Genomic DNA, 144,179 nt, shown 5'->3' with positions numbered 1-144,179 from the left:
CCCCTTCCCCTGAAACCCATCTCAACAGAAAAACCTTTTCAACAATGGGGTCTTGACTTCATTGGAGAAATCCATCCCTCTTCCTCAGGCCACCATAAATGGATCCTAACAGCCACCGAATATTTCTCTAAGTGTGTTCAATCCATTCGCTGTAGACAAGCCAATGACACTATTATTATCCAATTCCTTGAGTGCAATATCCTTTCTAGATTTGGCTGCCCTGAGAAAATCATCATTGACAATGCCGCTGCCTTTAAGTCCAAAAAGATGATCAATTTCTGCCACAGATTTCATATTACCTTGGGCCACTCTACAGCCTATTACCCTCACGGTAATGGGTTGGCCGAATCATATGACAAAAGCCTCATCAACATCATAAAGAATGTGCTAGAAGAAAACAAGAAGAACTGGCACAAAAAACTGATAAATGCCCTATGGGCAGACAGACTTTCAAGCAAAATATCAATTGGGATGAGCCCTTATGCGCTGGTATATGGCATGGAGGCTAGATTTCGTTCATCCCGGGGCTTTCCTACTATCAAGCTGTTACAAGAGATTCAGGCTGAACCAAATGACATTCAAAGAAGAATCAATCAGACAATTCATCTTCAGCAAACCAGAGAACAAGTTTATGACAGAGCTCAAATTCTGCAAGAGAAGCTCAAAAAGATGTTTGATAAGAGAGCCAAGGCTGAGGATTTCAATATTGGTGACAAAGTTCTAAGGTGGGACTCAAGAAGAGAAGACAAAGGCAAACATGCCAAGTTTGATTTTTTATGGAAAGGGCCATTTGTTGTTTTTGCTGTTCAGGGAAATAACACTTACTTTCTCAGATCTACAGATGGCGGCACTGCTGAAGAAGGCCCTGTCAATGGCCATATGCTGAAACATTACCATGACCCCTTTTAAGGGACACAATGCAGTTTTGTATATATCTTTGTATAGTCTTATTTGTATATATCAGCACTCTGTTTTTATTTTGTATAAGTAGGCCGATTGCTTAAGGAAGTAGTAGTAAAGTTTATGAAGACATGCCCAATGCAAATATTCCAGTTCCCAGAGCTCTGTCTCTGCAGTAAATTCAGCAAAACAGTAAAGAAGAGAATTGTCACATTACAAGCAATTCATGGTAGAAAAGAACTGTTTGCAGTCAAAACCATCAAAACAGAGCAGTATTTTCAGTTCATATCAGCATACCTGCTCAAAGCAAAAATAAGGCAAACACATCAGTCTTGATCCATGTTTTGAAAATATTTCAAAGGCAATGCTCAGGCAACATTTTATATGATATCAAGAACGCAGAAGAAAGCAGGCGATGCTATGCAGTTCAAAGCAATTCAGTTGAGAGAGAATGGTTCAGATTCCAAAGTTTCACATTTTAGGCAGCCAGAACAAAGAAGTGTTTCCAGTGTACAGCAACAAATAGAAAAATCAAGGTAGTCTGACTTGCTGTTCTTGGCTTTTCACAAGGAAAATCCATCCCCAAGTGGAGCCACTGTTAGCCTCCTGTTGCAACAGGGTTTCATTTTTCATGATTGACATTTTTACATGCCAAATATGTCATACTTTGTAGGCTACAGTGTTCCATATTTCCACAAGATGCCATGAAGTGTGCTTAGTCCAAATGCACTACTGCATTCCAATTTTGGTGAGTTGTTTCATTTTTGAAGAGTTTTTAAAGGGAGGTCCAAACAGTCTAATCTTGGTCTCCCCAGATTTCAATTTCCTTTTTAGAATATAGAGAATGTATCTGTCTAAATAGTTTAATCTTGGAAGATTTGTAGATAGGTAGAGAATTAAAGGGACCCAACTGCTTAATCTGGGCCGTTGGCAAAAATAAGTGTAGACTTAGATAGGAGAACAAAAAAAACAAAAATTGTAAAGCCGGGTCTGCAAGTCTAAGTGCACCCAAACCAAAAAGAAGAAAAAATGTTAGGAAAGTAGGCTGGGTAGGTAGCTTTTTGAGGTGGCAGAATGATTCATGATCAATTTTTGTGTTTCTAACTGTATATCTTTCCAGATCACAGTTATCAGGCAATTTTTCATCTGGAGGAGCTCAAGCTGGACATCACTAACTCCCCCTTCCTCTCATTTCCCAAGTCACTTACTAACTTCCCCAAAGAGGTCAAGATCTGCTTGATTCCTTTTAGTATCATCATTCTCCATATCATTTGTCTTGGTGAAGATCTGCTTCACTCAAGCATTCTTTATTTCTCATTTACAAGTTCTTTTCCCCAAAATTAGCCTAAGGTCCCTTACCTTAGTGCCTTCTTATCATCTACATATTAACTACTAACTCTAGTACATAATTCCTTATCAGTTTTCCCCTTCCCCTACTAAAACTATGTATATAAAACTCCCCTATGTAAATATCCCATCCCTGGCAATATAGCCATATTTCTTCTAAGTCAAGGAAAAAGCAGTTTATCTGGGGCTGCTTTTAGCCCATCTGCGTCTTACCAGGAGTTAGATGACACCTGGTCATGCTAACAACCTCTCCCTTAGCCCTAAAACCCCCAAAAAACCCACTTTTATGCCCTTATTCTAAAAAAACACGCTCATAAAACATTAACCCGCGCTCATTTTAACCCCAAAAAACCCACATAAACCATTGTTTCTAACCCCCACCGCACCACATTAAAATGGGAATATTCCCTGGGTCCTCGCCCTTATACTGCCACTGCTTCACATTCGCCGCCAACTGTGTGATCCCACGCCCCACAGATCAACGGTGGGCGGGTCCTTCCCATCTCCGAGCCGCCCGAAAGTTAGCGTCCAGGAGATGGGCGGTATTCCCGCCGTACTCCCGCCACACGTCACCTTGTGGGTTCTGGTGGAGCCCCCTCTGACAAAACCACCCATGCCTAAAGGCGGTGCGCCCGAAACCATTTACCGCCCCCCCTGTGACGTAAGCCCGACGTCACCCGCCGCGTCATCCGCCTGCATGGCCTCCTGCCACTGTACCGCCGAGTCACCCTGCCACGTGTCTTGCCACTGTGTCCTGTGCCATACTGCAACGTCACCTCCGTACGTGATGACGTCATCCCACCACGTCATCTGTCGTATAAGGTCCCGTCATGCTGACGTCATCAGCAATTTTTGGCGCCAAGGGTGAAAATCGCACTCTAGAGCCCCAGAATCAATTTCTGAGGCAGTTTTCAATGCGCCATTTGCGTTAGGCACAAATCGCGCATCGCTAGATAAAATAGGCCAAAGTGGGGAATATTTTCATCGCGCAGCCCCCAGCAAGCCCGAAAGGCACCGAGTGACTCGTTTTTCTTTTTGAAGCACTCAGAAAGGAGCAAAAAGCAGTTTTGAAGGAAACCAAGGACTAAACGATGGCCATTAAATGTTGATTTAATGCACAACACATCAGAGCAGCAGCCCAATTTATTGTCAAAGAGTATTAGAGGAAGAAGAAGAGCCAAAGAGTACCAGTCAAGATTTTTAGGGGCTCAAAGCAGCTAAACATTGATGAGCCCCCCAGCAAAGTCAAACCAATAAGTGTAAGCCCATCCCTACCTTCAAATCACAGCTAAAACATTTAAGGCGGTCGAACAGAAAAGAACAGAAACCCATGCACAATTATTGCAAAGGCAACTGCAGCAAGCCACTGAGGACAAGCACATTCACTTCATTTTGATACGGCAGCCCTCAACGCAGCCACAAATATTTTCATGCATTTATTTCAGATAGGATTAGGTCAAATTAATTATTCTTTGGGACCTGTTTAGGTCAAGTTGTAATAAAAGCAGTTATAGAGAGTTTTTCCCTATATATACCACTCTCAGCATTGTTTCAAGGGTTGGACAATTGAGAATTTTCACTGGAGACTCACAATGTATACCTAAATTTGTTTCCGTAATCAAAGATTGCCGAAATTTCTGAGAAGAGACTGTTTGATGTGTTGTTAATGTTTTTTTGGAGACTGAAGATGGAATTCTTGTGCTGCAACCTGATTCAATAAGTGCTTCTTACCTCTGTTTACTGTTTATCATTATCTAAATAGCAGAAAGAAAGATTAGCTTTAGAATTTGTTTAAATACACTCTATGCTCAATTTCTGTTGTTTCTTTATGTTTTCCTCTGAATGAATTGGTAATGAATATGAATTCCTTCTGCCTCATATTTACTCCGATTCACCTGTGTGTGCCAATTATCTAGGGATTCTTTACTGCCCCTAGGTAGAGCTCTGTTATCTTCCCCTGTTAAGCTAATTGAGGGATTCTTAACTACCCCTCATTACATAGCATTCATCCCATCCTTTAAACCTGGAAACATTGTGTCATTTGCAGCTACCTTGCTCCATTTTCTCTCTTGTGACCTAGAAAACACACCAGCAGTCCTCCTTTTCGACTCCATGCCCAATGGTTTGAAACTTCAGACTATGATCTGCCTCTTTACCCTAAAACATCAATTCTCCCACCAAAATCAAAACAAACCCCTTTAACTCAATAACTAGCCTAAGATCCTTTTCAACAAAGCTAACTCTGAAAGAGAGAGCCCTCTCTGACTGCAGGTGGGCTAGAACCTGCAGCCCAAAGTTGGTATGTGGTTACCTCGGTCGTATCCTTTTCCGGAGCTTAAGGACAACCTGAGTGATAACACATACAATCAACACATAGACATACATATGTTTATTATTTATTGATCTGCACACATGTTTACACTATTCATACTCTATTACATTTTTATTATGCATTTGCTTCCTCACATTATGAGAGCCTTGAAGCTTTTGATTAGCACACTGTGTGATCCTGAATTCTTTTAGCCAAGGGATTATAGTCAAATGCAGGGGATAGAGAATTCCTTGGTGGTAGTCTTTTAAGAAGGCTTGAACATTTCTCAATAAGACTCATGAGACATGCGACATATTAAGGGTTACCTCCAATTCAGCAATGACCCCTTCTTTGGAATCAATGACAAACCTCTCAAAACTCCACACATTCAAGTGTCTCCTTGAATATCATAATATAAAGCCTCCTTTTCTCCCTTGTGTCATGCATAGAAGAGTGCTCCTGATCTTCAACTTCAATCAAGTTTGCTAGACACTATCAGACAAGCTCCTCCAACCTCGTAGTAGGGCCCTCCCTCCCCAAGCAACAACCTCCTTTTTCTAGTTCCTTGCCTATCTCTTATTGTGTTTTTGTGCTTTACTGTCCTTCCATGAATCACTTACTCCCCCTTGGATCTTAGGGACAACCTAAGTTTTCTCCCAAGACTCTCCTTTTCTCTTTCCTCATTGATGTTCTCCTTCATCCCTTCCCTCCCTACTACTTTTTTTTCCTTTCTACCCTCCTCCTCTTTAGCCTCCCCCCTTGTTACCATTTATGGTGCTTTGCTCACCTTTTTTTTCCCCCTTCTTTGACTTGTCAAACATCCCTTTTTAGACACTCGTAGAGGGTTGGGGCCTCATAGCAATGATCATCTAAATGTCCCCAAGAGAGGGGGAAAATCCTTTTTGTCAATCGAACATAAATATGTAAATTTTGAAATTTTCTCCATAATATATATATATATATATATATATATATATATATATATATATATATATATATATATATATATATATATATATATATATAGATAGATAGATATATATATATATCATTTTGCATTTTAGAACTTCAATCATTTAATCTCTTTCAAAATAAAAATCTTATCCTTGAATTGCAAGTCCTTAGCCAACCCTATAAAAAACTTAGCTATAAAAAGATTAATCAAGTTCACTACCGTAATATTGTCATTATACAAGAATCAATGGCAGAGGGGGAAAAGGGGATCCAATTACAATAAAATTCTCTCCCTCATTGGGAAATTTTGAAACTCTTCACATGGTTTAATTTGGATTGCACAGTGATTTAGTGATTTGTGAAAATTTGACCAAGTTCATAAATTTGGAGGCAATAATTCAAATTGCTAAATTTGGAGGAAAGAATTTAGAATCATTATACTCTCTATTTCTCATAATTAGATTTTATTTTTCTTTTACTCAAATTGTGGAGATATTGTGGTCACACAAGGAAGGTGCAAGAGAATGTAAAACTTTAAAATCCGAATTTTGGAAAAATTATGTGTATTTTTTATTTATTTTTTGATGTTTTTGACTATTAAAGAGTGCTTTATTTTTTATGTATTTATTTTCAAGCTCATTGTAATTTAAGCAAGGATATTTTTTTAGGAAGGATAAAAAGGAAATGGGTTTGAAAGGTTGTACTGTTATAAAAAGACAGTTATAAAAGCCCAACCCATTATTCGTTACCTCACCTAATTTTACATCTAATTATTTTAAACTATAATCTCGAAGGATTACAATGTCTAACATTATCCCCTTTAATTTGGAGTTTTTTTTAGCCCAAGAATCATTTTGAACTTTTCAAATTTTTCTCTTCCTAGAGCTTTGGTGAAGATGTCTACAATTTTCTTAGTTATAGAACAATGTATTGGATGAATAGTCTTGGCCTCTACATGATATCGAACGAAATGATATTTCATATTGATGTGCTTCGTTCGATCAAAATATTGGGTTCTTGGCCATCTTGATTGCAAAAGTACTATATAAACGTAAATGAGTTGACTTCACTTGTTTCTCTTGCAAGCCTTCAATTATTTTCCTGAGCCACGCAATTTCCTTTGTCGCTTTTGCGAATGCCACATATTTTGCTTTTGTTGTTGAATCTATCAAAACTGATTGTTTGTGTGACCTTTAGGAGACCACGAGGGCTTCATTTTAGGAGAAATACCGTACCAGGTTCATTCATGATAGGGTTATATAATGTTATTTATAGAGGTGTTTTTCAATATGTAATCAAATTAGGGGTATCATTTAGTATCCCACGAACGCATGTGATATGTGAGAGGTTCATTGAGTGAAGCCCCGTGTAGGAGACCATTGTTGATCCATGACTCATGAGATATCTTGAATTTGATACTATGTTTTCCTTGTCCCTATTGAGGTATGAATTAGAATGTGCAATAAGACAGAAGTCATCCACCTTGGTGTACTTAAGTACATAATCTTGAGTCCCCTTTAAGTATATCATGACTCTTTTTGCAGCATACCAATGTCCCTCACATGGTCTATGCATAAATATGAAAAGTATGCTCACAAATTTCTATATGACCCATATGAGATACTAAGTGATTCAGGTACATTTGAAGCCTCTAAGTCATGTGATCAACCATGATGAGTAATGCCCCACTGCCTTCACAAGGTTGGATCAAATACCCACTAGATAATATTTCACCATACATAGCTTTGAGACTGTGACACCATATGCATATAAATACATATAAATCCATTTGTCTCCTCAATAAGCCCTCCAAAATTTCATGAGGTTTTGATGGTGGGATCTTGAGATATCGCAAGCCATAGCTCAAAGACCAATTCTTTCCCTTGGTTTCCCTTAGACTAGAAACATCATTGGTATACTTCCATTGTATTTCATTGAAAGTTCATTCATTGATCCCTTTCCCCTCTCTAATTAGGTCAAGCATATCATTGGTTTCTAAATCCTATCCCCTTGACTGAACCTCATGTCTACTTGGTCCTATGTAGTCCCATGCACTATCAAGGTTAATTATTTAAATATCACATGGAACCCAACTATTGACAAGAATTATAGGGCTTAGGGATATCGTTTATAAGGCACACACTTAAAACCTAACCCTATAAATTTTCCCCAAGCCCTTCACAAAAAGCCTTACATCTTGTCTTCCAAGAGAAGCAAGCCACATATTTGAGCCTATCTTGTGAATAGGTTTCTAGGATCACCCCTCACCCTATCATTGGTCCATCCATTTCATGATCCTTATCATAATGGGTCTCCTCCCATCAGTGAAAATTTGTAAATAGAAGGGGGCCTTAGCCAAGGTGATAATGGGCTATTATTCCATTGTTGCCCTTAGGATAGTAGTAACCCTTCAAAGAACCCCTTTGAGGACCCCCCTAGTTTGAGTGGTAACAGGTCACATTACTCTCAAGGGAGATTTAAATTTCTCTTTTGGGAGTTTTTAAGTTTGGGATCCATATGGTGAGGAAGACCCTCTCTCGAAGTTATTAATAGACCTTTTTGAGGACATTGGCCTTTGTGATATCCTCCCTACAAAGCCCATGCCAACTTGCCTAATGATATACAAAGAAATGCTCATATTACAAAGCAACTAGATCATTTTATTTTATTTGAAGGCCTCTTGGACACAAATCTCAAAACTTTTCAATTCATGTAGAATTCAATATCTCTAAAAATGTTCAACAAAAAATGGTAGAACTCGTATATGGCCCCTTTGATTTGAAGACTAAATTCCAATGACTAAAAATACTTCTCAACATATTAACAACTCAATATTCCTTTCTTTGCATTACTCTTTTAGATTTCTTGCTTTCAACCAATCTATTTAGAGCTTAGGGAGGCTCAAGTAGCACCAACTTCCTCTCCTCCATTGGACTGAACAAAATGAACTCTCTTTGAAATCCATAATATCTCATTCATGTTGTTTCTTGTTTTTCCCATAAGATTTTGGCATGTAATCCATGATCATGTTTGTGTCACTCTTATTAACACACTCCTTCGAGGGTCTCATAGAATATTTTATTGCGGCTAAACATGGACACCTCTCCTTTCATGATCTTCGATTATTCATTCAATCCTACCACCCATTAGTTGTTGTTTTTCATTTTTTCTTATAATCATTTTGTTGTTGGGAAGGTGTTTTTCGAGTATATTCTCTTTGCACATAGATACACATAGTATCATTATTGTAATCAAATATATGGGTTGTTAAAATCATGAATATTTAATTAAATATGCATTGCTATACCATTGCTCAAGTCTACTTCAATGCAAATTTTAGCACATGTGTGTGTAACCTTCTTTCATTGGTTTGTATCTTGTTATACATCACCAATATATTTATGTTGGCTTTTGAAAGATTGTCTCATCCCAAAATAAGTATGGGGATATTCAAATTAAAATCTAGTGTGGGGTTGAAGAGACAAACATTGAAGATGGATTCAATTTTAGAAACTATCCCTTAAAACGAGGCGAGCTTTTCTCTAAAATGATAGTCGCTCCTCCAAGACCTTGCCACAACTTCCATAATTGTCAAATTTTACAATAATAGAACCTCTAAAGTACAAGCTTACTATATACTTAGAAGTTAGGTTGGAATTTATTTAGTTCTTGAACTCTTTAGATGATGACCAGAGATCATTAAATATATAGATTGAAGCACTTGATTGTAGTTATTGATCAACTTGTTAACCATCCATAAAGGAATACTTCCCTCTAACATGTACTTGAGTTTGTCCACAATGAAAGAATCCTACTATGTTTTTGGTATATTCGATAAGGCTGCATCTTTAAAGTAATGAAGATTCAATTCTTAATGTTTAGCAATCCTCTAAGAGGTAGAGATAATCAAAGTCACATAGGAGGAGGTATTCCCTTTGTTTAGCAAACCTCCATGGAGATAAAACAATAAATGCAATATTAAACTCTTGTTTATGTGATAATTAGGGAATGTATACCCAATCTCTCAAAGATTTGTCATAGATTAGTCATAGATAATGGGGAAGAATCTTCTATTTATTCTAGATAACCCTTAACTCTATTTATATATTGCTTTCTCACCATCAAAGTCACAATAGTCATTTTTTAAGGCAAAAAATACATCAAAACTTTTTGAACATGCAAATAGGTAACCTCCACATATAAAGGTAAAAAAAGCTCTTTGAATATGCAAGTAGGTAACCTCCACACATTAAGATGAAAGCATATTTTAAACATGTTTAAAGCGAAATAAAATATAATAACAGAAAAATCAACAAAAATATTGATACAATAATAATTCAAATAATTCTATTTAACAAAAATATATTAAAAAAATCACTATAAATTAACATTAATAAATAATTTATATAAAATCCAAATTTAATAATAAATAATTATTTAATTTATAAATTATTTATTTATAATATTAATTTATATCAATTTAATTTGAGTTAAAGAATTGGGATAAGCCATTATTACCCCACACACATTCATTCCTTTTCCCTCTTTCCATTTGCAAACCTGAGGACTCTCACACTACTTGCAAGAAAGAATTTGAAACATCAGCTAGATAGCCACAACAAGCGACATAGCAAAGTTATTTGTGTAAATACTTGTTCATACATTCTCTCACATTTGATTCATATCAAACAGTTCTACAGGGGGTGAAATGGGAGGAAACAGGAGACGCAGCAGAAGTGACATCCCCAGGAGGAGTCGAAGCCCTCCTCATAGAGGACGTTATGAGAATTGCAGGGAGAGTGATCAATACAAGGAGCAAGATAGATTTAGAGAGATTCGCTCCACTCTGTCCACTATCCTTCTGGTCCAAAATATTTCTCTAGATGTGAGGTTTGTATCTTCATGTTTTCTTCTTAGTTTGAGGTTTCATACCCAATATTTTTAATGAAGTTCTCTTAAGTCAGACATTCGTAGCTATACATTTTAGTCATCAAACAATGTATTGGGTCTTTAATCTTATTTCTTAATTAAAAATACTATTCAGGAATATACTGTGGTTTTCCATGTGTTTTTTTGGGGCTCTCATTAAAATCGTCAGGGTCTCATAAATTTAGGGTTTGGAGTTTTTTGGTTTATTTTAAGCTTTGACAATGACAATGTCATTCTGTATGCAACCCCATGATGAAGAATAAGTTTCCAAGTTGAGTAGATAGGGTCACTTAACTATCATTTTGTAGTGGTAGTTTAATTAGATTGAATAACTTGGCAACCCGCCCCAAACTTGGGGGTTTCAAGGGTAAATAATTTTCTTAAAGAACCTCGAGGAGCGAGTTCAAGGGTAATGAATTTCTTAAAGAACCTTGGGAGCTATTCTAAGAGAATAATAAAATTTGTGGGATTTAAGACGAAAATTACATAAAATCATGCAAAATGGAGGGTTTCTTATAGGAAACTTATCTCATTTTACTAATTTAAATGACATTATTTAAAATAATCCTAAAATTTCCTTCGAGTATAAAATGACCATAACTAGTGTTTGCGAATTTTTTATTAAGTTTTTATTTTCAGTTTTAGCACGGGTTTCTTCTGTTTCATTTCCAAAGTGGCTTAAGAGCATTGTCAAGACATGAATGGCTAGTAGGCTCAGGATGGTCCAAACTTTGAAGGGTTGCAAAAATTATAGTAGGTTTCAGCTTTTTGTTATCCAGAGGGCTATCAAAAATACATTATGTTTTACCTTCTGTTGCTAGTTATCTAGATGCATTTCTAAACAACTTTTTGTTTCTGAAGAGTTGTAAATGAATTTGAGTTTTTAATTGTGCTGTTAGTTATTTTGATACATTCTTGTACATTCATCACAAAGTTTATCATTATGAACATTAATGTAGTAAAGATGCACATTTGTGCAGAAAAAATAGATTCATAATTCAAAACTATAGAAATTTTATCACGTAAATTGAGAATGTTTATGTTTAGATTTAATAACAAGGTTCCAAGTCATTATGACAAAAAAATTTCCAATTATTCATGACAAACTGAATAAATTATCAACTTAATAATAAAAATAATTTCCACTTCTTTCCTTATTACTTTATAAAAGGGATATCATGTCCTTATTTAGTTTGTGGAAGGCAGGGAATATGATTCTCAATATGAATTAAATGAGTGTTTTTCTATACAATATGGTGCTGAATGAGTTAAATTCTTTGTGGATTTCCAATATTTTTGTTGCCAACTCCAAAATTCCTGCAAAGGTGGGTGCTAAAGCTTTTTCCAAGAGATTTTTCATCATCCAGAAAAGGTAAAGGGTCTGCTAGAACTCGGTGTATAAATCTTTTGTATCAGGGTCAGAGATGAGATCATGCCATTCATTTATCTCCAGTTCATTATCTGTTTCCTATTGCTTCAATTCATTGTCCCAACCTGAAACAATATAATGAGCTTGTGCGTGTGCATTAGTTTGATAAGGCCAAGTTGCTTCCAAGATTAAATCATTGTTATTTGTACGACCCTGATTTTGGGTGGTTTGAGCTTGAGCTTGAGTTCTTCCACAACCACAACCCTAGCCTTGGCTATGACCTTGACCACCCCTTCCATTTCTCCCTTGGGACGAAATAGTGAGGAGGAAGAACATTAGGGAAAATATTGGACTTGAGGGATGCACTTTGGAGGGAAAGTAAATATGATAGATGCACTAACAACCCAATAGACTATAGACTCAAAGAGTTAGAGACCAAACCAACCACAAGATACTAAATCACAATTCATTATATGGAAATATACCTAAATGTCTTTGCGTTAAGGGGAGAAAACTCATTGAGAATTAAACAAACTCTACTAGTAGTTATGCCCTGCCAAAGGCTATCAAAATAAAGCGCGGGAGTTTGTTGGCAAGGAAACCTAAAGAAAAGAGGTAAAGGGACTAGGATAGGAGGGACTTCAGCTTGCTTGGTTGTTATTGGTAAATATCCAAATATTTTTCCCCTTCATGATTTGATAATGCCATGCCCTTTAGTGCAAATCAACAGCAACAGAAAGAACATTCCCAAACACCTCCTAAGATTCCCATAGAATACATCGGGATGAACACTATATTCAATGACATCATCAATTTTCTTCAGTGCTTTCATTATGGAGTGAATGTGAAGAGATTATCATATGATCGAATGAAGGTTTGCGTAAAGCTAATTGAATGGCATTTGCAAACTCTCCTTGATTTGATGAATTTAGTGATGCGTCATGTAAGCCAACCTCAATTGAATACAACTACCCAACTTTTTGATCCTCTTCATTCATGCCCAACATAACAGTGTGAAAATATCGCAATCTAAAATTTTGTAAGTATGTATAGTCTACTATAAGGAGGGCTTCTAATGCCCCCACAAGTTTCTATGGCAGGGGCTCTTAATACCCCAAAACATTAGTACGACGAGGGCTCCCAATGTCCTCAAACATTGTTACAAGGTGGTTTTAGACCACCCTAATATAATAACTTGCTACAAGGGGTGTTGTAAGCCACCCTTGTAGGTTGCTACGAGGGAGGTTTTAAATTGCCCCCATAGGTAAATTTCCAAGGTGTTTCAAATCGCTCCCAAAAGTGAACTTTTGGAGGCCATTTACAACCAACCTTGAAAGATGACTTTTGAGGGCTATTTCAATCACCCCTAAAAGTCACTTTTTGGCGCTAGTTCATATCTCTTAAAAGACCATTTTGTTTTTCCTCACAACGCCCTTCGGCTAGCCCACCTGAATGACCCTCACACCTTATTGACCCAACTTTTGGGGTTTGACCCTAACGAAGCCAAGGAGAATTGAACCAACGCCTCATAACATAGGGCCAATAATTTTGCAGGGGGGCTTCAACCAACCATTTGGTCTAGCCATCAACGTTATCTCCTCAAAAACATTTCCTAAATGGCTTGACATTTATAGCTGATGCTTTGAAGCGGGGGGGGAGTCTAAAAAATTGCAACCAAAAGTCACTTTTCAAGTTTCGAACCCCCTTTGGAAAGTGACACATTTGGGGGCAATTCATCTCTCTTAAAAAACTTCCCTTAAAAGGCTTGGCTTTTAGAGGTGATGCTTTTAGGGGCCACGATGGGGGGGGGGGGCGTGAGTGAGGGTTTAAGAAACTTCAACTAATGCTAAAATCGCTTCTAATTCCCACTTTTGGAGGCATCGTACAACCGCCCAAAAAGTTTTTTTTGTAGTACTGTTACTTATCATTTCTATCTCCAGAAGTCATTATTTTTTAATGATTAACTAGGGTTTGCTTCTTTCTAGGATCTCCTCTCAACAATGTGTTTCAACTAATTCTCAAGTTCATTCTTCAAATTATTTTTTAATTATTTTTGAGATTTATACTTCTCTAATCTTGTGTAAGAACAGGACTTTCATTTTATGTTGGTAAGGTGATTACTTGTGTTGATTCAAGTTGTCATTGATGTCAATATGAAAATATTTTGGATAGTAAATAATGATGTGAAGCCAAGCAGAGCAGATTTGTGAAGCAACAGGAGCAGGAAGAGTTCATCAAAATCCCTCAAATAAGAGCTATCAGAAGAAGAGTTATCATAGCATGAAATAAATATTGTAAGAAGAGCTATCAAAGCAATGTATCAGATAAGAGTAAAGAGAAATCACAAGAGCAACGAGACAAGACAATGTAGATATATCTCATATTCCAAGAGTAAGATCCCTGTTGGAGAAAGTAATGAAACCCCGATTGCAATATAATGGAGTCAAGAAATGAACAACAAAGATCAAACCCAAGTTCTTGTGGAAGGTGAAACACAGAAATAGATCTGGATCGTCAAATCGATAGATTTGTTAGATCGATAGTGATTAGCAATTGCGGGGGTAGGAGAGTATTGATTTCCTTGATCGTGGTTGAAGTACCGCACTCAATCCTAGCCGCTGATCTCATATTCAACTCTTAGATCACAGTTAAGTGTAGGGGTTAAGGCCATTTTAATCCGTGTGCCAGTCAAAGTCCCAAAAACCATAGATTGTGATATGTGATGTGGACTCGCTAGTTCCATTATAATATGCCTTAATACAATATCACATCTTTCATATGAACTTTCATATCGCAAGTCATAAAGCTCATGGTAAAACCTCTGATTGCGATATAATATTGCAGACCCACTGCATCATTATAACATGACTTTATACAATATTGCACCCACAGTATCGCCAGTTTCTAAGGGATGTCAAATCGTCGATTTTGATAAGATTGTGGACCCGACAAATTTATTAACAACTGCTTAATATCATATCGCATCCACTCCATAGTCAGTAGGGGAATTGGCTATGCTATGTGCAAACCTCCAATTGTGATAGAGTTGTGGACCCAATGGATTCATTAAAAATAGTTCATTAAATATCGCATCCACTCCATCGAAAGATAGAGCATGTGCACACTTGTAAAACCTTCGATTTTATGAAGTTGTGATTGAAGGATTAAAGGAATGACTATGATTCTCATGAACTTGTGATTGTGTGATTAAAGGTGATGATGTGGCATGTGGGACCTCCATGTGGGTATAGCCTGGAATGAATATTAAAAAGGGGACACTCCAATAAAATCTTTTAATGTGCAAACTCATAAGTCGGCCTCTCCTCCCAATGAATGTGCCTTTTGGTTATTGGGAAGTCTCACATACATACAAGTTGAAACGCTTCACTTTAGGTAATCGATCTCGGGCATCTAATAGAGAGAAGAAGTAACAATTCAAAAGTCATGAACTTGAAGAGATAGAGGAAGTCGAAGATCAAGAAGTCGAAAGGTCAAGCAAGCGAAAAAGGAAGCCAAAATTCAGGCATATTAGACATTTGTTATAGAGAACAAGGAAAGTTCACAATGGGTGAACTAGAAGAAATAGAGGAAGTCGAAGGTCTGGCAGACACAGAAGGTGCAGCAAAAGCTGAAGGTCTGGAAAACGCAGAAGGTGTAGTAAAAGTCGAAGGCTGAGCGAAGAAGGAAGCTGAAGACAGAGCAAGAGGACAATCTTTTGACCTGATTCATCTTGAAAGATAGGGTCGAAGCCCTTGGGGTTGGTGCCTGAGAATTGGAAGGATTGTTGTCCTTAGATTTGGTGCTCCTAAATCCAAGTTTGGTGCCTTGGGAAGATATGGTAAACGCCCTATAGGACGGAGCCTCATCAAAACCTAGTTGGAGCTTGGAACACATTAATATTGTATTTATTATTTTACTCAATAAATTATACTTATACATTTCTCTATTTAAATTGTGAAGAATTAAACTGGTAATAATAACAATTGAAAGGAAACACTAATTCACCCACCCCTCTCTGTATTTCCAACAACCTGAGTTAGAGGAAAGGAATATCCTTCCCTCACTAGTAAATGGATTTCCCTGTAGAAAAGGGAAATGATTTGCTTTATTGAGAGAGCTACAAGATTTTCCTTATCAACGCCGATTGCATTACCATCATATGCATCGTCAACATAAATAACACATAAATGATCATAACTTGAAGAGTTTCTTTCAATTCAGTTACCTATTGTTTCTATGAAGAGGAACTATCAAGGCAAGTGAGGGAACCAAACCTTAAGTTCTCTTAAGAAACAATAATCCCCTAATTGACATGCCAATCTAGAAAGTATTCTTGCCCAAATAATGAAGGCGTCTTCTTTTCTTGATTAACCATGATGCCCGTTGATGTAGTGATGATATCAAGACATTGTGTCATTCCCTCCACTAAATGACTGAATGAGCTTTGTAGTGAGGCAAGGCCATCTATAAAATTCACATTAAGCAATTTCTCCCCATAAAGGAGGGGAATGCCTCAAAGCATTTGTTATAAATAAGAATCTTAAAGGAGAAATAATAACGCATCACTACAATACCAAATAAATATGGGGAAAATGGTTTGGATCGTTCATTACATTGCATGTGGGGTTTGGTCTAGGATTTGTACTTGTTTTGTATGCTAATTCAACCCCTTTTATGGTATATAGGCTGGAAGATCATTCGCAATGTCGACAAAATTTGAGTCCAAGAGTAAATGGGTAAAGGGGTTGAGCTTTTATATGAAAATGCCATGGATCATGTCGAGTCTTCACAGTGGGGTTATTTAGTTATGGCATTATCAGATGAGAACATTGATAGATTTGATGAGCATGATGTCGGTTACAAGAGTACATTTTCACAAGGCTCACGCGTGTTTGTGTCTATAGGTAAGCAAACTGGCTTGGATATTTATTGCATGTTTTGTGGTTCATGTGAACCTCTTTTTTTATGTATTTCAGATATTGAGAAGAACTTTGAAACTAATCACCAAGGTTCATTTTTCAGTAGTTACATCAATTGGATGATTGATATGGGTTTCAATGGATACATTTTTATATCCTGGAATGGTGGGTGTCCAACACCTTCGTGGCATGGAGAAGGTCTTAAACACATTGGTGTTGAGTGAGTCTCTCATGTATTTTGACAAAATTTTCATGGATCAACTAGGAGATTACCTCTACTTGCTATGTATTATAAAATGTCTCGAAATTACACACGTCTAGTGGCAAGTTTTGTAGTGGTGTCAATTGGGTCTAGCTTGGGTGGTTGGGAAGAAAATGTTATCCTTCCCTGTTTGTGAGTGAATTATTATTTGTAGCTCTTCTACATGAGCTATGGAATAGAGTCAATTGTTTTTTGGAGCTATGAGGAATATCTCAGTCTCACTATCGGATGGAGGGTGGGGTAAGAAATTACATGCAAGGAAAAAGGTCGCAAGGTAATCAAACTGGTATACCTAGTTTAAAACCTTCTGAATGGGTGGGGATTGGGCTAGATGACAAGTCCTTGGTGATTTTGGTAGGCCTAGAAATGCCTCTCATAGTGTAGCCACTTAGCCAAAGGAGAGGTGCAAGAAAAAATACCACCCTCTCCCATCCAAGGAACAAAGTTATTTTAGAATTGTTAGGCTTAGCGAAGCTTCCCAGCCATGTAGCTTCTTATGTAGACATTATGCACGTATATTTAGGACATCTAAAGAGTAGTGCCTTCAATTGTAAATGATATTAACTACAAGTTATCTGACATAATAGTCAAAAATACAGTTACGAAAAGTTTTTATAACTCCAATTTACTTGTTGATGTTACAGGGAATTTCCTTAAGATCAATATATGGAACTACAATATCCACCGATGCCTATATCCGGAGAGTTAAGTTCCATAATGAGTATCCTTAGATTGCCAGTGCTGATGAAGAGAAAACAATAACGATATGAAACTGGCAATCTTGAACTTGTATTTGACCTTCCTAGTGGCATTTTTTCCTCTAATCTTTGTTTCTTTTAATCCTAAGGAAGATTTGGTCACCCTTGGATCAGACTGATTGTGTATGGGATATTTGTGCTCTGACGAGGAAAACCATATGTTGGTGATATTAAGGTTAACACAAATCAACACAGATATTTTTGGAGAGGGTGATGCTATTGTCAAATATGTTTTGGAATGTCATAACCATGGAGTGAATTGGGCTACTGCTACTTTTCATCCTAGCTTGCCATTGATTGCGTCAGGAGAAAATGGTCACCAAGAAGATTGAATACATGCAGATTCAATTTCTTGATGAATTTATATCTATTTCATTATATATCTATATATATATATATATATATATATATATATATATATATATATATATATATATATATATATATAGATATATATATATATATATATATATATATATATAGATATATTGTTACTCCTCTTTCTTCAGTAGCATCTCAGTTTGCATCTAATTCATTTGCGAAAAGTTAGTTTGTTTTGTTCTCGGATACCAAGGCCTGGAAATTTGGATAATTTAAGAGGTCATGTGAAAGGTTTGTAGATTATTCATTTGTGAAAATTTAGTTTTGTTCTCAGATATCATGTTATGAAACCAACTCACAAAAATATAGAAAATATAGATGACTTCCTTAGAAATAAGCCTCTTCGAGGGGGCAACCTCCTTTACATTACATAAACGAACATTTCCTTGATGATACAAATGACTAAACCTCCCTTCCATATATAGGAGTCTAAGGGGTCTCAATATAATCAAGCCAACATAACAGTAATAACACAAGGGCACAAAAATAACAATATCGAGTTTCTTTGGGGCATACTAATAACACTATGGGGACAATAGGGGCACAATAATAGTAATAAGGGATACCATGACAACAGTAGTGGTGGAGTCACTAGTATTATAGGGGACTAACATGCCCCTCTCCTTCTGAAAAGAATTGTCCTCAATGCTTGAGTAGTTTTGGATGCTTTTGTATAAAAGTATGATCCTCCCATGAGGAATCTTCAACAGATAAGTTCTTCCACTTGATGAGATACTCCAAAATTGATCAATTTCGTAGTTGTCGAGTTCTTTTTTCTGTGACTGCTTCTAGTTCCAATATTATTTTTCCTTCCTCGTCAAGTTCTGGCAATATTGTTTGAAGTGGGATCTTGTCACTTATAACCTTCTTTAAACATGAAACATGAAAAAGTGGGTGCACTCGGGAAGCTGCAGGAAGCTCCAATTTGTATGCCATAGTACCAAACTTTTGCAACACCTTCTATGGACCGTAGCACTTTGGTGACAATTTATTGTCCTTCTTAGCTTACTTAAGGGACAATTGCTTATATGGTTGTAGCAGTAGCAATACCCAGTCACCTACATCAAAACTTCTTTTGCTGTGATGTTGATCTGCCTGTTGTTTCATTCTATTCTGCGCCAACGTGAGGTTATCCTTTAAGAGTTGGATAACTTGTTGTTGATGCTCGATGTGATGTTCCACTGCTTGAACCTTATAATTTTCTCTTGAATATGATGTGATAGATGGTGGATGATATCCATAAAGTGCCATAAATGGGGTCATTTTTTCTATAATATGGAAGGAAGTGTTATACCACCATTCAGCCAGAGGCAACCATTTGACCCATTGTGTCTGTTTATCAGATATAAAGCAACAAAGATATAGTTCCAAAAATTTGTTTACTATCTCAGTTTTCCCATCAGATTGAGGATGATAACATGAACTATGAGCTAGTTGAGTTTTGAGACAAGAAAATAATTCTGTCCAAAAATTTCCAATGAAAATGGGATCTTTGTCACTTACAATAATCTTTGGGTTTCCATGTAGATTTTGAATTGTTTCCATAAATGCAGTAGAAACTATAATGGCTTTAAATGATGTGATAATGCACAAAAGTTTGCATACTTGGTAAGTCTATCAACTACCACCATGATGACACCCTTTCCTTTGGACTTGGGTAAACCTGTGATAAAATCCATTGAAACCTCCTCCCAATGTTGGCTTGGAATGGATAAAGATTTTAATATACCTGGGGTCTTAATTGTTTCAACTTTATTTTGTTGGCAAACCAAACATTCTACCATAGACTTTTGAATATCCGATTTAAGGCCATCCCAAAAAAATTCCTTCTTAACCATGTGGTAAGTTTTTAAAATTCCTGAGTGCCCTCCTGAGGGAGAAGTGTGAAATTCCATAAGAATCTTTTTTTTTGGTTGGGAATTATTACATAGGTATAAGCAATCTTTGTACCCTAACGAATCATTTTCCTAGCTAAATCTATCAGATGTACTGGGATCTTGTTGTAACTTTCGAATGAGTGCCCACACTTCTTCTTCATTCTTCCATTCCTCCATTGCTTCATTTATCCAATCCGGTTGGATAATAGAAATGGCGCACAACAATGCTTCCACATCCTCATCCCTTATTGAGAGCACATCTACCACAACATTTTGCTTCCCCTTTTTGTAGATGATTCCAAAGTCATAACCCAACATCAATGTGACCCATTTTTGTTGCTCTTCAAAGGATAATCTTTGTTCTAAAAAGTATTTAAGACTATCATGATCTGTTTTTTCCTTGAAGTGTCTTCCCATTAGGTAGGATCGCCATTTATTAAGAGCATGTAGTATTGCTAACATTTCCTTCTCGTAAATACCTTTTTGTAAATACTTTCCTCTGATTGGATGACTTTCAAAAGCAATGGGTCTTTCATCTTGCATTAAAATAGCACCAATTCCATTTCCTGAAGCATCACATTCCACAATAAAGGTTTTTGTGAAGTCTAGTGTAGCTAAGACTCGTGCTTTGCACATTGCCTCTTTAAGATGTTTTCAGGCCTTTGTTGCTTCTGGAGTCCATGAAAATACATCTTTCTTCAATAATGTTGTTAGAGGTGCTGCTATTCTCCCATAATTCTTAACAAACTTGTGATAATACCCTGTCAACCCGAGAAATATTTGCAGATGCCTTATGGATCTGGGGATTTTCCATTCCTTATTGGCTTTAGTTTTTCTAGGGTCTACCTTAACACCGTCATGAGATACAATATGACCCAGATATTCCACCTATTGTAATCCAAAGAAACATTTGGAGATTTTTGCATATAATTATTTCTCGTCCAAAAGTTTGAGCACCATGTCAACATGTTCAACATGATCCTTCCAAGACTAGTTATAGATTAGTATATCATCAAAAAATACAAACAAAAATTTTCTAAGGAAGGGTTTGAAAATGGAACTCATCAAACCTTGAAATGTAGAAGGTGCATTAGTAAGGCCAAAAGGTAGGACCAAAAATTCATAATGACCCTCATGAGTTCTAATTTTTTTTTTTCAGAATATCTTCAGTCTTCATTCTGATTTGATGATATTTTGAACGAAGATCCAACTTGGTGAAGTAAATTGATCCATGTAATTCATCCAATAATTCATCAATGACAGGAACGGGAAATTTATCTTTAATAGTGAGCTTGTTGAGCTCCCTATAATCTGGACACACGTGCCATGATCTGTCCTTCTTATGCACCAATACTACTGGAGAAGAGAAAGAACTTTGACTAGGTTGAATTATACCAGCCTCTAGCATTTCTCCAACCATGCGTTCAATTTCACTCTTTTGGGCATAGGGATATCTGTATGGCCTGATGTTTGGAGGAACACTTCTTGGAATCAAATCAATAGCATGATCATAATCATGAATAGGTGGGAGATCTTTGGGAGTCTCAAATACCTTGGAATGATTTTCCAAGTCTTATTGGAGATCTGGAGAAGTATATGATTTTGATGTGGGAAACTCTAGTGAACATAATTGTGCAATTACACCTCAGTGTTCCTTCTTTAGATGATTTGTCATACCGTTAGAGCTGATTATATTTCTCGGTTTCCCTAAAATACCCCTTAATTCAACTTCCTTTCCTTCTGCACAAAATTTCATGAAAGGTTCTTAAAAATTAAAACCTATTGTACCCAAGGATTGCAGCCATTGGACTCCTAGTACAACATCAGCACCACCCATTGGAATGGAAAGCTTTGGGCTATTCAATACATATTCTCCCATGGATAGCTTGATATTACGGCACTTTGCAGAGCAATTTTATGGTTCCTCCACTTACAACCATCACTTGACACTCTGGTGTTGGATATAGGAAGAAATTCAATTCCTTTGCTATCTTACAATGAATAAAATTATGGGTACTTCCAGAATCGATCAACACTATTATCTTCTTATTCTCGATATGTCCTTCTATCTTGATAGTTTGAGGAGTCATAATTCCAACCAATGCATTACAAGATATGGTCAGATTCATTTCTTCTTTACCTAGGGTTTGTTCCTAGAGTATATCCTCTTCTTTTAACATTTCTTGTTCCTTTTCTTCCTCCTCTTCACAATATATGTAAAATAATTTCTTCTCAGCACACTTATGACCTTTAGTGTATTTGTTATCACAACTATAACAAAGCCCTTTTTCTCTTTTTTCTTCTAATTGTTGTGGTGTCAACCTTGTAGGTTGTGGAAGGCTAGGGGAAACAACACTTCCATCTTTATAGTTTTGAGTGGTAGGCTTCTTGGTTGTCGTAATTTTGCTTTCCATTTTTCTTGCTAACCTGAATGCCTTCTCCAATGGATCAGGTTCCCAAAGGTGAACCTCATGTTGGATATTATCCTTTAAAGTCCCTATGAACACATCAAACCTATGCTCCTCTGGAATATCTTTTACCCTTATTTTCAATTTTTAGAAGTCCTCAATGTGATCCATCATTGAACCCTTTTTTTTGAGATTTATCAATTGGCTAAAAAAGGTGTTTCTTTTTGTATTCTCATAATGTGCTATCATTTCTTCCGTAAAAATTGCCCAAGTGACAATTTTTTCATGAGAGTAAAGCCATCGACACCATACAAACTGATTTGGTTCCAAATATAAAGTTGCAATGCGTACCTTTTTTGTGTTTTTCATATTACGAAGATCGAAAAATTGCTCCATCTGTAGTATCCATGTTTCGTGATGCTTGCCATCAAACTTCCTCATATCAATTTTTGTAACATGGTGGGTCTTATGAGATCATGAAACCATTATTAACATTTCTTTTGTTCTAATCATGATTTTCCTTTACTACCCTTTCACCAGTAGTGACCATTTCTTATAGCAAATTATTCAAATTTATCTTCAATTCTTCCATCTTATTATCCATGCCATTCATCTTAGCATCCATGCCATTCATCTTAGCTTCCATGCCATCCATGTTAGCTTCCACGCTGTCCATCTTAGTTTCCATGCCATCCATCTTAGCTTTCATGTCATTCATCTTAGCTTTTAGGCCTTTCTTTAAACTCTCTATATTAGCCTCTACACATTTCTTTAAACCATCGATCTTAGCTTCTATGTCTTTCTTTAAACCATCCATATTATTTTTTGTTACTTTTTGTGCGATTGAATTTTTTGCACTTGGTCTCATAATTTTGATATATCATGTTGCATTTCTTCCTCTTCTTCACGATTCATGCTAGAGTTTTCAGGTTGCTTACTAGGTGTTTTTGTTTTCTTTCTTCGGGGAATCAATTATTGATAATAATGCTTCACTATGCCCTTTGAATTCCTTCAAACTAATTTTTTAAACCAAGCTTAGGCAAAAGTTTAAAAAAAACTACACATCTTTTTTCAGTTTGTAGGAGCTCGATATTGAATCTGATGTATCTCTATAATTTTGGATCTCCCAAGTCTGAAATTTCTTCCTTTGGTAACCCTCTAAGTAATATCTCTAACCCCATGCATCCGATCAAGATTGGATTCTCCAATGAAGGGTTATGCCAAATCTTCCATGATGACCTGAGTATAGACTAGTTCATTAGAGAAAACTTGTACGATGTACCCAGGTCACTGTTTCAGCCTTAAGTCCTGAAAATTATATCCAAAAAAATTACAGTTCATCCTATTTTTGTAACTTCTTATGCAAATTCAATCTGATGCTCAGAGCAAAATTTATGACGATTTTCCCAAGCTGACCTACTTGGAATGTAATTCGAGGGTCTGCAAGAACCCTAACTTCATTAGAATATATCTCCGACAATATAGTGAGACAGGATCTGAAATTTGGACCGGAGGTTCAATAAAATTTCTTCTCAAATGGGTCTTTTTTTTTAGTTTTTGAAATCTCGGAGAAATAAATTTAAACCAAAACTACCACGATGACCTGTTTGGAGAAGCAAAACCCTAGAATCCAAAGCTTCGATACCAAATGTTATGAAACTAGCTCACAAAAAGATAGAAAAGATATATGAACACCTTAGAAATAAGCCTCTTTGAGGGGGAAACCTCCCTTACATTACAAAAATGAACAATTCTTTGATGATACAAATGATTAAACCTCCCTTCTATATATAGGAGTCTAAGGGGTCACAATATAATCAAGCCGACATAACAGTAATAACATAAGGGCACAAAAATAACAATAGTGGGTTTCTTTGGGGCATACTAATAACACTATGGGGACAGTAAGGGCACAATAATAACAATAAGGGATACAATGAAAATAGTAATGGGGGAGTCACTAGTATTATAGGGGCCTGACACATCAAGGCCTGGGAAGTTGAATACTTTAGGAGGGCATGTGAAAAATTTGTAGATAATTCATTTGTGAAAAGTTAGTATGTTTTTTGTTCTTAGGTACCAAGCTTGGGAAGTTGGATATTTTAACTTTTAAGAGGGCATAGGTATTATATGTCTTGTGTGATGTTCCATCCATGCCACGACATTATTGTTAAAATTTAGAAGATAAAAGTATCTAAGTTTGAGATGTATCCAAGTACTGTACAAGTGTCCAAATATTTTGTAGCGACCGTGATTGCTTCTAGATCCTTGTAGCACATCTTGATATGAATCTTCTTGCTACTGGGCATGACCATGGGATGCTTGTTTTCAAGTTAGAAAGAGAAATATCTACCTATTTTGTTTATGAGGGCACCCTATACTGTAATAATGACCATTTTTTGTTTTCTCAACAATTTTAAACTCAAAAATACTCGTAAATTATATAGATAAGAAGGGTTGGGTCCATGAATTGGATCAAGGATGATGACCATTGTTGTTTATCCCCATGGAGAATGCTGTCCTAATACATTTGGATGTTGATGGTAAGTGATATGAACTAATTCTTGGGCCAGAGGATAGTGTTGGGACTTGGGAGAAGTGACACAATGTAGGAAGAAAAGACAGTGACTTGGAGGACCTGGTGCCTTTTTTTCTTGCAATCAATGGAAGTCACTAACGTGAGTCATAACCAAGTGATAAAGTTCATAGAAATAAGGTGATCAAGAAGTCTAGTTGTCCAGTAACTATGGATACAATTTTCTATGCATGAACATAAAACCTTTTTCTTGGGCCAGAAGATAGTGTTGGGACAGAAGAGTGCCACAATACATGAAGAAAAGATGGCAACCTTGGTTTGCAACAAAATATTTTACCTAGGGACCTCCATATTCCATTTGTTAAATACATTTAGTCAGGTGACATGGAAAACGTAGCCCTGCTGAGCAAGCATGCAATCATCATTGGAAGCAAGGAGCTTGTACATTGTTCTCTACATAAGATTATTTGTGTTAAAACTTAAGAGTGGTGGTTGGCGTGACAATTGTGCTTTGTTGTCTTCCAAATAGAAATGGTGGCCTTATTGGAACACTTGATGTTCAAGTATGTATAATGAAGATGTCTGGGAATTCTGTCAATTTGATGAATAAGTTGGAAATAATTGTGTCATACATATTGATGCATGAGTATATATTCAAGATGGTACTAATAGAAAGGAAGTATGACAATGTTATGAGCATTATTAGGAACTGATTTGTGGATAGGCCGTGATTGCTTAGTTGCATCTAAAGGGCTTCCCAGAAGTAGTTCGTCACTTTTTCAAGGCTGAGAAGGAAAGATTTAACTTAGCAGTGTAGGGTGAAACTATTCAAATTGATGTTACTTCTGCAAAAAAGAGAGATGCTAATGTCACTATTATACACTTCAAATTGAGTCCCTTTGGTAAGGAAATGCTACCATTGTTGAAAATGGTTACCAAAGATTAAAGAATTTTGAAAGGATTTCATTCTGTATCTTGTCATGGACAATATTGATAATTTTTTAAAGATGTTGGGGATTGCATAAATATAAAATGATGTTATGGGTTAGTTTCACAATGCCCATATGTGAGTGCAGCAGTTCAAGGGCTTACAAAGATTGCTGATATGCTTCTAATTAATAGTTAGGTGGCAATCTTCCCACTCTGCCATCTTTAAAGAAATTACCACTTATTCTGCCTCCTCCATAAATTTGTCACAATCATGAATGACTATTATTGAGGGTTATCGACAACTTTTTTCACGGTCGGTTGGATAATACAGGGGTTCTTGTCCATGAAGAAGAGGATGAAGGAGATGCAACCAATATGGGTTAAGACCTTGACACTTCTATTGGGTTGGATAATTTAGGGGATGCAGTCCATGAAGAAGAGGATGAAGGAGCTGCATCGAATAGGGGTTAAGACCTTGACACTTATGGAGTTGAAAAACAAAATGGTGAGGTTGTAGTGGTCGATGACAGAGAAGTGACAGGAGACAATGATGATGAGGTAGGATGGGATATAGAAGATTTGAAGCTCCCTACAGATATCTAAGTTGCAAATGTTGCAGGTACAACTCATAATGTCATTAGTTACGCCATCACCACGTATGCCAGTAATTTGAATATTGATACAGAAAATCTTTTCTTGCAGGGGAGAATGTAGCTGCTAGTAACATTAATACGGAGATGCAGATCTCAAGTCAACAACTTGGTATTAAGAATTTCACTCCATTAAAAGTTAAAACCTTTTCTTTTGGATCTTTACATGGGTAGACATACATACCTCCCTACATTTGTTTCTGCATTGTGGTCTTTCTAGCAATAGAGGGACGCTGGAGTGAGACTGTTAGCTCAAATGTTAGAGGTCCATGACCTTTGGTATTTAGGTTTTTTCTATTAGATGAGAAAATTAGACTAGCTTACACAATTCTAGTTATTGACGTAGATTCTATTTAGGAGGTTGAGAAGGTGAAGAAATTGATTTGAATTTCTAAAGAATGTGTCTTGGCTCTTAAAATGGGGGTCAAGAGGAAGTTAAGGATCATACTGTCGAAGAACAAGAGCTTGCAACGTATTTTACTCATTGCAGCATTCAAAAAGTCCATTTGAGGTTGGCTTTACCGAACACCATAGGTTTTTGCTAGGTAAATTCAGTACAACTGCTAACTTGGATTGATAACTACTGGAAAATGAGCTAGCTGCAAACCATGTAACATGTGCCCAACAAGTTCTGGAGGCATGTGGGAGGTAGTTGCATGATTCGAAAACCACTGAATTATGACTTCAGAAATCCTTTCGTTGTTTTTGGAGCAACTTTTACACCTCTATACCAGGGTCAGAAGTATGTGTCCTATCAACATTGTATGACACACTTTATTCCAATCATAAAGGGAAATCTATATGTTATATGTGAGATTGTAGTTGTGTTCTGGGTCTAGATGCCGTTCAAGAGAAAGGAAGTTAAGGATGATACTATTCAACAAAAAGAGCTTGCAATTTATTTTAGTCACAACAACCTTCAAAAATTCCATTTGAGGTTGGTTTTTCTGAATACCATCGGTATTTGTTATAACGGATGGAGCTTTAGTACAACAACTAACTTCGCTTTATGACTATTGGAAATTGAACCCCTGCAAACCATTCATCAAAGGTATAACAAGTTCTGCAGGCATGTGAAACGCAGCTGCAGGATGCCAAAAGATTGAATTATGATTTTGACTTTAGAAATCCTTTTGTTGGTGGTGCAACAACTTTTACACTTAAATACCATGGTCAATCAGAAGGATGTGTCTTGTCCATATTGTACAACATGCTTTGTTCTAGTCATACAAGGAAATATCTGCCCTATATGTGAGCTTTCCATTGTGGGTTATGATGCTTCTGGGTGCTGAATGTGCATCATTATTTAAAGAAATTTCATTACCCATATATATTTCCTTATCAACATTGTACTCTCTACCCTTGAGAGCCACGTTGAGAGATATGGCGGGAAAATCACTAACAAGTCTTCGATACACTTGAGGGTCTTGTTAAGAGACTAGAGGAGGCTATTTATTCATCACTGAAGTGATGGTAGAAGTAAAAATTTCCATGTCTTTTCATTGCTCACAATTTGAAATTTCAGTCTATGTTTTTTCTTCCCTTTCTCAGTCTCTGACAATGAAAAGTGCCAGTAATTTAGCTTTACGTCTGGAGAATTTTTAATAGACCCCCTGGGTGTTTACCCTATCATTATCATGCAAGTTTTCTAGTGGTTTGTCTGAGTAGAAATAGCCACTAGGGTCTTATTATTCAACATTAGATATCAATGCAATTGTTTGAATTCTTTTTCATATGTAGGTCCTCTCAAAATCAGAACTAGTCAAATCGCCCCATTGGACTGGGCATGGTATTGAACTAGCTTGGTGACTAGACTGGTATGTAACTAGTACAAACTGGCCCTAATTGGCTGGACAAGAGACTTAAATTTTTATGAAATTCTAAATGAATTTTCTTGTACGTGCACAAAAAAGTTGGTTTATTCTTTTGATGATGACTATAGATGTAAAGCAAACATTTGTGAATTTTTCTTAATGCCTATAAATCACAATCCTCTCTTAATTATGACTCAAAATTAATAACTCTGAAGTGGTTATGTGTTTGAATGAAAACCTATTTACAAAATGCTTAAAGAATTGATTTGCATTGACATAACAATATTCATGTCTAGCATACCTGTATATTGGCCATATGGCTTTAGATTTGGGTTTCTATCTTTTTTTACACAGGTATTCTAAGCTCAGAACATAACCATCACTTTTACACTAGAAAGTCTTCGAAATTCTATAGCCAGCTGTTTGTGCTAGGTGCAGTTGAAAAGGTGTCATTTATTTGCTAAAACCAAGGCATCTTTTAGTGCAATTGACTCACAACATGAAGGAAAGCTATGACAAAATTTCGATTCGTATTATTTGTATATTTACTTGTCTATATGCTGAAAATTTAGTAGTGGGGTATATTGTATTCATGTTGCCTAGGAAACTTACGCTATGTGGATTCATTCCTAATCTCAAACAAAACCTCGCAGTCAAATACTGCTTCATCTCAGGAATAAATTATAAGGCCTTTAGGGCTTCAACATCTAGGACTCTTTCGTCTTCTTTTTCTTTGGAGGCAAGGTCATTTGAAACTCAACGCATGTTATATTAGGATCCAAGGGACCAAACATGGCGTATAAAGAAAAATCACTACTTCCAACACATGTGTCAATTACCAAACTAGGTGCACCAAACATTTTTTAAATCTTGAACACTAGTAGTAAAATTGTAGCATTTCATAGTAAGCCGTCTTCTGTAGCTGATATCAGAGGAAGAGATTATTGCATAAACAAAAGGAGAGATTACCATGGGAAGCAAAGGGTTTCAAGAAACAAAGAACTGATAATGGAGTAGGTCATTTTTCCAGATTGAAAATGTATCACAAAAGGGTATTTGGGCCCTCAAGGAAAATAACGAGGTCAATTTTTTCCAGCATGCCAGACAATCGAAAATGTATCACAAAAGAGGTATTTGGGACCTCAAGGAAAAGAATGGGGAAATTTTCCCCAGTATGCCAAACAACTACAGGTGCCAAGATCTGATGAAAACCCTCCCAAATTCTATCCCGCAAAGGATGTGCTTGATTATACCCACTTCCTTTTCACACAGTAAATCAATGGTTTGTTAAGTACCCAAATACCAAAAACCTGAGATTGCTAAACCTATCAATGACAATTTTGAAAAAGAGTAATGAGAAATTGGAAATTCAAGGCTTATGATGAAAATAATCTTAACCTTATGCTTGGCGCCTCTATCAGAGCTTTAGAATAGTGAAGACAGAGGTAATCAATGGGGACAAGAGGAAGTTAGGTCTTTTAATGTTGTATAATTCTTACACATCCACGCTTTGTTAGGTAAAATTTGTAAACACGATAGAACTATAAACTCTGGAATGCATAAAAAAGGAGCTAGAAAATCCAAAAAAGAGGGGAACCTCATTGCATAGATGGCAGCTTCAACATTCCCATTGCTTCACTCAGTTAACTAGCACCCTATTCTTCGCACTGTCCACATTGCAGATACCAACCCTAATATTGAATCCTTTGGATAAGAGTTAGGTTACAATACATTTTTCGTTGTTTTCTATGGCACCTGGAACTAATACCCTATGCCCAGGGCAATAATTCAATGCTGAAGGTATGGTATGGCTGATCATAGACTGACTAGTGGGAAGGAGAAAGGTACTATTAAAATTGGCAACTAGGGCAAAACTACATGTGCATCTACTTATTCATGGCACCTAATATGTTTCCTATATTCCTCTTGTTGAGAGGTGTAGGATTGATCTCAAAATCATCCGATTCTAACATGTATTCATGGAGATATGAATTTAATTTTGTTATGTGAAAATTCATCAAGGTTAGTGAACAACCAAGCTACCCCATCTATCTTCAATGTTTTACTATAAGTAGAAGAGGTTTGCAAGTCATTTCAGACACACACTCACACCTCTTGTGATCTCTTACTCCCCACTTGTTTTGGTTTTAGTGGAAGGAAGAGTTCCCAAGAGAATACGCTTCCCTAAGAGAAGATGTCCTAGCTCCTAATGCTGGCATGGAGATGAAGGCCTAACACAGTTATGAAGATAGGTTTCTAACGCTACCCTAAAGTCCTGAGCCCTACACAATGATGTTAAGGAGGGCAGTGAAGTGTAAGCCTCATACAAGAGGATTACACTCAGCTGAAGGATAAGCCTAAATGCCCTAGCCACTGGTCATAATTTGATGTTACAAGAGACCCTCAAAACACTGTAAAATATAGCCTTAATTTGATGTCTGAACAACTCCTAATGTTTTTTGTCATAATGGAGACTTTATGCACAAAATTGAGATCTATAAGATGTCCAAATGATAGGAATACACAGTCACCCTAACATTGTCCTTGAGTTCCCTAAACACTGTGGCCGAAGTCAAGGAGGATGCATATAATTAGCCTTCTATATTCTACTCATACACTTCCCTAAGCCGCAGGAAGGAGGCCTAGAAGAGGCCCTAATCTGAGGCCTGGAGAAGACTTAATTCATGTCACAAATACAACTAATGTTGCAAATGAATCATACTAGAAACAATGTTAATTACAATTGTTCTAAGGCATAGGTAAGTTGGGGGCAACTGTGCCTATGCTAGAAGTCTGAGGGTATCACTACCATTTAAGAACTTGGTAGCTAGCTGCTTTCCTAGGTTGGTAGCCATAGCAAGCTGGTAAGGTTGTTCCATGATTGTATTGATGAAAGTGAAACATGACTGGTACAACATAGTGATGATGAAGTGCAGCATGATGGGTGTAGTGCAGTGATGATTGTATGCAGTATGATAAGTGTAACATAGTGTAATGAAGTGAAACACAATGATGTGTGCAACTCAGTGATGGGAGAAACACAGTGATGAGAACAACTCAGTGATGGGTGCAACATAGTGATGGGTGCAAGACTGTGATGGGTGCAACAAGGTGATGGAATCATGTTGGAGAATCAATTGAAGCAATATACCTTCAACTGAGTTCAAATTAGCTACCTCATGTGTTATCTTCTTAGTGAAGATCTCTTGTCTTATTTTGTCAAGTCAAAATGTTGACTTTTGATGTATATGTCCTATCTCTCTCTCTACTGAACTATTGAAGAACATAAGAAGAATGGATCAAGGGTTTCCCCACATTAGGGTTTGTCCCTGGCTGGTGCCACATCTTTTGTCCTCTTGTCTTGGCTTGTTTTCTACGATTTGTGTTTATGTTATATCTACATTTTAGTATCACGCTAAATTTGATTGCTAATCTAAAATTCATATTGAGCTAATATGAAAAATTGATGTAAATCTTCTCTTAGCATATAACATACCTAAAATTAATAGGTACAACTTGCCAGAGAGGAGTAAAAGGTTTCAAAATAGGGTGGAGGATGCCATAAAGAGTTGTAGAAACATGCAGGTAGGAGAAAACATGTTGAAAGAAATTAGAAAAAATGGAAAATTTCCATTGGTTAGAGGGACAAACACATGGGAATATTTTATTGGTTATAAGGGAAAAATTTAATCTTTCCCATTGGCCAGGGTTGAACAATGTTTTCCCACCCCAAGCCAACAAAGAGAACGCCTGTCAACGTATTTATGTAAGAACATATACAAAGTTATTTTCAAAATTACTAAATTTAGATGTAAATTAAAATGTATGGTTTTTATTTTTTGATGGCTCTAAGTTGGGTTCATGAGAAAGGTCTAGATGCACTCTTAGAGATCTTAAAGGATACAAATATTTGATGCCTTTTCGCTTGTATTTCCAATGCACAAATAATGTCATTAATTATGAGGCTTTGATACAATGCCTTAAAAAAGTGATAGATTTGGATGTTAAATAACTCCATATAATAAGGATTTACAAATAGCTATCAAACATTTAGGAAATTCAATTCATTGTATTTTAATCACCTTAAGGATTATAGAGATGACGCATGGTTTATTATTTCTAATTTTGAAACATTCAATATTAATTATGTACAGTGAAGTCAAAATGCAAACTCAAATTTACTTTCAAACACAACTCCTATATTTATACCATTGGGAAAATTTTATATTGACATGTTTTCTAATGAACAATTTTCCATACCTTTTATACGAAACAATATTACAAACTAGATATTTTTTTATGATGATGGCCCTATTTTAGAATTCCTCACATACGGACATACTTTTAGGGGATGAATCATAGATTAAAATTGACATTGTGATCAACAAATTAATACATTGCCTCTAGATACAAAACTAAAGAGTGAGAACTTATTTCTTAAATATGTGGTTCAAATCTCTATAACAAATAATACCCACAAAATATTAATCTAGGTATTGGATATGTGCCTATTGAGAAGGCTACCTTTTTTCATTTCCTTATGGAATTATAAAGACTTTTTTCTTGTAGAATTACACTGATTCAAAGGCCCACGACACTAAAATCATTGAGGATGTGATATCATTCAAGAAATATATAATCTCATTCAACAAACATTCTTAGATATGTATTTAACAATATAATAACAAATGAAAATGAATATAAGAGGAAAAATATTTTTTATCATTCATCATTCCCTATGGGTATCCAATATGGTCCCCGTTATAAATAAGAATGGAAAAATCAAGATTCCTATTGATTTCAAAAATATCAATAACGCATTAGATAAATATAACTACCTTGTTCCAACCGTGGAAGACATCCTGTAGTGTATTTTAGGTTATAAATTTTTTTCTATGTTGGATGATTTTTCTAACACCCGAACACCAACCCCCCGACTGTAAATAACATGTACATTCAAAGATTACGCTAGTTGGGGTATCATGCCCATGTGTATGTATGTGTATATGTTTTGTGACCAGAGTATTGATGTGCATATGCTTTTATATGTTTTGAGGCTAAAATTTCTGGTGTTACAAATATGATATTTCATGCACACTAATAAATGCATTAGCACTACAGACCAAATAAGATGAAAAGAGCATGGGGGGTATGACCCCATGTGCATACAAAGTGGGTTTCATATAACTTGATAATTATGATAAAAGTGCATTGGCTTGTCAAAACAGTCCATGAAATGACTTAAGGGGTGTTAGGTGTCAAAAAACAAACATGCAAATAAAAGTATGTGTGTGGGAGCTACTAAGGGTTAATGTTGTTATGTGCTTATTTGTGCTAAAGAAAATCTAACATTCATTATCTTTATTTCATCTTACAATGTTGTTATTAGCAATACACTTTTGTATGAAAGAATGAAATCTAGCATGTGTTAGCTTTCTTTTGCTTCATAATGTTGGTATTGGCAATAGGTTTGTGTTTTTGCTAAATGTAAATATAGAACATGTTAGATTTTTTTCACCTTACATTGTTTTTATGTGCTTGTGTTTGAGCTGTAAGGAAATTTAGCACGCATTAGATTTCTTTCACAATGAAATGTTGTGGTTGGAAATTTGGTTGCTTGTGCTAGAAGGAAATATGCTAGAATTCTTTAATCTTGCAATGTTGCTATTGGCATTTTTCATGTGGTTGTGTTAGAAGAAAATTTATCACGTGCTATATTTCTTTCATTACAATATTGTTAATGGCAATATGTTTCAGTTTGTGCTAGAAGTAAATTTAGTGCGTGTTATGTTTCTTTAACCCTACAATGTTCTTATGTTCTTGTGTTTGTGCTAGAAGGAAATCCAGCACCGGTGATATTTCTTTCATCCTGTAATGTGCTTGCATTTGTGTTAGAAAGAAATCTAGCATGCGCTCAGTTTCCTTGCCGTGTAGTGTTGTTGTTGTCAACATGGTTGTGTTTTTACATGGTTTGTGTTAGAAATAAATCTAGCATGCACTCAGTTTCCTTGCCGTGGGATGATGCCATTGGTATAAAAGGACCATTTAGGGAAGATGGTTGACTAGAAGCCATATTTGGACCAAGAAATGAAAGCTGGTCAATAGTGACAATTTTTCCTTCATGCGGGAAACAAATCACTCGAAAGAGTGTTAAAACAATAGCTCCTATGTCATAAACATAGTCGCACCCAAGAAATAAGTTATAATCTAAAGGTCCTAGGAGTACCATCACATTCGGGTAAATGGCTTTTCCTCCCAAGGTAATAGGTAACTGAGGGAGGATCCCTAATTGTTGACTAGTTCTTCTGTTAAAAGGAAACAGATTCTAGGTAACTAGCACAAGCAGTGGTGAACCGAGTGCTTGCCAAGCAGTTGAGGAAATCATGCTCACTGATGCACCTTCATCTATAATAGTGCTAGATACAATCATATTACAAACCCGTACTATGTTATGGAAAGGCACATAAGAAGGAAGGTGTAATCTTACTAGTTGATTCCAATCAAATGAAGTGACTAGACTACTTGGAGTGGGTACCCTAGAAACGAGAGAATTAACCCCTTGATTTACGAGAAATGGAGGATTTTCCTCCTATCTTGACGGTACAGGAGTACTGCCCCCGAGCTCATTAGAATCTGAAGAAAGAAAAATAACTTGAGTGGTATGACGTTCACTCTCTTCGGGAAAGGTACAATTAGCTGAAGGTGAAATCGGGTCAACTGTTACCTCGACCTGTTGATTTGGGTCGGGTATAGACTCATAGGATTCACTTTTAGACATAGTGGGTTTGACCAACGGTTGATTTTGGTTAGTCAATTCATCAACTAGTGAAGGATTTTGGGAGAGTTTCCTGTAATCAGATAGAAGTTGTTGTTGTAAAGTAGGACAATTATCTAACACTCTTTTGGCTTCATCTAGGTAGGGACAAAGGTGAATGGAATGGTTTGCTTCAAATAACCTACAAGGAAACTTAATTTTACCCTTATTTCCTTGAACTTTACTACCACTACTTGATGGTGTGTCACCAACATGATCTCTAGAAGTTGATAACACATGACGATGTGAATGGGAAAACCATTCTTCTAAGATCAGAGGAATCAAGACAATTTCGAAGAAGATGGTCTCCCACACAAATTTTACATGGATATCGAACTTTGCGAGGCTTAACAGATGGCTTCTCATCAGAGGTTGCATTCAAAGCAATCATTGCCTAGTTGCCCCTCTGCTGAATTTGCTTCTTATTCTTCTTCTTCCCTTTCTTCTTCTTCTTAGCCACCTGGTTACTAGTACCAATACTTTCACCAGGCGAAGAGGAAGAAGGGGAGGAAGAAACAACTGAGGAAGAAGGCAAAGGGTCAACTTTAGGATCGACTGGAGGTTGATTTTGTCTAGTTGGAGGAGTACTCGATTGCGGAGAAATCACGAAATTTTGAACCAAGGAGGTTGAAAACAACCATACTAGCAAGCCATTGGTAAATCTTGGTAGGGATAATGTAGCCATATAAGGAGCACCAATATTTCTGAAAGAAGGGGAAGTACTAGGATTCCCTTCAAAAGGAATTCCTTGATCTGTGGACTAAGGATTTATCGCCATATGTATCAACCTAAGATCAAGTAAGGAGCCAGCATGGAGGATGTTATCTGTGGTCAATTAATTTAATTTTAATCAAAGTAACAAAACAAAACAAAAGAGGAATGTTCTAGGCAAAAGGATTACCAGGTAACAGTGAACTGCAGTATACCTCTAGGCAAACCAAGAAGTATGGGTAGGAAATCTCCCTGAATGCTGTGTTTAGTGTATCACAGTGTACAAGGCAGCTGACTCAGTTACCTAAGGATGGATAGCAACCTAGTGCTGGTGAGATATTGTGTTGATAACAATTTTTTATTTGAATGGTCATTTAAGGTTTTCATATCAAAATTTCGCATGCTATAGAATTTTTTACAATGGATTACATTATATATAAAAATTAATAGATAACTGGTATGTTTGTTTGAATTAGATCATTACAATTATTTGTTTCAATTGTGGTTTAAGTTATCATTATACCTCTTAGAAATTCGTATGTCAAGGATGACCCATTGCATTCTTATAACTTTTTTTGTTCCATATAAGTTGAAAGACTATATTAGGTTCTACGTAGCACCAACAATAAACATACATTTGTACTAAAATAAGCACTAAAAGAAACAACTAAGTTATGTTCTAGGAAATTTTTGTGTCTACGGATAAATGCTTACACCGCTAGACTAGTAGCTAAGTCTAGAACAACAGTGCAAAGCATTCTCTACCTTTTTTATAACCAATAAATTAAATAAGATAGCAAAGAAGCCTACCTGTAGCTTTTGCTTACTCCTTATCTCCCTTGATTAATTTTGGCACTCCTTTCCATACTTAATCCACTTGAAAAGTACCTGCACACATACAAAAGAAAAAAATCGATTAAAGCATATGATAATGATCTATTAATTAAACATAGAATGGAATCAAGTTCATAATACACATATGAAAGAATCAATGAACAATACAAACATATGGAAAAATCTTTGAACACTTTATTAGTAAAAGGAAGAGTTACAACCCAATTTTCTTGACTCAGTATGACTCCTCTAATTCAATCCCATCCTCTCCTCATAACAAGCAAGAAATTTTGACATCATTAAAATACTTCAAACCAACTCAAGTCTCATACTAACAGCATATCCCTATAATTCAAATATTTCCAGCCCCTAATCACTTAGATGAGTGGTATTTTTAAAGGTGAATGAAGGAACTTATGCCATAAATGGTGATAATGAATTCCCTCCCAAACATATAACTTAGTTCCATGGAGGAAGTGATAAAGGGATTGATGTTCCTTAACTCCCTACCTCATCTAAATTCGAGCCCAAAGGAGTAGATAAACTTCAGAAGCTTCTATGTGCATCCAATGGATAAGAATACTCCTAAACCCCAACGAAATCTCACTCAAATTCACCCAGCACAAGCTAAAGAGGCCTCAAGTGCGCTCCATAGCACCCAGGAAATGTACTGGATTGGAGTGCAGTGCACCCTAATGAAGGCCTGCCTGTGCTGAGATTCTTAGAGGTAGTTTTTGGATGATTTTACTCATGGAATCTCTTGGGAAGGAAGAATTCTAATGGTTGAATTCATTTAGGGCATGTAACAACTGAATTAGGGTTTGATGGGCCCTAATAGTACTAATCTGTAAGTTGGGGTTGATGTGCTCAAATGGATCTGTAACAAGGTAGAGAAAGTTTTTTTACTTGCACTAGACCATTGTAATTATATTTTTGAATTGCAATTAAAGAAATCATCATAAGTATTAAAATCAATGATTTTAATGGTGCGTCAATGCATTCTTAGAATAATTGTATTCCATACAAATTAAATAAAGGTACTAGGTTGTATATATAAATTAAATGTATCTTTAGTTTTTTCATTTTAATGGGGCCATTTTATTTGTATTTTTTATTACTATTAACTCGCAAAATTCCCTTTCCATACAAATGGAAATAATTCATAATGAATACTAACATCATTTTTAGTTTGGTAGGTGTTTATGTCCTTAAGCATTGAAGTGTAGATAGTTTAGTATCATACATGTGGTTGTAGTGCAGAGGCAAATGGCCATTACTACTAGTCAAAAGATGTTGATATTTGCAATGGATGGAGTATTCTTCAAATCATACACCAAAGATGAACACAATTTTCATATTCAAAGAGAACTAGATTGATAGTTTGGTGGTAGGTCTTATTTTTAAAGGCTTTTTTAGTCAAAAGTATTAAAATGTTTCTTAAAAAATTATGATGTTACAATATGGACATTAAATGTCACTGAAAAGTACATCTGAAAAGTACTTGAAAAGTAAAATATTGATATAGAGGACTTTAAATTTGCATGGGACAAGTCTCATTGTTATTTGCAAACAAAATTGGAAGTAGGGAGAACCAGACAATTTTATGAGAAAAAGTTGACTCATGTGTGGTCCCAATATGGAGATAATTATAAAGAATCAAATGTATTGCTAATAGATACAACAAAGCATACTTTGCAATTCATTGGATGTCGATCAAACCACATCTTGATAAAATCCTATATAGGAAAAGAGCAAGATACTTGACTTATGCAAGGCACTTCATTGTATTGAAGAAAAACATGAGTACATGCGAATGTTCAATAGAACATGTACTTCATTTTAGTGGATTGAGATAACTTCCGTTATAAATTTGTTGAAAAGTACATTCCAAATTTTCAATACATTTTTGACATAGTTTTTGTTGTATCAATTTGTATGATTTTATATTTTTTGAAATATATGGGAATTGCTAATTATATTAATATGTATATTTCTTATTATTTATAATTTCTTTTGCAATGACTATGTTTCTTTCCTTTTAAATTATCTTACATGAACCATCGATATATGTTATTTTTAATGATTTTTGTTTACTTATATGCATCAATAATCACATATAAATGTGAAATATAAGTTTTGAAATAGAACTCCTTGCAAACAAAGGTGTAATTCTTACTAAAGAAATTATAATAATTTACTTGATAGATGCTATGTGCACTACTCACTATTCACAATGCATTATTCACTATTATGGCTAATGGAAAATGTGACATAGATGAATGATTTGAACCTTTTGAAGCATAAGATATGTGATTTCTCAATCCATAATTTTCCTAAATTTATATGCTTAAATCAATTAATGGTTGTAGTTGCAATCATATAACAATGAAAATCAACAAGGCACAAAGTTAGTTATTCATTTTTTACATATAAAATGCACTAATATGAGTGCATAAGTATCATTTGTAATTTTTGAAATAAAAATATTTTGTAAATAATTTTGCATTTCTTAAAAAAACATATAATTAATGATAATGATTTCTAAGTGGACTATCAAGGTTTGCTTAGACACTATCATGGATGAATTATATCTTTGAACTTTAAGGAATTTAATTTCATTACTTAAAGTTAATTTTTTGTAAATTTGAGGAAGCATTATCAATACCCTCAATATTTGGAGGGGCAAATTTTCGGACTATGAGATTCTCAATTTAGCCTAGGCCCTTACACCAAGCTTCATCATATGGAATGTTTGGAAGGAGAGGAACAAAAGAACTTTCAAGGGAGAAATAAATCCCCCTTATCACTTGTTTGAGACAATCCTGAAACAACTTAAGGAAACAGTGGGCACGACTGTTCGCAACCACCCTAATAAGCCTCCCTCAAATTTGGATGGAAAAATTCTCAAATAGCTGGGGCTGAATGGTCTTACTCCTCAAGGTCTTATTAGGAAGGTTACAAATAGGGATTTGGAGAAGGACTTCTGGCAGCCTCCCCCAAAATGATTTCTAAAATACAATATTGATGGAGCGTCAAAAGGAAACCCGGGAACTGCAGGGTTCAGAGGAGTCCTTAGGGATACCAACGGAAGTATTATCTTCATCTTCCATTGTCACCTAGGAACAACCACCAATAACATGGCTGAATTAATGGCTTTAGAACAATGCCTGGATTTTTTAAGTCAGGAAAATTGCTGCAATGTAATAGTAGAAGCGGACTCTGAATTAGTAATTAACTCAGTGAAAAGAATTATTAGTGGAATAGCGCCAGAGAAAGTCTCCAAACACTGGAAATTAATCAGGGTTTTCCAGAAAATTCAGGGTCACCTTCAAAACCTGCGCACTGTCAGCTTCCAGCATGTTCGTAGAAATGCCAACAAGCTGGCGGATCTTCTTGCCAACCAGGGGGTCAGCAATACAGAGGTCATGGTTTCGATGGAGTGGCAGGAGTTGCAAAAAAGTAGATTGAGAACTCTTTGTTGTGAACAAGAGGAAGAAGATATGAAAGTGTTCAGGCTCAAAGCTATTGAGGCAAGCTCTTAACCTTTCAGCCTTAGTATGTTGCACAAGTCTCTAGCATGGAGGGTCGTGAATTACCCCAAAGTCAGCGAGATGGTCATCACTATACACTGGAGGGCCTGCAACAGTTACAATAGTTTCTTCATTATAGGCGACCCTCTCTTATTCTCTGGGATTCATGTTCAAGAAATAAATTCGAGCAGACAAGGTAGGAATCATTGTTTGACCGGCTACTAGAAGCTTCGCAATTTTGGGTCTTGGAGGAGAAAAATGCGTTCTTGGCGGTATTGGGAGAATCACACTGCTCGAAAATGGAATATGGTTTTAGTGATTTGGCTGTGATTCCATACATCTTCCTACATGTGGCAGAGGGAAGGTGCGAAAAACTGCCCTCCATCGCACACTAATGTTTGTTTAGCTTATGCGATGCGCTATGATTCTTTACCAGTGGATCTTTCTCGGTGGATCAATGGCCATGATATTTTCTGCAGATTGAAGGGGCTGCCCATTAATCCTCGGTCGTCTCTACGGTACGATACCCTCCCTAACCGTTGGTTCAGGCGACGGAATGGATGGCTCAGATCAAAGGAACCCACCGAGGGTCTGTTGGGTGGACGATCTCACAGGCTTCTGAAGGCGGGTTACAACTTTGGGTCTTCTGAATTTCGGGCCAAGATTCACTGTTATCTACCAGACATGTTGAGCTGTGAGGTCGGTATCGGTGGCATTCAGGCAGATTACATGCGGGATGTTTATTCCACCATGTCCACCGGAAATCGGTTTAGTATGAATTCTATTTTTCATCGGATTAGTTTTGGGAATTTGAGAATACACCTATTTTGGTCTCGATGTGTGTCTCTTCTTATAAGAACTTTCTAGACTGTGTGGATGGCTTATGCTTTAGCTTGTTTTTTGGAGGTCCCGCAGTTAAATTTGTGGTTCTTGGTCCGTTTGTCTAGTTTTTGGTTGGGTGCCAAAGCCCTGAGTAGATTGTTGATCTTTTTTCCCTTGGGTCACTTTTGGCAATTGTATTATATGTAATTTGTAACTTTGTTTATAAGGAATATAAGGCACGACCCTTGCTTTAGCCAAAAAAAAAAAAAATTGTAAATTTGTAGTTTATATAAACTGAAATTTTTAATCCATAATCTTATCACTTAATTTATTAAGAGTATTAATTTCATATTGTATTGTTTTGAAACAAAAATCTATGTAGAACAAAATTATCTTCTTAATAAAACATGGAATAATTAATTGACAATGTGTTAAGTGGACCATCTAGACTCAGTAAAGAGATGGGTTAAAAATGGTTGTATCTAAACGTTTTGCACCATAAGACATTGATTTTCCCATCCATATTAACATTTTGTCATTTTCAATTCCTAAATAGTTTATTTGTGGTTTAAATAATTTCATAGAATCCAATAGGACTTGAATAATTCTATTTTGTTATATGCATTTATAGAAGTTTATAAATGTGATGTATTTTTGAAATGTAGCTCTTACTATATATATATATATATATATATATATAGAGAGAGAGAGAGAGAGAGAGAGAGAGAGAGAGAGAGAGAGAGAGAGAGTTCTAAGTGATCTATACAAAAACATTTATTGACTTTTATTTTCCTATCATGAGGTTTAGTATAAATGTATAAATGTGACATTTTTTTTGAAATAAAACTCCATGTAAAATTAAATGTTTTTCCTAACAACACATGGAATAATTAATTGGTAATGAATGTTAAGTAGATTTTTCAAGTTCATTCAAGGTACATGGCATAAATAAATGTAATTAAATTTTCTGCAACATAGGACATTTGATTTTCCCACCCCTAACATTTGGTAAATTTCAATTCTTAAATAAATTATTTGTGATTGAATAATCTGATAGAAGACAATAAGACAGGTATGTATTAAATTCTATTTAGTATATATGTATGGATGCATATAATTTGTTTTTGAAATAAAGTTCTGAATGTAAGTAAAAATATATTTTTTTGAAAATTAATAATTTCAAATCAATCTTTGACGAGTTCTAACTAATTTATTCTATTTTGAATTCACAACTTTTTCTAACCATGCATTCTTAAATAAGTCAATAAGTCAAGAAACCATTAATTGATTTGTATTTATCATGTTGTTTAATATGAATGTATAAATGTGACATTGTTATTTCTAGAATAAAAATCCATGTAAAAAATGCATTTTCTAATAAAACATGGATTAATGAATTCACAATGAGCATTGAGTAGACTATTTAAGCTCATTCAACATACGAGGCATAAATTAATGTCTTTAAACTTTTTTCACCATATGACATCATTTTCCCATCAAGATAAACATTTTGTAAATTTCAATTCTTAAAGAAACTATTTGTACTTAAAATAATATCATAGAATCCAACAAGACTTAGAAGATATTTATTCAATTCCATTTACTTATATGTATTGATATAAGTTTATAAACGTAATTTATTTTTGAAATAAAGCTCTTAACGTAAGTAAAGATATATCTTTTACAAAACTAATTAGGATTAATTGATAATGAACTTTAAGTGGTTCATTCACACTATATCAAAAATCAAGTGTCATAGATGAATGCCTTTTAATACATATTTAATATTCAAAATCAATATCTTAACAATAATTTATTTGTATTTACATTAAGTATTTAATACTTAAAGAACATGAGGAATTATATAAATTTCAACTAAATTTCATGAGTTATGTTTTACAATTATTTCTTGCCCATTAAAAATTCTTATCATTTTCTCCTCTTAGTGAAACTAATGGTCAATCATGGTTTTCCTTACAATTGAGACTATTATTTACATACATTGAGACTATTATTGGTTTCGACAATGTTTACAAGGAGATATCAGTATCTACACTACCATCAACATTATTAATCTTTGAAAACCCTCTCCTCCACTACTTACAAGAAGACCACTAATTCTTGTTTACTTCAATTTGTAACGTTGTCCATCACAATGGAATGACTTGAATACCCATTTATGAACTCCCATTTCATGTACTTGGATTTTCAGTGGAGATAGATCAATGGTGCCTAACCTTCTTAAAGTACCTAGATCAACAATGCCTAACTTTTATATTGGATGCATGGATGCTACGAAGATGAATGATCACCCCCTCATTAGTGCTTCATAAAGGCATGAAGGGACCATAGGAAATTGACCACAAAAACATTTTCCTTATTTTTTGCAGAATAGTTTCAATGCAACGCAAGGGACACACATCCCTACCATTTACACCAAGATCCTCACATCACCATCATTCAATCAATAAATACCTCTTAGGTTGTGCGAAAGGGGGTTAGATTCATCAGACACAAAATTCAAACATTGAGGAATCTAGTTTGTTATCCATAAATATAATATCTTTATTGCATGTTAGACATACTAATATGATTTAGCTTAAATCAATTGCTTCTAAGAGTTTGATTTAACACTCCTATTGTGTATTGATGCTATTGTAAATAACAACTCTGTGTTTGACCTATTCATGATCTCTACTTGGTTTGAAATTACTAAAATTATTTTTGCGTTGAATTAATTTAATATGGAGATTTACAAAAGAATGAATGTTGTTGAAGGCCTTGTAACAGAATACTTCCAAATTTAATGAAATATGTGTTATGTACATGAAATGCCTTTTTCCAATTAGGGAATACCAATATCGATGCAATGAACATCTTTTCTTTCAACACATATAAGTTGTGCTAACATTCTTCATCCCAACCGAATGTTGCATCCTCCTTTAGCAGTTTCTCCATGGGCGCAATAATTTCAGCATAACCTTTGATAAATTTTCTATAGTATCTCGTATGTCCCAACATTGTATGCACCTACTTGACATTCCTAGGGGCCTCCAGGTTCACAATTACCATAATCTTTGCAGGTTCCACCATCAATCCTCGCTTGCACAAAACATGACCCAACAAGATCACAACATGAACACAAAATATGCATTTTTTCAAATTCAACATGATCTGGTATCTGTGACATGTATCCAACATCTCAAGTGCAGTCTTGCTACATGGCACTTCATTAATCCAAACACTGTTAATTCATCAAATTATACTTCTAGAAACTTATGAATGAACTCCTTGAATGTTGCTATGACTATGCGAGAAAATATTGCAGGTGCATTGTTTAGTCCAAATGGCATCATAGTGTACTAGAAACAACCCCACTATCTTTTGAAGGATGTTTTTCTTCTATCCTCTAGCGGGATCTTGTTTTGATGGCACCATGAAAACCCATTAGTAAAGGAATATGCCTCCTGCCCTCCAACATTGTCTGTCACTTTGTCTATGAATGACGTCGTAAATGGATCGTGGACACATGCATCATTAAGATTTCACAGATCGATATAGATCCTTATTTTTCCCTTTTGTTTCTTTTCTTGAACCACCATCAAGCTCACTTAATCAAATTCTTTAACAGGTTGTATGATGTCTGCTTCCAGCATCTTATCCAACTCCTCACGAAACTTTTCCTTATACTTAGGATTAAGGGGGTAAGACCTTCGTTTAATAGGCTATGCATCCGGCTTCAATGTGATCTTCATAATGCCCAAATCACTGATTATTCCCTTTAGATATGAAAACTTAGTTGGGAAGATATCCTAGTATTCGTGGATTAATTCAACAACTTTATCTACTATAGCATCGTCCCAGTAATCTCCTTTTTTCTCAAACTTTAGTTCTTCCTCGATTGCAATGTTTACTTTCTTTGTTTTTAGAGGTGCAGAGATGTCCAGGTTTTCTATCTATGGTCCTTCAGCTTCGCAATGCCCTTCTGCCACCAGAATATTGATTTTCATGGGGTCTTCTTCTTCCTCTTCAGTGGTCACATTATAATATTATAATGCATGGCACAGCTAGGTACTCCAGTCTGGTTGGGTCTATTCCATAGGTTCCTTCAACAATTTTAATATAACTACCTTAATTTCTTGCAGCACTTCATCGATTCTTGCAAAGCAATCTTCAAATATGAAATTTAATAATAACCCTTCCTTCAAGACATTCCACTCTGTAGTGCCATGGCGAAGCTCCATCTCCAGATACTGGTTCATGGGAATTGTGTCCAAGATATGACAAAATATGTGTACCCATTCTAGCTATGGTTTTGTTCCGCATGCTTTAGTGCACTTCGCTAGGTGATCGTGCAGATCGTCCCTTCCATTATACTTCTCTGTCATTCTGATGTTAGCACACTCGAACCATAGCTTCACCATTCATCTGTAATCTCGCCATCTAGCAAAAATATCCTTATGTGTAGCCCACCAACGTGTAGGTGTAACATGTAGTGCCAACTCCAATTCTTGGGAGCAATGGTCCTCAGGGAATTCGTGCTCAAATTCATCCAAAAACAAATCTTTGTCAGTTAAAACATCATAATAATTTAATTTTCTTAGCCCTAATGAAACATAGTGTAGCGACTTCGTCATCGTATTGCATCACAATGTAGAAACCTCATGCAATCGATTTTTCCAATGCTATAACTCCTCGTCTAAATCAGAGAAGCAATAACTCTCCCAGACCCATGCAATTCGTCCATCTATCTTCGAATTGTTCCAGTCCTGACCTCATGTAGTTATCTTGTAAATTTGATCCAATTTATCATAACTCTATTCGTAATCGCAGACTAGTTTAGTATAATGTGCCCCTTCTGTAGGATCCAGTGACACTATAACCTGAAGCATCTTTCTTTCAGATGATGCCATTATTTTCTTCAAGTTGATGACCCCATTCATATCAATAGACCAGTCAATTACTAGGAGCGTGGGGTAGGGATTACTATCTTTAATGTTTTCTATGACTTCAAATTCTGCCACTGCAATTGCAGCTTCTATAGCATCTGTTACTCCATATAACCATCCCATGGGGATGATTTTTTTCTCGTTTTCCATCCTAAGTTGAATCAAATACAACTACAACATAGATCTTCGCATTCTTTCCCATGTTTGTTTCGGTAATAAGTTCACATCGGACCCCACATCCAAGATGACCTGATCCATTTCATAATCACCTATTTGCGCAGTTAGCTCCATCTCTAACCCTATTTTTGCCTTATGTGTGCCAATCTTTCTGACCATGTGGAGTTCACCACGGGCCATTTCCTTTCTCAAACATTTATTTATTAGTTTCTGTAGGCCTTCCACAACCTTCCTATCATGCAACACTTTCATTCAAGTCTCCAAAAATGTAGAGAGTACAAAAGGGTCAACATATGTAGGTGCGTTGAGTTCTTATATCATGCCCTAGATTCTGAGGTGGAGGTCTCTGCGAATATCTTCTTAGCTTCCATAAAAGTTTCCATAATGCAGTCCATGTCGAAGATGACTTCTTTCTCTGGTGCTTTTCTAACCCATCCTTCTTCTACAGGTTGTTTACCTTTATTAGTGCCAAGCGCGATTCCATTTCTTAGCATTATATTAATGTTTAGATCTTCCTCGCTCGGCTTAGCCCTAATCATTTGTAAATTTTATGTAGGTTTCTAATGCTCTGTTTGCTTCTCTTACATTTTAGCTATTCGCATCGGGCAGTTTTCTATCATATGGTCAAATTGTCTACAGTATTGACATGATGGGTGTGTTAGGGCCTAAATCTACCTCAGGGTGAGAAAGGTAGGATCTAGGGTAACATCAAACCATGTGTAACCTGGTAGCTAGGCCTACCAGGTCGGGAGAGGGCTCTCTCCTTGTCAATCTCAGAAAATATAGCCAATGAAAGCTTGAGATGACCGATGTAATGACTGGTTTTAGTCTAGGTATGCATGTAGAAGGGTTTGTTTGAATTTGACGACATTTTGTTGGCTCAAATGGAAAGGAAGATTTTGGGTCTTGTGAATGAGGATAAGTTTTGTAGAGGTCTCAATGGGGCAAGGTAGGCAAGTGATTTGATACATCAAATTGAATGAAATGGAGAGCTTTAAATAGGTGAGGAGTTGAAGAGGGAAATAAAACCTCAGGGATCCTCTTCAAACAGTTGAAAACATCAATAACTAAGCAAACCCTAGGTAGAGCACTGCAATTTCAATGGATTCTACATTTATCCTTGTTTGTTTTAGTTAAGAAGAAACAAGAGAGATAATGGCATACATAAAAAAAAATATAAACTTATAATTATAGAAGGAAACACAATATCAAAGCAAGATGCCACATGAATCCCATAGAAAGCTGAAAACCTTTGTCTATTCCTTAGCCAAAACTATTGAGAAATGTATACAATGAAGCTCCAAGCTTTCTCTAAAGTCCGACAATGCTAATGACTAAAAAAACATAAGATATAGGCAAAAAAAAAATCATCCTAGCCTCTAGGTTGAGATCACAAGCTTAGGATCTGTTCCAACAAATTCTAAACTAAGAATTAAAAAGTAGGCAGTGGAACAACTTGCCTCTAGAAACTAGGGAACTGATTCATTCAGTTGCAACTAATTTTTTATAGATGAATCTACCTCCATGAGTGAAAAAATGACACAATTACATCAACATCCATCAATTTACATTACATTACATCATAAATTCGACAAGAAGAAGGAGAAAAGTCAAATTTTCAAGAAACTAGGTGAAAAACAGAGTATTCTTGGTCAAACTAAGCAAAATTTCCCCAATGCGCCGTGCTGATTTCTCTATGCATAGCGCTTGTTTGAAGCCACTTTTGGAGGCCTTCCCAGTGTCCAAATTTTCTCTGAGTGTGCTTGTTGGAAATTGTTTCCTGTCATATTTCTAGAACAAGGGGAATTTTTTAATTTGGCCTCCATTTGCCCCTGCAAAATTGAGTTCTCCCAACACTGCTTCCTGTGTGTCAAAATAGGGGCAGTAAGGTCCTTTTTTGGGTGTTATTGACCTTTTTGGGGGCTCAAAACCTGTCAAAATTTCTTGGCCATTGGTAGGCATGCATATCGTTCCAAGAAAGATATAGAAATACTGAGTTTTCATCATTTGGTGGCCTCCATCGAAAGCGAGCGCCAGGTGGCGCGATGAATTGTGTAGAAAAACCTGTGTTTTGGCCCAAAAATTTCAAAAATGCAAAAAGTGTCCAAATTTTTTTGAAATTTGGGCTGAGTTTTATCCATCAAGTGTTGTGTCGGGCCAAGAAAGATTTAGCCAAGATCTGAAGTTTATCTTGTGCTTTTTGCCTCCTCGATCTCTTCTTCAGCTTGGCCTTCAAGTTCCTGATTCTAGCTTGGCACACCATCTTCCTTGAGAAATAGTGATATGCCATGTTTCTCAACATATTTTTCTCCTTAATGGCATTCTCCAACATCCTCTCCAAGTATATATTAGTCCTCTACAAGCAAGAGTCACGGTCAGAATTGATTTCTTGCTCAAGTGTTGTTAACTTGACTTTCCTCCTTTTGGCAGCTTGCCAGTTTTCTCGTATGTTTCTGAGCTCCATTATGGTTTTCTGATCCTCTAGTTGATTTTTTCTTTGCTCCAGGTACTTTATTATCCACTTGCATCTTTCTAAGTTGAGGGAAAAAGCATTGATGTTTGCTTCTTGCTCTTGTATGACCTCCTTGAGCTTTGAGCTTTGTGGGCCCAAATCAGTGTCATGTTCCTGAATGAGAATGAAATCGGTCTCCTGCTCACCTTAAGGTCCCTCAACATGTAATGGACTCTTTCCCTTGTCCTAAACTTGTTGTACTGATGAAGGAAGCGAGACCCCTTCCACCCCGAGTGGAGATAAGACTCGCTTTGTTGCTGCAAACAACCTTCTAGTGCCCTTTAGATAGGTGACAAACAACGACACACTAGTGGTCTGTGTCTCATGACCCTCCTACAGATGTGAAGGTGCACCTGTCTCATGAAAAACTTTTGGAGGTACCTGAGGAGCTGTGAAGAACTCACGAGAAATGAAATCCTTCCATGGGATGCCCTGCAAATCAAGTTGATGCATGGCCACAATTTTAATGAGTGCAAAATGATATATACTGTTAAATTGCTACTGAGGAGTCTTCTATTGTACTAGGTTGGTCATCTTCTCAATATTTCGGCACATAAAGTAGGGGAGATTCATCATTCTCACCCTTGTAAAGTGCATTGACAATCTGATATGATAAGCATATAGGTGAGAAAACCGGCCCTCACAGCTGAAATACTTCATTATGAGTTTCATCAACGGAGCATATGAGTCTTTCAGGTACCGAAAGGGAAAAGCTTTGTTGAGTTGTCTCAAATAACCAGGCTTGATGTATGGTTCATAATATTCCCTGTCAATCTACTGCCTTTTATTCCACTGCTCTCTCACATTAGGAATTCCAGTTGCTAGAGAAATAGACTCCAGTGTCAAGGTGAATGCCACACCAGCTAGAGTGGCTTGGCCATTATGTAGATGAAGCAAAAACATCCTGGCCAACTCATTATGGTACTAGACTCTAGAAACCATCTCACAGAACTGATAACAATATTGGTGTTGGAAGCATGTGATAGAAAGAGGGAAGGCCTGCAGCTCAGCAAGTGAGGTAGGCTCCTCTCGTATATGTTTGCCACCCCTGTGAGGTCTCCTTGGTGCATGCATTTCTGTAAGAGAGTCCCTGTGTGTCTCTTAACCTCGGTCATATGAAAGATCAGGTTCCATGCTTGCTAATGTGTGATTTTTCTTGCTGAGTATGAAGAGGTTAATGGTGATTTTAGTTTTCTGCCACCAAGGGTAAGAATGTATGAGGGGCTGTGGAGGGAGAGGTTATGAGGAGTTTTGGGAATATTATGACAAGTTTCTTGGGAAATGGGGGGTTTAGGGAATAATATATAAGCTTAGGGACAACAATTAGGGTTTGGGGATTTTGTAGTTAGGATTTGGGAAAATGGGAATTGTGGATAGGGGTGAATGAATTTTTTTTAGGAATATGAGAGCTAGGGAATGAATGGATGAACTGGGAAAATAAATGGAGTCAAAGAGTAAGGGAAAGGTGGAGTGGACTTGGTAGCGAAATGACAAATGCAAACCCTAGGCAATTGTTTTTTGAGAAATTGCAAGGAGGTAGGGTTTGAGTTTTTTCACACAACCACCATAAATTTTTAAGAATAGCTCTTTCACTAGAAAGGAAGATGGATTGACTTACTTGCACACTAGAAGATTTGAGAAATTTTGGCAATTTGAGGGAGTTTATGATGAAATCAGGCTTGGCAGCTCTATGCGCCGTGCCACAAACCCAACATTCCATGCCTCATGTATGCGACATGCCAGTATAAATTTAACACTATGGAGGGCGGCTCAATGCATCCTTGTATGCACCGCGCCTCAAACCTAATGCGTCGCGCCTCCAAAACCGGAACTCTTTGCTGTGATTTTTCTTCCTTTCTCCAACACGACCTTCACTTTGCTCAATCTTTCTTCTTTGAGTTCCAATGAGCTTTTTGAATTCTAAAGATGATTTACATACAAGAGCTTTTGATTTTTCCTTCATAAAATGCACATTTATAATGTTTGCATCGTAACTAAAATTTTCAACTCTGTTTTTTGGGCAGTTTACTTTATTTGTGCCCTTAATGAACTGAATGACTTGATTTTTTTGTTTTTCTTGTAGGGGATGGAGCAGCTGAAGCTTGCCAAGGTGACCAGGGTTTCCACTGAAGTTATTTACATATGAAAGAACTGAAATTACATTAATTTATAATAAAAACCTAAAATACTATGTTTTTCCTCAAAACTAGGTTTGAGAAAAAATACATTTCTGAGCATTAGATTATGAATTTTATTGGTACTGAAACTTTATTCAACCTCCTCATGTGCCTGTTGACTGTTATTGGACATTTTGAAGAACTTTTTGATGAAACCCTAGAAATGACTCTTGCAAATTTAAAGACAAAAAGTGACTGCAGATGATCTTCATGAATGGAAATGAGCGAGTAGGTAAAGGACATGAGGGAAAATGTACAAAAATCCTCTATCGTTAGATGATCCATGATCCTAATGGAATGCATGACTGAGCGAGACATCTAATATGCAATGCAACAAGATAATTTTATCTCTGATGAAGGGATGAAGATACCGACACTAACATTGGCTCCAATGGCAATGGTAGCTCCTTGGAGCTGTCAAGAACTACAGATCTCTGGAAAAGCAGGCAGTGCCTTCGTTCATTGGGCTATGGAGTCAATAACTTTGACAAACCAAAACCAAACTCTTGACTCAATTTCAGGACTGAAATGTGACTCAAAACTGACTCAATTTCAAGACTGAAATTGACTAAAAGACCTAACTCAAACAAACCAAACCAAAACTGAAATCAAACCTCAGTTTTATAGCCTTCACCTCGGGCCCCAAACTGAAAGCATGAAAACAATACACACTTGCAAGGGAATTTAAACAAATTGGTATGTACAAGAATACATATGATAGCAGAAAACACTTCAAAAATAGTACCGTTTGAGTAGCCGACTATTGACAGGCCCACCACGATAGTCTTCACCATTCATTTCTTGCAAAAGGAAAGAATTTTGGCCCCGATATGTATCAATCCTTATGGTCCCTTCCAAAGGTTTTCAAACTTGCCATGCTTACCTTTCTCTTCATTTCTTGCATCCCATTTCAGCACTATGTCTTCTATTTGAAACTTGTCCACCTTTGCCTTTCGGTCATATATCTTCTTGATTCTCTCTTGCAGCTTGAAAGTGTTTTGAAATACCTCCTCTTTAGTTTGCTGCAAATGAATCATCTGATTGATTCTCTGCTGCAAATGATCATCTTCACTACTCGCTTCTTGTGGGAGTTTAACCACTGGGACTGCAAGAGAGGCCGTGAAGACTGTGTTCACACCATACACGTGCTTGAAAGGAGACATGCCTATAGATTTCTTTTGACTTACTCTATCTGTCGAAAGTGCGTTGACCACCTTTTGTGCCAACCTTTTTTGTTCGATTCCAACAATTTTTTGATCATGTTGACCAAAGGTTTATTTGAGGATTTCGCCAATCCATTGCTTTTTGGGTAATAGGTGGTCGAGTGCCCCAAAGTGATTTGATAACTATGAAAAACGTCAATCATTCTTTTAGATTTAAAGGCTACTGCATTTTCAGTGATCAGCTTATTTGGACAGCCAAAACGAGACAAAATGGTGTTTTCAAGAAATGAAATGATTACCGAATCAGTGGTCTGCCTCATCGGAATCACCTCAATCCATTTGGTGAAATAATCCGTCATTGTGAGAATCCATTTGTGTTGTGCTGAAGAAGAAGGATGGATCTTGCCAATGAAATCCAAAACCCACTTTTGAAATGGAGCACTTACTTCAATGGGCTTGAGTGGTAAAGGCTGCAACTTCCTCCTACCTTGAAAAATATGACATTCGTGGCAGATTGTCACCATTTTATACACATCAGCAAAAAGAGTTGGCCAATAATATCCTACTCTCAAAATTTTATTGGCTATTGTCTTCCAGAAAAGATGGCCTCTGCAATCTCCCTTGTGAAAGTCTTCAATAACCTATTTTGCCTCTTCTTCAACCAAAAAATTGTGCAAGACACCACCAGGATCTTTCAAATAGAGTGCATTATTCATGATACAAAACTTGGCAGCCTTCAATTTCACGGTCCTACTTTTGTTCTTAGCCATTCCAGGTGGTGATGAAAGATTTTGGAGTACATAAACAATGTTTGAATACTAAGTAGAAAGAAGAAAAAATTATGATACTTGAATGGGCAGACTCTCTTCATCTTCTTTGGACATAGCAGCAATGAGATTAATGTCCAAGGTGTGCAAATTTGACTCAGCCATTACCTTAGCCAGCCCCTGTCCTTTCATGAGCTTTGTCGGTTTGATCTCCACATCATATTCCAACAAGGCAGCAATCCATTTGCCTCTTTTCCCCTCTGGATCTATTTGCATTAAGACATCTTTAATAGAAGCGTTACAGACATAAGCAAGGATGTGAGAATGAAGAATATAAACCCAAAAATATTTCAATGCCTTTACCAAAGAAAGGGCCTTTTTTTCAATAATATTCTACTTTAATGCCGCATCCCTTATGGTCCTGCTAAAAAATGCAATTGGTTTCTCAAGCTGGTCTGTTTTTTGCATCAAGACCACTGCCACAGTATGATCCGAGGCAAATGAAAACATAATGAAATCTTGAGTATAGTCTGGGCTAATTAAAACGAGAGCTGAAGAAAGGGCCAATTTCATCAAATTGAAAGACTTAATTGCTTCCTTGATCGGCTTCATTACACTATATTTTTTGAGCATGTTTGTGATTTCCCTTAAGTGTTCTGTAAGATTGGGCACAAAGCGACGTAAGAAATTCATCTTACCATTGAATGATTGGATTTTCTTCTTACTTCGTGGGAAATAAATTATTTGAATGGCTTCCACCCGAGCTGAATCGATGTGGATGCCCTCCTTTGATATAATATGACCAAGAAGCTTGCCTTCATCAATGGAAAACTAACTTTTCTTTGGATTGAGAGATATACCATACTTCTTGCACTGCTGAAGTACAATCTTCAAATGATAAAGGTGCTCTTCATCTAAATTAGAGAAAACTATCAAATCATCAAGATAAAAAACTAGAAAAACATCTCTTTCATTAGAAAATGTGATATCCATCGCCCGTTGAAATGTTGCACCAGCATGTTTCAATCCGAAAGGCATCTTTGCATAGCGAAAAGTTCCCCATGGAGTGGTGAGTGCTATTTTGTCTCTATCATCCTCATGGACTAGAATTTGGTTATAACCTGAATATCCATCGAGTAGTGACATGCGTGATGCTCCAACTACTCTTTGAAGTATGTGATCCACCTTATCCTTCAGAGATACTTTATTTAGATTTCTAAAATCAATACATAACCGAATCTCACCTGTTTTCTTGCACACAGCCACCAAATTATAAATCCAATCAGAAAATCTTATGGGAACAATGATACCAACCTTGTACAATTGATTCACTTCATTCTCAATTGAGGGCAGTAGCTTTGGATTTATTCTTCTTAGCTTCTGACAAAAAGGCTTTTGATTTGGCTTGATGAGGATGATATGTTGAATTATGCTTGTGTCATATGCCTTTAAATCTGAATAATCCCAAGCAAATACATCAGTAAAATAAGATAGTAAACTGATATACTTTGCTTTTACCTATGGAAGCAATGCCTTTCATAACTTAACCATTTTAGGATTTTCAGTTGATCCAATGTTCACATCCTCAACGCCTTTCTCAGTTGGCAGCAAGCTCAATTTTTGGGCCACATCATCGTAATCGAACAAGTCCTGTAAAGGTATTAGACCTTGAGGAATGACATTGTCCTTCAGCTACAACACTTCTATCTAATTGACTTCTATATCCACCTCACCGTCATCATACTCCACATCAATATAAGTGTCTTTTAATTTACCTTCATTTTGGAGAAATTCATCGATCTCTTGATCATCTTGAAACACTTGCTAATACCTTTGATTGTTGGGGACAGTTGTGCGACGTTTCACATGAATCTTAAATTTGTTGTTTGAATTCACTAGAATTTTCAAATTACTTGCTACTATTGCAAGTGAATCTGCAATGACATTATAAACACGAGGGACACATGTCAAAGTGTAATCTAAAAATACTCTCAAGATATCTAATACAGTATTACGGTAGGCCTGCATTCTAGGATTCTTAGCTTGGAATTCCCCTTTAATTTGCTTGATAACTAACTCAGAGTCTCCATACACTGAAATCCTTTTAGCATTCAACTTTCTAAGAATTTTCAAACAAACAATTAAAGGTTCATATTTAGTCTCATTATTTGAACAGTCAAAAGCTAGTTTATAAGAACAGACCCTTACATTGCTTGGCACTTTGTTTGGGGTAAAAATAGGGTTGTGTATCCAAATTCCAATTCCGGCACCTTCCCTTCCTACCGCGCCCTTAAAATCCATGCTCCACAGGCTTGTTTCATCCTCTTCCAAATGCTGAAACTCTGTTCGTTATCCATCAATATGTTACTACTGTCGGAAGGGTGACTACTAAACGGTATTATCAAGTCTTTCTCTTTCTTTCTTTAAGACCTCTCTAAAATTTTCAGTGATCTCAAGAATGTCTTATACGTCAACTACTTGGCTATTTATATCATTAAAGCTCTGAATACAAAAAAATTGATTCTAAATCAATATGTACGTAGTTGATTGGATGATTTATCAGTTTCTCCTTGCTAGTAATCATGTACTTCATCTTTTGCTCCAGGTATAATTTTTTCATTTGACTGAACATAGAAATAGTAGCATAGGAGAAATCAAGCTGCATTTTCCCTTTCATCTTTGCTCTCCAAGATCTTGAAAGAAGCATGCCAAATCTAGGAGGTATATCCGCCACAACCACATCCATCAAAACATTTTTAGCCAGAATCTGATCCAAACTAACCACCAAATATTTGATTAGACCAATGCATCTTACTCTACCAGAATCAAAGGAATGGAGGTCATGATACTTTCTAGTGATATCCAATCCCAATTTCTCCATGATGGCCTTAGGCATGAGGTTATGTGAGGCTCCGGAATCAAACATAGCATTGTGTAATACATAGTCATGCACCCTAAGGCTAATGTAAAAAGGAGCTACATCACTATCTTGAGACTGACCTTCCAATGTTGGACCAAAGATCAACTCAGGTTGATCATCCTCCACGTTTACCATATCATGTAATGGATCTAAATTCAAAATTTTAGACACCTGACCTTTATAGCTACTATTCTTCATCCACTCAGTCAAAGGAATAGATACTTTTAACTTATAAATTACATTTTCTAAGTTAAAAGCTGATGTTTTCTCTACTTCTTTAGCTAAAACATCCTTCTTTTCAATTTTATCCTTTGGTATATTTGGCTAATTTTATCTTTCATTCGCTGATGGCATTTTGGTGGTAGGTTCAGCTGTCTCTTTTCCCTTTTTCTACACAATGAGAGAATCACTCTTTGGCACTGTTGTATCCTTCCTTTTCTGAATTGGATTTATGGGCACATCTCTGCTTCTGAGTGAATATTATCATTGCTGGGCTGACAGAGCATTCATGTATCCTCTTTGATATTCATCAGACTCTTCCTAAACAATTGTTTCATTTGCTAAGATGAAATTTTCATCCCTTTGTACAACTAAATTCTCAGCCTCATCTTCAGTAATAAAAATTGGCATATCATCAGGTGTAAAGAAATGATTCTCTTATCCAATTACGTTCTCCTCATCATCTGTTTTAGGACCATGTACAAAATTATACTGTAAGGGTGTCTTCACCCGCTGCTGCGGTACTTGGTCTTGTGCTTGCTGCTCTCTTTTCTTGATTCTAAATTGTGGTTGGTGCTGACCACGAAAGTTGGGATTTCTGACTTGTGGTTTAGGCTTGTCAATCGTCAATATGTCAAACATCTTTTCCATCTTCTGGAGCACTTGACCTGAAGTGGAAACCTCTTCCTTTATTGTTACCTTCTTTTTAGCCTTTGTTCTAGCTCTCTTGGCAACCAGATTAGCTTCAACGCTAACTACAATTTTCTGCATATCTTCCAAAACGGCCGGATCTCTTTCTCTTAATTGATAGGCCATATCAAGATCAAAACCATCTAGAAATTTAATCAAAGCCAACCCCATAGGTGGCTTTATATGATTGGGAATTGCATTGTAAACATAATTGAATCTAACACAATAACCTTGAACAGACTCAACAACATTCCACTTGATGTTCTCATATTCAAAAAGGATTTGAAGAGGATTTTTCTTTAATTCCCAACAATCCAAGAATTGTCTCTGAAGATTAGTCAATGTAGTGATACTTGCAGCAGACAAAGCTTTGAACCACTTCTTTACTTCACCACCAAAGGTTTGTACAAACAGTCTCATTGTCACATTTTCGGCATCAATCTCATGAAGGTTGACGAAATCTATCATCCTATCCGCATGTTGCTAAGTTGTAACACCGTGAGGAGTGCCATCAAACAATGGAATTTTGCTTTGATAATCGGTGGGCATATCATCCAAATTTTGAGGCAAACAAGGGGTGCAAAACGAGCAACCATTGCTCTTGGTGGATTTGCAATCAGTATTGGGGATGTTGTGGGAGTTGTTGCAGCTGATGTATGGGGTGTATGAGGTGGAGATGGTGGTGAAGAAATTTTAGATGTTTGAGGGGTAGAAGGAGTGGACGAAGGTGACACCATTGCAGTTTTCTTATTAGAGATAGAAGGCTGCACAAGAATGGTGGGAATGAAGGGAGGTTCGGTGGGAATTCCAGAGCTAGATGCAATCGCATAGGACCCAGGGGTTACAGATGCAGACTCTAAGAAATCAGTGATGTTTGAAGCCACAATTGAAGTTTGGAGTTGTTTCAAGATACAATCGTCAATTGACTTATTGGCCTTTTCAGTTTCAAGATCTTTGACAAACTCTCAATTTAGGACAGTAGAACCAACAACACTTTCGGATTTAGTCTCAAACAACTAAAGATCAAACTATTCATCAAACTCAAGATCTTCAAGATACTAAAAGACAACAGGACATGAACGATCTTTAAACACAGGAATCACAGAACTTTCTCGACAAAGGATTCTCAGAAAGAGATTTGGATTTTTGTATAGAGGAGGTGGATCAGGATCAAGATTTCTTGTGGTATATCTTCTGGAAGCCAGTGTGTTATTATTTTGCAAGAAATGAAATGGGCATTATCAACTTGTTCAGCCTATCAAATTCAAAACTTATCATCCAAAAGCTTAGAATTATCATATGTACTGGGGTAATTTGCAAGTTAGATATTCCATTTATAAGAGTAGACCAGAGATTGACTGAAGTAGCGTTTATCTACTTGCGCTAATGCAAAGCAAAAGCATTTCGAAGGCTACCTGGCTAATCTTCAGACTCCGTTTGTTGTTTATAAAATGAAGAACACTAACAAAGAAATAATTTCTTCCCCAATATGGTTGCCACTATGTTAGTGCCTAAATCTACCTCAGGCTATGTTATAGCTCCAAATCTCACTCTTATGGTTTGTGATGCTGCACTCATGGCCTAGGGCAACCCCTCCTTCCAGACCTGGTCCAAAAATTTAAAAAACAGTGTTTTATTCCCTATACGCGACATTGCCCTGAGTTAAACGCGTGCACACGCGGGTCTGTTATACCCAACCCGCGTGTATCTATTAAAACACTTAGAAAATAATAAATTCCTCTTTTTCGGGCGGAGATCGCGGGTTTTACCTGCTGGATCACCTGTTATTGCCCGTGGCCCAACTGTTCCCAACTAACTCCTAACTAAAAAACTACTTTGGAGAGGGTATAAAAGGACATCAAAGGGAAGGCCAAGGGGAGAGAGAAAGGAGAGCAAGATTATTATGCTGAGATTTTCCCCTTAGACCAGGTCTAAAGTCCTTGGTGCTTTCTGCACTTCGCCCATCTTGCATAGGAAACCCTTGTTTCCATGTGTATTGGTGATCATTCATCCTTGATATCATCATTGAGTAAGACTTGGAAGGAGCTCTTGTTGGAGGCTTGAGGCTGGAACGAATCTCGGAGGAAGCTTGCTTGGAGCCTGCTGAAGGTGTTCAGGTGATATCTTTCCGATATATGTACTTTATTTGCCTTTATATATAAAGAAACATGTCTTTGTTCCTGAATAATCTTTCTTTATGCTTATGAGATTCTTGTGTTGAATTCTTATGAAAGTGGTTACTTAAAGATCTTTTATAACTAACTTTATATCATGAAGATGATTTATATATAAGTATTTGTAAAGGTGCTATTGTGTTCTTTGATTTGTTTGTCTTGCAGGTCAAAGAAAGAAGAAGGGAACTCCAAGAAGGGTTTGCACCCTAACGGTCTTCTCGAACGTAGGACCTTAGGTATGTACCCTAAACATTAGAATTTGCTTAAAAGTAAAAATGATGGCTATGTGTGTGTGTTTCTTTGAATAAGCAATTTTCAGTCTGGTAGAGTCTTAGCCCAAAGGACCCTAGGGGTACTTTCCCTTCAACCAGGCTAAGAAAGGTAGGATCTAGGGAAACATCAAACCATGCTTAACCTGGTAGCTAGTCGTACCGGGTCGAGAGAGGGCTCTCTCCTTGTCAATATTAGAAAAGATAGCCAATGAAAGCTTGATATGACAAATGTAATGACTCATTTTAGGCTAGGTATGCATGCAGAAGGGTTTGTTTGAATTTTATGATGCTTTGTTGGCTCAAATGGAAAGGAAGATTTTGGGTCTTGGGAATGAGGCTCAGTTTTTCCGAGGTCTCAATGGGGAAAGGTAGGCAAGTGATTTGATACTTCAAATTGAATGAAATGGAGAGATTTAGATAGGTGAGGAGTTGAAGAGGGCAATAAAACCTCAGGGATCCTCTTCAAATAGTTGAAAACATCAATAAGTAAGCAAACCCTAGGTAGAGCATTGCAATTTCAATGGATTCTACCTTTATCCTTGTTTGTTTTACTTAAGAAGAAACAAGAGAGATAATGGCATACATAAAACACATATAAACTTACAATTACAAAAGGAAACACAATATCAAAGTAAGATGCCACATGAATCCCATAGAGTGCTGCAAACCCTGGTCTATTCCTTAGCCAAAACTGCTAAGAAATGTATACAATGAAGCTCCAAGCTTTCTCAAAAGTCCAACCATGCTAATGACTGTAAAAACATAAGATATAGGTAAAAAACAACTCATCCTAGCCTCTAGGGGTCGAGCTCATGAGTTTAGGAGCTGTTCCAACAAATTCTAAACTAAGAACTAAAAGGTAGGCAGTGGAACATCTTGCCTCTACAAACTAGGGAACTACTTCATTCAATTGCAAACTACTTTTTTATAGATGAATCTACCTCCATGAGTGAAAATTTGACATAATTACATCAAGATCCATCAATTTACATTAAATTACAACATAAGTTTGACATTAAGAAGGAGAAAAGTCAAATTTTCAAGAAACTAGGCGAAAAACATTGTATTCTTCGTCAAACTAAGCAAAATTTCCCCGATGCGCCACGCTGACTTCTCTATGCATAGTGCCTGTTTGCAACCACTTTTGGAGGCCTTCCCGGAGTCAAAATTTTCTCTATGTGTCCTTTTTGGAAAGGTTTTCCTGTTTTCTTTCAATAACAAGTGGAATTTTTTAATTTGGCCTCCATTTGCCCCTACAAAATTGAGTTCTCCCAACACTGCTTCCTATGTTTCAAAATAGGGGCAATAAGGTCATTTTTTGGGTGTTTTTGACCTTTTTGGGGGCCCCAAACCTGTCAAAATTTCTTGTCCATTGGTAGGAATGCATATTTTTCCAAGAAAAATCCAGAAATATTGAGTTTTCATAATTTGGAGGCCTCCATCAAAAGCGAGTGCCAGGTGGTGCAGCGCATTGGGTAGAAAACCCTGTGTTTCGGCCCAAAATTTTCAAAAATGCAAAAAGTGTCCCAAATTTTTTTAAATTTGGGCTGAGTGTTCTCCATCAAGTGCTGTGTTGGGCCAAGGAAGCCTGAACCAAGATCTGAAGTTTATCTTGCACTTTTTTCCTCCTCGATCTCTTCTTCAGCTTGGCCTTCAAGTTCCTGATTCTAGCTTGGCACACCGTATTTCTTGACAAATAGTGATATGCCATATTTCTCAACATATTTTTCTCATTAATGGCCTTCTCCAGTATCCTCTCCAAGTGGATATTAGTCCTCTCCAGCCAAGGCTCATGATCAGTATTGATTTCCTGCTCAAGTGTTGTGAACTTGACTTTCCTCCTTTTGGCAGCTTGCCGGTTTCTCGTATGTTTCTTAGCTCCATTATGGTTTTGTCATCCTCTGGTTTCTTTTTTATATGCTCTAGGTACTTTGTTATTGACTTGGCTCTTTCCAAGTTGAGGGAAAAATAATTTATGTCCGCTTGTTGCTCTTGGATGACCTTGTTGAGCTTTGAGCTTTGTGGGCCCAGATCAGTGTCATCTTCCTGAATGAGAATGAAATCAGTCTCCTGCTCACCTGAAGGCCCCTCATCATGTAATGGCATCTTTCCCTTGTTCTCAACCTATTTTGTTGATGAAGGAAGTGAGACCCCTTCCACCCCAGGTGGTGATAATACTCGATTTGTTGTTGCAAACAACCTTCTAGTGCCCTTTTGATAAGTGAAAAACACCAGCACACTAGTGGTCTGTGTCTCATGACCCTCTCGCTGACGTGAAGGTCCACCTATCTCATGAAAAACTTCTAGAGGTACTTGAGGAGCTATGAAGAACTCACGAGAAATGAAACCCTCCCATGAGATGCCTTGCAAATCAAGCTGATGCATGACCACGATTTTGATGAGTGCAAAATGATATATACTGTTAAACTGATGCTGAGGAGTCTTCTGTTGTACTAGTGTGGTCATCTTCTCAATTTTTCGGCACATGAAGTAGGGGAGATTCATCATTCTCACCGTGGTAAAGTGCATCAAAAATCTGATATGATAAGCATATAGGCAAGAAAACCAGCCCTCACAGCTGAAATACTTCATTATGAGTTTCATCAAGGGAGCATATGAGTCTTTCAGCTACCAAAAGGGAAAAACTGTGCTGAGCTATCTCAAATAACTGGGCTTGATGTATGGTTCATAATGTTAACTGTCAATTTGTTGCCTTTTATTCCACTACTCTCTGACATTAGGAATGCCAGTCGCTAGAGAAATGTACCCCGGTTTCAAGGTGAGTGCCACACTAGCTAGAGTGGCTTGGCCATTATGTAGATGAAGCACAAAAATCTTGGCCAACTCATGACGATATTGGACTCTAGCAACCATCTCACAGAATTGATAACAAGATTGGTGTTGGAAGAATGTGATAGCAAGAGGGCAGTCCTGCAGCTCGACAAGTGAAGTAGGCTCCTCTCGTATATGTTTCCCACCCTTGTGAGGTCTCCTTGTTGCATGAATTTATGTAGGAGAGTCACTATGTGTCTCTTCAACTCGGTCTTATGAAGGATTAGATTCCATGCTTTCCAATGTGTGAGTTTTCTTGATGAGTATGAACAGATTTATGGTGATTTTAGTTTTCTGCCACCAAGTGTAAGAATGTATGAGGGACTGTGGAGGGAGAGGGTATGAGGGGTTTTGGGAATATTATGACAATTTTTTGGGCAATAGGGGGTTTAGGGAATAAAATGTAAGCTTAGGGACAACAATTAGGGTTTGGGGACTTTGTAGTTAGGATTTGAGAAAATGGGAATTGGGGATAGGGGTGAATGATTTTCTTTTTAGGAATATGAGAGTTAGGGAATGAATGGATGAACTAGGAAAATAAATGGAGTCAAAGAGTAAGGGAAAGGTGGAGTGGACTTGGTAGCAAAATGGCAAATGCAAACCGTAGGCAATCGTTTTTTGAGAAAATGCAAGGAACTAGGGTTTGAGCGTTTTCACACAACCACCATAATTTTTTAAGAAAAACTCTTTCACTAGGAAGGAAAAGGGCTTGACTTACTTGCACACTAGAAGATTTGAGCAATTTTGGCAATTTGAGGGAGTTTATGATGAAATCAGGCTTAGCAGCTCTATGCACCGCGCCACAAACCCAACGCGCCATGCCTCCTATATGCATCGCACCACAAACCCAACGCGTCGCGCCTCCTATATGTGCGACACCAGTATAAATTTAACACTGTCGAGGGTGGGCCAATGTGCCACGCCACTGTATGCGCCGCGTCTCTGACCCAATGCGTCGCACCTCCAAAACTGGAACTCTTTGCTGCAATTTTGCTTCCTTTCTCCAACACGACCTTCACTTTGCTCAGTCTTTCTTATTTTAGTGCCAATGGGCTTTTTGAATTGTAAAGATGATTTATATACAATTGCTTTTGATTTTTCCTTCATCAAACCCAGTTTTATAATGTTTGCATCGTAAATAACTTTTTCAACTCTGTTTTTTGGGTAGTTTACTTTATTTGTGCCCTTAATGAACTGAATGACTTGATTTTTTTTGTTTGTCTTGCAAGGGATGGAGCAACTAAAGTTTGGCAAGGTGACCAGGGTTGCCACTGAAGTTATTTACATATGAAAGAACTAAAATTACATCAATTTATAATAAAAACCTAAAATACTATGTTTTTCCTCAAAACCATGTTTTGAGGAAAAATACATTTATGAGCATGAGATTATGAATTTTATTGGTACTGAAACTTTATTTCAACCTCCTCATGTGCCTACTGACTATTATTGGACATTTTGAAGACCTTTTTTATGAAACCATAGACGTAATGAAACTAAAACACTAGAAATGACTCTTGCAAATTTAAAGACAAAAAGTGACTACAAATGATCTTGATGAATGGAAATGAGCCAGCAAGTAAAGCACATGAGGGAAAATGTACAACAAGCCACTATCATCAGATGATCCATGCTCCTAATGGAATGCATGACTTAGTGAGACACTTAATATGAAATGCAACAAGAGAATTTGATCTCTGATGGAGGGATGAAGATACTGACACTAACACACCAGGGGCCATTTCCTTGCTCAAACATTTATTTATTAGTTTCTGTAGGCCTTCCACAACCTTCCTATCGCGCAACAATTTCATTCAAGTCTCAAAAAATGTAGAGAGTATAAAAGAGTCAACATCTGCAGGCACGTATAGTTCTTGTATCATGCCCTGGATTTTTGAGGTGGAGGCTTCTGCGAAGCTCTTCTTGGCTTCCATAAAAGTTTGCATAGTGTAGTCCATGTCAAAAACGACTTCTTTCTTTGGTGCTTTTCTAACCCATCCTTCTTCTACAGGTTGTTTACCTTTATCTGTGCCAATCATTATTCCACTTCTTAGCACAATATTAATTCTTTGATCTTTCTTACGGGGCTTAGCCCTGATCATTTGTAAATTCTACGTAGGTTTCTAATGCTCTATTTGCTTCTCTTACATTTTAGCTATTCACATCGGGCAGTCTTCTTCGTATGGTCAAATTGTCTTTAGTATTGACACGATGGGTGTGTAGTACTCTGGCTGTCTCATGCACAGTACCTGGGTTTTCCATAGTTGTAGTAGATAATCTGACTGTGACCTCTACCAAGTCCTCCTCCTCCTTGGCCCCGTCGTCGACCCTGATAACCTCTGTGTGTTCCTTCCGTGCCCTGATCTGCAGGCCAAGTTTCTAGTTGCATATGGTATGTAGGGGCTCATAGCTCTAACAGTGGCACCCATCGTGGCCCACAAATTTTCAGAAATTATAGAACAATTGATGGGGTGTCTGAACGAACTTCTAAATTAAATGGCAATTGTCCATCACATTTTGCCGAGTAACTTGGCAAATGGCATACCACAATGCAGCCCCCATGCGTGGCCCTTCTGGGGCTTCTGGATTCAGTGGAATTGGTTGCCTTCCAGTAATATAATTCACGTACATGGGATAATGATCCTTATCGTGTCTATGGCCCTTGCACTCCAAAACCCAGAATTCTGCACGCATTTCAGGCTTAATTTCCTTGTCTTTCTTCAAACTTTATATTTCTAAGTGTAAGATCTCTATCTATTAGTGGATCTACTATACTCCAAGGTTCATATTCTAAATAGGTGATGCATGAAACCTCATGGCAATCCCCAAGGCTTATACCTGTGTTTCTATCTTCTGTTTTGAAAGGGAAATTCTTAAGTGGGGCAAAAGCGATGCTATAAAAAATTCGTGATGTGGGCTATCTGTGATATGCATGTTAGCCTCCCTAATCTAACACTTCAACATCTGATCAAATTCCCAAGGCATCTCCTCGACCCTCATCATGATCTCTTTAAATCCAATTACTAACTGTGATTCAAATTTAGTTTTACTAAACTCTTTGTTTAAAGTTGTCTTAGTCTCTACTATTGTTGCAAGAATATTATCAGAACAATACTTAATGTACCAAGTTAGCATGCTTTCCTGCAAAGTGGTAACCAAATGCACTTTCTTTATATTATCATCGGTGATCTGTTGACTTGTCCATACATCATTTGCAACAAACCAGAGTTGCTCAAGACCTTCACTTCCTTAGCCCTTGAAGATCAGAATTTGCATTGTGTTCGCCATGTTGAAATGTTGTGGTGGAGGTAGGTGTATGGACTAAGGTGTATACGGTGGAGGTGGAGGCGCCGGTGGAGTGTGTTAGCGCTTGAGATTTCACCCTAGGCTGAGGAAGGTAAACCTTCAAGGCTACATCAAACCATTTCACCTCGTAGCTAGCCCTACGGGGTATGAGAAGGCTCTCTCCGGTCAGACTCAAGGTTTTTTCTCAATGGGGTGAGCTGACCAATTAGGATCAAAGATATTAGGCTAGTAAACTGATGAGGAGGATTGATTTAAAGTTTTTGGGGTTTTTAATGACGGGGTTTTTCTGGGCTGCATGGGCAAAATCACAGCTTCAAATAGAGAAATATAATGAATGACATAGGTTGACGACTGAGGCAAGGTAGGCAAGGAATTTAGCATCAAATCTAGATTTTTAAATGGGATGGAAAGACTGGTGAGGAGCTTGGGAGGGCAAATAATACTTTGAATCCTCCTTAAATAGAAGAAAACATTGAATTGAAAAAACTTATAGGCAGAGCATATAATACTATGAATTCTACCTAAACACTTCATTTGCTCAATTAGAAATGATCATGAGATGAAATGGAACACAACAGATTACATATGAAACACAAGAAAACACTTATGCTAAATTGACATACCACATGAATCTCAGAAATTTAGAGCTGTGAAACTTCATTAAAAATCCCTCTGTCAAAGATTGTACAATGGAGCTCAGTTCTCCTCCAGCGCTCAGAAACTCTCCCCTCTCTGGCTGACTCTAAAATGAATTTTCTTTTTTTAATATATGAAACAAAACACAGCTGGGGGAAAACCAATCGACCCCAAGACCCGGCATTTGTTTTTATCATTATTAATAAAATAAACTAACAAAAACAATCAGTGCTTCCTGAAGAGAGAATAGCGCTCTTTCCACTGAAATCTGTTGAATCTGGTGAATAGGTGGCATTACAGGTGTCACTCCCTTTGCTAAAAATAAACATAGGCAATCGCTCCTCGTTTTCTGACACTTTGCACACTCTGGAAATTACAACCGCGCCCCCCAAATCTCTGGAAATACGTTGGCTTTTAGAATAAGGAAATCTGAAGAACAGTTTAAAATCAGATCTACTAATTTGCTGACAGGGACATAAGTGATGCTCCTTGGCAGGTCCACAAAGCAGTAAATTGCAGCGGCCACACGATTGATTGTATCTGAAAGACGTTGCTCCACTATATGCAATGGTCGACACATTCAGACATCTCATGAAACACATATAAACCCACAACCACAATGAAACCAAACGCAGAGTTTGCAGGGCGTCTAATGCAGAGATCCACAGGGGACTTAGGATGCTTCTCGCGCGAACAAGATCATGTGAAAATAAAATAAAAATGTGACTTACAATTCCTGAGATCTGTCATATAGATTTCCACTATGCATGCAACATTGTATTTAACTTTCCAATAAAACACCATTGGTAACCGTAGCAAGTTGGTTAAGGTACTATGATAAAACCCAAGATCTAAGAATCGCTGTTAAACTATCATATAACGATGACATTACTACATTTGAATGGAGTTCGAAAGGCATTCACCAATTTTAACCGTCTGGTACAGAGAAATTCAATCTACTATCAGAGAGTATCTGCTTGGTTTGAAGTATTAAAACATTAAGACTGCACCATCATTTCAATGCACCATCACTGTTCCATTTTTGCTATGTATAATCTTGATTTACTCCCCTTAAAGAGCCAAACAAAGTTTGAGACCTTTTGAAAATAGGTATGTCATCAATGCGCTTTGACTGATATTCATCCAGTTCACTGCTATTCATATCAACAGATTGATCTGAAGGAGCAAGTTTAACTGTGTCATCCTTCAAATGCTCTCTATCTGAATTATCTGATGTAACTTCCTTACCATTACAAACGTCTTTGTTGGAGGGTATGTCCATAGATTTGGCCAGTTTGTATGCTCCACTGCGAGAACTTCCATATACTTGCACGGTCAGTTTTCTTCTTTCAGGACAGCCAAGTTTTATGTGATTATCAAAGAAGTAAATCAAGTCTTGTTTCGTCAATTTCAACAACCTTCATTTCTACCCTGTCAAACTTAAGAGTTCCAAGCTCAAGAAATAAAAGCTTGATTGTTCTTGCAAGTTTTTGTGTTTCTCGAGCTTATCATCAATCAAAGCATCCACGTTTGTCTTAAAATCATCATCTGACATAGCATGTAGTTTACTCTCAAACATTTTAAGAAATGCCTCCACTCTCAGATCAAGCTGTGCTGAGACCCATATATAATGAGACCATTCAGGGTTGAATCATACGAATTATACATACCTCAAACCATATGAACTTCAAAACAAATCAAACCACTATAATCATAGACGCAAGAGAGATCAGATCTTCTTGGTCAGCCTCATAGCCACCTGAAACCCGATCAAGATCTGGATCAAGGGTGCCACTGTAGAGAACCTCTGTAGCTGAACCTGGAAACTCCCTTTACTATCTCTTATCATACACAGATTGGAAAAATCTAGATCCTGATGAGCAAGAGAAAGAGGATTAAAGCCCAGCAATTCATAATCCTCCCATAATGCTGTTTGACCAGTACGTCTGGATTATATCTGCAATAGAATATGGAGCAATCTTCTCTGGTCAAGTTTGTCGGTTTGAGAAGAGTCTTCTAAGCAATGTACATTCCGGCTTCAATTCAGACAGTCCTTTTGCAGTGACTAAATCGACCTTGATATCTTTCACGAAAGATGGTTGAGACACAACCCACTCCATGAACACAATAACTCCAGGCAATAGAAAATTCAGTGATTTTTTCTCAGATTGCGCAGCCTTTTTAACTAGTATTGATGCAACAAAGCAACAAAATCTCAATAAAGTGGTTGCAAATGAGGTTCCTGAGGTAGTAGCAACATTCTGAACTTGGGTATGTGAATCATGGATAAGAAAGATGACAACAACTATAATTTCAAGCATGGGTATATTGCTGACAGTGCTGCCTCCCCCTGAGTATAATCTCTTGGGTAGAAATGTCATTTCCAGCTCTTCGATGTGATGGTTGAACAAATCTTGCAGCGCATTTCTCTGATTTAGATACTGCATATTCCAGTTCTTCAAGGCTGGATTTTGTAAAAACAACCCCAAGAAGTTCGAGGAAATAAACTTGGAAACATTCCCATATCTCCTTGATAGCCATAGCATATGATTCCTCTCCTAAAGTTGATTGCAAAATATTTTTATGGCGGGCCAAATGAGGCGAACTTCTATAATTTAAATGTTCTTGCTCAGCAGCAGTGATAAGAAATGGTAGTTGTCCTGAGCCTTCCACTAGAAGAGAAACCTTACAAACATGTGGTCTTTTCTTCTCAAGCAAAAGAATAATGTTTTCCCATTTTCAAGCCGCTCACAAACAACACAGTGATATACAATGTTTTCTGTGCCTTGCACATTTTCCTCTTTATTGTCTCCGTAAACTATCCAAGCCAGATTACGAAGACCATAACGCATCATTGTCTCTATTTGCTAGTGTTGCATCTTTATAACCATCTGTGTACCATCTTTCAAAATACCACCATGAACTTGTACAATTGATACTGCTGCAATTGGTATTTTCTCCACATAAATTTTTGCCTCTGATTGCTAATGATATTCTGAATTGTGCTTGTGCAGATAGAAGCTTTGAAGTCGCTACTGCCTTTTGAAGAGCTGGAGCTGAAGCATGAATTACATAATCTAAAACCACACATTAATGATTTCTTCTTCAAAACAGGGTTTTGAAGAAGAATCAATCGCTGACATGAGACGGAGTCTAACATTGGCTCCACTTGGGATGGCAGCTGCCACTCTGTGGAGGTGCCAAGAACCGCAGAACTTTGGGAGAGCAGACAGTGCCTCCACCCATTGGGCAATGGAGTCAATATCAACATAACTCTTGACTTAATTCTCAAACTGAAACTGAACTCAAACAATCTTCAAGCAAACTAAAACCAAATGCTGCCCTTATGGCTGCTTATTTATTTACAAATCCTACTCTAATCTGCTGTACAAATAATAGATCAGGTAATGGTAAAATGCCATATTAACCATTCAAGTAAACCTGATAATGAAGCCGCTTGAGAATGCTGCCACGAAGTCACAGATGCAATTGCTGACAGCCCTTCATGCTCATAATGACCCTGGTCACGGAAAATACAGCCTGATCTGTCAATCAACCTGAAAAATGTGTCCATGTATTAAAAAAAGAAAATTCATTTTAGAGTCAGTCAGAGTGGGGAGAGTTTCTGAGCGTTGGAGGAGAACTGAACTCCATTGTACAGTCTTTGACAGAGGGATTTTTAATGAAGTTTCACAGCTCTAAATTTCTGAGATTCATGTGGTATGTTAATTTAGCATAAGTGTTTTCTTGTGTTTCATATGTAATCTGTTGTGTTCCATTTCATCTCATGATCATTTCTAATTGAGCAAATGAAGTGTTTAGGTAGAATTCATAGTATTATATGCTCTGCCTATAAGTTTGTTCAATTCAATGTTTTCTTCTGTTTAAGGAGGATTCAAAGTATTATTTGCCCTCCTTAGCTCCTCACCAGTCTTGCCATCCCATTTAAAAATCTAGATTTGATGCTAAATTCCTTGCCTACCTTGCCTCAGTCGTCAACCTGTGTCGTTCATTATATTTCTCTGTTTGAAGCTGTGATTTTGCCCATGCAGCCCAGAAAAACCCCGCCATTAAAAACCCCAAAAACTTTAAATCAATCCTCCTCATCAGTTTACTAGCCTAATATCTTTGATCCTAATTGGTCAGCTCACCCCATTGAGAAAAAACCTTGAGTCTGACCAGAGAGAGCCTTCTCATACCCCGTAGGGCTAGCTATGAGGTGAAATGGTTTGATGTAGCCTTGAAGGTTTACCATCATCAACCTAGGGTGAAATCTCAAGTGCTAACATAGTGGCGACCATACTGGGGAGAACATTCAACTTGTTGATTGTTTTGTCCCGGTACATGCAATCAAATTTCAGATCTGATGCTGATGGTGGACAGCAGTCAGATACATATGCAGGTTGAATCATTCACCTGGCGACTCCAACTTGATCCAGACATTCCAGTGCCTGTTGATATGTTCATGCAATGGTAGGGTATGTGGCAAACCCTGCACTGTGTGAACCTCTAAACGAATTTAGAGAATGCTTAGTGGATATCGAAATTAATGAAGAAGTTTTAAGTTTTTTCCTTCAATGTTTGAAATCTCCGAATTATCATCCTAGCGTCCGTGAGTTACTTGTTGAAAAAATCGAGAAAGAGATTCAAGATTTAGATGAGCAGATCCAGTCTTATGATTTCCAAGACCCTAAAAAGTTCTTGGAAATCCTCCTTCCTTCACAACAAGCAATAACAGACTTGCCTATAGAGGTATACATTGAAAATGTGCAGCTGGAAGCATGTGTTGCAGAGTTGGGGCAGCCAACAGAGTCCGGTGTCGGTGATCCTATTGCGGCATACATGGACACATTTTTTAGGTTGATTGACAGATCAGGCTGTATTTTCCGTGACTAGGGTCATTATGAGCATGAAGGGCTGCCAGCAATTGCATCTGTGACTTCGTGGCAGCATTCTCAAGCGGCTTCATTATCAGGTTTACTTGAATGGTTAATATGGCATTTTAGCATTACCTGATCTATTATTTGTACAACAGATTAGAGTAGGATTTGTAAATAAATAAGCAGCCATAAGGGCAGCATCTAGTTTTAGTTTGCTTGAAGATTGTTTGAGTTCAGTTTCAGTTTGAGAATTAAGTCAAGAGTTATGTTGATATTGACTCCATTGCCCAATGGGTGGAGGCATTGTCTGCTCTCCCAAAGTTCTGCGGTTCTTGGCACCTCCACAGAGCGGCAGCTGCCATCCCAAGTGGAGCCAATGTTAGACTCCGTCTCATGTCAGCGATTGATTCTTCTTCAAAACCCTGTTTTGAAGAAGAAATCATTAATGTGTGGTTTTAGATTATGTAATTCATGCTTCAGCTCTAGCTCTTCAAAAGGCAGCAGCGACTTCAAAGCTCCTATCTGCACAAGCACAATTCAGAATATCATTAGCAATCAGAGGCAAAAAGTTATGTGGAGAAAATACCAATTGCAGCAGTATCAATTGTACAAGTTCATGGTGGTATTTTGAAAGATGGTACACGGATGGTTATAAAGATGCAACACTTGCAAATAGAGACAATGATGTGTTATGGTCTTCGTAATCTTGCTTGGATAGTTTATGAAGATAATAAAGAGGAAAATGTGCAAGGCACAGAAAACATTGTATATCACTGTGTTGTTTGTGAGCGGCTTGAAAACGGGAAAACATTATTCTTTTGCTTGAGAAGAAAAGACCACATGTTTGTAAGGTTTCTCTTCTAGTGGAAGGCTCAGGACAACTACCATTTCTTATTGCTGCTGCTGAGCAAGAACATTTAAATTATAGAAGTTCGCCTCATTTGGCCCGCCATAAAAATATTTTGCAATCAACTTTAGGAGAAGAATCATATGCTATGGCTATCAAGGAGATATGGGAATGTTTCCAAGTTTATTTTCTCGAACTTCTTGGGGCTGTTTTTACAAAATCCAGCCCTGAAGAACTGGAATATGCTAAATTAGAGAAATGCGCTGCAAGATTTGTTCAACCATCACATCGAAGAGTTGGAAATGACATTTCTACCCAAGATATTATACTCAGGGGGAGGCAGCACTGTCAGTAATATACCCATGTTTGAAATTATAGTTGTTGTCATCTTTCTTATCCATGATTCACATACCCAAGTTTAGAATGTTGCTACTACCTCAGGAACCTCATTTGCAACCACTTTATTGAGATTTTGTTGCTTTGTTGCATCAATACTAGTTAAAAAGGCTGCGCAATCTGAGAAAAAATCACTGAATTTTCTATTGCCTGGAGTTATTGTGTTCATGGAGTGGGTTGTGTCTCAACCATCTTTCGTGAAAGATATCAAGGTCGATTTAGTCACTGCAAAAGGACTGTCTGAATTGAAGCAGGAATGTACATTGCTTAGAAGACTCTTCTCAAACCGACAAACATGTCCAGAGAAGATTGCTCCATATTCTGTTGCAGATATAATCCAGAAGTACTGGTCAAACAACATTATGGGAGGATTATGAATTGTTGGGCTTTAATCCTCTTTCTCATGCTCATCAGGATCTAGATTTTTCCAATCTGTGTATGATAAGAGATAGTAAAGGGAGTTTCCAGGTTCTGCTACAGAGGTTCTCTAAAGTGGCATCCTTGATCCAGATCTTGATCGGGTTTCAGGTGGCTATGAGGCTGACCAAGAAGATCTGATCTCTCTTGTGTCTATGATTATAGTGGTTTGATTTGTTTTGAAGTTCATATGGTTTGAGGTATGTATAATTCATATGATTCAACCCTGAATGGTCTCATTATATATGGGTCTCAGCACAGCTTGATCCGAGAGTGGAGGCATGTCTTAAAATCTTTGAGAGTAAACTACATGCTATGTCAGATGATGATTTTAAGACAAACGTGGATGCTTTGATTGATGATAAGCTCGAGAAACACAAAAACTTGCAAGAACAATCAAGCTTTTATTTCGTGAGCTTGGAACTCTTAAGTTTGACAGGGTAGAAATGGAGGTTGCTGAAATTGACGAAACAAGACTTAATTTACTTCTTTGATAATCACATAAAACTTGGCTGTCCTGAAAGAAGAAAACTGACCGTGCAAGTATAAGGAAGTTCTCACAGTGGAGCATACAAACTGGCCAAATCTATGGACATACCCTCCAACAAAGACGTTTGTAATGGTAAGGCAGTTACATCAGATAATTCAGATAGAGAGCATTTGAAGGATGACGCAGTTAAACTTGCTCCTTCAGATCAATCCGCTGATATGAATAGCAGTGAACTGGATGAATATCAGTCAAAGCGCATCGATGACATACCTAGTTTCAAAAGGTCTCAAACTTTGTTTGGCTCTTTAAGGGGAGTAAATCAAGATTATACATAGCAAAAATGGAACAGTGATGGTGCAATGAAATGATGGTGCAGTCTTAATGTTTTAATACTTCAAACCAAGCAGATACTCTCTGATAGTAGATTGAATTTCTCTGTACCAGACGGTTAAAATTGGTGAATGCCTTTCGAACTCCATTCAAATGTAGTAATGTCATCGTTATATGATAGTTTAACAGCGATTCTTAGATCTTGGGTTTTATCATAGTACCTTAACCAACTTGCTACGGTTACCAATGGTGTTTTATTGGAAAGTTAAATACAATGTTGCATGCATAGTGGAAATCTATATGACAGATCTCAGGAATTGTAAGTCACATTTTTATTTTATTTTCACATGATCTTGTTCGCGCGAGAAGCATCCTAAGTCCCCTGTGGATCTCTGCATTAGATGCCCTGCAAACTCTGCGTTTGGTTTCGTTGTGGTTGTGGGTTTATATGTGTTTCATGAGATGTGTGAATGTGTCGACCATTGCATATGGTGGAGCAACGTCTTTCAGATACAATCAATGGTGTGGCCGCAACAATTTACTGCTCTGTGGACCTACCAAGGAGTGTCACTCAGGTACCTGTCAGCAAATTAGTAGATCTGATTTGAAACTGTTCTTCAGATTTCCTTATTCTAAAAGGCAACGTATTTCCAGAGATTTGGGGGGCGCGGTTGTAATTTCCAGAGTGTGCAAAGTGTCAGAAAACGAGGAGCGATTGCCTATGTTTATTTTTAGCAAAGGGAGTGACACCTGTAATGCCACCTATTCACCAGATTCAACAAATTTCAGTGGAAAGAGCGTTATTCTCTCTTCAGGAAGCGCTGATTGTTTTTGTTAGTTTATTTTATTAATAATGATAAAAACAAATGCCAGGTCTTGGGGTCGATTGGTTTTCCCCCAGCTGTGTTTTGTTTCATATATTAAAAAAAAAAAATTCATTTTAGAGTCCGTCAAAGAGGGGAGAGTTTCTGAGCGCTGGAGGAGAACTGAGGTCCATTGTACAGTCTTTGACAGAGGGATTTTTAATGAAGTTTCACAGCTCTAAATTTCTGAGATTCATGTGGTATGTTAATTTAGCATAAGTGTTTTCTTGTGCTTCATATGTAATCTGTTGTGTTCCATTTCATCTCATGATCATTTCTAATTGAGCAAATGAAGTGTTTAGGTAGAATTCATAGTATTATATGCTCTGCCTATAAGTTTGTTCAATTCAATGTTTTCTTCTGTTTAAGGAGGATTCAAAGTATTATTTGCCCTCCTTAGCTCCTCACCAGTCTTGCCATCCCATTTAAAAATCTAGATTTGATGCTAAATTCCTTGCCTACCTTGCCTCAGTCGTCAACCTGTGTTGTTCATTATATTTCTCTGTTTGAAGCTGTGATTTTGCCCATGCAGCCCAGAAAAACCCCGTCATTAAAAACCCCAAAAACTTTAAATCAATCCTCCTCATCAGTTTACTAGCCTAATATCTTTGATCCTAATTGGTCAGCTCGCCCCATTGAGAAAAAACCTTGAGTCTGACCGGAGAGAGCCTTCTCATACCCCGTAGGGCTAGCTACGAGGTGAAATGGTTTGATGTAGCCTTGAAGGTTTACCTTCCTCAGCCTAGGGTGAAATCTCAAGCGCTAACATAGTGGCGACCATACTGGGGAGAACATTCAACTTGTTAATTGTTTTGTCCCGGTACATGCAATCAAATTTCAGATCTGATGCTGATGGTGGACAGCAGTCAGATACATATGCAGGCTGAATCATTCACCTGGCGACTCCAACTCGATCCAGACATTCCAGTGCCTGTTGATATGTTCATGCAATGGTAGGGTATGTGGCAAACACTGCACTATGTGAACCTCTAAATGAATTTAGAAAATGCTTAGTGGAAATTGAAATTAATTAAGAAGTTTTAAGTTTTTTCCTTCAATGTTTGAAATCTCCGAATTATCATCCTAGTGTCTGTGAGTTACTTGTTGAAAGAATAGAGAAAGAGATTCAAGATTTAGATGAGCAGATCCAGTCTTATGATTTCCAAGACCCTAAAAAGTTCTTGGAAATCCTCCTTCCTTCACAACAAGCAATAACAGACTTGCCTATAGAGGTATACATTGACAATGTGCAGCTGGAAGCATGTGTTGCAGAGTTGGGGCAGCCAACAGAGTCCGGTGTCCGTGATCCTATTGCGACATACATGGACACATTTTTCAGGTTGATTGACAGATCAGGCTGTCTTTTCCATGACCAGGGTCATTATGAGCATGAAGGGCTGCCAGCAATTGCATCTGTGACTTCGTGGTAGCATTCTCAAGCGGCTTCATTATCAGGTTTACTTGAATGGTTAATATGGCATTTTAGCATTACCTGATCTATTATTTGTACAGCAGATTAGAGTAGGATTTGTAAATAAATAAGCAGCCATAAGGGCAGCATCTGGTTTTAGTTTGCTTGAAGATTGTTTGAGTTCAGTTTCAGTTTGAGAATTAAGTCAAGAGTTATGTTGACATTGACTCCATTGCCCAATGGGTGGAGGCACTGTCTGCTCTCCCAAAGTTCTGCGGTTCTTGGCACCTCCATAGAGCGGCAGCTGCCATCCCAAGTGGAGCCAATGTTAGACTCCGTCTCATGTCAGCGATTGATTCTTCTTCAAAACCCTGTTTTGAAGAAGAAATCATTAATGTGTGGTTTTAGATTATGTAATTCATGCTTCAGCTCCAGCTCTTCAAAAGGCAGCAGCGACTTCAAAGCTTCTATCTGGACAAGCACAATTTAGAATATCATTAGCAATCAGAGGCAAAAAGTTATGTGGACAAAATACCAATTGCAACAGTATCAATTGTACAAGTTCATGGTGGTATTTTGAAAGATGGTACACGGATGGTTATAAAGATGCAACACTTGCAAATAGATACAATGATGCGTTATGGTCTTCGTAATCTGGCTTGGATAGTTTACGGAGACAATAAAGAGGAAAATGTGCAAGGCACAGAAAACATTGTATATCACTGTGTTGTTTGTGAGCGGCTTCAAAACGGGAAAACATTATTCTTTTGCTTGAGAAGAAAAGACCACATGTTTGTAAGGTTTCTCTTCTAGTGGAAGGCTCAGGACAACTACCATTTCTTATTGCTGCTGCTGAGCAAGAACATTTAAATTATAGAAGTTCGCCTCATTTGGCCCGCCATAAAAATATTTTGCAATCAACTTTAGGAGAAGAATCATATGCTATGGCTATCAAGGAGATATGGGAATGTTTCCAAGTTCATTTCCTTGAACTTCTTGGGGCTGTTTTTACAAAATCCAGCCTTGAAGAACTGGAATATGCAGTATCTAAATCAGAGAAATGCGCTGCAAGATTTGTTCAACCATCACATCGAAGAGCTGGAAATGACATTTCTACCCAAGAGATTATACTCAGGGGGAGGCAGCACTGTCAGCAATATACCCATGCTTGAAATTATAGTTGTTGTCATCTTTCTTATCCATGATTCACATACCCAAGTTCAGAATGTTGCTACTACCTCAGGAACCTCATTTGCAACCACTTTATTGATATTTTGTTGCTTTGTTGCATCAATACTAGTTAAAAAGGCTGCGCAATCTGCGAAAAAAAATCACTGAATTTTCTATGGCCTGGAGTTATTGTGTTCATGGAGTGGGTTGTGTCTCAACCATCTTTCGTGGAAGATATCAAGGTCGATTTAGTCACTGCAAAAGGACTGTCTGAATTGAAGCCGGAATGTACATTGCTTAGAAGACTCTTCTCAAACCGACAAACGTGTCCAGAGAAGATTGCTCCATATTCTGTTGCAGATATAATCCAGAAGTACTGGTCAAACAGCATTATGGGAGGATTATGAATTGCTGGGCTTTAATCCTCTTTCTCTTGCTCATCAGGATCTAGATTTTTCCAATCTGTGTATGATAAGAGATAGTAAAGGGAGTTTCCAGGTTCAGCTACAGAGGTTCTCTACAGTGGCATCCTTGATCCAGATCTTGATTGGGTTTCAGGTGGCTATGAGGTTGACCAAGAAGATCTGATCTCTCTTGCGTCTACGATTATAGTGGTTTGATTTGTTTTGAAGTTCATATGGTTTGAGGTATGTATAATTCATATGATTCAACCCTGAATGGTGTCATTATATATGGGTCTCAGCACAGCTTGATCTGAGAGTGGAGGCATTTCTTAAAATGTTTGAGAGTAAACTACATGCTATGTCAGATGATGATTTTAAGACAAACGTGGATGCTTTGATTGATGATAAGCTCGAGAAACACAAAAACTTGCAAGAACAATCAAGCTTTTATTTCTTGAGCTTGGAACTCTTAAGTTTGACAGGGTAGAAATGGAGGTTGCTGAAATTGACGAAACAAGACTTGATTTACTTCTTTGATAATCACATAAAACTTGGCTGTCCTGAAAGAAGAAAACTGACCGTGCAAGTATATGGAAGTTCTCACAGTGGAGCATACAAACTGGCCAAATCTATGGACATACCCTCCAACAAAGACGTTTGTAATGGTAAGGCAGTTACATCAGATAATTCAGATAGAGAGCATTTGAAGGATGACGCAGTTAAACTTGCTCCTTCAGATCAATCCGCTGATATGAATAGCAGTGAACTGGATGAATATCAGTCAAAGCGCATCGATGACATACCTAGTTTTAAAAGGTCTCAAACTTTGTTTGGCTCTTTAAGCGGAGTAAATCAAGATTAAACATAGCAAAAATGGAACAGTGATGGTGCAATGAAATTATGGTGCAGTCTTAATGTTTTAATACTTCAAACCAAGCAGATACTCTTTGATAGTAGATTGAATTTCTCTGTACCAGACGGTTAAAATTGGTGAATGCCTTTCGAACTCCATTCAAATGTAGTAATGTCATCGTTATATGATAGTTTAACAGCGATTCTTAGATCTTGGGTTTTATCATAGTACCTTAACCAACTTGCTACGGTTACCAATGGTGTTTTATTGGAAAGTTAAATACAATGTTGCATGCATAGTGGAAATCTATATGACAGATCTCAGGAATTGTAAGTCACATTTTTATTTTATTTTCACATGATCTTGTTCGCGTGAGAAGCATCCTAAGTCCCCTGTGGATCTCTGCATTAGACGCCCTGCAAAATCTGCGTTTGGTTTCGTTGTGGTTGTGGGTTTATATGTGTTTCATGAGATGTGTGAATGTGTCGACCATTGCATATGGTGGAGCAACGTCTTTCAGATACAATCAATGGTGTGGCCGCTGCAATTTACTGCTCTGTGGACCTGCCAAGGAGCATCACTTATGTACGTGTCAGCAAATTAGTAGATCTGATTTGAAACTGTTCTTCAGATTTCCTTATTCTAAAAGCCAACGTATTTCCAGAGATTTGGGGGGCGCGGTTGTAATTTCCAGAGTGTGCAAAGTGTCAAAAAACGAGGAGCGATTGCCTATGTTTATTTTTAGCAAAGGGAGTGACACCTGTAATGCCACCTATTCACCAGATTCAACAGATTTCAGTGGAAAGAGCGCTATTCTCTCTTCAGGAAGCGCTGATTGTTTTTTTTAGTTTATTTTATTAATAATGATAAAAACAAATGCCGGGTCTTGGGGTCGATTGGTTTTCCCCCAACTGTGTTTTATTTCATATATTAAAAAAAGAAAATTCATTTTAGAGTCAGTCAGAGAGGGGAGAGTTTCTGAGCGCTGGAGGAGAACTGAGCTCCATTGTACAGTCTTTGACAGAGGGATTTTTAATGAAGTTTCACAGCTCTAAATTTCTGAGATTCATGTGGTATGTTAATTTAGCATAAGTGTTTTCTTGTGTTTCATATGTAATCTGTTGTGTTCCATTTCATCTAATGATCATTTCTAATTGAGCAAATGAAGTGTTTAGGTAGAATTCATAGTATTATATGCTCTGCCTATAAGTTTGTTCAATTCAATGTTTTCTTCTGTTTAAGGAGGATTCAAAGTATTATTTGCCCTCCTTAGCTCCTCACCAGTCTTGCCATCCCATTTAAAAATCTAGATTTGATGCTAAATTCCTTGCCTACCTTGCCTCAGTCATCAACCTGTGTCGTTCATTATATTTCTCTGTTTGAAGCTGTGATTTTGCCCATGCAGCCCAGAAAAACCCCGTCATTAAAAACCCCAAAAACTTTAAATCAATCCTCCTCATCAGTTTACTAGCCTAATATCTTTGATCCTAATTGGTCAGCTCACCCCATTGAGAAAAAACCTTGAGTCTGACCGGAGAGAGCCTTCTCATACCCCGTAGGGCTAGCTACGAGGTGAAATGGTTTGATGTAGCCTTGAAGGTTTACCTTCCTCGGCCTAGGGTGAAATCTCAAGCGCTAACAGAGTGGATGGATCATTTTTTCTAGGAATACCTTAAGTGATTAGCTACACAACACTACGATATAGTATTCCCCAACCCTTCCTCTTCACTTGAAGGAGGTCCAATCAAGGGACTATACTCTGGTCTTGATCCTTTGCGATTTCTAAAGAATATTCCACTTACCGTAGCTCCAAACATCAAGGTAATGGCATCATCCATTTTTCACATAACAACATTTTAATTGAAGTATTCAATGATCTTAAAAACCTACCTCACTATCCCTTGAAGAATATTCGTTCCACTTCACTATAGCTGACTGAGGTATCAACTATAATTTTTTTAATAAACCCTCCCAGGAGTTGGTCGAGCCAATGATTCACAACAACAATGATATTGTTTTCAGAGGCTTCTAGCCGTCACACTAATTCTAGATTTTATCACCAAAAAATTGATGGCTCGAAGTACACCATGTAAAGCCAATTTTGCCATAGTAAAATTGTTTTCATTGTGATAAATTACCTAATAAACCACCTTTATCAAGTAATTTATAGTTAAACCCATGAAGAATAATTAGATAAATCAATATTTATTTGATTTTCTTCTAGGAATAATTAATTAAACCATTTTTTTATTATTATTCCTCGTTAAATTTCACCCAATCATGAAAAATAAACAGATAAATCATTATTTATCTTATTTTTCTCTAGTAATAACTAATTAATCATTAATTAAGTACTATTGTTTGTTAAATTTGACTAAATCCCTTAGGAATAATGAAATAAATAATTATTTGTTTATTATTCCTTAACTAATTCATTGAGATAATAAACAAATCATTTATTTATTTATTATTTCTAAATAAAAGTTTAAATACTTTTTCCCCCTAAACAAATATAATAAAATATTCCAAGTGGTTATTCCAAGAATGGGATCAATAATATTCTATTTTTGTTCATTATTTGAGGGTAACTCAATGTTTCGTTATAAATAGGAGGGTTTTCCTTTCCTTATTCACTTTTGAATATTTTAATTGTTGCACTTACTTGTATCCCTGATTATTTTCATTGTCGCACACTATATTTTTGCTACGTTTATGCATTATAGGGGAGAGAGATGCTACAGAAGCTGAAGACATTTGAGGATACCTAAGAACCCATCCCATAGAGGGGGACTGGTAACCTTTATCTATTCTCTTCACAGGTGTTATTATTAAATTATTATTACATGTCTAGTTTCCATTGGATGTTTGGGGTTATTACTATTTCTTTCAATGTTTAACTATGATCATAGCATAGATCAAAATTTTGGCAGGTTTTCTTTCTATCAATTGTTGCAGATCTACAAGTTTACCACTAATTTATGTTGTTCATATTGTTTTCATCCGCAGTCTTAAGTGGGTTCTTTTCATACATCACTGAGAAGAAAAAACTACAACAAATTGGCAACTCCACTCGGTTTTATACTTCAAATCTAGAAACCTGGGTGACCTTTGGTTGTTAGCTTACGGTTTCTTCTTTTTTCAATTCTATTAATGTTACCTAGTGTTTTAACCCTAGATCTGATAAATTTCTAACTTCCACAAGCTTTCTAGTCATTTCCATAGGTCACAAGGACCAGTCGCGGCAAAGGCGACACCTTTTTCCGAAATTTGCACACGAGGAGTCTCATAACAATGATCATAGTTTTCAACCCAAAAGGTGTAGCCTCAGCTCTAGAATGCAACTTTCAGCCCAAAAAGTGTGATTTCATCAAAAAGCATGTCAGAACATGGGATTTCTGGGTTTTAGGGTTTTTCTCAGATCTATTTCTCAATGTTGAGAGTTGTCTATTCGGTGTTTGACCTTTGTCTCATCCTGCTTAGACCTTCATCCATTCAGTTTTACTCATTAAAGTTGAATTTAATCTCCCCTAGGGCTTCTAGTACACCTCCACCTTTCTACAAGGAGTTTAGCTAAGTGAGAAGTATGAGTTTCTGCAGCACTTTCAGCCACATTTTCTAGATTTGTAACATTTTATTTTAGATCTAATAAGGTAGGTTGTTACCATCCATAGTTTCACATTTAAACTTGTTTGGTCATTCCCTTAGGGTCCCATCGATTGCCCTAGGTGTTTCACCCATCTCCCTATATTTTTACAATGATCTTCCCCCCTGGTTTTTTGTTGTTGCTACACCACTTTCTAGCAGCTTAGAGTCACTTGATCGCAGTCACACCAACATTCATATCTCTTGGCCATTTCAATGTATTTTCCATCAGTTTAGCCACAAAGAAATGTAGTGTTTGCAAGCCCAGTTTGGGTGGGGCTTAGTTATTTGTTTTGTTATTCATTTTATGTTATTTGTTTCAGTTTATTTGCAGCAAGAATTTTTCTTTTTTACAAACACAATATAGGCTTAATCAATTAATACAATTGCACACACAAGCACACCATAAGCAAAGGGCACTTGGTTTACACCACCAAGCCAAGACTTGACGTAATAAATTTATCCCTCTGCATAAGAGACAAAAGATATATTGTTGGTCTCCATTCACCATTTCTGTGTTTTGTGTGTCCTTCCATCATTGTGCCACCAACGTGTGAGCCACAGAGACTATTAGGCCTTCAGCCCCAATTTCCACTTGGGCATATTACTCCTCGCCATCGCATTCAAGTTCATAGCCCTCCGAGCCCCCATCTCGACTCCTCTCCTGGAGCTTGTGATTCCTCATCTGATTCCAAGCCTCCTTCACTGCATATTGTCACCATGTTTGGATCCACAACTGGTGTAGGAACCCAAACAGGTGGTAGCTCTGGTGTTGTACCAATTGTCACATCAAGCGAAACAATCTCAGGAACTGTTCGGTAGCCCCCATGCTCCCCTTTATGGCTGGGTTAAGTCTACCAGATATTAACTAGTTGACAAATGGCCCCATACACCATGATGTTGGTTGGCACTCTATGCCAACTAAGCTTCCCTCATACATCCCAAAGTTAGAGGGTATTATTGGAGATGATCCTACCAACCATGTTCGATCCTTCGACATGTGGTGTCGATCCAACGCCATAATCGATGACTTCATTCGTCTTCAGCTCTTCCAACATACGCTCACTGAAGATGTTGCAAAATGGTATGTAGACTAGCCATCCACCTCTCATTCCATTTTTGCGACACTTGTTAAAGCATTCTTATCATATTTCCAGTTACCTCTCTAGTATGACACTAGTACAGAGTTATTGACTACATTTCGTCAGTCCTCCGCCACTTGCCTTCCTTAGCATGTTCAAGAGTGGCATCAAAGGAGGAGCACATGTTGTGCCCTACCTTTCAAAGACTATGTCTATCTAGATTGGTTTCTTAAGAGAATTTTATCCCCCCATTGGAAAAGATGTTGCATCCCATTTTCCTCAGACCGAGGAAGAAGCTTTCCAGACCGCTTTGAGATATGATATTATCTATGATGAATCTGGTTATGTCTATACTGTCATTTTAGACCTTCCTCATCCTAGAAGTGCCAATGCAATGGGGGAATTTCACGCTGCCAACAGTATCATTGGATCCCTTTCACTCTCTTTGCCATATTCTCAGCAGAATTATGGCTATCCACAAGGGGGCACTAGTTCCTCCACCATTTATGCCCCTCCTTCCAGCAACATGTCTCCATGGCCCCAACCCATCTACCAAACTGTTTATCCTTCTTATGCATAACCTGGCACTTTATCCCCTTAAGCGTTAGCGCTGTAGGGCCCCATCCATCATCAACTCCAACAACCACTTCCCCCTTAAGGACAAGTGTTTGTGGAACAAAGTGCTACCAATCCCAAAAATTTGAAGAAAACAAATAGGGGGAATGGTAACAAGGGTAACCAAGGTAACCATCTGTGCTTCCCCCATGAAGGGAAGATCATTACCATTGATCAGTTGACTTGCTACAAGCCAACATCTATGACCTCCCCAAAGTTCATCATCTTGTCGATGTCTGACTACTAGTCTTCAACTCCTTGCACCGGTGTCTTTCTGAGAGTCTATAAGGATTCCTCATTATTGGGTGCCTTCCCTGTCATCGGGAAAAATAGTGTCCATTCAGAGCTATTAGTCCCACTAAGACGGGTAGTTATCTTAGAAACAAACAAACTAAAGTTACTTGTGTTTTCCTTTATGAGAGATAGAGGAGAGAGAATGAGAGAGTACCAACCTCAGTCTTTCGCTAGTCTCCTTGCTCGTTTCCTCTCCCCCTTGATAGAGCTTTCGCCACTCCTTTCTCGCTTCTCCCACTGTAGAGAACACCTATAGAGTCAAAGCAGCAAAATACCATCAAAACATAGAGATCTATAACCATAAACAATGTAGGATCAGATGTACGTGAACCATATAAATGCATATACAAATACAAGATTCAGAGATATACAAGCATATGGAGGAAAACTCAAATAGATTTATTGATAGAAGTAGTAGAAGAGAGGATTACAACCAAGTTGTCTGATCTAGCATCATCCTCCCAGCATGAAAGCCCTCTTCACCTCATACAAAGCAAGATCACCCAACAATGTCTTCAAGGAGAAACCAACAACACTTCCTTGCAAATTACAAAATTCCAGCCTTTGGATCTCTAGGATGAGGGATCCATATACAGATGTTTGTAGGAGAGTGATTCAGCTTCTGGGATTTTTATTAGTATCATTTCACTGATAGTTCTCGGTTCCACCTGGAGATTTCATGATCTCTTACTCATCCCTGGGCGAATTCAGAGAGACAAGTGTCATATGAGCATTTTCTAGAAGATTCTTTGAGTTTCCACCTAGCAAAGTAATTTTTCCATTTGTCTACTCTCACTCATCGTGCCCTACATAAGGGCTTTTCAGTATGCATCACACCCCCTATGTGTAACAGGGAAATGCATCGCACCCTCATCTTGAAGCAGTCTGTATAGTCCAGTTTTGACCATTTCTGAGCAGGTTTTCAGAGAGAACTTCTAGGAAATGATGTAATCAACTGACCTTGTTCCTTTAGGGTATCAAACGACACTTTTAGGGGTTTAAAGGCCATCGTTTTATGGACATATGTGATTGGGGTTGCAGTGCCCAAATATGTCTATAACATTCCCTGGTCCTCCCCCTCCCATTTTTGAACATACTTCCACGACTATTTTCATGTTACAAGCATCGCGGCTACCCTTAAGTAGTCTAGTACACTTGATCAATAGCCAGCTCCTCAGGATCCTCTTGTCACTCTTCTAGTTGAACCCTCTTGACCCACTCCCCCAGGACCTCCTCCATTTGTGGGTGCCTCTCTTATGTTCGCTCCAGGAACTGTTCCTCCAAGCCTAAACCATCCAAGAGCTATTCGACTGGGACATTATCCTGCTGGCCAGATACCTTTCTTATTCCCTCCTCCAAGAATTGTTTTTGTACCTATGATGGATTTTCTGGTCCTTCCTAACATGAGTATTGGGATCCCAGTATGGTACTTCAATCCCCCTGCAAACACTCCGCCTGGTCAGCTAAGACTATATCATGCTTTGACCCCGGTTTAACTGGTCCCCATCACCTCTGTCATTGCTTCAGTCCCATCACAACCTCAAGAGAAGTAACTCCTGTTGCGAAAGCATTTGGCTATGTGGGCAAATAAAAAAGGAAAGATTCAAAGGACAAGGCTCCCCAACCCCGTCCAGCCCCTAAGTCCACAAAGTCGACACCCCCATGCGATTTGTGTGACGTTGTTGGACATGCCACCAATAATTGTACTAAACTTCCTCAACTTAAACCGTTGGTTCACGAAGCATTCAGTGAGTCAAATATTACAGAAGTCCATGTTAACATACTAGTCCCACCTAAGAAACTCAAAACACTTTGCACAAACCATCCTTGTGCCTTGTGTGACCTTCATGGTAACTATTCCCATTGTTACCCTTGTCTCGATGAGTTTTGTGATTTCCTTCGGGCAATTCGTGATTAGAAGGCCACTCATAGTGGAACCATTGCTCCTCTACTTATGGATTATGGTACCATCAGTCAACCAGAATAAGGAAACTCTGGCCCTTCTATTGTGATCACTCGCCCTGATGTTGAGATGATGGACACCGCAAGCCCTATTCTATAGATGTCTTCATCGTTGAGTTCCTCACCAGCAAACCTTCCCGAGGTTTTTGCATGCATTTCTATCGAACTTTTTTTGACAGAATCTGAGGTCTCAACATCAGTGGACCCTCCATATACTAGTCTATCATCAACCATTCAAGATGATGCATATTCGAACCTTATAGGAATGCACCAGGTAATGCCACCACATCATGTAGACCATCTTCCTCCCATCCACCAACAATGTAAACTTTGAAACGGGAACTATAAACTCAAAACAAGAACTCTGGCCAAAAAACCTCGAAAAAACATAAAAAACAGTGCTAAAAATGAAAAGTGTGTACACCGGAACAATGATTTTATTTTTTAGGGGTCAATTTTGAACATGTTTTAAAAATGGCAGTGACTACGAAATTTACCACGAAATTTTCGTGCAAAATATTGCTTCAAAACGAAAAAGTGATGATACTGGAACAATGATTTTTTTTTTAGGGTCAATTTTCAAACTTTTTAAAAAATGCTAGTAAAACCAAATTTTTATGTGCCAAACAAAGTTGTTTATGAGGAAAAGAACACATTAATGTTTTTGGTAGAATATCATTTTTCTTTCCTAAGTATAAATTCAACATGTTCTCAACCATAACATCAACATCAACAGTGCTATGCTTTTTCTTGTTTCAATCCCACCATCTACATCATGAGTAACATATTTCAATATCTTCATGTCAAACACCATCCATTGAATTAATGTTCGAATCAATAATCCAAATCTATTGCATGTGACAGGATCCTACAATCGCTTATATAGAATCTACTTTATATATCAATGTTGTGTCATGAGATTTCAATTTGGCTATTCATTTCGTGTTTACTAGTCTCTAACTGAATTTACCAATTATTAACAAGTGATATAGAGGTAATTACATACTATAATTGGCTCAATTAAACTAGTCAATAGTTAATACTAATATGTACAATAGTTTAAAATCAATTTAACAATTAGAAATTCTTACAATGATAAAACTAGTTTTTTATGTCTGCAAAAATTCAATTCAACAAATATACTATTTGTAGAAATAAATCTATTACTAGGGCTACAATGTTGCTATATAAATTTACTACAACTACTTTTTATGAAATAATTGCAAGGGCTATTGAAAGAAACAAGGTATAACCAGTGGGAAGAAAATAAGCTAAATCTAATAAAATACAGTATGAATATGTTATATAAAATACAATATAGTGGATAAAATAGAGTAAAGCTATTTTACAAAAAAAATTAAATAATTTACAAATATAAAAAAAATGAAATATTTCCTACGTTAGAAAATCACAATTTGAATTCATTGAAATATATATGGATAGAAAGAAAACATATTTATATATTTACATAGAAAAATAACTTAAAATTAGCATTACCACTTCTTTATAGTGGCCCTTGCTCTAGAGTAGAATTGGTAATCACAAGCATACACACACTAACCATAAATATTGGAAGCAATTACTTTTTCAATTTCAGGAAAAAATGATTAAACACCAAAACAATAACATCCCTTAAACTTAGTTATCTTAATTTTTATACAAAAACTACTTAACTATAATAACTTCCTACTAAATTCTGGTGTTTTTTCCCTTAGTGTCCAGGAATACGACCATTTTTAAGTGTTTATACTTAGTAACAAGTAAACAAAACTAATTATAACTTATCTCCTAGTATGAAGGAAGGCAACCACTTTTTAGTGAAAAAAAAAATATAAGTATTTATACTTAGTATGAAGTACAACAAACTACTTAACTAACTATTGCATCATGTGCTTATTTTAGCCTATAATTAAGCCAAATGGCATGAGTGGAATGACATTAAATTAACTAACTATTGCATCATGTGCTTATTTTAGTCTATAATGAAGTCAAATGGCATGAATGCAATGGCATTGGTGGTCTAAAATAGTGGAATGAAAAATCTTATGCTAACTTACGATTACAAAATTTTTAAATCACTATCAAAAAAATTCAGATCTAAAAATATATAGTAATGGTTTAATTTTTTATAAATTATTCAACTACAGAAAGACTATGTTTTATACAGATGTTAAAGTTTTAAATGGCTTATATCTTATGCAACAAAACAATTCTTCAATGTAAACCTTCTCTAGCTCATGATTCCTCATTGAAAATTTTGCACTTATTATTCTAATAAAAAACATAATAATCCAGTCACAGATAATGAGGATAAAATGGAAACAAGATGGAGAAAAAGTGGCAATGGCGGTGATGGGGCAGTGGTGGTGGTGAGGTGATTCGGAGAATCGCCCCATGTGCGCATGGCATGGCAACCTTTTCTCTGAAAGGGAACTCTGCTATTCTCAATTTTCCCCATTTGATTCAGTACCTACCTCAACCTCCTACCTCTTTGCCCAAAGACATTAAAGCTACTGCTACAGTAGCAACAACAAAAATTAGTTTAATTTTTCTGTAGAGAAATCATCGGGATGACATTTTGTTTTATCGTATGGAGTTGACAATTCTTCAACCCACAACTACATGTTGTGCTGCCATATGTAGCTATTGTAATCATTGGATATTGTATATATTGTATATTGCGATATGGAGTTAATATAAATGCTTTGCTGAGGGACTTACCCCCCTCATTTCTTTTTAAATTTTTTTTTTTGTCAAAATTCACACCAAATCGAAAATCTCTTATAGAATTCACATTCTTCTTCTTCTTAAGGATCACGGAACCATCTCCTACATGCACATATCTTTTTCCCGAGATCAAATGCAGTATCACAACCAACACTATAAACAACGTTGTCAATGGTTCGAATTACCCACATAACAAATATATTACTCATATATTAAAGAAAGTAGTATTGGAATTTCTTTTAAGGAGCCCAATTTTTACCCACACGTATGTATAAGCATATACCAAATTTTGTTCGAGTTAAATAGTTTTGTATCTCACAATAAGAATGCATTCATATTATTAATAGTTACCTAGTTAAATAGGAACATTCATATTGTGCTATACAAAAACATTTTGCATTCTTGTTTTTAATTAAAATTTGCATTTTTGTTTTTTTTTTTTTTTTTCAGTATAGCAACAGTAAAATTTCAAGAATCCTTCTTTCAAAATGTTTTAGCACAAAAAACATTGCAAGTTTTTTGAATAGTTTGTGTCACCTTTGAGATGAAAATGTAGTGTCCATAAAAGTACCAGTCAAAAGAAGTCATCAGAAATAATACTTTCAAGAAGTCTTCTTTGATGACATGTCTTTCAATAAAGACATGGTTGCGAGGATTGCAAAAATTTGTACCAGCACCCTAGAGACGGAAATGAGTGCCAATAAAAATCCAGTCAAAAGAAGTCATACTAATCTTTCAAGAAGTCCTTTTTATGGACATGTTTTTCAATAAAGAAATGGTCACAGGAAATAATTTGCACCAGCACCCCTGCTAAGACTCTGCATCCCTCGAACACACCAAACAAAATTAGTAGAGTATCTGTAACTTGGTCCTGATTTGAATTGCTAAATAACTGAGCTGAGAAGTGACCCAAATTGTAATGTATAAGTGATAGTGTCATTGAAATAGATGATTCAAGCATGTAAAGGTTCAGAAGTTTAGGATTACTCCATCTTCGACCAGTTTCTCCAGTAGGTAGTGCAATAATTCCAATGTCACTTGAAAGCATTGCAATTCTATTGACCTCTCTTCCTTTCAATATTGCCAAGGTTACCCATAGTATGCCCAACACTTGACATGTGGCCTAGTATAGTAACGCTCTATAAAGCTATCCCCTTCTTTGAGCTACATTATGGTACCTTTGATTGACAGTCCTGCGATAGGAGTAGTCAAAGCCATCAGTCCCCGATGGTGTCACCCCACCTCTACTCTGAGGGAAAAAATGATATGAAAATGAGGGTAAAAGATGCATTTCAAGCTACAGAGACATGCATGTAAGTGATGAAAATATGATGATTCAATCGGTCAAGAAGGGGCCTATTCTGTAGGTGTACCGAAGCACAGACCAAATAAACCAAATACTCTGCAAAGCGCCCGTGAAACTGAAATAGGGAGACAACGGTTTTCATTCGGATCCAATGTGGACTCATCCCGCTGTGATCTTTGCTCAACCTGGTGACGGAGGGGCATCTCGAAGCGGCAGATGGGACAACAACGGTGCAACTCTAGCCATTGCAGAATGCAGTTAGAGTGGTAGATGTGTTGACATGGCATCTGACATGTCACCTCTCCTGCCTGAAAATCATCCAGACAAACCGTACACTTGGAAGGGAGATGCTTTTGCGAAATGGTAACTGTGGATAGCCCTTGAACTGCAGATTTATAAGTCGGGACATTACCGTATCCATTCCATTGAATTTCAGTCCCTGGTTTTGTGAACGCCAAAAAAAGGAAGAGAGTTTGTCGTCAAAATTGCTCCACTGGGTGATTCTCAGAATCGCCTTGTCCATTTTCTAGTGTCTTATTAATTCAAGTGGAAGAGATCTTTCTTACATATCATTAGATTATGAAGTGACATTGGACATAATTAAGCTTTGGGCCATACCCTTTTAGAAACAACAACCCCAACTAAATGATTACTTATTAGATCTTTTTATTTAGTCAATGTAAACTAGAAGATTATAAAAAAATAAATCCTTTCATTTCTCCTCATAAACCATGATAGATTGATCCATCCCTCCTTTTTAGTGTACAAAGAGGAGTGCTCGATTTTTACTCAAAAAGATGGGGTGTTGATATATCTATATATGGGTGCTCAGGTTTTTATATTAAAAATTTTCTCCAATGCTTGATTTGTAGTCAAAGATATGCGGTGATAATGTATCTAGGTATGGGTGTTGATTTTTTTATATTGAAATTTTCTCTTTGTTTCAATTAGAATTAGAAGGGTTTGTTCTTTTTGTTTTCCTTATAATAAACTATTGTTCCCAATTGAAATTGCATCATTTGTATTAATGTTTCTTTAAAGTGTAAGTTTGAGGTGCAAGTTACTTATTTTATTTTTAGACTATGATATTTAACACATAGTGACCTAGGCTTAATAAATTGAAATTAGGAAGGTTTAATAACTTGCTTAGTTTCTCTTAGGGTTTTGGTGTAGCTTGTTTGTAGAGAGACTAGAGATTTGACCCCTAGGCCATAACATTCTCTTGCATCTCCGAAATCTTATTTATTGGATCTATGTGCTTGCATTACCATCTTTTCTTAAATGGTATTTGAAAGAGTTATCCAAGAAAATTTCTAAACATTTCAGTCTTTCATGATAAAATGTTCATTTTTACATTCTCTTGTATGTTTGTTTTGATTATGTCTATTGAATCGAATTGGTTTTCAATAGGTTTGTTTTGAGTATGTCAGGTTTCTAATGTCTTATTAATTCAATTGGAAGAGATCTTTCTTACATATCATTAGATTATGAAGTGACATTGGTCATAATTAAGCTTTCGGCCATACCCTTTTAGAAACAACAACCCCAACTAAATGATTACTTATTAGATCTTTTTATTTAGTCAATCTAAACTAGAAGATTATAAAAAAAAATCCTTTCATTGCTCCTCATAAACCAAGATAGATTGATCCATCCCTCCTTTTTAGTGTACAAATAGGAGTGCTCGATTTTTACTCAAAAATATGGGTTGTTGATGTATCTATATATGGGTGCTCAGGTTTTTATATTAAAAATTTTCTCCATTGCTTGATTTTTAGTCAAAGATATGAGGTGATAATGTATCTAGGTATGGGTGTTGATTTTTTTATATTGAAATTTTCTCTTTGTTTCAATTAGAATTAGAAGGGTTTGTTCTTTTTGTTTTCCTTATAATAAACTATTGTTCTCAATTGAAATTGTATCATTTGTATTAATGTTTCTTTTTAGTGTAAGTTTGAGGTGCAAGTTACTTATTTTATTTTTAGACTATGATATTTAACACATAGTGACCTAGGCTTAAAAAACTGAAATTAGGAAGGTTTAATAACTTGCTTAGTTTTTTTTAGGGTTCTGGTGTAGCTTGTTTGTAGAGAGACTAGAGATTTGACCCCTAGGAAATAACATTGTCTTGCATCTTTGAAATCTTATTTATTGGTTCTATGTGCTTGCATTACCATATTTTCTTAAATGGTATTTGAAATAGTTATTCAAGAAAATTTCTAAACATTTCAGGCTTTCATGATAAAATGTTCATTTTTACATTCTCTTGTATGTTTGTTTTGATTAGGTCTATTGAATCAAATTGGTTTTCAATAGGTTTGTTTTGAGTATGTGAGGTTTCTAGTGTCTTATTAATTCAATTGGAAGAGATCTTTCTTACATATCATTAGATTATGAAGTCACATTGAACATAATTAAGCTTTGGGCCATACCCTTTTATAAGCAACAACTCAAACTAAATGATTAGTTATAAAGAATTATAAATTTTACAAATATAGTAAACCAATGTTAAGTGTGATTTATGGCCTTAAATGAGTTTTGGAGGGTAAACTTTGAAATGCCATAGAATTGAAATTAGAGGTCAATATAGTGTGTGAGGTCCAATTATTGGATAGAGTTCTTGAGAAAATGCTCCTATAAAATTAGAGTTAAACATGAGGCATCTCAGGTCAAGTGCCTAATGGTTAAGAGTATGTGTTTCGTCCTAAGAGGTCATAGATTCAAAAACCATAAGGGGTTAGAGTAGGTATTCCTTCATAGACAATAATCAAATTGTTGCGTGGAGGTGGGTATATTTTCCCACAAATAAGGGGGTTTCATACACCAATTAGGTGTCTGGCTTGGCTATGACCTTAAAATTGGATAACAATAATAATTAGGATATAAATTGTTAGAAATTCATAATCTATAAGGGTGAAAGCATCGAGCTGGGTTACACGTTTTGGCAAGAGATAGCACGTTTGGGTGGAAAAAATGATTGCTCAATTGAGCCTTTCTTAAGTGCTTCATTGAGCCGTTTGAGCACTTAAACAATGTAACCTAACGTTATTTAGGAGCTCGATTTAGCCATGTCTTTGCGACAGTCAAATGAAGGAGATTTGGTTTTGAATATATTTTTTGGCTCAGGTAAGTTTTATTATATGGAATTGAATTTCAATATGTTATTTATTAATTTATATGTCATTGTACTAATTTAATTCATTATTTCTTTTGTGCTTGATAATTAGGTACAACACTAGCATGTTGCCTTCAAAAATGAAGAAATTGCATTGAAATTGAAAAGGATGCAATACAATGCAATTTCATTCACCAAAGAATTAATGCTCTTCCATTTCTTCCAGATGCAATGCAAGAAATTGGGTTGAAGAAAGGGGACTTTAGTGAACCACATGTGGCAAAAAAGGGAAAGGAACCCCAAACACCATTACATGGAATGTTTGGAAAAACATACATTGGGAGATTCACAGACATCAAAGATCCATTAGAAGAGGAAAATGAGAAAAAGGAAGCAGAAAATATTGTGGAAGAAGACAATGATGAAACTCTAGAGGATGAAGAGTTTGGATTACGTGACATTGTTGATTAAATTTAAGTTATGCTTGGAAATCAAGCTTTCCAATGTTTTGACTTTGACATTTTATGAGAAGAATAAACACTCAATTAAGGATTTTATGCTTTCAATATTTGTAATATGTGATTTTCACATTAATTTTTAAGTTAATCATTATTTTTTGAAAAAAAATGATTATTATTATTCTTTTGACATGAAATTCATAAAAAAAAAAAACTTAAGTATAGGGGGTTTACGCAGTGCATTATATTAGATATCATTTTTGGGATTCAACTGCGTTAAGTAAGTCATTCACATATGACCATTTCCATGAGAGGTGGTCGTAAGTGACTAATTTCTCATGATTTGAATAGTTCACTTAGCACTCATTGCATCGGGTGATGCTCACAGGGGTGAAGAAGTGGGATTGAAACTGGTGAAATAAATCACATAGCGTCAATCATAACTTCCGGGGCTTGCACCCGGTAACCAGGACTTCCCGGGAGGTCACCCATCCCAGATCTCCTGGGGCTCAACCACGCTTAACTGTGGAGTTTTCCCACAATCAAGCCCACTTCGCTTGCTACCCCATTTGCAAAACCTTAGCAAGTATTGTGCCTCATGAACCATTCAAGTAGAGATCCCTTCACTCTTTTTGAATTTGAGTATAGGGGGTTTACGCAGTGCATTATATTAGATATCATTTTTGAGATTCAACTGCGTTAAGTAAGTCATTCACGTATGACCATTTCCATGAGAGGTAGTCGTAAGTGACTGATTTCTCATGATTTGAATAGTTCACTTAGCACTCATTGCATCGGTTGATACTCACAGGGGTGAAGAAGTGGGATTGAAACTGGTGAAAATAAATCACATAGCGTCAATCATCACTTCCGGGGCTTACACCCGATAAATAGGACTTCCCGGGAGGTCACCCATCCTAGATCTCCTGGGGCTCAAGCGCGCTTAACTGTGGACTTTTCCCCACAATCAAGCCCACTTAGCTTGCTACCCCATTTGCAAAACCTTAGTAAGTATTGTGCCTCATGAACCATCCAAGTAGAGATCCCTTCACTCTTTTTGAATTTAAGTATAGGGGGTTTACGCAGTGCATTATATTAGATATCATTTTTGGGATTCAACTATGTTAAGTAAGTCATTCACGTATGAACATTTCCATGAGAGGTAGTTGTAAGTGACTAATTTCTCATGATTTGAATAGTTCACGTAGCACTCATTGCATCGGGTGATGGCCACAGCGGTGAAGAAGTGGGATTGAAACTATGAAAATAAATCACATAGCATCAATCATCACTTCCAGGGCTTGCACCCGGTAACCAGGACTTCCCGGGAGGTCACCCATCCCAGATCTCCTCTGGCTCAAGCACGCCTCACTATGGAGTTTTCCCCACAATCAAGCCCACTTAGCTTGCTACCCCATTTTCAAAACCTTAGCAAGTATTGTGCGTCATGAACCATTCAAATAGAGATCCCTTCACTCTTTTTGAATTTAAGTATAGGGGGTTTACGCAGTGCATTATATTAGATATCATTTTTGGGATTCAATTGCGTTAAGCAAGTCATTCACGTATGACCATTTCCATGAGAGGTAGTCGTAAGTGACTATTATTCAACCATTTTTAGTTAAAATTTTCGTATAAAAATTGTGATTTTGACATGTCAATTCTAGCAAAAAATTATCAAAACGTGTCATTTTTTAGTTATATTTATGTTAAAAATGGTTATTTTTATGTCCATTGTTAAAAAGTATTGTTTTTTAGAAACAATTATTTCATGTGGATTGAAAAATTAATTAAGGATGTATAAATATGTAGAATATCGAAAATTCAAAATATCGACCTTCTAATTTAAAAATGCAAAACAATAAAAGCCTCGCTACAAAAAAAATTAAAATTAAAAGAAAAAACAAGAAAATATGAAGAAAACTACCATTTCAAAAATTATTAAATTTACAAAATAATTATTTACCTTTTATACATTAGAAAATTTAAAGTCAAAAAATAGGTCTTTTAAAAAAAGGGTCTGATGCAGATACCCACTTTTTAGAATCACCATGAAAATCACTACCATTCTAAAATGTAATGTACATAAAAAAAAAATTAAAGTGCCAAAAACTATGCTCTAAAAAAAACATGTGTGTTTTGCATCACCCCTTTTCAAAATCAGGTCACCTTTTCGCTATCTCTATGAAATGGGTAATAGTATCAGTTCCCGTTTCAAAGTTTACATATATCATCCATCTCCTAGCCTGATGAGGATGCCATGGAATCTATGTCTACCCTTGATTACCCCTACACTTAAGTAAGGTGGCATTCCTTCATGAGGATTTCGAAGGCAATCTCCTTCCTAATTCTCCCAATGCACTCTACCACTAGAAAAGTTTCTCACAACACATCCTTTTGATTTACATGTTTTTATTTCTACCATAAGGTTAGGTAGATTACATCATCTCATCCACTATCTTTTGTAACTTTCAAATGGAGCCATCATCCACATTGTATATCGGTCATGCCGACGGTGCAAGTCGCTTCTCTTGGAATCTAGCCTCAGTAGCCTGGGTAATTTTTACCCTCTTCCATACATTAGTCCTTTCAAACGGTGTGTGCATTGGATCTGCCACCAATAATTAGGCTGAATATGATGTAGTGATAGGTTTTTTATTCAACTCCCTTGCTCATCACATCCTTCATCTTCATGTTCATTTAGATTCATTGCTACTTGTCATGCAATTGAATGGTGTGTATCATGTGCATAACCAAGTCCTATTTAGAAAATCTTTACAAGTGAAGCAATTGGCACGTGAATTTGAAACCATTACTTTCATTGATGTGCCTAGAGCCGAAAATCACTACATAGATACCATTGCAACCAACATTATAGACTGGAATTTATCACATGGATACCACAGAGGAAAACCATAAATAAAACAAATGTCGAACCATCATCGTCAAGTCAAATACATAATCGTATTATGTATCACAATTTTTTTTTAGAGCCATAGCCATAAAATACATCTGACATGTCCATAGCATGTTACAAAAATCACAATCAACCGGACCGACATGTCCCTGCATCTAGTCATTGTCTGACGGATGGTGCACCAAAGGCTCTACTCCACTTGCGCATAGATCACGTACTTCCTGACCTACCATCGCCATGCTCCGTACAATACCTCACCACTCTGAGGGAAGAATGGTCCACTCATATGCATATAAATCCACTAAATTGTGTCATCCAAGCTCTGAAACCTTGGTCAAGAGTACATCAAACCTATGATGCAAATCAGCAAGCAGTGCAGTATCCTCTAGACCCTACTATGATGATAATGCCCCCCGGTCTGCAACCCGAGACGCTGCAGCTAGGCCTGCATATCCTACAAGATTTACAGGTGCTATGTATGAATACAACATATTTCACACTCAGTACCATATACATGTGATTGAAATATAAAATTCACCATAAAACGTAGAAACTTAACACTTACCATTTGGTCCCCATGCTCATCCGGGTGGAAGTGGCCAGTAAGGATCCCCGTGATAGTTCATTCCTCTATAAGGGTAGTCATCAATGTAAAGGGGCATCTGGTCCCATTGTGCAAAAAAATCAGGTCATAACACCTGTCTAACTCCCCCTCCTCCTCCTCTCCATAGTAGCTACCCCCAACAGTGCATCCTAAGCTCCTGTGGGTCCCCATCTCGGATATGTACATGAGGAGAGATAGTGCATATCTTCTCAAAGAATAATGCACACAATACTATACCAAAAGTGAAATCATGATTCACTTGCCTCTTACAAAGGCTCAACTATTGTTTCATTGATGCCAGCATCATCAGGGCCCACCCATAGTAGGTCCCAGCCAAAACACTCTCAGCTAACATCATTTACCCTCAAGTGATGTGGTGGAATTCCTGGCTGCCCAAGACCCATAGCACAGTTATGCCAACAGCCTATGTCTCTAGCCTCTCTAGATCAGCAAGTGGGATAGTAATTCCCTTGACCCGAATACCCCATCAACAATGGTGCTCCATGAACTCCAAAATTTTCCTCCCACGAGGTAACACTAGATGAATACCCCCCACCACTCTGAGTGGAGGATGTCTGGTCAACAAGTAAATATCTTGTAATGTGAGCTTGATCTTATGCCCCTGCAAAATAAATACCTCCTGGTCTGGATCCCAATATCTTACAATTCTCGATGGCAAGGGCTCACTTGCCCTAATCAAAGGGTTCTCTGCCAACTTAAGAACCCCATAATGAGCCAATGCCCCTCGAACTACCTAATCCCCTCGGATCTCAGATTGAATAGTATCGAAGTCTCGTTCATGCTAGTTAATTTTTAGCTCTGCTATATATGCAAAACACCACTTGTCGTGTCAGTTCAAAAAAGAAAACAACAGGCTGCACTGATCAACTTGCAACCCCCACCACACTAGCAAACCAACCCTTCCTCGAGCCACAAATCATAGTCTTCATCCTAGAAAGAGCCAGCTTGCAGGTTTCCAGTTCTTTCTCATGAGCCAGATCAAATTTCTAGAGCCAGATCACATTTCTAAACCAAGAAAGTGTAATGCAATTGTGAGAGAGGGCAAGGGTCCCCCAGGGAGCTGCTAGGTGCCAAAAATCAGGAGATAAACCAATGAAATTGAAGAGATGAGTAAGGCCACCTACCCCAAAGTCGCAGATCCTGATTCCAATGGTTGGTTTGTCTGCTATGATCTCCACAAGATTTAGGGCCTTTTCCTCCTCTCCACATTGACCATAACTCACTTAGCAAATGAATCCAATTTGCAGGGAAAACGTCCTTCCGTAGAAAAATCCACAATTTTTCTATTGCCTATTGCAAGTAGATCTTAGCTTATTTTGATGAACTGTCAACATCATTGGAAATCTCTCACCGAGTTCTATAATGGGTCTTCCTTAGTTTTTGATGATTCAACACTTCACCTCATAACCATTTTTCCAAGTAGATTGCTTCATCGTCTCTCAAAATTGAATTTCATCATAAAGCGACACTTGTACTTTGAGGTGCACCTCCTCTTAGTACTTGTCGTACCATATGTCGATTTTTGTCATGAGGAACCATCATTTACTCATGTTTTCATCATCCCCACCGGGCCTCCTCTGTGTGGCAGCGTCATCAAGTCATCTTGCATTATTGGAGTCTATTTCATATCCCATCATCTCATGTCATAGTATTCCATCCATATTTTCATATTGTTCATCCAGTGTTGCACATTTTTCCTCCTATCATACTGTCCCCATCCCCTCCAGAGTTGAGTCAGTTGTTGTCAGGTCAACCATGCACTTTATGCTCTGATAAGGGTAATCGTTTGTTTTTCCCTTAGTAATTTTTCTCCATTATCCCTAGTTTCAGTCCATCAGTCACATTACTATTTTCCCTTGTGATTTAGTTGAGGATCCTTAGAGCCTCATCTATTGATGGACCTATTTTGTCAACATCAGCTCATTTATTCTAGCAAAATGTCCCAAGGGCATTGTATCTCAGTTCCATCGTCCATTAATGTTCAACACCTTGGATCGAGCAGAGGGTCTTATTATTTCTCTTTGACTTGGTAGTTTCATGTTCATGATCCATAAACTTGATGGTCCAGTGATGCAGCAGATTGTCCTGTGATTCCCAGGTGTGTGTGTGTGAAATGCTTTCAGACCTCATGACGGGGTAGCCCTTCAAGTATCCCCCCACATGTTGAGATGTATACCTACTATGATATAGCCTTAGGTGCAGTTCCATAGAGTTTATGGCTTTGGTTCCTACTCATTGCATTGGTCATAGCATGCACGTATCCTTCAGATGACCCATTCAGTTTTGTAGAGCCCTTCCTTGTTCAGCATGGCTTCTCCGGTTGTTCTACCCTCCCTCCCACAAATTTTTTGAGGAAATGGGATTTGTATCTCATGTACTCAAATATTATTATATTTAGTTCTGGCTCATGTTTTTACAAGGTGCATTATGTATATGGTACACATAGTATTATTTTTTGGCTCTATTATGCTAGCATGTCATGCATCATTCAAGCTGTACTTTATTACTCAGATTCATATTTCTCGGAAAACCATTATTTGTGTACTAAGTTATCTTGGCGAGTATGGGTATGCCTCCCCCGCTTCATTGAGGTTCAACACCACAACATTAAAGGAGATGTGCATTGGTCTCGCCCCCTTTGTCATTATTCTCCCTCAGCTTTAGCTTCATTGGTCTCTCTCTCTCCATAACTCCCCTGTGTTGTCTAAGTGATTGTGTCTTTACAATGTAATTTGGTCATATGTTTTGCTCCTAACACTCGTACATTGGGGGGCAATCTGTTATCACCAAAAAATTGATCATCTAGCCTAATTTACTACATGGATCGAAGTACACCATGTAAAGGAAATTTTACCATCGTAAAATTGCTTTCACTGTGAGAAATTACCTAATCAATAACCTTTATAAAGTAATTTATAGTTAAACCCATGAAGAATAATTAAATAAATCACTATTTATTTCCTTTTATTCTAGGAATAATTAATTAAACCATTGTTTTATTATTATTCCTTGTTAAATTTGACCTAATCATGAAAAATAAATAGATAAATTATTATTTTTCTTATTTTTCTCTAACAATAACTAATTAATCATTAATTAATTACTATTGTTTGTTAAATTTGACTAAATCCCTTAGGAATAATGAGATAAATTGATATTTGTTTAATATTCCTTAACTAATTCATTGAGATAATAAATAAATCATTTATTTATTTATCACTTCTAAATAAATGTTTAAATACTTTTTCCCTCCTAAACAAATATAATAAAATATTCCAAGTGGTTATTCCAAGAATCTGATCTATAATATTTTATTATTACTCATTATTTGAGGGTAAATCAATGTTTTGTTATAAATAGGAGGGTTCTCCATTCATTATTCACTTTAGATTATTTTCATTGTTGTAACTCTGATTATTTTCATTGTCGCACACCATATTTTTGTTGGGTTTATGCATTATAGAGGAGAGAGACTCTATTAAATCTGAAGAAGTTTGAGGATAGCAAAGAACCCATCCCATACAAGGGGACACATAACATTTATCTGTTCTCTTCACAACTGTTGTTATTAAATTATTCGTTACATATATATTTTCCATTATATGTCTGGGGTTATTACTCTTTATTTCTCTATTTAACTATGATAGTAGCATAGATCATAATTTTGGTAGGTTTGCTTCTATCAATAGCTACAGATCTACAATGTTCATAAACCATTTCTATTGTTGAGATTGTTTTTCATCCACAATCTCAAGTGGGTTCTTTTCGTACATCATTGAGAAAAAGACACTACAGCACTTGTGTCCACACTATAGGACTATTGATCTTCAGCCTTCCTTTACTGTCTTTCAACTTAGCTAAAAACTCATACAATTCAATGGGGAAGGTGTAGAGGAAGATCTCATGTATCTTTGTATACAGGTGGTGAGTTCTAGTATTGCAGCAATGATGCTGCAACTCCTGGGATACCTACTTTACTGTTATCAACCTAGTAGTTCGTAACAACATGTAAGTGAAAGTGTTGTATGCACAAGTACTAGTTCTTACTGTAGAATGTCACTTGGTCAGCTAGCACAAGATCACTAGGAGCTCAAGCAAACTTCTATGGATTCCAGAAGAAGCTCTATATGTGATGAAAGAAAGGAAAGCTTACTCTACAGAGGCTACTCTATTTATAGAAAGGAAAAAGACTGAAATGTAAAGTAAACCTAGCAAACCCTACTTAACCAACTAATGCTACTTTTGCAGAAAGCACTGTAAAAACCATGAAATGAATGTCATTACCTACACAAGGAAGTAAACAACATCTACTCACGCTATTTCTAGAAGTAAATGAGCAAAAAACATCTTTTTGGATTTTTATGTATTTTTATATGAAATTGACAAGCATGTATTTTATTGTGTGTGAAGGTGGAAGAAAATAGGTGGTTTTGAAAGGAAAATTTGGGATTTCTGGGGATTTAGGATGGTGTGGATGGGTCCTAGGAGGTCTTGAGTGTCCTTTTGGAGGCTTTTTCCACAATCAGCCTTCAAAATAAAGCCTACCTGAAATGCTACGGGAGGACACAGGGGATCTACAGGAGGTCTAAAGGAGGATCCTCAGAGTAGTTTTGAAGGTTTTGAGGGTGTGAGAATGGGTGGAAGAGGTAGGTGAAGATCGGGATGATGTGTTAGGGTACCTATGGTCTAGCAAGAATCACCAGGAGAGGTAAAAATGATTCGGATAAAGGAAGAAGTTCTATGGAGAAATGTAGAAAACTAGGGTAGATTTGAGGTGAACTTTGGGCGACCTATAGGGCATGGATCCAAGAGACATTGTGATGGATGATAAGCTAACCTGCTATGAGGAGAGATCTGCTGCAAAATAACCGACAATCAACCAATAAGATCAAGCACGCAAGTAAGTGAGTACATCTAGAAAAATAGAATTTTGCATCAAGCTAGTCTAAACTATGAGCTATGGAAGTAAATGCTGACAAATAATACAAGGAGAGAAAGCATGGAAGAAGACTTATTGCAAAGGAAAAAATTAACATGGTGGAAGAGATCTAAAGAAAATCATTAACCTTCTAACAAACCGCAAACACTAGAAATCCTATGGAGAAGGAAAATCTATGTTTTTGGGGCAGCAAGAGGGTCTTTGCCTCAATTCATAGTCCCAAAGGGAGGAAGAGAGGCCAAGCCACTATTGCTAGCCTTTTGAATCTTCTTTCTATCACTACTTAACTTGCTATAGAAAACACAAATGAAAGAAAACTACTAAACCGTCAAAAACAACCTATTCTTAACGAAGAAAGTAATTCATCTAACAAATAATCCATAAGCTGAAACAACGCATATAAATAAAAAAAAAGAGGACCTTGGCTTCTTGGATTCGGCCCTAACCCAAGAGCTTAATTCCTCTGAGGTAACTAAGTGCTAGCTCAAAACGGATCTCATCTTTATTATCAAAACAGTAATAGGATTACATGAAACTATCCACAAAAGTAAGCTCAAACTTGAGCAGAGTTTTACAATAGCAAAAGTACAACAAAAAATCCAACAAAAATTCGACCCTAGTGAGGCCCTAGGCCTCTATACTTATACAACTGAAGCTCCCAATAACATCCTTAAAGTTAGGGAGGCTTGGCTCCCAAAGCTCGAGATAAACATAGGTTATCCTCCACTTGCTCGGCTATCTCCTAGTGCATTGATTTGGCTGTTTGTACTCCGAGCTGCATGAAGGGGAATTTGAACTGGGGAGTAATAAATGAGGGGGATTCCCTCCTACAAATCCTCTCCTTTTTCCACTTCGAATTATTGATGCCAATTTTCCATTGAATCTCTGACTTTGTCTTCAAAATTCAACAAAAATCTGCATTAAACACATATTAGACCTCATGGCATCATAACTAACTCGACTCACTCCATAAGCATAAATATAATCAAAAGACAAGCAATAAGCTAAGATAATGGTTGATTCAACTATGTTAGGAGGAAAAATGAGCCCATATAATTACCCATTTATAGGGCTCATCATCACTCCCTACTGAAGGTGTTGGTCATCCTCTGAGCAACTTAGTCCATCTCCTCATCTTTGATGGCCTTGGTGGCTTCTCTAGCACCCCAATCTTCTAATGTTGTTTCCTCTTCCTTGTCATAGAAACCTACTTTTTTGTCTATCTCTTCCCACTACCTCTGCTGTTCTTCTTCAGTTCTCTATTATAGCATGCCTAATAGCAGTGGTTGACTCAGTTTTAGGAAAATCCAATTGACTTGTAGCCTCTGCATTGAGTGCTTGTACATTGGCACTCTCCTTAGTGCCTCCTTCATCCTCATTGGGGAATGATATTCCCTCATATTCAGAAAGTGTGGTAAGGTGTTCTATCTCCTCATATACGCATGCACACAATCATCCGCAAGTAACCTTTCCATGTCTCAAAATGTGCAATGGACCGTGCTTGATCATTTACATATCTAGGGGCAATTTGAGTATTATTGGCAAGTAGCTGTTGTGTGCTAATGAGTGGCATGAGATCTGATGGCTTAGCTCTGATCATTAATGGCTCATTCTGCTCCCTTATCATCAACCTTTTTACTTTTGTTGCCCTTAACTCTTCATGGTTCATCTAGGAGGCCATGGACATTAGTTGTAGGTCCCCTAGCCTAGCATTGGGGTCCCACACATTCATGTCTGTAAGGGCCATATTATGCAAGTAAAATTTTGCCATATTTGCCTTATCTTCTGATGTGCTTTGATCACACAGATCCATTAACTATTTGTAATCTTGAAAAGGCATTGTGCCTCTTTGTGCCAAAGTCTTGATCTAAAATTGTAGTGATTGGTCCTTGAGGTACAATCCATAGGATTTAGATGGTATTCTACATTGTATTGCCTCCACGGATAAGCTAGCCATGATTGATAGCTGGGTCTCTTTCTCCTTTAGCTGCCTCCTTAGCAATTCATTTTCAGCTTGAAATTGGTTTCTTGCAACTGCTTCTCTATGTCTGACAACACTTAACTCTTTGCCCATTTCTCTAAGTTTGGTCTCCATGTGGCCAATATCCTCAACTCCCTTGGATTTGGCTATTTGCATCCACCTATGGTTCCTTATTCTTTCTTTCTCCAACTAAAAGAATAGTTGAATTGCAATTTTTTGTCGAATGATTATGCCCCCATCAAGAATATTGTAGTAAGAGCGAAGACTAGGCTGGAGGTCAGGTTCTTATGCCTCTTTTGCTTCCTCATTCCCCCGTGGCTGTCTTTCTACCCTTTTTTGAAGTTTCTTGGTCTCCTGTAGTTTTGACAGGGTCTCCTATAGAACAGTCTATGCCCCCTTAAAACTGTTTTTGAGTCCAATAGTTCTACTTTTTCTTTCCATGTGGGAGATCTAGGAGTCCCCCTTTTATAAGTGATAGGTGGCTTAGAAGGGGATTCTTTTCCTCGGCCATAGGGTGAATCTTCAATAAAAATTTGCACTTTAGTAGAAGGCTGGGGTTTCCCTATTTTGATCCTTGTGCTCTTCTTGTTGAGCGATGGAAAAGGTATGTATTTATCATTTATTTTTTTATATTTTCCTTTGAATCATAACTCCTTTACATTCTAAGATGGAAATATGTTAAAGAATTATGATAGAATTAAGGAGATTTGTGATTAATACAAAATTGTTAATTATTTTCTTTTCTATATAGAAAGTGAAGGAAATAGAAAATCACTATTCGGGAGGAAAAGACAAAAGCAAGGAAATTGTTGTTCCTCCATTAGGAAACTGTGTCGAAACAGGAAGAATGAGACAGGATTGTGCAACTCAAGAAAAGAAAGACAAAATAGAGTGGTTGTGCAAGAAGACAAGAAGACAACTAAAAATGGAAGATTAAGCGAAGACCTCGGGATCTTTTGATCCTGAGGGATAGCTACTTTAAAAGTTATCTATAACCTCGATGTATCCACCTTCTCATTATAAATGGGGCAGTGATTGTAAGACAAGGGAGGAATTGATGTTTCATAATTACTGTTATAATCTCAACTTTGATCATTGACTCTCTTTGAAGAGCGATAGCTATAAACTTTGCTCTATATTATTAATATATAACTCAATTGTTGTTCCATTATCTGATCCTAGAGTAAACGCAGCAATGCTTCCTTGGTGGCTAAGGGCCCGGACCTAGTGGATCCACTTGCCTCTTGTATCACTATATTACAATTACAGTCATGTGCGTTTGATTTCCTTTGCATTTCCTTAAATTCGCTTTATTTGGTAATCTTCTATTTCTGAACATCTTGCTGAATTACTCTGTTACATCAAGATCATAATTAGACTAACATGATTTTTATTCATAACTCAATGTCATGTTGTTCCTTTTGAAATAGTACTGTGTCGTCTAGTTTAGATTTTGTTGTTCACTTACAACTGCGATTACTGTTCATTTAACTATAGTTCACTTACAAGTGCGACTACTGTTCATTTAATTGTTGTTCAATTATAATCATGATTGTCATTCATTTATACCTGAAATTAATGTTCACTCTACTAGAATAAGATTACTGACTCAGTTACTTTATAGTCGTTGTTTGTTTAAACTTAATGAGATTTGTTGTTCCTTTATTATTTAAAGATTTCTATTCAGTTCATTTCGGTAAAGATTGTTGTTCGATTGATTTTTGTAGATTAAGCCATTTTGTTCAATCTTTTCAATAGATTTAGTTCTTTTTCCTTTTTTACCAATCGAATTTCTATTTCCAGTTATTTGCTTTAGTGTGGATTGAAAGATCTACAACTGTCACAACATTGACTATTGCTATCTAAGTTCTCAGATTGGAGGTCCTGTTTATGATTGATTTCATTTATATCAGTTGATAGAGGAAAGAGCTATCAATATTGCATCCTTAACTGATAAGTTGTTGTAGTTTTCTGCATGAATGACTTAAGTTTCAAAGGCATTAAGGTTTCTTTTAATTACAAGTAGATTCTATTTCCAGAATCGTTTTACTCTTGTATTAAGCATTGTACTGCAAACTAGAAAACATTACTCTTAAACAAATGACGGCCTCAGACTGAGTAAAATCTTGAGTTAAAAAAACGTACCTGGATTGATAATTAATGTAGGATAAATAGTGGTTAAAAAGACACCTTTTATCACTGAACATTTTGGTGCCGTTGCTCGGGAGAGTGTAGCCATTTCTTCTTTCTTAAGAATAGTAGTCTGCATTTGATAAGTGCCTGTTAGGAAAGAATTGGGTATTAAAAACAAAAGGTAAGAACCTGTGTACAAAGCATATAACAACCCTACTCCCTCACCCACTTTCGTGCAGATTTGTTGATTACTTTGGGTAGAAATAAGTATTTGAGTTGTGTGCATGACTATGCAGAAAAAGCTTGAAAAGAATCCAAAGCCACAACCCAAACCTGATAAAGCTAAGGGGCCGGTGACCCTTGGCCAATCGACCTTTATAGATGATACGATTAGAAAAGTAGAATCTCAGCCATCCGTAGGTCCTAGAAGAGTTGCTTCTAGACAACCTACTCGTTCCCTTCAAGGCATAGGATCACCTTCTGTAGCCTTTGATGAGGTGCACAGCCAAACAGAAGAGCAGGATTTTCAAGAAACTGAGAATTCTAGCCCAAAATCTTTACAAGAAGGGAACCTTAGTAATATCTGCAAAGGAGGAGGAGAAACAGGGGAAATAGAAGAAACAAGATCTCCTCTTGGAATAGTTTAGCCACTAAGTAGCCCAGATAAGGAAAGTGTTGTCAACATCATCCAAAACAAAGTTAAAGGCCTTGAAGAGCAAAGATCACCCGAGATATTAGCTCAACAAAGAACTCTTATCATCCCAGACCAGGGAAGTGCTATTAAGGCGATTACTAATCCTTCTAGTCAGCCTACGAATAACTCCCTAGAAATCCCAGAAGGATATTGGCACATATTTGATCAAATGGCCCAGAACTAGCAAACACCTAAAACCTCCATACTGCAATATCCCATTGTATATAGTGTAGTTAATGCACCTATCAAGGCCATTCCTCTCCAACATATTCCTACATTCCATGGCATAACATCATAAGATCCAGATTCATTTCTGTTTGAATTTGATGTATTATGCCAGGGGTATGACTATACCACTGATCCCCAAAAGCTAAAGCTATTTCCCTCCACATTAAAAGGAGTAGCTTTACGACGGTTTATGGGGTTAGGTGGATGTGTTATAAACGACTGAGATCAAATGAAAGTTGCTATTCTAAAGAAATATTTCATATGGCAGCTAGACCTAATGAGACACTAGAAGAGTATGTTGAACGTTTTCAATATAATCTTCAGAGATCTCCTTATGCATCATTACCCTTACCTGAAAATATGTTAAAATCTACATTAATTAATGGAATGAAGGAACAATGGGTTGAAACACTAAATATTATGGGAAAAGGTGACATCTATCAAGAAAATTTTGCTGACATTATTTATTTGTGTATCAGGAGTTCAAGAGGTATTACAAGGCTAAAACCAAAGAAATGTGACATGCTCACAAGGGACAACAAGATCTCCGATGGAGGAGTAGCCAACATAGAAATCAGGAATTTACTGGAGGATTTCAAAATTGATATATCGGGGACTCTAACAACGCAACTCAATCTTATGCAAGATAAACAGAAACAAGCAGAAGCAGAGTAAAACCTGGCAATCTTCTACCCTAGATGCAGAAAGAAACACAACCATAAAGAGTGCCCACTGGATGCAGTTCAAGTGTACGCTACTTTTACAAAAGATCACTCCACAGAGAACTGCCCCTCACTCCCCAGTTTGAAAGCAGTTTACAAAGAAGCGGAAGGAGAATAAAAAATAATATACTTACTCAATTAGCATCGTCAATGGTAGCCATGACAAACAGGCATGCCCTCCAATCCATCTTCTTCTTTCCAGCCTCTGCAATATCATGTTCAGCAATATAATAAAATGTGGCAAAAATCAACAACCCTTCCCAAGCTGGTCACAACAACCATTTCCTTCATCAGCATGGTCAAATCAAACAAGCCAAACTAATTGACCAAACTTTCCCTACTCTCCACCATGTTGGCAAAACAATGCATATCCAACACAATGGTCCCCTTCCACTTCGCAGAGTCAAGCTTGGTAGTCAAACTGGCAAAGACCGATGAATCAGCCAGCAAGAACCATCCCTCTCTCTCAGCCCACACTACCAGCACCATATACATTACAACAAAATCTCCAGACCAACTTAAGGCTGCAACTCCTAGCGCAACCCAACATGAACCATAATAATATACTAGATCAATCTGTTCAAATAATCAAGACACTAGAACGAGAAACCGATGTAAGGGAATGGAACAACCTTCAATTAAGGTCAGGGCGCATAATAGAAAACTGAGGGAGATAAAAATGCTCAAGTTGAAAATTTGTTACCTAAAGAACAACCATTACAGGAAGAGGATGTGGTCAGATAAAAAACTCACGACCAAGCAAGCACGTCTTCTCCCCCATTTCCAGAACGATTAATCATACCACGCCCTATAGAACATCCTGACTTTGATCTTCTGGGAGAGCTAATAAATTTATGTATAAAGATCCCACTCCTCCGGGCAATCCAAGATATCCCAATATATGTAAAAAATATCAAAGAGTTATGTATAAGAAATCCAAAGACGAGAATAATGACTAATCCAACCGTCCAAGTAGTCGGCACCCTATCTGATCTACTATCAGGAAGAGAAGCACTTGTCAAATATGAAGACCCAGGGAATCCTACAGTGACAGTACAAATAAATGGACAAATTCCAAATGCCCTAGTTGATTTAGGGGCTACAATTATTATTTTAACAACCACCACTTGTCAAAAACTTGGCATTACATCAGTGGAACCAACCACCACCTTACTTGAACTGGTTGACTGATCGGTAGTTAGGCCAGAAGGTACACTACATAATGTAATGGTATCTGTAGATTCCTGAGAATACTCTACCAACTTTATGATAATCAACCCCAAAAACTGACTCCATGGACACCCTTTAATATTAGGTATACCTTGGCTAGCGACTGCTGATGCTTACATTGGCTACCGACAATGCAGTATGACTATAACTAGAGGGAGTAATATTAAGAATCTAGCTTTATACCCTCCAGCCTAGCCAAGTTTAACAATAATGAAAACTAACAAACAACCTGTATCATATCTCACAGAAAACATTAGGTCCCCATTAACAATAGAATATGCCCGCGATTTTAAAGACCAAATAGAGGATGACTTATTAACAACTTCATTAACCAATCTGAATCTAGATCCCATGTACAATGTCACATGATAGAGGCAGTATTTGACAATGAACTAGAAGAATATCCCCTCAAAGACACTCATGATCAATCAATACATGCTAGCTCTATTTCAAACAAAAATACCATAGATATTGAGCTAGGAAAAACCTTGAACATTAACAAAAACCTGACTCCTAAACAAGAAGAAAAGTTGGTCCAACTACTGAGAAACTACAAGGAAGCTTTTGCATGGGATTATTCAAACATGAAGGGAATTGATCCCTAGGTCTGTACGCACCAAATTTATGTAGAAAAGGATGCTAAACCCATTCGCCAACTCCAATGAAGACTCAACGCTCACCTGAAAGATATTGTGAAAGCTGAGTTACAAAAACTTTTAGATGTAAACTTTATTTACCCAATATTTGTGAGCATGTGGGTCTCTCCACTAGTAGTGGTGCCAAAGGAGAATGGAAAATGGAGAATATGTGTAGACTACAAAGAATTGAACAAAGCAACTCAAAAATATCACTTTCCCCTTCCATTCATTGATCGGGTATTAGGTTCATTAGCAGGAAGGAAATTATTTTCTTTCCTAGATGGCTTCAGTGGGTATAATCAAATTCATATTGCCCTTGAAGACCAGGATAAAACTACTTTTACCTGTCCTTGGGGAACATTTGCCTACAAAATCCTACCCTTTGGCCTATGCAATGTGTCTGTCACATTTCACAGGGCCATCCTTAGCATCTTTTCAGATTTAATAAATGAAGGGCTCGAAGTATATATAGATGATTTCACACCAAATGGAGATGATTTTGAGCTAGCACTAGACACATTGGAAAAGGTGCCATAATAATTTATTGCCACCAGGATTTTCTTGAGCCATGAAAAGTGCCATATGATGATGACTGAAGGACTCATCCTAGGTCATTATATCTCAGTAGCCCGAATATAGGTAGGTCTGGCCAAAATTCAAATAATTTTGTTAGTACCTACTCCTACCACACAGACAAAGGTACGCAGTTTTGTAGGATTTTCTGGTTATTATAGGAGATTGATATAGAATTTTCTCAAATAGATGCACCTCTATATGCACTGACAGGGAATGTTGATTTTATTTGGACAGATAAATGTGACCGTGCTTTTGAGGATCTAAAAAAGCTTGTGTCAACAGCCCTAGTGCTCAGAGGCCCAAATTGGGATCTGCCATTTCAAATTTCATCGGATTCTTTAGACATAGCTATTGGAGCATTCCTTGGGTAGGAAGAAGACAAAAAACCATATGTAATCTATTATATGAGCAAGAATTTGTCTCCGGTTGAGCTAAACTATACCGTAATTGAAAAACAATTTTTAGCTATAATACATGCTGTTAATAAATTTGGGCATTATATCATTGGATATCCTGTTGTTTTATATACAGATCACTCTACCATAAAATACTTAGCAGATAAACCTGTTACAAATGGTAGAGTAACAAGATGGTTGATTTTATTGCAGGAATTTGACATTACAATAAAGATCGACCTGGGAAAGAGAATCCTGTAGCTGATTTTCTCTCACGAATGTCAAAGCCAGTAGATACAACAATAGTCGAAGATCAATTCACAGATGAACATTTGTTTGTTGTTACTGTCAAGACACCCTGGTATGTTGAGGTTGCAAATTATTTAGCAGTACATAAATTCCCAAAGCATCTAACCCCCAGTGAACAAAAACAGATTGTGCAACATAGTACCTGATTTTCTTGGATTGGGGGCTACCTATTTCATACAGGGGCAGATATGCACATCAAATGATGTGTCTGCGAAGATGAAATATTTGACATTCTGAAAGATTTTCATGACAGACCATGTGGCGGACATTTCGTAGATCGCAAGACTGGTCATAAGGTTTTGCAAATAGGTTATTACTAGCCCAAAATCTTTAAAGACCCTAAAATTTTTTTTCAAGCCTATGACAATTGCCAAAGAGCAGGATGCCCTGGACAGTTCGACGAAATGCCCTTAAACCCACAGTTACTAATCAAACCATTTGAGTGTTGGGCACTCGATTTTTTTGGTTCGATCAAGCCACCATCAAATCAGAAAACATATATTCTCGTAGCAACAGAGTATGTTACCAAATGGGTTGAAGCAAAGGAACTTCCAAGAGCTACAGAGGATTCTGTAATACATTTCCTTTTCCAAATATTTGTGCGATATGGCCTCCCGAGGGACATAATCACGGACAGAGGACCACAGCTTGCAAGTAATAAAATCACTGCAACATTAAAAATTATCACATTTAGCACAAAATTACCACTCTGTATCACCCACAGGTAAATGGCCAAGTAGAGAGCACAAATAAGGTGATAGAGGCAATACTTACAAAAATAGTTGCATCGCACACACACGACTAGGCTTCAATATTGCCTGAAGCCTTGTGGACATATCAAACAATGTGGAGAAATACCACCAGCCATTCACCATATCAACTAGTATTTAGGAAAGAACCCATTTTTCTAATAGAATTCGACATACAAACATTAAGAACAACACAGGAGGTGGGTTTGAATCTATACGAGGCACAGACTAATAGATTACAACAAATTAACGATCTAGATGAAATTAGGCTCTCGTCTCTTCAACACACTGCATCAATTCAATAGAAAGAGAAAAATGGCACGATACCCTGATCAAAAAGAAAATCTTCCACGAAGAAGAATGGGCACTCCTATATGACTCCAGGTTTCAAGATTTTCCCGGAAAACTTCAGACTCGATGGCTTGGACCGTATCAAATACAGAAAGGGCATGACAATGGCACCATTACTTTGACTACTATTGATGGATCTGGACATGCCTTTAGAGTAAGTGGTCACTGAGTGCAACTATACCATAAGATGCTTACTCCTGAATCCTTTTACCAACAACTATGAGAAGATTCTAATATGCAGATTCTTGCTGAGGAAAATAATCCTTCTTCGGCATTGGTTCACTAAATAATTCCATTGTTCTCAAATTTTGTACATAAGTTTTTCTTTTCTACTTGTATAAACTACTTTCTATACAAACTTCTGCATTTCTGCATTCTTTCTTTTTTAATGTTTTGCATTTTAAAGGAACAACACTTCGCATTTTTGTTGTTCCTTTCCAAAGGAACAACACTTTTTCTATTTGTTGTTCCTTTCCGAAGGAACAACATTTTTCCCTTTTTGATGTTCCTTTTCAAAGGGACAACATTTCCACATTTTTTGTTGTTCCTTTCCGAAGGAACAACACTTTCTCTTTTTGTTGTTCCTTTCCGAAGGAACAACATTTCCGCATTTTTACTGCATTTCCGCATTTTTTCTGTTCTCTTCCGAAGGAACAACACTTTCACACTTTTTTGCTATTCCTTTCTGAAGGAAACACATTTCCGCATTTTTGTTGTTCCTTTCCAAAGGAACAACACTTTCACATTTTTTTTTTCCTCTCCGAAGGAACAACATTTCCGCATTTTTACTATTCCTTTCCAAAGGAACAAAACTTTCGCATTTTGTTGTTCCTTTCCGAAGGAACGACATTTCCACTAGATTGCATTTTTGTCGTTTCTTTTAAAGAAATAGCACTTCCACCCAATTGTTTTTGCTGTTCCTCTTAAAGGAACAACACTTCCACCAGATTGTTTTGTTGTTCCTTTTAAAGGAACAACCCTTCTTCGCATTTTTCTTTCTACCGTTTCTTCCGAGGGAACAACAGTTTTGATTTCGGATGATCTTAGGATATTCCACAAAAGGATTAGTATTTTATTTTGCGCTTGCTTTATTTGTTGTTCCATTAGGAACAACTATTGTTCCTCTTAAGGAACAACAGTTTCAAGTATTTTTTTTTACTTTTTTTCTCTTTTGTTTTGTTGTTCCTCTTAAAGGAACCACGGTTTTGCATGCGGATGTTCTTTTTGCTATCCCATTTAAGGAACAACAACTGTTCCATCTAAGGAACAATACTTTTTGAGTGCATTTAGGATTTTTGTGAATGATGGTTCACTTCTCATGATTCCTTTAAGGCACAGGTATACATTTATGCAAGGACACAAAAACTAGAGGATACTGAAATCAACAAACCAAAGAAAAATCGTTATCTTTAGAGAAATTGCTTTGTATTGATAAGAAAAATATAGTAAAGGACACAACTATTTATATCACTTTGATGTCTTTATTTTCACTAAAAATAATTTGATTGATTATTTTTATCATGTTGGTTCTTCCTTAATCTTCATAATTCTCTTTGATCATTATTATTGAATAAGAATAAGGGCATATTTTCCTCTATTGCGATGTTCAAACTTCTTCCACCATCCCTACTCTGAAGGTGTGTTGAGCCATCCTGTGTATATAAATAAGGAAGTGCTATTAAAAGAAAAAGAAAAAAAAAAGAAAAAGAGAAAAATGTACATCTATATGATTACTAAGATGATTTGGCACATGAAGGATAGGGAGTCTCATCAAGAGACAACCTACCATGTTCATAAGGAAGCAGTGAAGTGGCATTCCCACTATGGCCACCACACAAGGGATATGATCCAATAGGAATATCAGAAAATAAAAATAAAAATCCTTGGAACAGGAGGTTTCATCACAAGTCGGCCTGCACACCTTTCACTCCTTCCTGGTGAATGGCATTGTGATTCATCTGGTTACCAAGCTATCACAATGGCCTCCATTTTGACAATCACACAGCACTTCCTTAGGCATACATAAAGGATAATGGTTCCAAGGGTGAAAAAAGCAACTTTGCCGAGGTTATGAACACCTGTGGGCAATAGAGCTTTGCTAATGGTATTGAACTCATACTTTTCATACACCAATTGTCATTATAAACCCTTTTCTTATATCTTTATCTTGATTTATGATGAGATCATGTTATATAACCCTTTTGAACCTCTTACACATGAAATATTGTTTATAAATGAATCATAATGGTTAAAGTAGATAGTGACCTTATAAGCATTTCTACTTACGTCAGTTGTCCTCTCCCCTATCTTTTCACATCATTTCATAGAATTTCCATATATATTCGTGATCTCCATCATAAGCCTTGATTTTAGTAATCCGCTACTTTTTGTAATCATGTCATCGATATATATGATTTTCCTTTCTATTTACTGTACGACTATCGTCCAACATACTACTTCTCCATTGGATGGTCGAGGATGACCTATCATATTTCAAGGGGGGTGCAAGTACTGTTGAAATACACTGGCATATGTGTCAATTCATTATTTGGAGATCAATATGTAGTGAACTGTAGGTGTTAATAATCTCTGTCACTACACGTGAAATTCTAGTTAGAGAAGGATGTATTGCCTACCTTAACCGACTACAACAGTCTCATGAAATAGTGGCCATCGAATTTCTGCAGAATTTGGAAGAAGATCATTCCATAGTGAGAGGGAGGCCAATAATAGTAATAGATGTGGTAATTGCTGAAGTATCGAGACTACCAGCTGTTGGACCAGTATGGACCCATAAAAAAGTGATACTTCGAGACGCCATAACTATCTATCAGGACGAAGGACAAAACCTTACCATCAAAGGAAAAGGATTCCTGCTCGCAACGCTAGGAGAACCATGGGCAGAGTTAGCCAAAATTGTGCAAAGCTACATCACATGCGATCGAAGAAAGGATGTGGTAAGACCACGCCATCTCAGATTATTAGCATTTTTAAAACAAACATGTGTTGTAAATTTACTCGCATATTTAAATTTTTTATTGCACAATGCTGCTCAGAGCCTAAGGAAATCTCGTCATACAAAAATGGTAGTAAGTCATCATAGTTTAATACGGCTAATAGTCAGTTATATTCTTTCTCAACAGCAGATTAATTGGGAAGAATTGGTATTTTCAATAGAAGGGGGATTGGTCTTACCAGCCCTAAAATGAAAAAGAACTGCTAGCACATCAATTAGACCGCATAAACGCAGGAAGTCCTCTAGATTGAGGAGCAACAAAGGAATGATGGGAAGTCTCCAAGATAATAGTAGCCAACCCTTAGAAGTGTAGGATACCGAAGATGAGCAACCCCCACAACTTGAAGAAGGGGAAAACGTGGAAGAAGAATTAGCAGAAAACCTGGAAAAGGAACTGGAGGAGGAAACTAAGCACTCTGGAAAGCAAGAAGAGGAGGAAACTGAGCATTCTGTGAGGAAGAAGGGGAGGAAGCAGAACCACCTGTAGATCCCAATGACAGCCCATTACAAAACCCTCTGCAAGAAGACGAATTGGCCCAAATTTTGGCCAATATGGGCAAGTACATTGAACCTCAGAGTCTGCTCAACCTTAATACCGAGGCAGGGAAATCACAGGAACACTCTACTCATAGTAAGAGTGCATATGAGGAGATGAATGGTGAGGAAGAAGAAGAAAGGCAATCATAGGAACACTCTACTCACAGCAAGAGTGCATCTGAGGAGATGAATGCAAGGATAATTTTAGGGGCGAATGTTTGCCCTTTGGCGAAATTAAGGGGTTTTAAATTTTTAGTGGGCGAATATTTTGTATCATAGTACATTTTTACAAATCACCTCAAATAGCCCACCTTATTTTAAGGGAGAGGGTAAAAAGGGTAAATTTAGCCCTTGAAATTAGGACTTACAACCTTCCATTCGCCCATTTTCAAGAATAGGTTTTATTTAAGTGAATCCATTCGCCCATTTTCAAGAATAGGTTTTATTTAAGTGAATCCTATGGGCCAAATACCATATTTATAAAAGAGGTATGGTAAATTAATAAAAATATAAATAAATGAGAGGTATGGTAAATAAATAAAACATTTTTTATATTTACTCCATAATTCACCTTATATACATGTAAGGGTGTAAACAAATAAAAATATAAGTAAAGTGGAGGTATGGTAAATAAATAAAACGTCTTTTTATACTTACTCAAAAGGTATGGTAAATAAACAAAAATATAAATAAACTAGACGTATCGTAAATAAATAAAACCTCTTTTTATATTTAGTCCATAACCCTCGTTCTATTTATGAAGGCTCAAGAAAGAGGTTTTATTTAAGTGAATCCTATGGGCCAAATACCATATTTATAAAAGAGGTATGGTAAATTAATAAAAATATAAATTGTTAGGTAAACTTGACTTGAGATAGAGTCAAAGTTGACCAGGTTAAATAGTGATGGTTTTGGGGCACATGGTATTGTGCACCCATGGTATTCTGCCGTGGTATTATATGTAATGGAGCTTATAAAAAGCTGGAAGGACTTCATTGTAAGGAAAGGCCTGGAGGTGAGTGGTGAAGGCTCACTTGGTCAGATTGGCCAGGGTTTTGGCCACTGCTAATGAGATCTTATTAGGTTGGGTTTTTCCCCGGATTTGGGGTTTTCCCGAATAAACATGTGTGTTTATGTGTTTATGGTTGTTGCTGGTTTTTTCTTATATTTATTCCTCTCAGTAATTATTTATGTCATGCAGTAAATTTCTTAACAACTGGTATCGGACCCAGATATTGGCTTCAAAGGGATTCTTTGATGCCAGGGGTTTATAGTGGCTGATGAGATCAATGCAGCCATTTTACAGATCTAGGTCTAGAAAATAATGGTGGAACAATCGTACGCGGAAGAACCTCGAGGAGAATTTGCGATATTTACTGGTTTGGAACATGCTGACGAATTGTTCGGGATTCATGCGGCTATTTAAAGAAGGTTGAGAAATACCTTTGGCAATATTAAAATTCAAGGCTGATTTTGTTGGGAGCTTTTTCGTAGAGAATCGATAAGGGATATTCCCTATGTGTTCTATGTCGTGTTGAAAGATGGAGTAGGCGTGGGCTGCATGCAGGTCATCAGAAGAAAATTGTTCACGCAACTTCGAAAATTGTTCGTTTTCTGCTACATTTTTCTGCTACGTGAGGTGCCACCAGTGCTGGAATCTATGAGGTTCTCCCAGTTGGAGTGGTTTGATAGAAGTTTTTGAGCAAATCAAATTGAAAGAGGATGGATCGCAGCATCAATAAACAAAAAAAAAAAATTAATGAAGTCAAAATTATTGCATGTAAATGGGCATACTACTGTAAGACCTGATAAGGCATGTGTACCCCTCAGTGATCACCGGTAAAGTCTGGGTTAAACCTAGGTGATAAAGGGGATGTCGGGTTAACAATACCCCAGGTAAAAACTCTGAGGGGGGTAAGAGCTAGAGTGAGCGGGATTGTCTCACTTAGTAGGTTTGGCTGGAGTTAGTCAAGGAACCCCAAGTCAAGTTTAAGAGGGGAATATTGTTAGGTAAACTTGACTCAGGATAGAGTCGAAGTTGATCAGGTTAAACAATGATGGTTTTGGCGCACATGGTATTGTGCACCCATGGAGTTAGTCAAGGAACCCCAAGTCAAGTTTAAGGGGTAATATTGATAGGTAAACTTGACTCAGGATAGAGTCAAAGTTGACCAGGTTAAACAGTGATGGTTTTGGGGCACATGGTATTGTGCACCCATGGTAGTTTGCCCATGATATTATATGTAATGGAGCTTATAAAAGGCTGGAAGGACTTCATTATAGTGCAAGACCTGGAGGTGAGTGGTGTAGGTTCACTTGGTCGGATTGGCCAGGGTTTTGGCCAATGCTAATGAAATCTTATTAGGTTGGGTTTTACCCCGGATTTGGGTTTTCCTGGATAAACATGTGTATTTATGTGTTTATGGTTATTGCTGGTTAATTTTATATTTATTCCTCTCAGTATTTATTTATGTTATGCAGTAAATTTCTTAAGGTAAACAAATAAAACATTTTTTATATTTACTCCATAAGTCACCTTATATTTACGAACACTCAAAAAATGGGTTATATTTAGGTGAAACCTATGGCCAAAATACTATGGGACAAATACCATGGACTAGATTGTTATTAATACCATGCAAAAAACCATTATTAACCCTAATATTAGAATTAATAAAAATAAAAATGGCACATGGTATTGACCCATGGTATTCACCAAAATGGCACATGGTATTGACCCATGGTATTCACCTGGAGTGTAGCCTATTTAAATGGGGGAATTAAACCAGCATGTAGCCTATGCTAAGATTCACTAGGACTTTTACAAAGTTTTATTATTTAGTGAAAGACTCGCCAAGATCTTACAATATTTTATAATCTAGTAAAATATTCGCCATGCCTGGTGAGAGATTCGCCAAAAAATTATATATACATATTATATTATTGATAAAATCGCCTTTCATTTTTCCTATATACCATGGAGATTCGCCCATTTATTATATTTATAAATTTAGGGGGGGTTCTTAAAATTTTCCCTGGATGAATGACGAAGAAGAAGTAGAAGAGGAGGCCACTTAGGAAATAACAGATCAAACCAGGGTTACCTCCTCTAAGGAACCTAATCAGAATAATGAGAACACTGAAGAAGTGTTCCAAGCATAAATAAGGCAGCGCAAGGACACGGTTCTGGAAGAACAAAGCCCAGGCCCAAGAAAAGAAATAGTTGTTCCTTCAAAGAAGAAGATGAATGAAATCAAAAGGTTGCGAAAGGAATAGCAAAGGCTACTAAATGTAGTAAAACAACTCAAACAACAAATAAGGGTCCTAAAAATGGGGAAAATCTAAAAAAGAACCCCAAAAACAAAGGATGTAGCCACCCAAATGAAACCCCATAAAATAAAGGAAAAAGAGACTCAGACCGAGCCCATATCCATTAGGGACAACAAGGAACATCATGCGGCTATTACAAATGCAGAGGCCCAAATAGAAGACACACCAGTTTGTAATAAGGACATCCAGACAGAGGCATTGTCCTCCAGCATCACAACCGACTGGATAATTCATGACAAAGAAACACAGACTGAGGAAACCAGATGTCGCAATAAGAAGATCCGGGTAGATCCTCAACCTAAAAGTGTTTTGACAGACAATGACCCTAGGGTAGTAAAACTCCAAAAGGATCTAGCATAGGCCCATCAGATCATAGAAAAGCTCACAGAAGAGACTATTTCTCAGGAGAAATATCAAAAGTTACAGCAACAAGTAAAGGACATCAGTGCATTGGAGAGCGAGGCCTTCGATAGAGTTGAAGGGTAGAGGAAAATGTTAAAAAGGTAACCAATAGACTAGACACAGTCATGAGTCAAATGGATACTCTATGTTCTCAATATACAGATGTTCTAGCATGTAGGTCCCTTGCCAAAAATTATGCCTTGTTTTCATTAGAAAGATATTTGCAGTTAAAAATTAACGTTGTTAAGGCAAGAAAGCCTATAGAATTAAAAATTGTTGATGATTTCATTAACTATTATAAACACTACGAGGTAAAAGTCCAAAGATTACTCTGTTAATTCTATTTGGATAATTTTATATTGGAGGAGGAAATGGAGAAGAATCCAATCCCGTTTGTGGGTGATGTCCAATTTCAAGCATTCATTTCGTTTGTTGTTAACCAGGTAAAATGGATCAAGGCCCATAATACCTTTAAGAGACAAGAAAATGGATTAGACCTTCATGTAAGGGGTGAACTAGAAAACCCATTACAACTGTGAGATAAGAATAAAAGCTTAATGAGAAGGAAGGGTGTGATTCAGACATTGGGACCCATTCACCAAGCAGGTGTCCAGTAAGGAGTAGAATACTTCCTATCCATCAAAGACCTTGGCATAGCAGCAGCTAAAATTCGATGGAAGACTTCAATCAGAATGTTCAGTATAGAGATCCATTCAATTACAAAAATTTTAAGTTGGCTGCTAGTTGCCTAGTTACCTATAGTAGCCTTATCTTGAGAGAGGGCCTGTATTGCCTAGGTTGTAGGTTTCGAGGTCCAGTTACCTGGTATCCTGCAGTAGGGTATAAGGCCCTTAGATGAATTTCCTAAAGGGTAGAGAAGGCACATTTTTGAGGTTTTAGCTACACATCATGGTTTTAGACCACTTCATGGAAATCCCTCTCCATCTTATTTGCTAATTTCCTTGCATACAAATTACACAGTTTTCATGAGGGCATGAAAAAGGGTAAGCAAGGGGGTGTGTTGAGTGATTGAAAAGGTATGTATTTATCATTTAATTCTTTATATTTTCCTTTGAATCATAACTCCTTTACATTCTAAGATGGTAACATGTGAAGGAATTATGATAGAATTAAGGAGATTTGTGATTAATAAAAAATAACTACTTATTGTCTTTTTGTATATAGAAAGTGAAGGAAATAGAAAATCATTATTCGAGAGGAAAAGTAAAAATCAAGGAAACTGTTGTTCCTCTATTAGGAAATCGTATCCAGTCAAGAAGAATGAGACAGGAGTGCGTAGCTCAGGAAAAGACAGAGAAAACAGAGTGGTTGTGCAAGAAGACAAGAAGAGAACTAAAAATGGAAGATTAAGCGAAGACCTCACGATCTTTTGATCCTGAGGGATCGCTACTTTAAAAGTTATCTATAACCTTGATATATCCCCCTGCCCATTATAAATGGGGTAGTGATTGTAAGACAAGGGAGGAATTGAGTTTTCAGAATTACTGTTGTAATCTCAACTTTGATCATCAACTCTCTTTGAAGAGCGACAACTATAAACTTTTCTCTATATGATTAATATATAACTCAGTTGTTGTTCCATTATTATCTTGGAGTAAATGTAGTAGTTTTTCCCTGGTGACTAAAGGCCTGGCGCTGGTGGATCCACTTGCTTCTTGTATCACTATTTTACAGTTACGGCCGTGTGTGGTTTGATTTCCTTTGCATTTCCTTAAATTCACTTTACTCAGTAATCTTTTGTTTTTGAAAATCTCACTGAATAACTCTATTAAATCAAGATCATAATTAGACTACGCTGATAACACGATTGTTATTCATAACTCAATGTCATGTTGTTCCTTTTGAAACATTACTGCGTTGTCTAGTTTAGATTCTGTTGTTCACTTACAACTACGATTTTTTTTCATTTAACTACAGTTCACTTACAAGTGTGACTGCTATTCATTTAATTGTTGTTCAATTAAAATCACAATTGCATTCCTTTATACCTGTGATTAATTTTCACTATGCCAGAATAAGATTACTGATTCAATTAATTTATAATCACTGTGTGTTTACACTTAATGAGATTTTTTATTCCTTTATTATTTAAAGATTGTTGTTTAGTTCATTTCGGTAATGATTGTTGTTCAATTCATTTCTATAGATTAAGCTTTGTTGTTCAATCTTTTCAATAGATTTAGTTGTTGTTCCTTTTCTACCAATAAAATTATTATTTCCAGTTATTTGCTTTAGTGTGAATTGAAAGATCTACAACTATAAAGTACATTGAGTATCGATGTCTAAGTTCTTAGATTGGAGGTCCCATTTATGATTGATTTCATTTATATCAGTTGACAGAGGAAAGAGTTATCAGTACTGCATCCTTGACTGATAAATTGTTGTAGCTTTCTGAATGAATGATTTAAGTTTCAAGGGCATTAAGGTTTCTTTTAATTACAAGTAGATTCTATTTCCAGCATATTTTTACTCATGTATTGAGCACTGTACTGCAAACTAGAGAACATTTCTCTTGAACAAGTGACCACCTTAGACTGAGCATAGTCTTGAGATAAAAAATCCTACTAGGATTGATAATTAATGTAGGATAAATAGTGGTTAAAAAGACACCTTTTATCACTCAACACTTCCTAACCCTGAAATACATTGAGGTTTTCCTCTTCCTCTTTTTCTTTGGTTTAATTGGGGTGCTAAGGGCAGTAAGAGCAGTTGTTGCCTCTGTTTCTATGGTTTCAGGAGAGACTTCTTTCTTCTCTACCCCTTTTCCTCCCTCTATATTTTTCTCTGTATCTGTTTGTTCTATTTCTCCCTGCTCTGTTTTGGTCTGTTCTAAATCACCAGTTTCTTCTCCTTCTCCCCCTTGCTGCTCTTCCTCCTCACTACCAGTGGGGCTTATATCATAGTTCAGGGCCTTGATGTCATCTTTAGCAGTCATGTTTCAGAAAAGTTCCCAGGCTATAGGGATTGTAAAAGTATGGAGGGCTTCTTCCACCAAAATTTTTATTAGCCCATGGTGAGCTAGCTGATTTGGACTCCTTGCCTTAAGATTAATGCTGGAGTTTATGAGGGACTACAAGAGGAAATAGGGGATGTTGAGTTTCTCAGGTGTTGGAGTGTCCATGTCATATCTCAGCTCATGAAGGATTCAAAAATGGTAGCCATAGACTATGTTGTACCTCCCTTCACAGGAAATCTATTTGATGATTTGATAACTAATCTCATCCCAAGGGAATGGCATGCTAGCCCTTCTAATGCCATTTTTATCTTCTACAGGATGTTCATTGTTTTGGAAGAATGTTTTCTTGGTAGCTTGTCTAATTGGTTTTTCATCTTTTCTCGAAGGTAATCCAACAGGAAGTGTAGTAACTCTACTGATAAATTCAGTGGTTATCTCCATGGAAAGTCCTCTAAAAGTGACAATCGCATGTATTCCTAAGTGAGGGACTAGAGAGAGGGAAAATTCCTTGGCAATTTCCTCATTAAACCCTCAGAATTTCTCAAAAAAGGTCATTCAATTTGCCCTTATGAGTATGGCTACTACATGGGGATGTTCATGGAGCCTGGTTGAATTAGTGGGCTCCTTCCTCATGAATCCTCCTGCCATTATTCTTATAACCCATTTGAACACGAAATGTAGAGATGGAGACAAGAATTTTGAAGAAAACATGGAAACAGAGAAAACCGTGTATTTTAAAAAAAATAGGCATACATTTTTTATGTAATTCGTCTTCTTCTATGGACTCGATTCCTCCTTCGATGATATCAATCCTTGCAGATATTGATAATCAAGGTGGGTATGTATGGAACCTACCTCCTCAAGCCAGAAATAGAGCAAAAAACCCCTATTTTCTTCTTAAAAAGAACTCATTGCCCCTCCTGTAGAATTGCCTGTAGGTGCTCCTGTAGAACCTGTAACTGCTCCTGTAGAAAACACCGAGAGTAGGAGGATTAGTGAGATTGATGAAAAATGATGGTTTCAAGGCTTTGGGGTGACAAGGAGTTTGCTATAGCTAAGCTTACGAGGAGAGAATGAGGGAAAAGGTGGTGACATTGCTTCGAGGAGGAGTACTTATTACTTCTTTTAGATATTTCCGGTGATGGGGGTGAGCTAGAAAAAATGTACATTGACCATATTTGGACCATTAGTCCCCACCTGCCTTGTCATCATGGTTCCCTCCTGAGATCACCTCTCATTATTGCATCAGATTTCGCATACCCTTCACTAACTATCCTTGGTATCTTTCTCTGAGTTGACTATGTGCACGTGCGGGTGACATCTTCGGATGAGTGTAGTCAACTATATGAAGGTGGCAAAGTTAACTGGCCACCTTTCCTTATTCAACCTCAACCATCTCATTTTCTCATGCATATATTTCAATTGTACAAATGCAAATAGAGGAGCGGGTTAGTCACTTACCTGTGAGTCAAATGTATGTGTTGTGAGGTATTTTGGCTCCTTTCGCTGTTGCATACTTGTATTTCCTTTGTTGCATGCTTGTATTTCCTTTGCTACATGCTATCTAATTTTTAATGTGTGGCTATTTGCCTTGTGTAGGTTTCCTCTATTTCGATCTAAGCTTCACATGTCTCCTTCAATCCTCATGGTTGCACTTCTTTTACTACTGTAGCTCGATTTTAATGGGATCAGCTGCTATAGGAATTCCTACAGGAGCTCCTGTAGTTGCTTCTCCCTTTGAAATTTTAGCTTATTTCTATGATGGGTGCTGTGAGGATGATGCCAGAGATGCTGACAGAGATGGAGAGGTAAAAGGTAAGATGCAGGTGAGATTTGAGGTGTTGGTTCCTTTCTTATTTTTTTTTCTCTTTCTACTAAAAACTGTTTTTTCTGTGTTTTTCTGGTATATGAAGAAAAAAATGTTTATGATGATGTGATGTAGGTGTGGAATGGATCGCAAGGTGGGCTGATAGATTAGGAGGGTTTATATGATCTTCATGAAGCTTCCCAGCCCCTCAAACTACTTTTTGGAACCATTTCTGACTCTCTGTATTTCCTACAAGAGCCTCTTGTAGAACACACAGTTTCTGGAAAAAACACAGTGCAATGGAACAAAGGTCAGAAATGATGGAGAAGAGTGTGGAGGAGATGAAATAGGTGCTGGTGTGAATGTCAAGGATCTGTGGCATCTCCTCTTGCTCTCTGTGGTCCTCCTGCAAACCTACAATGCACATTAAAATTCAGTTTTCTTTTTCTTTTTTCTCTTTTTCCTATTTTTTTTTAAAACAACTAGGGCACCTCAAGAGGGTTTTCACCCTAATTGCCTGCCCTAGGTGCCTCCAAGGGTTTTTTTCACCCAGGGATCTGATTCTCTTTTTTCCTTTTCCTTTTTTTTTTCTTTTACATCACTATGCCGTCTCAAGAGAGGTTTTCAACCCAATGATGGGACTTTAAGCACCTCATGGAGGTTTTCACTTCAGTCCTTATTTTTCTTCTTTTTTCCATTTTCTTCAATGAGTGGGTGAAGTGGAGGCTAGGACATGCTCCACTACCATCATTGTCTTATTCAAAATTTCAGTGAACTCTCACTTGGAGAGGGGCTTCTTGTAAATTTTCAACCGATGTCCATTGACAATCATGGGGATGGCTTCATCATTAATGGTTTTGATCAAGACTGAACCATTGTCATTTCATTTTTTCACAGTGTAAGGCCCTAGCCATCTTGTCCTTAGCTTGCCTTAGAAGTCTTTATATATTGAATCATAGAGCATTGCCCAATCTCCTTTTTGGAATTGCTTCTCCTTGATATTTTTTTCATGCCATATCTTCCTCTGAATGTGAACTAGCTCTGTGTGGAGAAGGGCCTGCAATCTTTGTTCATCCATCCATTGAGCTGAAGTAACCTTTCCTTATGTGCATGGCTGAGGTCTAGATCCTGCTAAGCTGCCATCCTTAGTGTATTGAATTCAAATTCTATTGACAACAAAGCCTTTTTCCCATAGACCAGTTCATAGGGTGTGAACCCTGTAGTGGTCTTCCATGTTGTGTTGTAGGCCCAAGTGGCCTCAACTAATCAATCCACCTAGTCTTTTCTGCTGCTGCTCACTACCTTGGTCAGAATTCCTTCCAAAGATCTATTAGTGACTTCCACCTTCCCATTGGCTTATGGATGGTAATGGGTGGAAGTCCCGTGCTTGATTTTATGATGTGTGAGGAGGTCTTCAATCAATTGGAATTGAACCAAGTGCCTTGATTTGTGACCAATTCTCTTGGATACCCAAACTTGTAGAATATATTTTCTCTCAAAAAATCAACTACTTTTTCCTCTGTTTCTACTTTGATTACTTTTGTTTCTGCCCACTTTGTCAAGTAATCAGTGCACACAATGATGTATTGTTTCTCTCTTGAAGGAGGGCTAATAGGACCCACACAGACCATGCCCCACTTCTCAAATGGCTCAAAGGTCACTTGAGGTTGAATGGGAATCTCATCTTTTGGAGTAGGTTTCCTCATCCTTTGACACCGGTCACATTGGCTGGTGTATCTCCTCACATCTTCATGGATAGTGGGCCAATAGTAGCCTGCTTGCAATATTTTGAAGGTAGTGCTTTTTGCTGCAAAATGACCTCCACAAGGCCTGTCATGATAGGTCAAGAGAATGTCAAAGACTTCCTCATCCTTGACACATCTTCTCAAGATTTGATCCAGGCCAAGTTTGAAGAGATTACCCCCAATCCAGGTGAAAGGGGCACTTTTTCTTACTATCTTGCTCTTCACATTTGAGGACAGGTGTGGTGGAAACTGTGTTGAAACCAAGCAGATTGCTATATCAGCAAACCATGGAGAGAGTATTGAAATATAAAATAGATGTTCATCTGGCATTTGGTCATACACCATTCCTTCTTAACCTATACGCAAATTTGCCCTAGATAAAAGTCAGCAACAACATTTTCTTTACCAGCCTTATCAATAATGAATAGATCAAACTGCTATAGTAAAAACAACCATCTAATAATGCGAGCATTTACATCTGGTTTTTGCATAAAATATCTAATTGCAGCATGATCAATGTGCACAAAGGTTTGATAGCCTATGATATAATGTTTGAATTTGTTTAAGGAATTCACAACAACTAGGAATTCCTTTTCGGTCTCTGTGTAATTTAACTCTGCTTTTGACAAATTCTTGCTTGTAAAGCATATGGCATAAGGCAAATTTTCATCAATTTGTCCTTAGGCTACTCCTATTGCTTTGTTCGAGGCATCTATGTGAATGTGAAAGGGTAGGGCCCAATTTGGGCCTCTGAGAATTGGGGCAGTTACAACTTGCTCTTCAATGTATCTAGGGCTTGTTGACAATTTTTAGACCATATGAACTCAACATCTTTGCCTAAAATGCCAATCAAATGAGAGGCTATCTTACTGAAATATTTAATGAATCTTCAGTAATATCCAGTTAAACCTAGGAAAATTTTGACATCTCTCACCTTTTAAGGAGGTGGGACCCTTTGGATGATAGAAATCTTGTTGGGGTCCACCTTCAGTCCTCATTGAGATATTGCATGACCTAACACAGTCCCTTCAGTCATAATTTTTTTTTCATTTTTCGAGACGAAGGGATAGGTTCATCTCAATACACTTGTCTAAAACTTTTCCTAGGTTAGATAAAGCTTCCTGAAAGTCAGAACCAAAAGGAGTAAAATCATCCATATATATGTCCATTGCATCATAAACCAGTTAAGAAAATATACTCAATACCGCTCTTTGGAAAGTGGCTAGAGCATCACACAAACCAAAAGGAAGGACCCGGTATGAAAAGGTATCCCAAGGACAAGTGAAAGTGGTATTATCTTAGTCTTCCAGGCTGATTTGAATTTGATTGTACCCGCTGAATCCATCTAGGAAGGAGAAAAACTTTTTCCCCTCCAGACCATCTAACACTTGATCTAATAATGGTAAAGGGAAATGATCCTTTTTAGTGGATTTGTTCAATTCCCAATAGTCGACTCAGATTGTCCAGTTGCCATTTTTCTTTGGTGCTAGCACCAAAGGGGAGACCCATTCACTGTAAGAGATGGGATAGATGAAACATGCATTAAGTAATTTTTGTAATTCTTCCTTAATAATGTCTGTAAGTGCTAGATTCATCCTTCTTTGAGGGTGCCTGGCTGGTTTGCAATCTTCCTTAATGTATATATGATGAGTACATACTGAAGGGTGCACTCCCTTCATCTCCTTATAACTCTAGGCGAAGGAATCTAAATGTTTTCTCAATAAGTTGCACAGCTCCTTCCCCTGGGAAGTGGATGGCGATGGATTGATTTTCAAGGTTCTTTCTGGGCTGAACTATATACTCTTAACACAAAGAAAGGTCGGGTCGACCACACAGAGATCAGTTTAGGGGTTGTTTTGGGTTTCTCTCACTATTTCCTCTAAAGCTAAGACATTAGGGGGTGGATTCTAAATCAAATTTTCAATCATATCATCCTCATCTTCCAATTTTCCCCCCATGGTGGTTTCTAATGTGCAAAGTGGTGCAGCATAGACCTCATCCTCATCCTCCTCCTCCAACCAGAGAGGTAGATCATGTTCTAGCAAGGGTTGGGAAGGAGGGTATAGGATTAACTACTTGGACGTATGCCTGTTCTTGATGGTCATGTTCCCAGCTCGACAGTTGATGTAGGCATCGATAGTAGCCAAACTGGGTCTTCCTAGGATGAGATCATAACTAGTGAGCTTTGCGTTTGGCTGGAGAACTAAGAAATTAGCAGGATACTCCAAACAATCAATGGAGACCATCACATCTTCCACAGTCCCTTCAGGGGTCATGGTGACATGGTCTTCTAGCTGCAACAATGTCGTCATCTTCCTCAAGGAGCCCTGGAGGCTAAGTTTGAGCATTGTGTCCTTTTTCATCACATTAATGGTAGCTCACAAATTGATCAGAGTATGTGGGATCATGGTGCCATTGATGTGGACATCAACTACTGGGCTTCTAGGGTCCAGATACTTCAGACAGATAACTTTCCCTAACATCAGGTCAGATAGTTGTCCTATGAAATTGATGGTTGGGGCATCTCTCTTGCCCCTTCCTAGATGCCTAAAGAACTTCTCTTTGATCAACCTATTGTAGATAGGCACATCCTTTATGGCTTGGAGAAGTGGTATCTTCACACATAACTATTTCAATTCTCCTAGAAGCTCAGCTTTTTCTTGGGTAGGTTGTGTTGCATTCGTTAGTCTCTCAGGAAAGCGTGGAATTGCTTTAGGTTCACTTTCCACTTTATCTTCCTCAACCTCCCTAGGTGGAGGTTGGATATCTGGGATAACCTTCCAAAATCGCAGGTTAATCTCCTGAATCTCCACAAGATAAGTTGGGCATGATGGTTCCCCACTATATACTTGTTGAGCCTCTCTGTTTTTCGGGTTTGGGTTCGGCTTGACAGGCATTTGGGGTTGCCTTGGTGGAGCAAAAGGTAATGGTTGTGGTTGAGTAGGTGATGGAGGAAAAAGAGCGGGAGGAGAGTTATACTGGGGCCTCCACCCTTGACGAGATGCATTCCATTGAGGTTGTAGCTTAACATAGGATTGAAATGAATGAGCGGCTGGTTGGGCATGATATTGAGATGGGAAGGACCAAGAAGGAGGCGCGGACCAGGAAGGATGAGTAGGAGGGCCCCAAGAAGGTATGGAAGTGACTTGGTTGGGTTTGTAGTATGCCTTAGATGTCCCTTGCATCCCCTATTGGTATGGTCTAGGTCCATGCGGTCTCCTTTGGTTCATGAAATAGAGTGGTTCAGTGGATCCTTCGGCCCCTTGGTATACAGCTTTATGTCCGGGCAAAGAAGGGCACTTATCTGTAGAATGATATTCTTCACAGACTAAACAAACCTCTATAGAGTTCAATAGACATTCGTTCCTAGGATGCCTCCTGGTGCATCTAGGACAAAATATGGCCAAAGCCCTCTTTGCTTCCTCTTGTTTTCTTTTAATATGCAAGGTATCCATTTGCATGGCAAGAGTCTACGGCATCTCACTTTTGAATTTTTCCAGCATGTTTCCAATTTCACCTTTAATGGATGAATTGGAAGAGGAGGTACTAGATATGGGTTGACTCCCCTGACCTTTCTTTCTGGATACTCTAGAATGGTTTCTAAAAATAGTCTTTATGTCCTCATACGATAGTTGGTGGATGTCTCCCCTAGCCAGTAGATGGAGGGTGTCTAGAAGGTCTTCCAGAATTCCCCTAAGTAGGACCAACTTCAAAGACTCAAGGTAAAGTGTACACCAAGCCCTTTTGTAGCTGAGCTGGAACCTCTCCTCATAATCCTCCAAGGATTTATCAATTCCAATGGTCATTTGGAAGATTTCTTCTTTGGTATCTTTTGACCTATAGTAGTCTCGATACTTGTCATTAAATTCATGCTACATCTGAGCGTAGGTTGTGATGCTATTGCCAGGTAACCTCATTTACTAGCGCAATATTTCATCCTTGAGAGTAGAAGGGAATAGCTTCAACTTTTTCTCATCTTCTTCATAGTCATAGGTTCAATAGATGACAAAAAACTCAGACAAGAAGGTGTCAGGATCTTCTGTAGTCAAACCATGGAAGTGAGGTAGGGCTAAAGGGCTTACATTATTCATTTTGGTGTCCCCATTGGTCTCCCTAATGGGAAAGGTAGTTCTATTCTCTCTCCATTCCCTCTAGCATTTCTATTTTCAGCCATTGACTCAGGAGGGATGTTTTGTTCTTCTCCTTCTCCTATAGGTTCTTCAAATATCTCGAGTTGTTCACCTAAAGTTACTTCTTGGTCACTGCTACTAAAGAAGAGAGAAGGTTGGCCATGTTAGGTAGTGGGGGTCGTGGGCAAGAATTTTCCTGAATTATCTCTATTCCTACGAGGCATGAAAGGAAATCTTTTTTTTGGCTTTTGTTTTTTTCACTGATTGTACCTACAAAATTGAAATGGACTGAACAACACCAATTGCAACTAACTGACATGAACTTGCTAAAATGAAATTTGCAAAGCTAAAAAGGAAATCAAGGAAATGTAGAGCTTGAAAGAAATGACTAGCCTACTCTTGCTAAAATGAAATTTATAGAATTGAAAAGGAAAGGAAGGAAATGCAGAAGCTGAAAGAAATGACTTTTCTACTTTTGCTGAAATAAACTATTTAGCAGAATGTTGCCATAGAAAATAGAAGAAAATAGTAATCACAAAATAATCTGACGCTTCCCCAGCAATGGCACTAAAAAGTGGTGAGCTCCAGTATTGCAGAAATAATGCTAGAACTCCTAGGCTGCCTACCTTACTCTTATTAACTCGGTTGTTCGTAACAAGCTTGGAAGTGACGGTGTTGTATGCACAAGTACTAGTTCTTACTGTAGGTTGTCACTAGGTCAGCTGGCACAAGATCACTAGGATCTCAAGCCAACTTCTATGGATTCTAGAAGAAGCTCTATATGTGATGAAAGAAAGGAAATCTTACTCTATAGAGGCTACTCTAATTACAGAAAGGAAAGAGACTGAAATGTAAAGTAAACCTAGAAAACCCTACTTAAGCAACTAATCCTACTTTTGTAGAAATCACTATGAAAACCATGAAATGAATTCCATTACCTACTGAAGGAAGTAAGCAACATCTACTCACACTATTTGTAGAAGTGAATGAGCGAAAAACATATTTTTTGATTTTTATGTATTTTTATGTGAAATTGACAGGCATTCATTTTATTGTGTGTGAAGGTGGAAGCGAGTAGATGGTGTTGAAGGGAAACTTTGGGATTTGTGCAGATGTAGGATGGTGTGGATGGGTTGTAGGAGGTCTCAGGTGAACTTATGGGGGCTTCTCCCACACTCAGCCTTCAAAAGAAAGCCTACAAGAAAATCTACCGAAGGACATTGAGGATCTACAGGAGGTCTAAAGGGGGTCTACAAGAAGATGTTGAGAGCAGTTTTGAAGGTTTTGAGGGTGTGAGAGTGGGTGGAAAAGGTAGGTGAAGGTTGGGATGATGTGTTAAGGCACCTATGGTCCACCAAGCATCACTAGGAGAGGGAAGGATGATTGGGAGAGAGGAAGAAGTCCTATGGAAAAATGTAGAAAACTAAGGCAGATTTGAGGTGAACTTTGGGTGACCTGTAGGGCATGGATCGAAGAGAGAATGTGATGGCTGATAGGCTAACCAACTTTGAGAAGAGATCTGCTGCAAAATAACTGACAGTCAACCAATAAGATCAAGCAAGCAAGGAAGTGAGTACATCTAAAAAAATAGAATTTTGCATCAAGCTAGTCTAAACTATGAGCTATGGAAGTAAATGTTGAAAAATGCTACAAGGAGACATAGCACAGAAGAAGACTTATTGCAAAGACAAAAATGAGCATGGTGGAAGAGATCTAAAGCAAATCATTAACCTTCGAACAAACTACAAACACTGGAAATCCTATGGAGAAGGAAAATCTGTGTTTTGGGGCAGCAAGAGGGTCTTTTTATTTAATTAAATGGAAAGACCTCTGAGCAATTTTGAAACCAACGTTTCGGACTAGCTAGATGAGTCCATCATCAGGGTAATGAGATCTGCATTTTTGAGGGTCTTTGCCTCAATTCATATTCCCGAAGGGAGGAAAAGAGGCCAAGGCACTATTTCTAGCCTTTTGAATCTTCTTTCTATCACTGCTTAACCTGCTATACAAAAAACAAATGAAAGCAAACTACTAAACCATCAAAAACAACCTATTCTTAACCAAGAAAGTAATTCATCTAATAGCAACTAATCCATAAAATGAGACAAAGCATATAAATACAAACAAAGAGGAGCTTGGCTGCTTGGATTGGGCCCTAACCCAAGAGCTTTAGCTCTCTGAGGTAACTCAATCCTAGCTCAAAATTTACCTCATCTTTATTATCAAAACAATAATATGATTACATGAAACTTTCCACAAAAGTAAGCTCAAAGTTGAGTAGAGTTTTACAATAGCGAAATTACAACCAAAAGTTTGACAAAAATTTGACCCTAGTGAGGCCCTAGGCCTCTCTACTTATAAAACTGAACCTCCCAATATCTTCCTTAAAATCAAGGAGGTTTGGCTCCCAAAACTCAAGATAAACATAAGTTATCCTCCACTTGCTCGGCTACCTCCTAGTGTGTTGATTTCACTGTTTGTACTCCGAGCTGTATGAAGCGTAATTTGAAGTGGGGAGTAACAAATGAGGGGGATTCCCTCCTATAAATCCTCTCCTTTGTCCACTTCAAATTATTGCTGCCAATTTTCCATCGAATATTTGACTTTGTCTTCAAAATCCAACAAAAATTTGCATTAAACACATATTAGACCTCATGGCATCATATCTAACTCAACTCACTCCATAAGCATAAATGTAATCAAATAACATGCAATAATCTAAGAGAATGGTTTATCTAACTATGTTAGGAGGAAAAATCATCCCATATAATTACCCATTTATGGGGCTCATCAACAAGTACCTGTTCGACCACTCTTCCTTTGACATGTGTAGATTCTTGCTTTCTTGCACAACAAACTCCTGAATGTTGCAATTAAACCACTTCCCAATTTCTTTTTTGGTTGAATTCCAATGATGCGACATCACACATCTCTTTCAAGCAGATCCCTCTCCCAATAATGAATCCATTTGTTGGCTTAGGGGTTCCTACCAAAGGTTGAGTGTTAGTTGCAACAACCCACATAGCACAGGCTATAGAGTCATCCAAAGCAGTATGGGGGAATGCAAGAACCAAGTTTCTACATCCATAGACTAGTGTGATGTCTTTCAATGCCTTCTATTTGGCTTCATGCAGAACGATAAAACCTTAGGGAATTTACAGTAATTGGCTTCATTGTAAATTTACCTACTGAGGCGCATCAGAAAGCAATTGTAATTTGGCATTCACGCAGATCTACTTAATCCTTTACCTACTTAGGACAGTGAATTTACCTACTTAGGCGCATCAGAAAGCAATTGTAATTTGGCATTCACGCAGATCTACTTAATCCTTTACAAAATATAAGGGAAATTACCAGACAATTCACGGAAGTGTGTTAAACATGCATTTAATACATTATTAGGACTTATTAAAGTGAACCACATAGCATTCAATCAATATTTCATAAAACAAGTCATTCGCCAACAACATATAACATAAATAGGCATGAATATAAATACTCAATAATTCTTCAGAAACTTCTCTTTACTGATCTCAATTCACAGATTAAGCACTCACATTTTCCTGCACACACAGCTGTAGGGGTCCGTGCACTCAGTTGCAGACTCTACCTAGGCCTCTATGCACTCACCTGCTAAGCCTTTCTTTCTCTATTTAAGCGCAGGAATCAGAACCTTCTTGCCTTAGCTCCTACCCAAGACTCTTCAACCCAATTATATGACTTAATTCTATTTAGGAACTTCTTCCTTTCTCTAAGGCTCACTATTTATAGACTTTTTTCATACAATTACATGGTCCACGGACCATGGGTGAATCTCAAAAACTGACTCAAAGCTTATCCAAAACAAAGGGCTAAGCCCCTTTGACTCGTAATCCTGTACATTCTCCGCATCCACAAATCATAGAGACTTTACATCCTTTACAAAATTGTACCAAAATTTGGGTTATCGAACCTCAAACTAACTTAGGGGACCCCATCCCAACATTATAGGAGCTTCAAACATGGGAATGTATGCTTGAATTTGGTTTCATTTTTACACAAGCTTGAATCATGGGAAAGTATGCTTGAAATTGGTTTCATTTTTACTCAAGCTTGAAACAAAGTAAAAGCTATGCTTGAAATAAGTTTTAATGCCCCCAACATAATGACTCAACTCGAGGTACAAGCCCCCTAAGCTTCATTTCATTCACCTAAGTAGACTTCTGGTTACTAACAAGTAGATGGAATGAAGGTCCTATTACGAGATCAAGTGAAAGACTTGACTACGAATTTACGATATCTAATCAGAGACTCAAATTGGATGACGATATGTTTCATTTTTTAATGAGCTTGAAAGAGGATAGGAACTATGCTCATGACACTTTGTTTCATTTTTTAACAAGATTGACACAAGAAAATGAACTTTTCTCAAGAAACCTTGTTTCATTTTTTAATGAACTTGACACAAGACAAGGAACTCTGCTCCGGTAACCTATTTCATTTTTTAATGAGGTTGTAATAGTAAAATAACTATCTGCATAGACCTTATTTGAATTTTTAACAAGATTGACATAAGAAAAGGAACTATGCTCTGAGATCAGATCATGGCCTACAGTAGACCATGGCTACGAAGAGGTTTTCATCAGATGGAAGGACAACCCTCTGGAAGGGATACATATCGAAGGATCCAATGGAAATATAAGGATTTAATGACCCCGTTAAATGATGCACTTCATCACCTAGTTGATCATTAGTGGACACAGATATAGAACAGGTTTCCACATAATTAATCTATGGTGGGGGAGATACCACTTGCATATAAGGACCATTAAGGGAAGTTGGTTGACTTAGAGTCAAATTAGGACCAATGAATGAATGTTGGTCAATGTTCACAATTCATCCTTCATGCGGGAAACACATCAGATTAAAGAGTGAAGAGACAAGAGCTCCCATGACATAAACATAGTCACAACCAAGGAGTAAATTAAAATCCAAAGGGGCTTGGACTACCATAACATTGATATAGAAAATATTTCCTCCCAAAGTAATAGGAAACTTACGAAGGATCCCTAATGGGTGATTGGTTTCTCTATTAAAATTTAACAAATTCGGAGCAATGAGCACAAGATATGGGGAACCCAAAGCTTGCTAAGCAGTGGAGAATAAAATACTAACAGATGCCCCCTCGTCTATAATAGTGTGATTGATATTTTTATCACAGGCATTTAACATGATCTCAAAAGTCATGTAGACAGGGATACCGGGGTTCGTCAATCAACTCCTATCAAAGGAAATGACTTGTTTTATTAGAGGGGGTTTCGTGGGAATGGGGGGAATTCCCCCTTGTCCAGTTGAATAAGAAGAAACAAGAAGAGCCTGAGCAGTATGATCCTCACTCTCTCCGAGAAAAGTATGATCGATTGAAGGTGGAATCGAGTCAACCATTTTCTCAACCAATGGTTGGTCGGGAACAAAATCATGGTATTAACATTCAAAGAGAGTGGGATTTATTGGATTCAAATTATGATCAATCACTTCATCAACTAGTGGAGGATTGCGAGAAATATTTCGATAACCAACCGAGAGATGACACTGAGAAGGTGTAAGTTTTTCCAACACTTTTTAGGCTTCATCCATATAAGGAAAAAGTTGAATAATATTATTTCCTTCACATAACCGACAGGGAAACATAACATTATCCTTTTTCCTGTGTACCTTATTACCATTGGTTGATGGTTTGTCACTAGCATGATTTCCATAAGCCGACGATAAAGGTTGATGTTAGCTTGTGTAGCACACTTCCAATAGCTTTGGAATACCAAGAAAATCTATAAGAAGGTGATCACCGTTACATAATAGGCAAGGGAATTTAATTTTATGGGGCTGATTAGAAGGTTTCTCCATACTAGTTGCATCCATAACAATGGTTTCATGGTTTCCCCCTTTCTTATTTTGCTTGTTCTTCTTCATCCTTTTCCTCTTCTTCTTAGTTTCCTAATTACTAGAATCAATACTTTCACCAGGCAAGGAGGAAGAAAGGGATCATGAAAAAACATTTGAATAAGGAAACAGGGCATCTTTAGGATCAACTTGATTTTTATATTGTTTAGGTTGAGAACTTGGTTGAGAAGCAGTTTGTACATTCATAACCAAAGAGGTCAGAAACAACCAGACTGGAAAAAGCAATGGTAAGTCTATGAAGGGAAAATCACTACAAGAAAAAAGAACATTGGTGAGGGTGGAAAAATGTCACCATAATCTCGTTGGTGATGGTCAAAATAGTCTCTGCCACCAAAATTGAATGTCACCAAAGATGGTGTCACCAAAAGTATATGGGTTGTTGTCGATCACCAATAATGATTTATAGTGATGGAAAATGACCATCACCATTTCATATGAGCAATGGTGACAAACCTTAGCCTTTGTTGCCAAAGAATTGAATGTCACAAAAAGTACAAGTGTTGCGGTGACATTCAAATTCCATCAAGAAAATTATTACAATGACGGATAGTGATTGTCACCATTTGGTATGGAACACAAAGGTTTATTATGATGGACCTTTCATGGACGTCATTATTGATGCATATATATGGTGACATTCATTGACTATCACTATTTAATATTTTGGTAAGGGTCAGAAAATGTCACCATAAACTCATTGTTGATGGTTAAAAGATCCTTTGTCACACAAAATTGAATGTCACAAAAGGGCACACTGCCAAAAGTAGGTTTTTTGGTGACTTTCAACGCTTGTCACAAATAATAATTATAATGACAGATAGTGACTGTTATCGTTTCATATGAGTAATAGCAATTTATGGTAATGGACCTTTCATGGTTGTCACTATTGATACATATATATGGTGGTGTTCATTGACCATCACATTTTCATATTTTGGTGAGGGTCGAAAAATGTAATCATTAGCTCATTGGTGATGGTCAAAAGAGCCTCCATCACCAAAAATTGATCATCACCATTCCATATAAATATTAGGGCTCGGTGGAATTGAACCACCAACCTTCTTCCTGTAAAGCAGGTGCTCTTCCATTGAGATAGAACCCTTTAAAGAAATTAGACTTCAAAAAATTACATCTTGAAACTTTATAAATTGTAAATTCTATAACTTTCAATAAATTAAAAAAAATTGTAACACCTTAGCAAATATTCTACTAGACAAGAAAAATAACATCAAAGCTATAATAGTTATGGAAATTATGAAAAGTGGATGGAGGGAAAAATATTTACGTATAAGATACTCAATATGTTCAATTGAATACTCAATTATAAGTGAAATTTTGAATACATTTATAGCCATAAATGACTTATAATTATCAAACCTATAATCTAAAATTACATCAAAGATTGATTTCTCAGTTTGTGAATTATGTAATTTGTTCTCACAACATAAAATTCTTCTTCTAAAACACTTATTTGCATGCCAAAAGGTAAAAAATAGTGATTATATATGATGAAATTATGAATAATGAGCTACATGTTTGAATCCTACTAGTTATGGGGCCTAGAAAAATAATTGGGAGGGCTTCTCATTATTAATTAATTCAAGATGTCAAAATAAAATGATTAATAACAATGATCCTGAAATGTAACCATTATAAAGATGTTCAAATTTTAAGCACAAACTTTGTCCAATATCCATTACACCAACAAAATATCCAAAGGTCATTCAAACACTTTAAAATACATGCCAAGCATGTGTATCCAAAGATGAAATTCCATGGCTAAAAGGAAAGCAATCTCGACCTCTCAATTATAACTATCAATTCCACCGAGAGGTGCAAAGGAACACCAATAACAGGACTGAGTAGAATATAGAAGGCAATATTTTGTATTTTATTTCTTGTAATACTTCGGGTTTTTACAAAGTTATATAGGTTGAATGATCATGATTAGTACATCATCATATTACTATTTAATTGTTAGGATATAGCAGAGGGGGAGGAAAAACTTTTGCAAATAAGAGCCAAAGAATGTAAATCTATCGTCATTCTAGTTAAAATAGGCATTTTTATGATATTGACTAGAGTCTCCTACAAGTGAAAAAACAAAATTTCATTGGCAATTTTGCATGTTGATCTATAAAGTTCATTGGCAATTTTGCATGATGACACCTCAATATCTTGCAAACTTGGGTCTAACTATAAATCATCCAAAACAGTTCAAAGAACAAATAATCATTGAAGAAAAATGTATAGGAGCATAACATACAAACATAATATCAATGTATAATATTAACATACACCCACAACATAACTAAGCACCATAAATCTTACCATGGAAAATTTTAGGGGCTAATGTTCGCCTAGTGAGATAATTTTCCATGATTTTTCCACAAAAAAGATTCGCCAATTTCCAATTTTTATAAAAGATGATTCGCCGAGATTTTAGAATATAAAATTATTTTACCTGAAAAATCGCCAACATTAGATAGAGACTATATATAAAATCATTATAAATTTGAATAATTTTACAAATATATGAATAAACATTTTATAGTTTGCATATAGGGATTAGTCAGATTTGCCAATGTTTTTAAGCTTCAAGAAAATTTTCCATCCTTAAAATTTTCCTTTGTTACATTATTTAACAACACAACTCTAATATTTAGTCACAAAATTGCCATTAAATTCAAAGTTACTAGAGAAAATATTGCTGCAAAACCAAATTAGAAATAAAAAAATTGTCATTTACCATTTATAATGATGTGGAAGTCAAATTATGTTCCCCATGACATTGGCTTCTATCTTGGGTGGCTAAAAGGAGATGTAATCCTCCCCATCTAGATTCAAATCTCATTAGTCACATGTTTAACCCTTGTAGGCTAATAGCCTCCAAAAGGAGTTATTTCATGTGGATGAGATAGATGCTATCTCTGAGTGACTTTTGATGGATTAGATTCCATGGCCACAATAGGTTAGCTAAGAATGGATTCTATAAGTTCACAAGTTAAATTCATGTCATTTACTGGAGGTATTCAAATGAAAAAAACCATGTTCCCCATCCTTTAGTTTGAAACAATCTAATCTCATGTTAATATGTGAGGGGACTTATGATCAACTAACTTGGGAAGGCAATAAGCACTGAAATTTCTAGAATTCAAACCATTAATGCAACAAAATTTTTATGCACGTCATATATGAAAGAATAGTATTAATGGAAATCGTAGTTCAATATAAAGGATTCTAATTACTGTTATTGTCATCCCACCCGTCAAGAAGTTGTGATGTATAGTCAATTTTTTCGTTTCTTTTGTTTGTGAGAAACTTATTTATGGACACTAAATATGTTGAACTAAAGTCGCAAAATGACATCATGTACCCTTCTTTATTGAATGATAGAGCTTATGATTTACAGCATTAAAAAACAAAAAAAACAGAATAACATAAACTAGCACCAAACCAATCATACAACAAATAGGAAAACAAAAAGAGAATTAATAGATGCAGTTGCTAAATTTCTAATAATTTAGGAGACAAAATAGGTACATGGTATGTCTCAATAGCACATTTTTTACCTTTGAGTATGTACAATGTTTTAATGGGCACCTGTGATGGTCAATGCATGCAAAAGAATAATGTGGCGTGTTGCAAAATGAAAATACATTAGTTTTCTTAGAGAGTGGGCCTTGGAACATACTCTGATAAAAAACCTATAATACAACAAAATTTCTAAACCTATCATACAACAAAAAAGAAAACAAAAAGAACATTAATAGATTTAGTTGCTAAATTTCAATGCATGTTAGTGGTGGTCAATGAAGGCAAAAAAATCATTTGACATGTTGTAAAATAAAAATATATTAGTTTTTTTAGAGAGTGGTCACATGGAACCCACGTATGTCAACGTGATATTTCACCAGAGGAAAAAAAATTATTGTATTCAACTCATGATCATATATGCATTCTAAGCTTAACTCTTTCTATAGAGGTGACCCAAAGAGTCCAAGTCTCTCTCAAGGAAACTTAACCATAATTTAAATCATATACCAAATTCTATGTTTCATTGCAAATGGCTTTTGTAGTTCAGCTTCCTACAAGTTTGATTTCAAGCTCGAATTGTTTCTTCACTCTTATCAATGGTTTCATACTAAATCTTGATGGGGAAACTAGGTTCCACGCATGAAGATCTAGGAATGATGGGGTAGTAATGAATCACAAAGATAGTATTGTTTTTTCTTTCTCCATCGAAATATCAAACAACATCTAAATTTGAGGCTCCAGTTCAGGGACTACTTAAGTGTTTAATAATGCAATGATACACTGAATATTGAAAGAGACTCCCCCCTCCAGTAATCGGGTTTCAGATTAATGGGGTATCAGATATTGGAGTATTTAGGATCTCTTGAATGAAATTAGGTGTTTTATTGCAAAGATTCCTATAATACGTTTTTCCTATGTAAGAAGATGGTTCAATGAGATGAGGAACTAGATAGGAAACTAAGGAGGTAATTTGGGAATAAAGAATATTTAAGTGAGAATTTAGGCCACTCCATGTTTGATGAAAATGAAAGAATGTGTGACACGTGGATGTATGGGAATAGTAGCACCTCTGGTCATGTTAAATCATGACTCTCTTATTTAAGGCATAGGCAACACAACTATCATTCTTTTGTGTATAGGAAAAATTTCAGTGGCTACCTCTATTTTCCTAGCCTATTTTGATAATAACAGTAGAAGACATCTAAAATATGTATAATGTAATAACTGATCTAGCTTGAAACATAATGCATGGAGGAGGCCACTTTTAAGAATTTATGAGATTCTTGCTAGACACAAAGGGGCTTGTAGTTATACATGTCCCTCAATGATACCCCAATCAATTAAACAAGATGAAGCTTTGAATAGAAATTTGGTGCTAATGTATCGGTCAAGGCGACGGTAGATGAAGAAAGGGCCATTGCAAGGAATTTCTCCATTTCATCCAAGAATGCCTGAAGCGATGACACCTGAGCATCAGATCCCAACATGGTTTTTAAAGGCTAAAGCCAATTTTTTTTTGTCACCGCCCTTGCCAGAAATACTTAACCACCTTATGGGGATGCACCCACCCTACCTCCTTATGTTTTGACTTCGTGGCATAGCTAAGGTGTCTAACCAGACTTTGTCAATTTGTCTACACCCTCAATGAACCAGTGGTTCATGTCCAAATGATTAGAATATTCTATGAGGTGGTGTTTCATAGGTAAACGAGTGATAATACAGAATAAAGATATTGGTAGAACCCTCTACTAGGCACCAACGTAATTATATGTAATTGTGATAGAAGTTTTATGTTCGCCCCTAAAAATGAGCATGCTACAACATGCAATGAGTATCGAAGATAAAGAGGAATATTACCTATTGAGAAGCTTGCAATTGCTGAGAGTTAAAATATTGACATACTTTATAGCCATGATGAGCCCAAGGAAACACATCACACACACCTTTGCCAATGGGTAAGACTACAAACGTTAGCATTTTAAAGATGGATTTGGAGTCGTTCCTAGATTTTAGAATCATTGTTGGAAGAAATCCTTAGAATATAGAAATAGAATTCATATGTTTTCATATCAGCTTTGCTAGTAACTATTTACTTCATGTTAATCTCCTTCACTCCAATCCAAACACCTTGTCTAACTTCCACTATAAGTTGAGACAGGTTCAGAGGATGGTCCCAACTTCTAGTAGTCTTGATTCTAAAAAATCGTCAAGGAAAAATCCAAATAAAAACTATTTTCTCAATAACGGACCAGATGAGAGCATATAATCACCAAAATTATATGGAAGGATGTTCATTTATTGAAGGGAAAAAATAGTAAGCAAAAAGCAATGTAACTCGTGTAGGACACAATCAAGTCCAAGTTAATATAGTTGAATAGTTACCAAAATCATGCAACAACTATTCCTTGAAACAAGTGTTTGAATTACAAGGGATCTACATATCTAAAAAATCTAATGCTTCAATAATCACAATTTTATCAATAAATTTTCAATCAAATTGTTGATGCAACCAAATATATCCAAATGAAATTTAACCATTTAGCATTTGAAATTGTACTTTTCTTCAACCCTCTGTTGAATTGCTAAAATGAATGAAGAACAAAGCACTCCGTTTGATACAAATACAAGAATACTTACGAATATTCTACAAGAAACCAATCTAATATGATCTACATTTTGATGTAGTCTCTAAACAATTTTTATATATTTTGAGAAGATATTGTCAACAAGAGTGACTGGAAAACTTTGCAAGGGGCTCAACAATGTCTACTCACAAGGAAACTAAGAGTTAAACTAAAAATTAAATATAATGTAGTATTATTTTACAAAGTTGTTCATGATGGACTACTCAAGAAGGAAAAATCATGAGATTTGTTGTCTGTAGAGCGACCAACTATTTGTAGATTTCGTGTAATGAATGGAACTATGAAACAATGATATAAGTACACACATAATGGCTAAACTTTTATTTTGATTTTCAAGTACACATGCTACCAATTCCATAAGTTTAGAGACTTAGCATATGCAGATCATAACTTTTCCTCCTCAAAGGGACAACCAAAAAATTCTCACTAAATGCTATAAGAATATTACCAAAAGATAAGTAATAATCCATTTAATGTTAAGAATATTATGTTACCATTTAATCATCTTTTGTAGTGTCACAAATTTTCCAATCGTGTGAAAAACAAACATAGTATAAATAAAGTAAAAACAAGGTACACAAACAAAAACAACAAGATATGTCAACAAAGAAAATAAAATTCAAAATAGTCGAAACAAGAGCACATATAGACATAAATCCACAAATTGATAATTTTTTTTGTGAAACTAAACCCCTTGCATAGAGAATTCTCCAAGCGGGAAGATCCAGGAATGATGGGGTAACAATGAATCACAAAGATAGTATCATTTTTTCTATCTCCATTGGCATATAAAGAAAAATTTGAATTTGAGACTCCAATTCAGGGACTAACTTAAGTATTAAATGAGGCAATGCTAAGCTCAATATTGAAAGAGACTCTACCCTCTAGTAATCAGGTTTCAAATAAATCAAGTATCAAATATAGGAGTATTCAGGATTTCCTGTAGGAAATTAGGCTTTTTGTTGTGAAGTTTCATGTAATAAGGTTTTCCTATGTAACAAGGTGGTTAAAAAAATGATGAACCAGATAGGTAACTAAGGAGATAATTTGGGACTAAAGAAAATTTAAGTGAGAATTCAAACCCCTCCATGTTGGAAGAAATTAATAGAATGTGCAACACATGTGGATGTATGGGAATATTTCCACCTCTAGTCATGTTTAATGTACAATTCCTCCAAACTTGTTAGCTCAGAAAGCTATGGTGGCATCACTTCCATGATATAGCCACCAAGAAGAGACTGTATCATGTGACATGACTTAATGTTATAAAAGGTGGAGAAAAAAATCAGAGAACGTATGGAATTGACAACTAATGGAGTTGAACAAAGAGGATTGGCATCATGAAGTTAAGGGTTTTAATAACATTGAGTTTAAATGGAAAATTCTACTAAGGCTCCTATATGATAATGATGCAAAATTCAAAGATGGAAAATAGTGAACCTGGAGTACAACATCACAGATGAAAACCTGAATAATAATAATAGACGAAACCATTTAAATGTGGGCCAATGTATTGGTAGTTAAACTATCTAAGAGAGTTGGGGGCATGTAGCAAACATCAGGGCAAGATTCTTCGGTGATGATGGATGAGAGCCAAGATTGCAGGCCATTATATTTGAAACCAAAATATGAAGAGGTTTCTTTTTTTTTAAATTTAATTACAATATTATTGTTCTTTTTAAATTTAATGGGTTTTACCACATCAGTTTTAAAAATTATAGTAGAATTTAACTTGATACAAGATGTTTTGTTTTTTAAAAATTGAACTAGATCCTTCTACTCAGTTTTATTTTTATTTTGGTTATTGGGTGGAATTTGAGGCAATAGTTTTTGGGAATTATTAGGTGATATAAAAAAATTAGGATTATCTATGATTCTAGTATAATGGACCATGTTTTGCACCGCCTAAAAGAATTCCACAAGATTACTAGAATGGAGGGGAGTGAACGGAAAACACTCAACTCTCTATGTGCCATGAAGAATGGGCAGACCCAACCCACAAAATTTGTTTGTTGTGTCAAAGCATAAAGGGAATTGTAACACTAGAAATAAAGTTAAATTAATCCATACAAATGGATACTTACCGAGAATTATTTGAAACAAAAGAATTCAGTGAAATCTACTCTATGCTTACATATCAACCTTCCTATTTTTGTTTTCTTTTTTAATTTAGTCTGGGTGGGGGTTGCGGCAGGGGATGTGAGTGTTGTGTTTTGTGGATTTTTCAAGTGAAATTACTTGTTCATAACTTTCTGTGCAATGGTTATTGTAGCTGATACTATTTTCAAATGATAAATTCGATGTTATATGTTCTAAAGTGTTGATGGATTCAGAATGCTTGAGGTTCTATTGTATGGGGGTTAATGGATGCTTGTGTCAAATTAAACTTAATAGGTTTCATGTAGAAAAGGAAATGTAAATAAAAATAATCATTAATACAATATAAAAGCAATCACACACACTAACAACCTGAATAAATACCCTAGGAAAATCCCAACTATGGGTATAACCCAG

At 37.0% G+C, this 144,179-nt stretch overlaps 1 protein-coding gene and 3 pseudogenes across 1 annotated transcript; 2 read left to right on the top strand and 2 right to left on the bottom strand.

The window, feature by feature from the left end:
- Window positions 1–66,895: 66,895 nt before the first annotated feature.
- LOC149142675 (uncharacterized) lies at window positions 66,896–68,297 on the bottom strand. The gene is given in 3 exon segments (XM_089451551.1): window positions 66,896–67,464; window positions 67,702–67,779; window positions 67,880–68,297. Coding segments are annotated over 3 exon segments (1,065 nt in total).
- Window positions 68,298–71,725: 3,428 nt separating this feature from the next.
- On the top strand, window positions 71,726–73,507 carry LOC149142674 (uncharacterized; annotated as a pseudogene).
- Window positions 73,508–76,428: 2,921 nt separating this feature from the next.
- LOC149142673 (putative zinc protease mug138) lies at window positions 76,429–77,920 on the top strand (annotated as a pseudogene).
- Window positions 77,921–88,968: 11,048 nt separating this feature from the next.
- On the bottom strand, window positions 88,969–121,840 carry LOC149142672 (uncharacterized; annotated as a pseudogene).
- Window positions 121,841–144,179: the final 22,339 nt, after the last annotated feature.

This window comes from Pinus tabuliformis, chromosome X, assembly GCF_031772625.1.
Source record: "Pinus tabuliformis cultivar Carrire ecotype Pingquan chromosome X, CPIR1, whole genome shotgun sequence".
Classification (NCBI taxonomy): domain Eukaryota; kingdom Viridiplantae; phylum Streptophyta; class Pinopsida; order Pinales; family Pinaceae; genus Pinus; species Pinus tabuliformis.
Note: the sequence above shows the minus strand (reverse complement) of the source record. Positions and strands in the feature narration are given on the sequence as shown.